The sequence below is a fragment of the Grus americana genome, chromosome 7 (genome assembly GCF_028858705.1).
Source record: "Grus americana isolate bGruAme1 chromosome 7, bGruAme1.mat, whole genome shotgun sequence".
Classification (NCBI taxonomy): Eukaryota; Metazoa; Chordata; class Aves; order Gruiformes; family Gruidae; genus Grus; species Grus americana.
Genome location: NC_072858.1, coordinates 16,511,089 through 16,644,621, shown reverse-complemented (window position 1 = coordinate 16,644,621; position 133,533 = coordinate 16,511,089). Strand labels below are relative to the sequence as shown.

The window sequence follows — 133,533 nt, the reverse complement described above, 5'->3', positions numbered from 1 at the left end:
CTGCAGCAGCGGGACCTCTGAGGCACTGAACCCGCCACCTGCCCTTGAGCTAGTCCCAGAAAGGGATGGGCTCAATTATTAACCCAAAGCTTAAGTCTTTGAATAGAGCCATTCATCGCCTGGGAAAATCAGCTGACTCCATCCTCAGGCTCGTAAAGGGTAATGAAATTGTTTCAGAGAACAGCTCGCAGAAATGGCTCCTTGAACACAAAAAATCTGGATGCCCGTGGTAAGAAATCATTTAACTCCTCTGTGCATTTAGCCCTCTGCATCTGTATTGGAGCCTATGTTGGGTAAGTTGGGGGGTTTAATGGACTTTCGTTAGAGTTTGTAACCTCAGAGGTTTGTCGTAACATCCGCAGCACTGATTAAACAGCATTGTAATCTGTAATGACTTTCAATAGCTGTAATGCCAAGAATAATAGAAGGCATAGTGAACTTCTGGTGTTCCAGGGATTCCTGGACATATGTCAAATTCTGATCAGCAGGCTGACTGTGAGATTTTAGGTGCTTGAACTGCTTGTCCATTAACACATGACCCTTATAAATAAGCCAATGTTAGTATTATCACTTAAGTATCATATTGATACATAGTATACTTGGCGATGTGGTGTATCATAAACCAAAATGTCCCCATTTTTAATTCGGTTACATTGACATTTAATTGACATTATTTTGGACATATTTATGTAAGTATAAGTGCTTGGAATACTGACCAAACACGTTCTGAATAAATGCGGTATTGCGTGAGGACCTGAAAATGAGACCAAATAATACAACTTTGTATCTAAGCTCAAAGCAAAGAAAAAAGTGAGAAAATACCCACTCATCTATAGATATGATGTAAAATTTCCCATTTTAATGAGGTAACAGGTAATACCAATGTTGAGGACTTTTGAAATCTGGTGATTGGAGAGTATCAATTTGAAAATACTATAAACAATTCTGTCTCATTATTCAGTATCCCAGCGAATGTAATGGAAAGGATGAAAATAACACCATAAAATGTGCTCCATTTGTAGAATTCTTTAGGGGAAAAAAAAAGGGTTTGGATTACTATAAGTTACGTGGGAAGTAGAGGATGAGTTGATCAGTGTTCTAATACCTGGTAAGGTCTACTCTCAAATAGGAATGCTTGTCCATGAAAGTCTACGTTCTTGTACCTACTACAAACTGCATGAATAGTTGCATTTTAAATTATTATAATAATTCTCAGTGACCTGAGGGCTACATTATTATGTGAGTGGAAAATAATGAAAATATAAAATGGCTCAAATTGAAGAGTTCCTATCTTCCCTCTTCGTATCTTGTTGCTCAGTCACGCAAGAAATTCTTTGACCATTACCTGTAGCAAGAGTCCCACTTACATAAAACACTATCATTTTTATGTAAGTATTTGTTGTCTTCATTTTGTTTTAGACCTATCTTGGGTTGAAATTTTTCTCTTCTCGATAAGCCTTTACTTGTCAAGTGAACATCTTATTTCACTGGCTGCTTTTTTCACTGAAGTTACTGAGGCTTAATGGCTTATTTTAATGTTCATCTGACCTCTTGTAGACTTACTCATATGCTGAAATCAAAGCAGGTTCTTACTGAAATTTGGGCCTCCTACCCCACCTCTGAGTCTGGAGCGCTATGGCTGTCTTCCCTGGAGAGATGTTTTAGGCAGCCAGGATGCATCTTGCACCTGAACATCTTGAGCTCAGATCACGATTTTCGGGCACTATGCTAACCTTTACTCTTCCCATGTAGTGACAAAGCACTCCAGGGTGAAACCTTCCCAGCAGCAAGGCACCATCATCTGAAACCACTGTTTCTTTAAAGGTTGTTTTGAGAAGCACATATTTTTGGTTGTATCACTTGTCAGTTGATTGATAACTGCAAGGCTGCGTTTGTCATAGCTTTGTTAGCTCTTGCTATGCTATTGAATATGTCCAGGTGCTGGCTTTAATGAAGTACTTAGGTTTCCATTATGCCTGGAATAAAGTCAATACTCAAGAATTAGATTAAATGAATGAGAAAGCTGAGGTGAAGGCGGTGGATTTGATTATCTTGGGTAATTGATTTTTCATTCTATGATGCTGTCAATGCCTGACAGGCCAGGTGGATTAACTGATTCTGTCAAGAACAGGCAGGCTTGTGCTAGTCTTGCGTTATGTATAATTTTTCAGTTTATCAGTAGGACAGTGGAAATGTGTAAGCGTATGGCTGGGATGTCTCCTGCTATTTTGAAAGACTTAGTTTCATAGGGTTTTTTTACTGGCCTGAAATTCTTGCTCTTCCTCATGAGCATAATGTACCTGTTCAGCTATCAATAACAAAAACCCTCCAACAAGTGTGCTACCAAGACATTAAGAAGCACATTTCACAACCCCATTACCCCGTGGACCTTAACAATATGCATTGTGGGCTCTCTGGCCTGGCTGTTACCTGGGGTAAGATAGAAACACTGGAGCGTAGTTAGCAAACCCCAGTTGTGAGTGGGACCAGGAAAAGCCATGAGGCACCAGGCTTGCTCTAACTGCCCCGCCAGACAAATTTGCTGACTTGCTGTTGTGCAGTCCTAGCGGTAAAGCCGAATTGCTGGCAGCAGGTTGACTTGTCTTCCCCAAAGAGAAGCTGGAGTGGTTACTGGACCTTTCCTACACTTTCTCATTAAAGTGGTGGTGGTTAGAAAAGTGCCACTTTCTACTCTCCATGCTCAGGCTACCTAAAGATGCCACCAATGTCCATGAATGTAATCATCATCTTTTCATCTTCAACTCTGCATGAATTAACTGTAAGAATTAATATATCAAAGTTTCATTTCTTAAGCCCTACCTGCTATGTGATCTGAGCGAGACTAAAAGAATTGATGAGATAATACTGAAACTCTACTTTGACAGAAAAGATTTTTTTTCCAGCCCATATGGGATTGCACTGTGCTGTGAACACGTACCACGTGGCTTCATCTGTTTATGGTTTAGTTTATTCCACTATACTCTATATCAATACATTACATGACATTAGGGAGACCTTGGTGAAAAAAATACATAAAATTCTTCTGCTTGTAAAAGGAAATTACTTATTTTGCTTCTTCCTTTGTTTTCAGCACTATATTTTTCACACTAGTGTTCCTACTATTAATGTACTCTCAACACTTTTAAAAGCATACTGAGGAAACTAAAACAAATTTTGTTTCTATAGTTGGCTGTGTACTACCCCATAATATGACTCCTACTTATATTAAGTGTAGACTTCAATGTACTATTTATTAAAGCTGAGTAGCTATGTATAAACACAAAAAGGATTCACCAATATTTCTTTTAAAAATTAGTTATGAACATGGAGAAAGTGTTTCTTGCAGGCACTTGTCAGGCTTTCACTTGCTGTAAAATTATGAAAGAATAATAGCAAGGCATAATAACCTCTTAAATGTCACTTGAATTATGATATCTTAAATTAATCAAATTAAAATGTAATGTTCACTTAAGTCTCTTATGAGTATACTGTGTACAAACCCCCATTATGTAGAAGTACTAACCCATAAGGAGTAGTCAGGCTGGTAGCTGGTGAAGTTAAACTTTCCACAAGCTCATTTTAAGTAGGTGATGGCAACATTATTTTTTGGTTGGGAATACCTCTTTGTAAGGCTGTCAGATTTAAAGCAAAATTTCCAGAAAAAAATAATTTTTGTTTTGAGTAACTATGCACTCAAACTGTCTGGCTTCTCCTAGGAGCTTTGCTAGGGTAAAATTGGAAGTGTCTAGGTGAAGGTGGTGATGGGTGTTTTTCAGCAGCTGCCTCAGTTGTCCTTTGGAGGACAAGCAATCCGTAGTTTGCAGTAAGCAGAGTGATATAGTCCAGGCAGAGTTAGAGGAACACAGTGGTGGAAAAATCTCGGACAAAAACATCATTTTTACCACTGGTAGGTATTTAAATCCCTGCATTTCTGGAGGTATTTAGATTGATAGTTTCAGATCCCCATAAAGAAATGGGCATCCTGATGTTCTGGCCTTCCTCAGGCTGGCAGGTCATGTGCCTCAATGCCTGCGACTTTGAAATTGCAGATTGTAGAGCTAGTTGGCAAGAGAATGGAATAAATACAGAATATTGGACTAGGTTTCCAGTCCTAAGACTGAATATCCATGTTCTAAAAACTTCACGAGAGGCTGACAGATTGCTAGCATAGCTTAACGTATCTGAACTTCAGGTCATGAAAGAGGATTTCCTCGTGTTCCTATTTAAGTCAGGAATAAAACTTTCATCTGGGTAACAATGGACCTTATTTTCACAGAAAAATTGTGTTATCTACATTATTCTCAGGGCTAAAGAGTTTTAAATTGCAAAAAGACCATGTGAGAAGTGTGCAAATATGTCATTTTCCTCAAGAGCACATCGGGCATTGTTTTAATTCAAAAGATACAATATCTGTCTGATCTATTACGCTAGAAGAAAATAATTCCGAGGACAGAAAATGCCACAGGCAGTTTAAAAGAGTTCTAGGTATACATGACATACAAAAATCTCCTAGTGAAAGTTAATGCAAGTCAACATCTACAGTGGTATTAAATGCCACAGTGATTCAAAATCACACAGTAACTGATGAAATGGGAATGAATTATCATCAATGTCTCTTTTAATGAACTCAAAGAATTCAGTGCAAGCCTATTGAACAGTCCTTGGGATGTGAAGTGCTGAGGCTCAGAGCCTCAAAATAACACCGCTTTTTAAAAGTTTGTGTGGCTTTAGTCTATTCCAAATGCTATTTTTTTAGCTTGGCTTTTGTTATTTTGTGTTTTGTTATTCTATACACTGTTTCTATGCTGCATTCTTCTTCTCTTCTGCTCTTTAAGTGTATTATACTGAAGGCTTAGAATTGAGATTAGAAATCATCCTTTAATACTTCAAGTTATGCAATTATTCTTAATCTCCTTGTCTGATTTACATTATGATAAAGCTGAGTAATAATGTTGTATACAGTCAATTTTACAATCTGATTCCCAGGCCATAGGAATACTATGGCTCTGCATTGAAGGGGGAGTTGGGCAAAGTGTTCTACCCTTGGGTCTGGGCTGACAGTAAACAGCTGAAAAATAGGAATTGTCTGTAATATTTAACTTATGAGGAGCAAGATTATGAAAACAGTTCCTGTATTTACAGCCATGAGCCAATCTCTGGTGTCTAAAAGGTGTCTGTGCAGATGCTTTTTCCTGTGACTGGGGTATCATCAGTTCTCCCTGGAGCCTGGGCTCTCGAAGGGCCAGGTAAGGTTAAGTTCAGGAGTCTGCCTTTCTTCTGGGGAGAAGGTGATGATCTGATCTACACTAAAAGATATCATCTTCTTTCCATGTTCATTCGCATGAAATTTTGGACAATTCAAATATATTTGAGACCTGACACAAATTAATAAATGCTTTTAACAGTTATAAGTTGGAATATTACAGGTTAATATGTCACCATATATATGTATATATACCATACACTTTATTTCCCTAAGCAACTAGATTGAAAAAACTTAAAGCTGCAGAATTAGTGATTTTTAACAGTGAAATAAAACAGTTCAGATTTTGTCTGCTCTAATGACAGTATGATTACACAATGCCTAGTCTCCTGACAATGCAGAATTAAGTGTGATAATTTTAGTAGCTAATGTGCTGATGTTTTTGAAGAAACATCAGGTTTATTGCTGACATAAAAGAAAGCTTTTCAGGAATTTTATTAAAAATTTAAAAAGTAGAAAATTATTTGTACAGCTAAAATTTAAGGGTAACTTTTTAACAGTTAATCAGTTCTGCAATAGATGTTCTTCTGTAGTTCATTTACTGAAATATATATTTACTAAAAATATTTTGGGTAGCTGTGAACCTAGGAATTTTGCCTCCTGGAGGTGAAACAGAATATGGAATACTGTCTGCTTTCTGTAAATAAAAATTAGAGTTCATCTACTGCCATCATGTAAAATAGCAAATTTTAAGGAAAACATAATTTACATATAATATAGTGTATATATAACATACACTACATAATTTCAGGTTTACAGTATAGTACAAACATGAAATTGGAGGGGTTTGGCCTAACCTGCAATTGTAGTTTACTCTGTTCTGCCCATTTTCTTATGGGCTATTATTTTTCTGATTAATTTGTAAGAGAAATATGAAAAGAAAATGAAAATGTGAATTTAGACAAATAATTGTAATATTGTACTCTTAATCATAAATTACACCTCTTTGACACTGCTATGTATCTGCCTATGTCTTACTAAAAAGTCTCTAAAGTTCATTAGAGAGCAAAGCAGACAAGCATGGAGAGGAAATCAAGTCTGTACAGGCACTATTTTGTGCCCTGATGTTTAATAATTGATTAGAGGAATATACAGACTGCAGGGAGGAAAACGATCTGGGTGTGAAATAAGTGAAAGCTGTTACTTAACGTTCCTGAAATTGCAGATTTGGTACTTTATAAATGCTGGCACCTACTTAAGCGAGAAATCACAGTTGATTCCAAGATGAATACTTTAAAACGTGCTCTGGTGTTCTGCTGAACTGATTCAAGAGTTATGTTAAAAGTAAAATTATATATAGTATTTAAAGCACAGAGGATAAGGATTTCTAAAGTGTACATTATGTCAGCAAATGTAGTGTAATATTTTAACATCAAATATATACAATACAACATTGGGTTTCCTGGATGTATGTGTTTCCATATGTTTATACCATGGAAAAAGAAGAATCAGTCAGTTCTGACTTATTTTCAGTCACTGTGTATCTATGAAAAAGACATATCAAAGCTGTTTGTTAGTAATTAAGACAGGCTACTTACCACTGTAGCTGTTCATCGCTTCATCAGATCTGCTGTTCCTGCTGAGGGTGGCAGTGTGGTACCATCCTCCGACCCAGGGAAACCCTCCTCTGCTTCAGCAGCCTTTCTGATCTGTAGGGCCAAGGCTGCTCATCCTGCAGTGCCCCAGCTGAGGAAGTGGGCTTGCACTGATTACGGACCAGTATAACAAGGCCTGATACAGGTGAGGTGCACACAGCACTCTCTGTAAATAACTATTTTTAAAAGTTATTAATGAGAAAGATTGGCCAAGGCAAGTTGTGTGGGGATTATCGTTACCAGGGATGGTAATTCCAACCCTAGGAAAAGGTCAAGTGTGTTAACTTCTAAGGAAAATGCCTTTCCTGAGGAGCTGGCGGATAAAAGGTTTTGTTGACTTGGTAGCCATGAAGAGTCTGAGGTCAGCACGCTGGCACATGTAACCAGCTCACATAATGTTTATGTTTTATATAAAACACTGCCATACCTTTGTTTAAAATGGTTAATATACCTGCAGGAGCAGGACAGATGGTGAGATACTGATGCAAAGCTGTTTAACTATGGGCTGTTGTTGAAAATATGTGGAGTAATGTAAAATTTGAATCTTTCTCTACAGTATAGAGTACTGATGAGTTCAGTTTATAGCCAATGTTACATACAGGTGCAATGGCTTTTTTCCGTCAGTATTTCTTTGTAGCTGTGTTTACATATCCCTTGTCCGATCAGCCCTCTGTATTACATGAATAATTCTGCGTGTTTGAATGTTGATGGGTGTTCAGGTAGTTCAGAGTGGGATTTCTGTCTTTAAACACCATAGGAAACTGGCTTAGTTATGCAGTACAAGCAATTAAAACTTTCTTTAACTTAGAATGAAAAAATTGAAATTAATGTTTCTGCCTGTATTAATGAAAAGACTCCCTAAGCTATGGGGAAAATTAATTCCATCAATTAGATTTTAGTAAATATCACTTGAAATGAAACTACTAATTACAGAAGCTCCACCACAAAACTCATTTTAGAGAGTAATTTATTTCCAGGATAGCATCTCTATGATGTAATAAAATTGGAGTTTTTTCTAATCTATTCTTGTGAGAGTTCATATTGAATGAAACAGTCCATTTGCACTTCTTTATTTTGAAGGGAATATGAGATAATGATTAATATTAGAAATTGGGAAATTAGTGTAATAAACTTGAGTAGGCAAAATACAAATATGAGTATTCAGGGCCTTGTATAAAGCATTTTTTTAAGTGATTTAATGTAAGTGAAAATTCAAAGTAACAGAGCTGCAGCCTGGAAATACACAAATAAATTTAACCTCTGCAAGGAAACATACTAATGAAAGCCAGGGGAGCTATTTATTTGCTTAAATACTGCCAATTAAATGTTAATTAAATTTTAAGCAACTACTGTTAAACTTTAAATAGACATTTTCAAGTTACATAGACTTTTAAGATATTTGTCAAACTGGTCTAGATTTGGTACTGTGATAAAGATTTTTCTAAATATGAATTGAATTCAAACCCACAAGCAGTACATTAATTACTACTGTATGCGAAGGTAAACAGCATACTGGCATTAAAAAACCCTGGGAGTTGTATAGTAAAATGTTCAAAGGTCAAAGAGAACAGACCAGGAATAATGTTAAGGTTAAAAAAAAGTAGTTGCATGTAATTAATATTTGTTTCTATCGTTAGCTTTGAACCAGGTCTTTAGCAATATTTCTACATTTGCATGCAAGCAAAGTGTTGCAAGTGCCAATGCTGTTTATCCTGGCTGAGTTGTGGTTAAGCAGTGGAATTATTAATATACCACATGCAGTTAAGACACTGAAGATCTCAAAGCCTTCCCATTATGGTAGTGGTGGAGTTGTGCCCAGTATCATCATACTGGGAGAGCTCTCTACTGGAGGTTGGAGGGTTGCTGGCACTTCACGAACAAGATTAAAATTACTTGTTAGAGCAAATGTTTTGATAAAACTTTGCATTATTTAAACTAACACATTAGTGAAACAATTTAATTTGTAAGCCAAAAAAAATGGTTGAAAAATTAATTTATGTGGAGCAGTTATGGTTATAACTGACATGCACAATGTCACCATGGCACTCTACATCAGTGCATCAGTATTGATAGTCTTATATGAACATCTCTGGAGACTCTTACTTTAAATGAGCTGTGTGTTATTGTATTCAATCTCTGATATTCATATTCAGAATGTGAAAAAAGGATAACTAGGAACAGTTCTGTTCCTGCAGTATGATGTAAATGCACATAGTTCAGTTTTACTACTCTTTTATGGAGAACTAGTATTTTGGCATAGTGCACATCAAAGAAGTTTTGAATACATGAACTAAACAAATCTTGCAGCACACTGAGTGGTAAGTTAGTATTCAACTACCAGCATGTTTTTTAAATGTCTCAAGATACTGTGTTTCACTCTATTTAGAAATGCTTTATTTAGAAAAGTCTCCGCTAGCCACCTCTCTCTAAGCCATAAGTCATCCCAGATATTTAAGTTTGGATAGGTCAGGAAGCAGTTTCACCTGCAACAGCTTTTTTGTTTACTTTTACCACCATCTCCTTAAAGAAAACAGGATTGTGTTTGCAGTAAAATTCTTGAGATATTTCTAATTTGTTTGCATCTGCAGCTGTATTTTCTTTATTTTCTGTTCATCTGCTGTGAGAAGGGGGGGGAGCATTTACCACTTAGTTTCCTTACAAATCAGACAGGCTTTTAAGCTTAAAAGGTAACTATATTTTCGAGGTACTTGAAGATACTAGGGTAAATAAGTAATTCCCAATGTGTGACATAAAAGCAATAAGCCTTTTAGGAACTGTCAAATGCAGATCTGAAATGTGATGATAATAGTGGGAAAATAAAAAGATTTTATAGGGTAAATTTCATATAATCCATGCAGGTTGTTTTCCACAAGTAAATCAGAGAAGCTCAAGCAAGTTTGTGTTTTGGTTCCCTTTTTATTATACTGCTTAATTTCTACATTCAGAAAACAGAAGCCAAATATCACCCCTCCATTGGCCCATTTTAATATACATCAACTTGAAGCAATGAACTTCAGTGCAGGTTATTGGAGTCAACTAGACTGAAGCAGACCCAGAGTGTTTCCATAGCTCCCACAGGGTCAAACCTGACTTAAAAAAAAAGGCATGTAAAGGGACAAGAGTGCCATGTCATCCCTGATGCTGCTGTGCTGGTGCTTACTGTGGTGACCAGCATGGATTATATACTCTTGCTGCTTTGCCATGCAACTTACAGCAAGAGTATACCAGATAGTTCGTGCCATTGCATGCTGCCAAAGGAACTGTCCTATATAAATATTTTCTATATCTTTTAATGTGTAAGCACTAAGACAAAATGTCTGGATATACCTCTCCCATGTGTTTCTGACCATTTGCACTGCTCACGTGGACAGCCATAGGCAGCCCTCAGCCCAGGAGGGTTTTGCAGCATGGAGCTGCCCAAGGACGTGGACAGAATTGCTCCTGGGATGCTTCATGCTATGCCAAGTCTGGGACTATACCCACATTGCACAAAAACAGTGAACCGCAGCTGTCTGTTAACCCACGGATGCTCATTGCCCAAAGGTGCAGTCTGGCTGGAGTCATCCGTAGAGAGGGATACGGTGCTTGCACTGGATGAGCTGTACAACACTTGCATGCCCTTACCACGATAGCCCATATGGGCATATTGCATAGTTGCACAACCGAGGGAGGCACAGGCAAGCCTAGAAAGCACTCTGCTTTGGAGATGCTTCTCAAATACCACCCCACCTCCTCAGTTTGTAAAAGGCCTGATAGAGGCATGTGGCCATGTCGTGAGAAATCAAATATTCCACTGCACCATCTGGGCAGTGTTCTTTGTTGTATTTATCTTTTTCTACAGAGGAAATAAGACAGGCCTATAGACACCCTGAATTAGGAGACTAAAGAAACAGGCAATCAAATAACGGGGTTAATCCTGTTGGGGTTTCGGTTTTTTGCTTTTGTTAAGAATCTTGAATATTACAGCAGGATTTTTTTTTTAAATAAGCTATCTATTAATGAGTTTCACAGCTTTTAAAAGTTTGTTTTAACAGTAATCTGGGTTCAGCCTCTTAGTGCCCGGTGGCCATGCGGCAGCACAGTTAATATGGTCAGTGTCCTATGTGGTGGCACTCAAGGAGGTGACTTGGCTGCCACTTGTTTTGAGTTTCCAACTCCAGCCTGAATGACCAGTATTATATTACTCTTGTGCTGGACTTTAGCCAAAGTCCTGAATTGCTCTTGAACTCGGATTTTTTTGAATTGCAGTTGAGGGAGTAAGATCAGCGCTCAGTGAGAAGTGCCTGGGGGACGGCGTTTGGCTGGTTGGCATTAGGATTTTGTGGTGCAGGATTTCTTTTGTTGCCTGTCTTATCCTTGCTTCTTTTTATAGTCATGTTACAGTTGCTCAGAGGGTGAGGTAGGTTTACAGATTTCCTTATTGAAAGGGTAATTGAGGGAAGGACTCACAGAAGATGCTTATTCAAGAGCTGCCTGGCTGGTGGATTCACGAGGATGCTAAAGGTACAGAAGACCACCTGGAAAGGGATACTGAAATGAGATCAAGAAGGTCAAAAAAGGGATTGTGAGCAGAACTGGGTGAGTCTGGAGAGGTGAGATCCATTACCAGCAAGGGGACCTGTCCTCCCCTCCTATAAATTAATGGTAGGTAGGGTCAAGTTGCCTTTATTAAATCACACTTAAGGGATGGATCATAAATATCCAACTTCCACTAGAAAGAGGTGATGAAAATTACCTGGAAGAATTCCAGTAGAATTCTCATTTACTGAGAGACTTGTACAGATGTGGGTTTAAATAAATAATTTTAATGTAAGAACTGCATCCCTGCATTTTGCCATTCCCGTGCCCCAGAGAGTCAGCTGGAAATAGGGTCAATCTGCAGAACTTTTGGATTCACACCTTGGGGCAAAAAAAGGATGAGGAAAAGATGAAAAAAAAATCAACAGTTGTAATGGTCTCTTTCAAATAAAGAATTAATTACTAGTGAGGATAAGAATATTTTGTAGTTTAAATGAGTGCAGTTACTAGAACACTAACAATACTCTAAAAACTAAAGATGGTAAATGCTAGCTTTCTGCAGGTGGCCAATAAAATAACTTCATCAAAGTAGCTTTTAAATTATTTAATTATAAATCTTGCTATATAAGAAATGCAGCCAAACAATACTTTCTGTAATTGAGTGCATTATGCAGTAGATCTTCAGCTTGCCATAGCTGTCCATTGCTGCTATGATTATTTTCAGAAGATAAGTATATTAAATGTGTGAAATGCGTGCAGTGATGATAGACTACTACATAATTATGCAATACTCTGATATATACTGTAAATGCTGTCATATTTAACTTAGTCTTATAGACTACATTGGAAACAATTTAAAGCAATGCTACTGTTGTTTTTTTCTAAAGTAAGACAAGTCTTCATGCTTTAAATGTAGTTTAAGAGCATTTCATTCAGAATTTCTTAGACATAAAAGCACACCAATTGTAACAAATGCAAGATGCCCTAAATCCTCTCCAGAGAAAAGAAACAGATTAAAAACTCCAATGAAAAAGCTTGTTGTAAAAATATGAAAATATAAAATATTTTATAAGAGAAAATGTCTAAGAGGAAGCGAGAGAAGGGAGTAGTTAAAAGTGAAAGAGCAACCAATAGATGGGGGAAGGGTGCAAAGAAAAGTGGAACATTAAAAAAATTGAAGAAAAACCAATGCTGAGGCAGGAGCTGGAGGATGGCAGTGGGAACTATGTAAGAAAAGACTAACAGCTTGAGGTTGGCAGTGTTTGTGTTTGTACATGCTAATGTAGCCCCCTGTCAGTTATTCCAGGAGCTCTGTCAGTTTGAGTGAGAGGTTGCTTTGGGAAAATGCATTTTCCTATTTCATACTGCTAGGCAGGCCTGTGTCACAGTGGTAGGTAATGCTTTTCCCTGAATTCCAGACAGTTCTTTGAAACAGAGTATAAAAAATAATAATAACGAAAAGCAGTCAGAAGCAGAATAGACTGGGACTAATCTGCCAGCACTCAGAGGAAAACACATTTTTCCCTGCCACAAAGAACCCTATTATTCCTATGTGAAGTATTTAACTTTGCTTTTAAACCAAGCTCTCTTAAAGTCTGTTTTCTTACGATAGTGAAGCGTGTGCCAGTTTCTGCGGTGGTGTACAGTGGCGCAGCTCCAGGGAGGAGCTGACCTCTGCCTTTTCCAGGGTTATTCAGTTTTTCTCAGCCTGCTTACGTTGATTTCAGCGGAGCAGAGTGCAACCTGCCCTTTGCAGTTGGGAAATATCACCTTGTGAATTGATGTTACTGTAAGAAATCTGAGCATTTTGGGAAGTGTTAGTTTTTAATGACTGATATCCACATATGTACTTCTGGTAAATCTTATTAATGGATTTTCAGTGTATTTGTTTTCATGCAGGCTTTGTCACTAAGTGTTCAAACTCAAAATTTCATTCGCTCTGAGTTAGGAAACTTTTGTGTGTGTTCAGAGATAACAGAAGTCAAGCAAGTATCACTATGCAGTGCGTTTCCCTGGTAGGGCATTGAGTCAGGGACATCTACACCAATGTTAGAAGAATTTCTCGTTTCCCTTAGCAGAAACGAAGTTGTTATTAATATATGCAAGCTGTAATTAACATATAACTACCTACACAGTACTTCCAATTATTTCCTTTTTCAGTCACACACTTGTTACACGTTACCCGGTGAGGAGATGGAGAGAGCTGGCATGCTATTCTATTTGCCCCAGCAGTTTGGCATCTTCATAATAGAAGAAACCGAGAGGAGCATGAGGGGATTGTCAGTATACAAATACGCTTTAAGAGGACCAAATAATGTGGATTTTTCATGCCATAGCACTCTTGCCGAGACTACTTCTGCCTGTGACTACAGCCTGAGGGCTTTAAGATATGAGGAGTGTACCAACAAACGTGGGACCCTGGAGAAATTACTGTCTGCTTCAATTCAAGTTCAGGCTGTCGCTTGGAACTTCTGCTCTGAATATTGCAAATTAAATTTAAAACGGTAGATGGCTTCCTTGAAAGCGAGTGGGGAAAACTCCATTTTTGTTGAGTCAAGCTCAGTTTGTAAAGATGGTATGCTTGAAGTTCCTGTACTTCTTTGCATGTCTGTGTAATTTCTTTGGTCATATGGAGTATAAATCTGCAGGAAAAAAATGTTCCAGAATAATGCAGTTTAATAGTACTGTAGTTTAGCCCATAAGAGGATGAAACATCTGAAATCTCCAAAGTGTACTGATTTGGTATATTTTTACACTGTGATATTGATGCTTGGAGAACTTCCTAGATGCTAAAAATAGAAAACAGTGTAGAAATTCTTATCTCCAAGGTTACTAAGTTTTTTTTAACCTAAGCATAATTAAGATTATACCTACAGGATATATTTTTAGCATGTTAGATTTTCTGCGAAGTAATGTTTTTCCAGTAGACACAGCTGAATTAAGAGGAAGTTTGCCAATGACACCAAGCTGTACAGTGCAGTTGACGTACTTGAGGGAAGGGATGTCATCCAGAGGGACCTTGACAGGCAAGAGATGTGGGCCCATGCAAACCTTATGAAGGTCAACAAGGCCAAGTTCAAGGTCCTGCACATGAGTTGGGGCGATCCAAGCACAACTACAGGCTGGGCAGAGAATGGATTGAGAGCAGCCCTGAGGACAAGGACTTGAGGGTGTTGGTGGACAAGAAGCTCAACATGACCTGGCAATGTGCGCTTGCAGCCCAGAAAGCCAAGCATGTCCTGGGCTGCATCACAAGAAGCAGGACCAGCAGGCTGAGGGAGGGGATCCTGCCCCTCTACTCCACTCTCGTGAGACCCCACCTGGAGTACTGTGTTCAGCTCTGGGGCCCCCAACATAAGAAGGACATGGAGCTGTTGGAGCGAGTCCAGAGGAGGGCCACAAAGCTGATCAGAGGGCTGGAGCACCTCTCCTATGAAGACAGGCCGAGAGACTTGGGGTTGCTCAGCCTGGAGAAGAGAAGGCTCTGGGGAGACCTTATAGCAGCCTTCCAGTACCTGAAGGGGCCTACAGGAAAGCTGGAGAGGGACTGTTTACAAGGGCATGGAGTGACAGGACAAGGGGTAATGGCCTTAAGCTGCAGGAGGGTAGATTTAGATTAGATATTAGAAAGAAATTCTTCCCTGTGAGGGTGGTGAGGCACTGGAAGAGGTTGCCCAGAGAGGCTGTGGATGCCCCCTCCCTGGAAGTGTTCAAGACCAGGCTGGATGAGGCTTTGGGCTACCTGGTCTAGTGGAGGGTGTCCCTGCCCATGGCAGAGGGGTTGGAACTAGATGATCTTTGAGGTCCCTTCCAACCCAAACCATTCTGTGATGATTCTATGAAGTCTGCTCCATATAAGAGTGAACAGTAGAAGCGAAATCAGAAACTTCTATAGCCAGTTGTTTCCTTTTGCAGCTTTTAGCAGTAGCCCAAAAATTTTGCATAATGACCCACAGGTCTTTAAAAACCAGTTATCAATTTAGAGAAAGAAGCTCCATGTAAACCTTAGACATTTGAAATCTGAGTTAAAGTTGGAGATTTGATGTTCCCTAGCAAGTTTGAAATTAAATTTTTCCTTGAATTAAGTTTTTAGTCTTTTTTCTTGCTTCAAAGGCTTTTAAGTAGTAGACTGAAAAGCATAAAAGGAATGGAATTGATGTGTTTCTCAGTTCAGACAGTTTCACAGAAGGCTAAAAACATGATTTTTTTCTGCATGTTTTATTTTAATGTTTAATAATTTAATTTCATAAGGGCTAGGTCACATGAAGGCCTGATGAAAGCCTCTGATCCAAGTAGCAGAACTGCTATCCTCTATCAAGTATGACAGTGAGACTGTGGCATGTCAGATAATTGTTCCGCAGAGATTTTAAATCAATATCTGCTCGCAGATGACTTTTGACTGCCAGCAGCTATCCATCCCTCGCAGGGCCTCGCTGGGTGCAGGGGCTTGGTCTGCAGCTGGCAAGGGCTGAGCTGGGAGGCGGCAGCTGATGTCCTGCCTCTCACTCCGCATCCCTCCCTGAGCGGGGCTGTTCTGGTCCTGCTCCAGCTGGGCCACCCTTCTTGCCTGAGCATCACCCAGGACTTGTCTGCAAATGAGAACTGATTTCAGAGCCTGCTAATTTGTAACTAAGCTTATTAAGGGACCTAATTTGTGAGTGCTGGAAAGTGGGTTGTGCAAGAGCATTTGAAATGTGATCATTTCCTTGGAAGAGAAACTCTTGTGCAGGAATTCCTGAAAAAGACAGTCAATTATATTTGCCTCATCCTTCATGAATCTTTTCAGACCTAAATCTTTCCTTCTCCAACCTATCTGCAGAATTTTCTACCCTTTAACTTCCTTCTTGCAAAGGATATTTGGGGGAAATACTGAAATAACTATCTCATATATACTGAAATAGCTGGGAAAACTGAAATAACTATTGTAGAAAAGTTTATTAAATAAACTCAAATCAATTATCTATTGGTGCTCTCATAGTCAAACAGGTTGAAGGTTTGAAGAGTTAATGATTTAATGACAGAATAAGAGATACTGAGATATTTAACTTCAGGGAAAAAAAAATACTTTTTCCATTTGAAAAGACTCAGCTATCTGATGATGTTGAGAGATGTAGAAAGGCTATTCCTAGAACCAAGACTGTTGGATAAGAACATATTTACACATTTAAGTAGGTGAAGACACTGTTGAGACTATACAGGGAAAACACTGACAATACAAATGACATTTTAAACTGGATGCCAAGTTGGAGACGTGTTCATGGAAAAAGTGGATGGAGGATGCTTTCTGAGTGCTGAATGATTAAACCATATTTGTTGGTATATAGAACAGCTCAAGGAGAAAAACATAAATGTGATTTGAAATTATATAGGCATATTTAGTAAGGGGGTAGATCTGTACCTTTATTACAGATACAGACTGGATAAGGAGCACAATGTTGAAGTTAATCACTTGGAGTTGGTGGTGGGAAAGGGGAAGCCCAGTGAGGGCCATATAAGGATTGGGAAACCATTTCTATGATGATGTTGATATACATGAATCTGTGGACCCCACACTGATTCTCCTTTGTCAATATATGCACAAATTCTGTATTTCATAAAATTACAAGTCAGTTTCCCAATTCAGGATTGAATGTGAAGCTTGATGCAGCTCAAAATAATCAAACTTAATCTTTTTCCCAAATTTATAAATCAATGCAAGTACAAAAAAAAATACTGTTTTGCTTTAAACATGAGTATTTACTTATTTCTGCTAATTCAATGAGAATTGAAATGGGGTGAAGAAGACTTATACAAAGCAAAAATACTAGAACCTGTGGAAGTAATAAATGTCAATCACCAGTAAACTAAGATATGCCACTTCCTAAAATTCAGGATGACTTTGAAGTCTATGTCCTTTTTTCTCCCCTCTTTTGTCAGTCTATTGAAGTGCAAAACTAGAAAAGAGAACATGAAACCTCCCAGAGATTAAATAAAGATGACCACACCAAAATGCTTGCATCCAAAGTCATGCAAGGCATACATAAATTCACATGGAGAAAAATCTCATGGTGAGAATCTGAAAGCAAGTCTGAAAATATCCGAGAACTCGCATCTCTATAGATAGTTCTCCGTGGTGCACATGGACATGCATACACTCAGCGCAGGCATGTACTGAAATGAGGTGGGGTGTAGAGAGGGCAGCAGGCTTTTACAGTTGCAAAGATTTAGTGGTTTTCCTTTTGGTAAAGGGTAGTAAATAGTCCAACACAAAAGTGGTGCTTAATTATTTCCCAAAGCAAAACCTACTTTCCGTAGCTCTGTTGGGAAGGGAGAGCATGTTATGCTTCTAGAACATAGCATAGCAAAGCAGGTGGGCTGAATTATCATGGGTATATTTATGGCTATGGTTAACAAACATATGCAAATTAGAGATGCTTGGGATTTTTAAGATATCTTCAGATAGTCCCTCTGGATGGATGCAGTCAGCTTCTCTTCTGCTAGTGACTGAGTGACATCTGATGGACAATGTGTCTATGTGCTGCCACCAGTTTTCCTCTGCGGATGCTCACTTATTAAAGAACAAATCACTTAACAGAGGGTGAGTGGGTAGTGGGTAGTCAGGCTGAATTCAGACATTGAAAAAAGTATTTATATTAAAGTTATTCTTTTTCATTTTGTGCATATTTTCCACATTCTGTCTACTTTTATCTTTTTGAAGAAATATTAAAATTGAGCTACTTAATCTGATCTAAATGCATACAGTTCTTTTTTTGAAAGTAGCTGCTTTGGGGTGATTTGTATATTTATTTTTGTCTTAGCTACTGATGTGTTGCATGATAAATTAAGATTTAACAGGACAAAAATTAATTTTGGTCATAAAAACCATACAGAGGAGCTAGTAATAAAACTGTTTCCTTTCCTCAGTCTTAAGATACCAATTATTCAAGGCCTATATTCACATTGCTAATTTATTTTTCCTATTTTCTTTCTGTAACTGAGTAAGTTTGGGAGGTATTCTGAAGTTGTTCTTGTTAGACAGGGCAACTGGTACTTGCTATCTTCCCTTATCAATTAATAGTATATACCTCTGATTTTTTTTCTCATACTCTTCTTCTCTATTTTTTCTTGTTATATCCTCTTAGAGTTTTGAGGTTATTTTTTCTGTGTCTGTCTTCATTATTTTTTTTTTTCTTTTAGTGGAATTCCTTTTCATAAGCCTCACCTATTTCACTTTACAGCGCTCCTTTCTCTTCTGGTATTGGTGACCCCATAACATGAAAAGTGAGATTTAAGAGATAAAGGTGGCTGTTAGCTGCTCCTGAGAGCTCTGTCCTGCGTAGCCAGGGAGGGCTCCCTGCTCTGTGGGAGCATCAGAAAGTTGGGAGTTTTTGCTTTGGTAAGCCATTCTTAGGGATTGTCTGCCACTACTGTAAAGTAAAACAATAGGAAGATACTAAAAGATGCAAACCATAAGAATAAAAGATCACAGGAATTGGAAATACCACCAACACTAGTGTATTTGCTAAAACCCAATAATAACAGTTTTGCCTAGCTCTATTCCCAGTTGCTTGGAAGGAAAAACAAGAGCTCTGTTCCCAGCAGGGGAGTACCAATGTGCTGTATAAATATGATGACTAATGATCTGAGAAGTAGACATAGGGTAGGGCATTGCCTACGTTTGGGTCTGTGATGGTTTTACTGAAATTACCAAGCAAATTGAAGAACCTCTGGAATTTGGTTTAAAATATTTGCAGGTGACATGGGTGAAATATCAGCTGTGTGAAATAACCTGAGCAGAAGGAGCAACTGGTGTTTTGTTAACTAGGTACTTCGATAATGAACAATATAACATATTAATTTTTTAGGATATACTTTTTTACACTAAATTGTAGAGCTTTTGAAGACTAATTGTTTTTTCTTAGGATATTAATGGATCTTTGTAAAGTTAAATAAAGGTAGTGATAGAATCTTCAATGACATTTTGAGATAATAGCATTGAAAGTATGTTGAACCTATAGAATATGGTATTGCAAGCCTGTTATGGAGTTACACCTAATAGATAATTTGCTAGTGAATACGTAAACTAGGTTAGCATTTTAAGGTGTTAGAATGAGCCTTTGGTACTGCTCCTTTCAAATGACATTTCGGTGCCTGTCATTCATGTTGCTTCTGTTATTCTGAGGCTGAGCGTGGGAATTTGTTTGCATGTTTTGCTGGAGTTTTGTGGATTTTTAACAATAAGGGTGTTAACTTGTTTCATTTATTTTGTAAAAATACAGTTTTTCTTCGATAGCCATGACTGTTTAGAGGAACAAACCTAATAAATTAACTAGAAAACTGGTTCACCTCTACAAACAAAAACAGCATTTTTTTTTGCCAGTTTCAATGACCATCATTACTTCTGTGTTACTTTTGTAGCAATCACACAAACCCAGTAAATAATCAACAGTTTGGTCTGCAGATGTGTCATCTGAACACTATGGTCCCTATATCACAAAAATAAGAGATGGGCAAAGGCTATGAAACTTTAACATGAATGGAGGAAAAAACCGCCCGCAGAAGCGATGATAGAGTAGTGGTTGAGTAACAGGCAAGCTAGCAGGTTATATCTGTTGCACTTCAAAACAAAACAGCATCAGAATCTCTGAGGAAATTACATTAAAGTGGAAGAGGAACCAGCAATACAGATATGGTCTGATGCAAAAAGCAACAAAGAAATGAAACGGACTTATACTGGGGCTGAACGATAGCGGAGATAGTAATGTTTACTGATGACTGGAAAAAAAAAAGGTGGAGAAGAAATGCAGTAAAAAAGGTGTTATCTTAGAGATGATACACAGGTTTTGGGTGACAAGATCTGTGAATATTGCTATAGAGACAGCACAGTGGTATCCTCTGAGAAGACAGTTGCAAATATTTAAACCAAGACAAGGAACTAAGATGAAGCAAAGAAACTTAAGTCATTTTACAGATAATGCATTTCATAAGTTTAAGGAGCAATACTTGTTTGTGGCAAAATGAAGGTGAAGGTCATCTCATCTCTTTACCTAAACACCAAAAGTAATTTTCTCTTTTTCAGAGAATTGCATCTTTAAAAACAATGCCCAGTGCACCCAGACAAATATTGTATAGTTTTTCTTGTTTGTTTCTTCAAGAGTCATCCAAGAGGTTTCCTTTTTACAAAGGAAGTCTTTTGGGTATCTAAATTAAGCCTTTAAACTTCAGCTGTTGCAGAGGAACCTGGAGATGTGGGGAGGACTTGGTCTACTGTGTTGTGAAAACTGTGAAACCTGAGGTGATTGCAGTGTGGGATGAGAGGGCCAAGGAGCCAAAAGCTGTAAAAAAAAAAAAAAGTCTGGCATGATTAGTGTTTTTGGTTATTGTCTTTTTCTAATGCCTGGCCCTTCTTCTCTGCTTTCCTTTCCAAAATGAAGCTGTCCTAATTGCTTGGATCAACCTCCTTTTGTAGAGAATTCTGCTCCCTCTGGTCCCAGCAATTTAGCATGTTCACTGTCTTTCTGGAGACCTTCACTGTCTATCATCTGTTGCAGAGATGCTGGGGGTGGAGGGCTGGGTACCTGCTGCTCCCCTTCCCAGGGCTGCTGGCTGGTAGGTGGTGACAGGAACCAGCACACTGGGACTAAATGTCTAGGAAAGCCTGAGGAATATTCAGCCTGTCTCTGCTAAGGCCAATGTTTACACACAAAGTTTCTTGAAGCTGCCACTCCACTCTGTTGCTTAAACACATGGAGAGTGATATGTTGTCACCTAAATATACACCCTCAGGCCATGCCCCTAAGCAAACACAGACACAGATGACTTTGATGTTGTTCTTGAGGTTGGTGATGGCATGGCCTGTTTCTGTTTAAAATATTTCAGATGTTTTCATACCAATTTTTTCTGCGGAAACAAGCTGCTTATGTTTCTAATGCCTGTAGGTTTGTTCCCAGGCTGACTCTCTTTTCCTTCCCTTATCCTAAAGCCAAGAGGTTCTGGTCCTAGGTTCCAGTGTTATCACCTTGGTTCCTTCTGTCTCCTGTTTGCTGGAAATGGAGCTAGCGTGTCCTAGTGCTCACTTGCTCTTGCTCCTTTTTGGAGTTCCAAAGGCAGCATACCTTGTCTGCAAAACAGCAAATTCTAGACATCTACAAAGTTTCATGGTTTTAGACACATGTAAACACACACACACAACTTGCATAAACTCAGAGGAGCAAGATGATTGAGACTAAGCTCTTACTATGGCTAGGAAGAAGATGGGTATTTAAGATATAATTTGTTCCTTCAAAGTTGTACCGAATGCTTGTTGCTTTTGTCCAAGGAGTAGTAAGAGTGGCACTACTCTGTTTTGCTATTCTTACCCCCTGCTTGATATGTGTGGAAACTACATCCTGAGCTCTCTGGTTTCCTCTTTCTTTATTTCTGTGTTTTCAAGCTTCCTCCTCGCGCTGTCTGGAGCCTTATCTGAGTACAAATGCCTGCTTCCAGGGCTGCTTTTTTCCTTGTTTTGTTTTCTTATGGAAACGACTGTGACACAGAATCTGCTGTTGCCTTTTGCTGGTTTGTGGATTGCAGTCAGAGGTTTGCCCAAAGGCAGGAGGATCAGCAGGCAGAACCAAACTGCTCTTCCAAATCTGTATCTAATCCTCTGTGGAAGAGGAAGTCTGCATCTCGTGTCACATGAGGCTGCAAAGTCCACCCTTTTCCTCCTTTGTCACAGCCAAAGGGGGAAAGTTTGTTTCATCTGCAAATAGCTGTAAAATAGTTTACTCTTAAACAGCAAATAGTTGCAAAAGTGTGCACCATCATCCTCTGCTCCTGTAGCTGCAGGAGTATCATATGTGTGTTTATCAGTCCATCACTTAAAGTAGATCATCCTCAACTTGGAAACCAGTTTGCTGCAGCTCTGTGAGGGACCTGGATGTTTTTAGGTGTAGAAAACTGTAACTGTCTGTCACAGTTCACAGCAACCCTTCCCCACAGGGCCCTTACACTCCAGGTAACAACTTCCCCTTGTGTGTAAAGGCTGCTGTCTGGTCACTGACTAATGATGGCCCATGCTTCCCCATAAAGGCTTCATCTGTTTCAGTTTGAAGCTGAATTTCCTGAGGCAGAAAAAAACCTGCCACTGGCAGACTTGTATAAAAGAGCTTATTGTAGTTTGTCAGGTACACACACAATTTTAAAGGATATTAAATAGGTCTGAGCATCCATAAGAGATGTTAGACATGGCTTGGAGTCATCTCTGTCTCTGAGCAGGGCCTGTAGATGTCTTCCACTTGTTAAATTTGGAGTCCTCAGCGCTTGGGTGAGCTCTTTGATAAGCTCAGCTGACTGAGCTGCTTGAGTTTCTGGCTGTCTAAAATCAGCCATCTGAAAATCAGTTCTGAATTCCAACTATATGTTTTTAAAAACATTTCATTTAAAAACCTTTCAGTGGGATTTAATTTAAGGTTTGGCATTTTTGTATAACTGTTTTATTTCCTGTGATGACACTCTACCAGCAAGTATTCTTTGCAGAAGTCAGTGTGTGATTGGTACATAAGTGCTAGTACTTCTATCAGTCTTATTTGGTTTTTATTAAAAAAGTCTAACAGTATTATTGATAAATCTGTGCAGTTGCTATTTATTACATTGAACACTCTCAAAATTGTATTTATCAACTGAGCATTGTTATCAACTGCACTCTTATTTTCAAAAGAATTGGTATCAAGGTGATCAACACAATTATTTCTGCCATGCTAAACCCTTTGAAAAATGTTGGTCTGTTATCACTGGAGGTTAGGTGAGCTCTCCCTTGCTTGGGCTGCCCAGGCCAATTGTCCTGAACAAGATGACAAACAGTTACAGTCCACCTTCAGCTTTCTCTGCTGAAACGCTGCTCCCTGAGCCTTTGAACCAAAGCTGACAATAATTCACAAACAATTTAACTCACTAAAACTTTAATTATGTAGATTGTTTTATTTTTGTAGATCCCTATTTTCCTGTTCCTAGAAAGATTATAAATAGGCATGTTGTCTTATCAGATTGCAGTAATACAGGATAGGTCAATATTTATTTGTGAAGGAGAAAGAGCTGGTCTTTGTGATGGGGCTGCAATGATGGAAAGGATTTGAAACCCTGTGACCAGATGTGGTTCTCCAGGCCCTAGCATCAGGACCCTGCTCTTCCTGCCTCTCCTCAGGGCAAGATCTCCGGATGTTGGTGGTGAGCACGGAGCTGGATAGTGTCCAGGGCAGCATGTCCACTTGTCTGGCTGCAAAGAGAAGTCCCGGGAACAAGAGGGTGAACTGGTGAAAGTGATGCCTCTGAGAGCAGAACAGGCTTTGGCACAGACAGGGCATGGCAGCAGGCTGCAGGTGTGCTGGTGGTGGCCTGTGCTCCAGTGACTTTACCCTCTGGGTGACCAGCGTGGAAGGCACGTGGTGAGGGGGAAGAGCCTCAGGGGCTGGGAAGCTGGTGGCCACCACTGAGAAAGAAGGAAATGAACCAAAGTTGTTGGCAGCTTCCTTTGGAGTGGGAGGCTGATGGATCTGTAGGTGGGAGGTGGAGGGGGTGGGGTGCATGGTGCCTGGAAAGGGCCTGAATGTTGGAGGCTATCCTGAAAAGTTGCTGAGACCCCTCCAACATTGTCCTGTATTTCTTATTTGCATGGAGTGAGCCTGGGAGGTGCACAGGGGCTCAGCAGGGATAAAAGGTGGAAGGGAGGGTTCCCTTCAGGCTTTCCTGGAAAATAGTCAAAAATTGCCTCTCCTGAAGCTCCCCAGTAGATGCAGCCAGAGGTGCAAGCTCATTCTATGGGGCAGGTAAATGTAGGAGATGACTTGTCAGCAGTTATTGCAAATTTATTTCCTTTCATGTTTTAGGGCTTTTTTTCTGTGGGTTGGACCTCATGTGGAAAAACAATCATCTCTTCTCAGGACAGTTCTTATCTTCGTGTACCTCACTGGTGCAAAGGGTATCTGCTCAGTCTTACACAACTTAAAAAAATAATAATAATAACAAAATACTTTCTCTCCGCAGCCAAGATGACATCTCCCCTCCGGAGCCAGCAATGCAATCCAGCTTCAGACCACGGCCCCAGCAGAGCCAGCGGCGGCTGCTCCCTCCGGTAGCCCCCCCGGGTGCTCACCGCTGCCCCCGGCTGTGCGGGACCCTCCGACCCGGCGGAGGAGCCCAAGGCGCTAGTAACGCGGCAACTGAGGTAATCTGTGCTTTAAAGAATGCAGAAGTCTGCAAGTTCGATGGATTGAGTCATGTAGAGTTAACTAACCCCTCCCACAGCCATGGACCACTAAAGCGCCCATTTTCATGAGCACCTCTCACTAAGGCAGCTCAGAGCCGGCAGAGGCTGAGAGAGGAAGAGGGTGGGAGAGAGGGAGGAAGGAGCGAGCACCGGCACTGATGGACGAGCCAAAGGGTAAGGACAGAAGCGAACCGCTGATCTCCAAAAGCAGCCCTGACCCCCCGGCGAGGGGGCACGGGGGAGGGGGAGGCAGGGCTCGGCGGGGCACCCCCGGGGTGGCGGCATCCCGCGGCCGGCGCTCGGGGGAGGCTGTACATATTCATGAGGAGCTCCTTCACATTTGCCAGTCAGGAGGGAGCTGCGGCTGCGGCATCCCCGGGCGGCGCGTCCCTCCCTCCGCGCCCGCGGAGCGCTGCCGGCGGTGGGCGAAGGCTCCGCGGCGGGGGCTCGCCTGGGTGGGTGCAGCCTTGCCGCAGTCCTCCCCCGGCTGACATCAGTTTCAAGCCTTTGGACTCCTGGCCGTTTCCGAAGGGACAATGTCAACTTGTGTCTGGGGTTCCCGGGAAGGGGGGACGCGGCTGCTCGGGGCGGGGGGAAGCTGGAGGCGGCCGCGGTCTGGCGGGTCCCCGGGCGGTGCAGCGGGGCGGGCGGGAGCGGAGGGTCCGCGCCGGCGTCTGGCAGAAGTTTGGCCGCGTCAGTGCGAGGGATTCCCTTCCTCGCCGCGCAGGGGGAAGAGCCGGCGGTGACTCCCCGGCTGCAGCCCGCAGGGCCGGTGCCGAGCTCCCACGGCGCCGGGAACAGCACTCACAAGGACAAATGCGGGAGGGGGGGGAAGAGCAAAAACTCGTTGGGAGTATTGGCTATTAGGAAACCGCGGTGGGAAACGATAGCTCTGAGTTTGGAAGAACCGCTGTGTGCCGGGTACGAGGGGCTCTCGGTGTGTGGGCTCGGGGCCAGAAACCGGCTCGGGAGAGCGCAAGGGAGTGGGGGATTCCCCGCTTGGCACCCTGGCAAGGTCCTCTCGCCTTAACTGCGGTCCTGGGGATCGGGGGAGGCACTCGGCGTTTGCTGGAGATGCTTGTTGCACAGTAATTTTTCTACGAGATATGTGCCTTGTACGAGGGTTAGCCTTTTGTAATCAGCTGGCATGGTGCACGTAGCAGCACTAGTCACGCTTAACGCTTGGCAGAAACATTTCCTAGTTTAGTATCGGCTTTTATCTGGGTGTCTTGCCCTCTGTTTACAGCAACTTCTGCAATACAGTCCATCTTTCTATACTGCTGACGGTTCTGCGCTCTGTGTGGGGCTTTTAAACACAAAGCAGGAACTCGGACAAATAAGCAAGAAGTGGTAAACTGGAAAAAGACCTGGGCAGAAACTTAGCCTTTAGATTGAGTAAGAAGCTTAGGGATAATAGTTTCCACTATTTTGATAGTTCTTGTTCAGTACCAGGTAGAAGTGTCTCATTTATCATTGTTATGACAAAAAGGAATCAAACTGTGATTTTTTTTTTCCTTGAAATTAAATTAAATGGTAAACTAGAGCTCTCCAAGTTTTTAACTTCATGAAATGTAACAAATGGCATTTGATTGGAAGAAGCATTTTCTCAGTCTGAGGTACATCAAAATTTAAAGCAAAGTCTGGCAGAAGGAGAAGCTTAGCTCATTAGTTTATGCAGTCATGTGTGAAGCTGGAAATTTAGAAATAATTTGCCTCTGCTGAGGAGGGAGATAAGAATAGCTTTCAAACCAGTCTTCAAAAAGTTACATACCAAAAATGAAATGTAATGCATGAACGGAGATGCCTTTTCTAGTGAGGTGAGGAATCACAGGGAAGAAACTTAGATGATGAGAACTGATTTAGCAAAGAGGACCAGAAGAGCCTTCTTTTAGAAAGTGGGGTTTTAAAGAGACAGAAGGAAACTGAAGAAAACTGATAGTGCTCAAGCTAATTGCAGAAGAGTTGGTGGTGTCAGAATAGGCCGACCTGCAGAAAATGCAAGTCGTCTTGCAAGGGCCTAATGCAAACTGGTGCAATGAATAGCAAGAAACCACATTTTGTGTGTGGGGGGAAGAAAACACAAGGCAGTGTTTTTGAAAACGTCTCTCGCAGTATCTCTTCCAGATGCATCAATCAATAGGTTCAACACAGCAGTCCAGAACAGGCAGCAGCTATCAGCTAGTAGGAAAGTTTCCACCTTAAAATGAGGCACGAATGCACACAGAGGGCACGTCCTTTCATCAGAAAGGAATTATTAGGGAGCGTTTCAGTGAGAGATCTGTTTCCTGGGAGTCTTGTCCACAGGGACTGTAACAAACAGGTTACTCTTCAGTTTTAGGAAGTCCGTATTTTAAATACTGATACTGTCATCTCTGCCTTGAAATTTGGATGAATATGCTCACATGGCCAAGGAAGAAATTCTGCTTGGGGTGCTACAGAGCAAGAGATTATATCAGTGATCAGTATGAATACCTTCTTGGGCAGAAGTGCGACATATTTTTCAGACTATATGTGGGGGGGCTTTGGTCTGGGGAAATCATGATACTGATCTCATGCAGACAGTAGTAAAAAGCAGCAAACCTTCTAAAATATATAGATGTTAACATAAAAGGTACTGAACTGACCAAGAGGCAGCAACTCTGGTTTGGAGCTCTCTATATATGATGAGTTAATCACCACTGTTGGGTGACTGCTCTCTATGGAACAGTGATTGCTCCAGCATGGAACAATCTGATGGAAAAAAGTAAGGGAATATGAATGAAGATTGTGAATTTAAATAATATATACTGACCAGCACTCCAAAAACAAGAATGAGGATGACTTTTGCTAGTTCATTCAGGCAGTGAAGGCAGCAAAGAAGTTAAGTAAATTGAAAGGAAGTGGAAAAAGAAGAAATGAAGAACAACTGATAGAAAATACAGGCTGTGAATTGTGGAAGATTGCTTATAGAAAGTAAAGATGTCAGGAGAAAATCTAGTTAGCAGGACGAAGCACAATTCAAAGGAGGCGTTCTGTGCATCTTGGGAACAAAATAACGTATATCTAGCAATTGCATAATCGTTATGGAGGTGGAGAGGGTAAGAGTTTAATGATGACACAGAAGAAAAAAACCCCACAGAAATGTTGGTTAAATACTTCTCTAAATTTGGCGGGGAAAATGAATTCTGATATGAAGAAATATTTCATGGAAGTATTATAACTAAGTAGCCTGTTTTGTAGATTAATGTATTTGGGGGTAATAACATTTTATAACAATTTGAAATTAAACATGTCAAATACTTACCAAGAAGATCTATGCTCAATGATGTTAATTTTCAACAAACTAGAGAGGAACACTAAGGATATCCCAGACAATGGGAAGGATGCTATTGTCAACCCAATATCCCAGCAGTATGATGGTGCGTAGCCTACAGAAGGATTGCCAATTTAGTTTGACATAAGTTCTGTCTAAATTACTGGATAGATCTCCCCAGGAATCAAGATTTAATAGAAGGTTTGATCACTTTTTTTTTTTTGGTAGAGGATAAGACTTATCAAAGTAGCTTTCAGAATAATGTTGTTGTAGAAATGGATAGTACTGTCAAAATGGATAACAGGAATGAATGCATTGAAAAGGAAATTACTCATCCCAGATGGAAGCAAACCTGTGAGTTCATGTGGTCCCCGCAAGCGAGCATATTAATCGGCATCCTAGAAGGGAGCTAGTCCACCTACAAGAGTCTGCGGCTAGAACTTTAAGGAATATTTTCCTTTTTTGTTTCGGAACTCAGCTAGAGAATGCATTTATAAGGGAGGGATGAGGGGGCGTGTGTTTCAAGTACTGATAGACCTTTTTGTTTGTCCTTGCTTTCTTGAAGGCTTTTTTTTGTTTACAAAGTAAGTCAGCTGACTTAACAAAATAAATGTCAAACAAGCCTGGCATGATTCTACTTTAGAAAAAAACTGGCTGCATTTTGTCTTATACATGTTATCACTATTAACATCCTCTTCTTGATTTATTTCTTCAAATGAGGCTGGAGGCTCATTGAAGTTCTAGGGGAAAAAAGTATTCTTAAAAATTGAGTGAATATTGATTAAATCTGGGCTGTAAGTTAAGGGACTTGTAAAGCCTGATTTTCCTGATGGTAAGGAACCACCTCACAAGAGGGGAACTGGAAGAACTAATCTCCCTGGTTGGTATTTGATAGCTACGCGGTGGATTATGAGTGTAGGACTGGGAAGGCAACTTGCTCTTTATCTGATCTGGTTTCCAACTAATTATTTGCACTTGTTTTATTTTTCAATGATGGCAAATGTGATTGAAAACAGTAAATATGAATATCTCCTATGTTTAAACTTCTCCACAGCAATAGATGAATTTCTGATGTTCTGGTTACAAAAGTCTCCCTATGACTCTCCAGCAAAGAATGAACTACGGATTAAGACCTGGATAACAACAGACCTCAAAAATAGTTATCAAAGGAAATCATCATTAAACAGCTGTGTTTTCAGAGGTATTCTGCAAGAGGCCTGATGGCATTAGACATTTTTCAATAATGATCTAAAAAGTATAAAATCATTGCTGATTTACAGATGGAGTTTGTCAGTGCTAGGAAGACCAGTACAAATACCAATTAAGTCAGAGGAAAAAGTCTAAGGAAGCCAAGAGTGGTTGGAAACATAAAGAGCAAATAATAGGCTTCAAGCCAAGCTTGTAAAAGCACAGCTAATGTAACTTTGGGAGGAAAATTGGACATTCAAATCCTGAATAGACTAGAAAGATTTCCAGACAATGTTATCCGGAAAAAATATGCAGAGGTGTGTGTATGTACGTGACAGCCATAACTCATAGTTTATTTGCTTTATAAAGCTTTTGTTGTTTTTTGGGAGAAAGTTGTCCTCTAGTCAACTTTGTGACCACCGCAACCTGTGTTTGCTTCAACTTGTGATTACTAGAAATATGTAGAAAACCCTCGAGGAATTTCTTGAGGAGAAAGAATAAATTTGAGGGTGGACACCTGAAAAGGGAAGGGTTACAAAAGCTGTAATAATTGATAATCCTTTTGGCCTTTCCTAACTTGTATAACTGGCTTAGTATGATGCAAAAATATCAAGCTTGTTCACATTCCTTCTTTTCTAAGACACCTTTGCACCTTTAGCACCTGTGGGGTTGGGAGCAACTAGCAAACCTGACTTTGGGGTTGACACCCCCTGGCTAGGTATTTTGTACCTTTTTACTAGCTTAGTGTTCAATGACAGCGTTCCACGGAGCTGGAGCTGGTTTGGAGTGGCTTGAGATAGGAGCTGAGTTCTGAGCTCCTAAATGATCTGTTCAAGGCGGCTAGGATGTGGTTAAGGGCAGAAGTGTTTAGGCTGAACTTTGGGGTGAAGCGAATGATGCTGAGATGACTTTGGGGAGTCAACCCATAAGGGATTAGTATTGCTTGAGATTGATCAAACTTAAATCGTAAAGTTCCAGATCAGCTTCACAAGAGAAGCACCCCTGTTGGTTTTCTGAAAGATGAGTTAGATGGGACCATTTCTTAAACTGTATTTTCTTATGGTTTTGTCAGCTAGATGTGAGAACTCTCAGCTTAGTGGAAACTTCCCTTCCTGGAGCAGAGCTGAAGTTTTATCGCAGGCGCTTCCATCAGCATTTCCTAGCTGCAGAGCTGTTGCCAGTATGCTTGCATGGGGAGCAGCAGAGCGTAAGGGTGCACTTCTACAGCCGGTGTAATTTGACATAAATCTGTGCTGCTGAAAGAGAGAGAAAAGGTGCCTGTCCTTGTCCCTAGTCTCGTTCTTTTTTTCTGCAATAACTTTCAGCTTGTCTGGCTTGAAAGCCAACACCAGCCCAAGTGAGAGAACAGAAGGAGGTAAGGGTAAAAGTCACTCAAATTAAAGTTTTTTTTTTTTGGGGGGGGCTTCACTGTAAGACAAGGAGAGACAAAAACAGCCCTGTGCTCTGAAACAGTGCTGCATTAGCAGTACAAATTAAGAAATGAGTTAAGTGAAAAAGTGTGAGAGACCAGATGGAAGGGAACAGAGTCGGCTAAGTGCACACTGAACAAATTCATCTGCTCACGTCCTCTCATGCATTCATGCCCCGAAAAGTGGCTGGAAAGATCAGTTTCCCAGCCTGCTCTTTGGGCTCCTTGTCCCTCTGTCCCTTGTGCTGCCCGTTCTCGTTCAAGGCCCATGCAGGCAGTGTAGCAGTCACTGCTGTCACTACTCTAGCAGTGCTCAGCCACTACCAGCAATGCTACAACTCTGCCTGGTACAGTTCTTGTCTGAACCCTTTTGGGCTCTTACTGGTCCCTTCCAGCTTGGGAAGAGCTTTCTGTGAGGATTTGCAGAGCTGCTTCACTGTCTGCCTTCACATTGCCTTTCAAATTCCCCTTGTAATGTCAACATACTTTGCAGGCAGTGATTAAGCCTCTGGTATGAGGAGACACGTGCCCATCAGTCTGCTCCGCACTGTCCCATGCTCCCTTGTGACCCTCATCCAGCTGTACGCTACAGCTTTTCTGACCAAAATGAAACTCCTACAGGGTGGCCGGATGGTTTACAGGCTGGGACTTGCACCTTTGAGCAAGCGTTTTTATTTTGCGTAAGTAGAAGTTAAAGGATCTCAGTTCAGTTTCTATTCTCCCCTTTGTTTCTGATCCTCCTGAGAATCGTCACCCTCATCATATGGGGTGGTGAATGCCAGATGGTTCCTGGGGAAAGAGAATGAAAACAAAATGGCCTTATTAACAAAGGAATGAGAATTTGCTAGTTTTTTCATTAACTACCTTCAATTTCTCAGCCAAAGCTCAAACTAGAACTGGCCTTTGAGCTCTGTGTGCTGCCTGGAAAAGGTGAATCAGCGGCTGAGGACGTAGAAACCACTTCAACCCCTCAGTTCACGGTGTTTTCATGCTCGGCTCAGAGGGTTCCTGAGGCAGCGGTGTGGCGGGAACTGCTGGGCCAGTTGCTGTGGTTTTTACTGTTAACTAATAGTGACGCTGCAGCTGGGGCAGGGGAGGCAGCAGCCTCTGCACCTTCCTCCCTGGGCTCTAGCAAGAAGGGGGAAGAGTCCTCCAGAAGTGAGGGCTGGAGAGAATTTGGAGGACCTGCAGCACAGCTGATGAGGTGGAAACATCCATGGTGCATGGCAAAGCCCAGGGAGCAGGCACGTAGCGGGAAGGAAGATGGAGCTCCTATATGGAGTGAGGGTTGGGTGGTGGGGAGGACGGGTAACAGAATGGGATTTGTTCCTCTGCTGAAAACTGTCCTTACCTCCTACCTGCTCTTTGCCAGAATGGCAGGGGGCAGATCTTGCCAGGGAGAACATCTGCTCTTGGCCAAGATCAGCGCTTAGCTGCTGGCTCCAGCTGCTTTGTGGGAAACACACTGGAAATCTGCAATTTTGCCTTGAATTGAATATGCCCAATAAGTTGATCTACAGCTTCTGTATATTTAGTCTTGCTTTCCTGAAATAGTGCAGGAAGCTTACTGTTTTTCAGCTTTGAGATTGCAGTAAACATGAAACCAGCTGAAGCTGAAAAGAACTTTATTCTGGTAAAGCTAGTGGTCAGGTTCTTGTTTACAAGACTTAGAAATACTGTTGTGGCAAAAAGCATGAAAGTCATAAAGAAAAGAAGAAAAGAATGTTCCAGCAGTAGTGTTTAGGGTTTATTCTGTCATTAACCAGAAAGAATTAACACCTTATTTTGAAATTAATTGGTTGCAAGTTTAAAGATGAGTTTAGCAAGTAGTTTTAACACATGAAGTGTGGTTAAGCTATACCTACCCTGCCTGATGAAAAGGACAGTCATACCACCGCTCTTTCCCACACTGCGCTCATGATTGTGTCAGCCTGACCAGAGAACTTAACCCATCTGAAGAGCAGGCTGGTAAAAAATTATATATATTTATAAATTAGAAAAAAGAATCTGCACTGGGAAACTAAGCCTTTGCACTTCATTTTAAAAATAGTGTTTTACAACTGAACCTGACCCCATGCTATGAAGTCCTTGTTAAAGACAGTAATTTTACAGTTGCTTTTTTGGTTACAAAGCATGTCTCAGCTCCAGAGGCTAGTAATTTCTCTACCAATTTAAGGGCCTTTCAGCGTTGTTGCCACTTGGTGTCTGAGTGAATGCTAACTGGATCCCATAAACCTTGCTGGGAATAGATGCCCTTCTGTAAATAGGGATCTTGGAGAGCCTCTTCTGCCCATTTACTTCTCAGGAGATTGCAACTTTAAACTTACATTGTAATCTACTGCAAACCACATCTCTGGATTTTTTTTTTGTTGTGGTGTAGTGGTTAGTCTTTAGATTTACTAGCATTACATAGAGATTATATATAACACAGCAGGACTGCAGTTAGGTAGTCCCTAATGCCTTTATAAAGTAGTAAGCTCCTCTTTTAATTCTACCGGTTTCTCCTACCTCCGCCACTGAAGTCAGACTGTGGGAAGGAAACACAGGGAATGCCTTCTTTCCTGCTACGGGGCTATGCTGCCTGTGCTTCTCCTTTTTCAACATGTTTCTCCTAACCTAAATGACAACTTTGATATTTTTTTTTTCCCCCCACATTTTTAAAGTCATAGCAGAACTACATAGATCTTGTAGTATGAGTCATGTGTGTACTTTACTAGATCAATAGTCTCCAAGTTGCTATTAGTCTGGCAGAACACGAGAGAATATATCAAAATGGCAGGAAGATAAATTTAAGAGTAGGTGTAGCTGAAATATGCTGCTCCTTCCCTGGGACCCTGGGAGCTCTGCCTCTCCGGCACATCCCACGTCCTGCCTGGTTCATGAGTTTCCCCCAGAAATGGATGAGATGGTCCAGGGGACAGAGCATCAGGCTGGGTTTTTGCTGCTCTCTTGTGCTTTTTCATCATCTGGGAAAATGGGGCTAATGGTGCTGACATCTGTAAACTGCTTGGCTGTATATGGGTGGAAAGCACTGTGACAAATTTAAGTGTTTAAATGTTACAATTTGTTATTAGGGAAAGACTGAGGTTCAACAAACTGAAAAGTATCGTGGTTGGTTCCAGCATGACCTGCTTGATATTAGCTCCCCGCATGTTCTGGGCAGACAGCACTGCTGAGAGCTGGAGTCAGCTGTGAAAGCCACAGAGTCAAGGGGAGCCTGGGAATAGTGGGAAAGATAGACACCAAGCAAGGCCAGGATGTCTCGGTGCTGAGAGAAGGCTGGACTCATAAGGCTGTGACAAAAGCATGAGAAAATGTGCGTGCACAAAAGCCTCCTTGTGAGTCTTGTGGCTCTGCTATGGGATAATTGCAGTTATCCTGTCTCACCAGGAGCTTTTTGGGGGAAACTGAGGTTATTGCCAGCTTCCTTGTGGGCTTGGGAATAGGAACACCATCAGGTCTGCGCTACACTGGTGATGGTGGTCTCGCCTCATACTGTCACAGGGAGCTGCTCTGCATGTGACAGGCTGCAAATAGCTCCAGCTTTAACATTGCCATGAGATCTTGGGTGTAAACTGTTTAAAATCCTTTGTGGTGAGTCTGGTAGTGACACCCAGGGACAGGCTGTGTTGTTGCTCTCTTGGATTTCAGCATCCTCTAATTTCCAGCAGACTGCCGCTGGTGCTGTGTTTGTGCATGCTGCACCACAAGCTCTGTGCAGGAGACCCGACCGCATCTGAGCGTGCAGGAGCAGACCCCAGATCAGTGCTAAAATCTGCTTTCTTTGCTGTTATTAGAGTTGCCCATAACCTAACCAAGCCAAGGAGACCTTTTCACAGCTACGATGATGGTCTGTGAAACAAAGGTCCCAGCACACCATGCCTAAGACGGGCATGCAGCTGCAGAAGTAGAAATACTGCAACTGGCCTGAAGAAAACACAAATGGAAGTGTGTGTGCGTGTGTGTGAGAGAGGACTAGAAGAAGCAACAGAGCAAGGGTTAAAAGAATGGCCTGTACTGATAACCAAGGATGTGACCGACTGCAGTAAAACTGGGTAAACGCTGACAAATGTGGTATTTGCGACAAGCCCAGCAGCCTGCCCCCTGATAAGCCTCAACACTGACGGCTCATCAGCAGAAGGCATGGGTGCTGTTAAAGCCTCTGCGCAGATGACTCCTTAGGGAAAAAACTGTGCTCCAGTAATAAAAGGATGACAGCAAAGTCATAGCGCATCCTGTGTGCAAGTCGTCCTCCTCTTCCCCCAGCAGGAAGGCAGACTGTGGGAGCTAAGGTACCCAAAATGGGGGGGAGGGGGGGAAAGCGACTAAGCAGCCACCTCTCCTAGGGCTCTCTGAGGATGAGGTAAGCAAGATTTTGAGGCAAAGGGATCACACAGTAGTAACTGCTAGCTCCTAAAGATGGCAAAAGACTTGCTCAAAAAGTTGTAGCTTGCCACTGAGGAGGAACCCAAGAGATGCAGTGAGGTCTTGGCACTGGCACCCTTGGTCCCATCTCACACAGGATCCTGCCAGAGCGAGCTCGGTGCGTGTGAGTATGGGTCAGTGAGCGTGGGTGAGAAAATGTGTGACTGAAACAATTTTTTGAAACACGTATTATCTTCCTGTTCCATAAGGTCTATCAGAGCTACATTAAAAACTACTCTTAAATGAGAAAGATGTGAAACCTTTGTTTATAACTGGTAAGCTCAGCAGAGTTTAAGAAGTTTTTATTTTGGCGTGATCAGTGGTACAAAAATGTAATCGGGTCCAAACTGAGATGTGAGAGGCTCTGAGAGCTGAAAATTACTGGGCAAAAATATCGGACAAAGCAGGAGGGCAAGGAAAGTTGTCAGATGCTGTCAGTGATGGAAAGAGTGAAACTATTCACCAGTCTTTTGCCTTCACTGTTCCCACCCAAAGTAAGTTGACTTTCTGTGTGTCTGTGTGAAGGGTGAGCAGGTCGTGGCCCAGGAGGAGACCCACTGAGTCATCTGAATGAGAGTGGTGTGGGAGCCCAGCCAGTTTATAAATGGATTTTAGAGCTAGGGCTCCCACATCTACTCTGAGGAGACAGCCCCACAGATTTCTCTTTGCAGAGTTACCGTACACCTCCTATTTCTCCTTCAGCCTGCTAGCCCTTGCTTCCATGCTTCATGTCTCTTTGTGAGGCCCCGTCTCTTTGGGATCAAGTCCTGCTTTCAATTAGAGTTATTGTCCTGATGAATATCTGAAGTTTGTGTTATTTTTCTTATGTTTGTTGTTTTCCAAGTTTTATTATTTCCTGTGTAGGATGGTGGTTTCCATAGATACTTTGGACATTATTTATTTGTCCTCCCTGGATGCGCAGTTCCTCCCAATGAATTACAGTGCAATTTGTCACTTCTGCTTGAGGCCTTTGCTCCTTCATCCGTATCAGTGCTATACTGACCATTTTAATGCTGCTGTTCTAACATGTCTCATCATCTTGATATGTTGCCTTGTGCTCTTACACAGCTTTCAATTCGCGTGATAGAACTCCTATCCCAGCCAGTTTTAAATTAAAAAATGGTACATTGCATGTCTATTTTAGGATTTTGTACTGATAATTGTTGGAAACTTTAGCTCAGCTTTTCTCTGCTATGGGTAACTGTTAAACAGAACAGTGTTTTGTTATTTTTGTTCTCCCTCCCCCCTTGAGAAATGTTATCAAAGGAAAAAGTCTGGCAAAGTATTCGGGATTTGTATGGTCCTGTCTGAGAGCTCAGCTGGCACTGACTGGTATTGTTTGAGACAGCTCTCGCATGAGTTTTCTCTCTTTATCCTGTTTCTACCTGGTCCCAGAGGAAAACATATGTCCTGGATTGCAGAGGTAGACGCTAATGTGAGTCACTGTTTGGTATTTAGAAAGCTGACCGCTATCAGTCTTCCCAAATTCTAGCAGAAACCAAGAAAAATCTGGATGCCCCATAAGTTAGCACTTTCTTCTTCAGGGCTCTTCTGCTCTTATCGGGCTATTTAGCGCACAAGCGGGGCTGTTCTGCTGATTCAGCATTGCAAGAAGTGATGTCAGGGCAGCTCCAGGCCACGCTTAAGGAATTGCATTAGTCACGACTTTTCTCTTCAGTTGACTTATAAATTGATTTGTTTTCTTTCTTGCTCCTTTGTCCCAGAGGTGTTAATAAATAACCTTTTCAATGTCCCTGCTCCTGCAGGAGACATGAGGAAGGCAGCCTGTGCTCCTGTGAACTTGCTGGCAGTGCTGCAGCTGGGCATATGAAGACATACAAATTGAAGGCCAAACTACTGTTGATTATAAATGGGTTTTCTTTCCTGTGCCTAATTCCCCCTGGGATTCACTGCATGTACCGGTAATAAATAACCTGAACTTTGGAGATTAACATCCTGTGCCAACCCATTCATCCAGCAAAACTCCTTTGCTGTTTTGTTCCACATTTGCACGAGGCTCCAGCCCTTCCAAGGTGCTCTTCTGACCATGAAAATTCAGATTCATATTTAACTTTTACTTTCCATTACCTTTGCAGCTTCTAAAAAGTATTTCTTCTTACACTCGGGCACTTTTCTGAGGCTTGTGCCCTGCAACAGGCTTTGGTCCCATGTTCTTCCCATTGGTTGTCCTGAAAAATACCACAGGGTAATTTGTTTCCTGCTATTTGAAATGGAAATTGAAGCAGTGTGAGGAACAGAGCATGATATTCATGCCAAATATCATGAGCTGAATTCTCCTCATGGTTTGTGGGAATCCTAGTTATTAAAGCTGACCTCTGAGAAGTCAGTATATTTTTCCGAAAAGCCTAGACAGTGGATGCACTCCTCAGCAGGAGACAGAAACTATCCCAGCTGTTCCCTATGCTGTGCTCTGCAATGAGGAAGGAAGATACCAGTGCTGACAGCCAGAGGTAAGGGGACAAATCTGGAAGTGTTTAACTGGAGAGCAATCTTTTTATGCATGCAGGCTTAACCTTGGCTTACTGAAAGGAGGCAGCGGGGCTGCTGCCCTGCCTGGACAGCAAGGGGCCTTTCGCTTCACCTGCTAGAATTAGTTGCAAAGGGAAGGTCCCTACAGTTTTCCCTGCTGCAAGTGAGTACTATGCATGTTAAGGGTGTAAAAACTCACTGGGTATCTTGCAGGTGTGAGATATGCCAATCTAAAAGAGCAAACACCTGTGCTAGAAATCACACTTGCAAGGGGTGGCAAAATCCAGGTGTAGGCAATATCCCATGTGCAGATGAGCGCAGCAGCAATGGGGCTGCTGGGGAACTTGCATCATCTGTCCCCCCGCATATGGGGCTTCATCGTACAGGGGCTTTGCCAGTGGCTCTGCTGATGCTGCACCAGCCTGGAGCAGTGTTTGTGCTTCTGCAGTTGGTCTCCAATGGTTTTCGGTCCTGAGTGGGAAGTGAAACTTCAGGAGAAAATCTGCGTGCTTTGCTGTGCAGAAATACTTGGGAAGCTCGGGTTCCCGACGGCTGCAGCAGCGCTGGCAGCCGCTCTATTTGCTCATATGTGGCACTTGGGGCAGTCGAGTTGTTTTTTTGAAAGCTGGGGAAGTGAGCCCCTGAAAGCGGTAGTGTTGCTCAATGCAATCACAGGAATCTGTGATTCGAAGAAAAATATCCTTGAGATGTGGTGAGGGGCTTGGTGGCCTCAGCCCCTTCGAGGAAGGAGCGGTTGTCAGTGGAGAAGAGAGGGCATACGGGGAAACTGGTGGCTTACTGGGAGGGCATATTTTGGCACCACTGTAAGCACCCGGGCACAGAGCTGCGGTGTGGCGAGGGGTTTGGATGTGTTTTCTCTGTGGTCGTTTTCCCTGCCAGAACCTCCTGTTGGGAGTAGCAGTATTTACAGCGCTCAGGACTTTGTATTTTCCAGGAAGTTTCTGATCTTGCTGACCCTATGTGGGCTTTGAAGCGGGGGAACGGTTGCTCTGGAGGCTGTTTCCTTTCTCACACATCACCAATCTTCCTATTAAAGCAGTGGCCCTGCTGTCTTTAACAGCAACAATAATAATTAAATAGCTGTACACAATAGCTGCCTGGGGCTGAACTGGGAACAAGCGATCAGAGCAGGTAAAGGTTAGTGCCCGTTATCAGCCAGGATGCCGGAGGCAGAAAAAGGCATTGACTGTCTATATAGAAATGAGGAAAGCTGATATGATGGTGGATTTTAGTGAATGACATGGTAATTCCTCAAAACCGAGGGTGACCATCTCCTAATTTGCAACACAGGAGAAATATATATTGGGCCCACTCTTGATAAAGAAACATTGCTATGAGAGTTGCGGATTATTATACGAGTAATGTAAAGTCAACAAATAATGCCTAGTAGCTCTTAAAATAAGTTATTTCCTGTATTTAAAAATACTTGAGCTGAATCAGCAGAGTATTTAAAATAGATGAATAGGAACGTGAACCGGAAGCAGTCTGTTCACTTCTTATTCTATTCCCCAAAAGCCTTAATCCAACAGTTGAAAGTTATGATAATTGGAAAAATAACAGCTCTGAAAGATGCATGTTTAGGGGGGAAAAAAAGGAAGCTACAATTAATACAAATGTATAGTTGGAAAGTGTAGAAGATGGTCAAAAGCATAAGGAAACGATTATGGCCAGAGATTTAAGAGGAGCAAAGAAGAATGTAAGGATATTGAGCACAAAAGGAAGCTTAGCAGCACTGTTAGCCCATTGCAGGTCAGCATATTAGAACTATCAGTAATAACAGAACTGAAAGATGTCAGTGGTTGATGCTTCTTTTTTTCCTGAAAGAAAAACAAATGTCTTCACTGATGTGATAGCCAAGTATATTCAAGCAATAGCTTAGGTGATAAGCTGCGGGGGGAGGAAACCATCTTGAACTCGCTGGATATTTTCTGATGAAACTTCAAGCTTTGTGGGTAATGGCAGTAAATCTTTTTCCAGTTAAAATTTGGCTTTGATGGGCTGATAGCAAATGAATACCAGAAGTTGCCTGGTAGGAGACTGATGTAACTGATAACAGTTGTTTCTTCTGATTTGAAAACCTCTTTGATGTGTGAGTCCTAAAGAAATGAGCACAAATAGGGTACAGGCTTAGAAGCCCAGTAAACATCAAATAAATGTGAAAATTAACTGTCTAAAGGTCACTGTGCCAGCAGCATCCTGCCACTTGTTGGTTGTATTTGAGAATATTGAGTTTCTTGGTCTGACTGCTGGGATGTAATCCAAAAGAATATCTTCCCGTAGAGAGACTATTTAATGAACAGGCATCGGGAAAGCTTTGGTGGGGACGGCGTGTAGTAACAGGGAGAGGGGCTATGATGCGGGGATGGGCGCAGCGCGAGTGCCTTGCGAAGCAGCCAGGGAGGCTGAGCAGAGCACCCAGCGCTGCCAGGTGCTGTGGGAAGGTCTCCAGAGGGGGAATCTGCTTTGTGAATGGGGGATTTATTGGTGGGGCAGCCCGAGTCGTAGAGGATCCTGCCCAGAACACCCTGGACATCACCCCTCCAGCAGTAAACCCGTGCCGCAGGGCCAATGTAAGCAGGGCCGTGGGACTGCCCCAAGCACAAAGCCCCTCTGTGCCACTTCCGACTGTGCGGGCTGCTGTGGAGAGGGAGAGAAGGGGCCTGTGTGCTCTCCGCTCCTTTGTGTCCGTCTGTCTCTTGCTGCTGCTGCTCAGCTTTTACAGGCTCTAGTACCCGCCAGCTCTCCAGGATTGCTGTGTGGTTTGTTTTGTTTTTTTTTTTTCCAGGAAAACAGGGCTCCTCTAACGTGTCCTGTGCACTTTCCCAGGGTCATATAGAGTTACAGCTCTAAAGGGAACAAAAGGATGAGGTGCTCCCATCCCAAGCAAGGTTTTACGTATGGATAGCATATAGCACGGTGGTTGCCGTGGCTGAATTAGGTCTAGATGCAGCCTGAAGCTTTGCTGAGGGAAGGAGAGAACAGATTTATTCAAATGCAGCTGTATCCCATGAGGAGAGCATATGCATTGCATCGGCCTTTGCTAACAGCATGGCTTATGCTCTTCTTATGCACCCTCTTTTTGCTAACTCCCTGGCTTCTGAACTGAGGAAACAGAGCTGGGAGAAAGTCCAGAAGCCAACCCTGCTCTGAGGCAGGATCAGTTACAACAGCGCTGGCAAATAGAGACTTCATTTGTCTGAAGACAGTTAACGTGTCTCCCTTGCTCTTCTCCTTTTAAACTAAACAATACAATTCCTTCAATCTTTCCTCATAGGTCAAGTTTTTAGACTTCTGATCCTTCTTCTTGTTTTCTTCTGGAGTTTCTCCAAGTGGTCTGCATCTTTCTTGAAAGGCAGTGTCCAAAATTGGGCATAGAACTTCATAGGAGGCTTTACCAGTGTTAGATGGAGGGAAGGGTTACTGCAAGCTGCTATAGCTGCAAGAATGTTTTCTCTGGAAGTGCTACTTAACCAATTGCTCACCACGCTGTCTTTGGGTGGTGGCTATTTTCTAAATATCTTATTTGTTCTTGTCCTTACTAAAGTGAGTTGGATGTTTTCCCTAAGCTCTCCCCTATTTATCAAATTCATTTTGAATTCCAGTCCTATGTGTCAGTGTGCTTTTGCTCCTGACTTGTTATTATTGCAGATATAATAGGCACACTCTTTACTCCATCTTCCAGCTCACTAACACACACGTGTGTGCACATGGCACAAACTGGTTCAAGCACTCTGCCTGGCTGCGTAGCCTAGATCCATATGAGTCTCTTAGGGTTTGAGACTTGTAGGGCTGTGTGATTTCAAAGTATCAAATGTCTCTGAAAGACAGCATCCAAACCCAACATATTACATTGTTTGGATTAGACATTTCAGTGTTTGTACTTCAGCACTTATAAGTATTTTATCTGGAAAAATATAATCCAGTAAATGTGTATTTATAACTGTATATAACACCACAAGGAGGGTCAGAGATCAATCAGTATTTAGTCCGTGATCTTTGCCATATGAATAATTAAAACTTGGAGCAGAGCCTCCCACACTGTTCCACATAACAGCTGTAAAAAGTGATGTAAAATCCGGATCTGGAGCTTGAATTCTGATTTCAGCATGTTCAGTATCTTGCCCTGATATTTCGAAATAAAACCTCTTAAAACAATTCACTTACTGTATATGCATTTTTATGTATATTCTAAGACAAATCTGAGCCTATCGCCAGCCTAAGAAAAGACTTTTCCAATACGTTGGCCTTAAACAGGTGGTTTACATTACTTTGCAGCAATATCTTCTAGATAACTTTGACAAGAGCATGTTTGAATGAAACAGGCAGATGAAGAATGAGTAAGAAGTCAGATGGGGACAGAAAAAATTTCAGAAAAGGGCTGATAAATGAAGCAGTGTGGCTCTTCTGAGTGTTTATGAACTCAGATGCTTGGTTGTGGTGAGTCTGAAGACAGGAGTGCCTTTTAGTTAAGTGTGCCGCAAAACCTGATGTAAGTTTAGCAACCTCACCAAGTGTGCAGTTCAGCCTGATAACATCATGACTACCGAAATGTCATTTTCCCTGAGCAGGTGGATAATGTGCGTGTCCCCTTATCCACCCTGAAGAGCAGCAGCACCGACTGCTGCCATCCCCTTTCCCTGCCATCGCTGCTGGCAGAACTTCATAGACATGAATTCCCACAGTTAGTAAATGTGCACAGGCACCATTGCCAGAGACCCTGTCTACTGACCTCTCTGCTGACCTGGATGATGTTTATCTGCAAGCACCTGCCCTGAGGGATGCTGATTCTGCCCAAGCTGCCCACCCTATGCTGCTGAGCTCGTCACAGGTGCTGAATGCATTCGGGCTGCTGAGGGATTCAGGCACCCTTCAGCCATGGGCTCCTGTGCTATGTCAGCAGGCAGGCAAGCTGTTGCTCCTCGCTTTAAAAATGCAGTGACATCTGACTCATTTCAATCCATATTTTTCCCATTTCTCAGTCTTCAGGTATACCTGTGTCCCTTTGGGTTATAATTCAGTGGCTTCTCAGCACTGCGCTGTGTCTCTGATATGTTTAGGTTCAGGATCTCCGTAGACTGTATTTCCATTTGCTGGGCTACGTGATTGCACGAGCACCCAGCAGCTCTCCCCCAAAGCCTGGACATGTGTTTAGGAAACCAGTTATTGGAGAGACTCCCCACAGACCGCAGCAGCAGCGTGGGTGATCAGCAGCAGAGGTAGCTGCCAGCTGATGGGCAGGATTCGTAAGACGCCGTCTTATTCTCTGTCGTCACTCTGAGCCTCGTGGGCAGCAGGCAGTCTATCTTGGAACTCCCTTTGCTTACAGCGTGAGGCACAGCTAACTTAATGAAATGTGATCAAATGCAGAGTTGCTGGGGTTGCATAGGAGAGGTGCTGGGTTGACTTAGCGCTGGCCGTGATGGTACAGGATCATGTGTCTGAGGTAGTACAGGTCCCCACCTCACTTCATTTAGGCTGGGACTGTATCATCTCCTGGTGAAACGGGTACACTGCTGTGCAAGGCTAGTTTCTTTGTGGCTCTGGTTAGGAATGCTTAAGAAAAATAAAAGCAGATTACTCTCTACGCAAGGAGGGGCTGCTGGATTGCTCAGGTAGATGGAGAAGGCTGGAAAGATAAAAATTCAGAAAGGATCATGGTTTATAAATTGGCTAAGAAAATAAATTTCGGGAGGATTGAGAGTTGCAGAGTTTTGATACAGAGGTGGAACAAAGAGGGAATAAACTGTCAATAAATAAATTAAGGCTGAAAATGAGAATATTTCTGACCATACAGAGGTGTCCTGAGAGCATAAAGGTGACAGTGGGGAGCTGTCTCTTGTCAGTGTGGCACCTGTGCAGTAGAAAAGTGGTGGCCTTGCAGCACAGCCTCTTGTGATCCCTTCTGTAACAGGCTGAGCATGAGCATCCAAAGGAAAGAGCAAACAACTTCAGCTGTTGTGCTAAGCCAGAGCTTAGAACTGTATTTGTATGTATTAGAGGTGAGTCACAATGAGGTTATCTGAACTGAGCATGGCTTTAGACCGTGCACAGCATCTCTCCTTTTCTGCTTGACAATCCTTATTTCGGTCCTGAAACCAGCCTTAGCCTCTCCTTATTGTATCTCTAAAAGCAGCCGGCTGCCTGATTTCTTTTAACATTTGTTGCTAAGTCTTGTTTGGTGAGAAGGGAGCTGGGAGGTGGGCAGCCTGGGCTGTGAGTGACATCTCCTGGCGTGCAGAGCTGCCAGTAACTTAGCATGATTTCAGCTGGAGGAGCAGCTTCCTATTTGCCTTGAGGCTCTGGAAGACACTGGGGACGATCCTGCTTCCTTGCATTCACACAGAGCTGCCTCCCACGCTGGTGCGGTCCTCCCTCGGTTATTCACTGAGCACAACAGGGTTTCTGCAGCAAAACTGCTGTTAGCTGGAGCGGCTGCCAACGTTACTCTCAGTTGATAGCTAGCTCAGTGGCAGAAAAGATATTAGATCTGTTTATGTTCTGGGACCTGCACCAATCGCTGGATGGAGTCAGTGGTAGCCCCTACAAAAAAACCCAAAGAGACCAAAATTAGAAACAGACAGTGATGCCTGAGCAGCTGGGCTGTGCTCCAACATCTGGAGAGTGCTTAATGCCTCTGCAGGCAGGCAGGGCTCCAGTACCAGGCAGCTCTGAGCTATGCCTACTTATGGCCTTACATGATGTTTTTATCACCACTCACAGTGGGCAGAAATCTGTGTCTGGGTTCTGGCTAGGCACAGAGATCATGCCTGCTTCATCTTTAGCTGAGGAAAACTGCTAGTAGAAGAAAAGTCCTGGTGCCTGGCAATCAGAGGTGCTAGAGGGTCAAGTACTGCCCCACTTGGGGGAGACTGAGTGTTTGCCTGGTATTCAGCAACATCAATCTGGAGTGCAAAGGAGCAGGAGTCATCTAGGGAATAAGTTAATTCTTTAGCTGCTGCAGGACCTGCAATTATGTCTAGAGCTGATGGAGGTAACCAAGTGTACAGAAAAGGGATCTTTATCTGGATTTGTAATGTTGTGAGTTTTTTTTAAATAATCAAGTATTCAAGCCTATACTCTTTGAGTACTGTTTGGAAGGTTATTGCTTTGGTAGGCTACCTTCTGGATTATGCTTATCGTTTTGTACTTTTCCTTGTATGAAATGTTTCCACAAAACGCTGCTTGGTAGCATTAGAGTTCACACAGATGGATGCTCTGGTGTGGGATACAGCAATGAAATCACATATTTAGAACCCCCAGAGTCCTGAAAAGTGCTCATGATACTGAGCTGAAATTTAGCAGGCAAAAGTCATGTTCAGGGTTAAGGAAATAAAATGCCTTGGGAAAAAATGACTAATCTCAGGTTGCAGGTGGGATGCAGACAATTATCATTATGCCTCTGCCTACAGACAAGGGATTTCTACAGCTGTTTATTGGAGTGGTCCATTACAGTGAGAAAACTCTTGCTTTGCTGCTAATGATGCTACTTTCAGTGTGGCTGCTGACAAGATACAGCAGACGGACAGTACCCATCACAACAGGAAGTTTGAAACTCTTAGAAATGATGCAAAGTCACCCACCCTTTGTTCCTATGACAGTAAATACCCAACAAAGCTGTTAGTGGTTGCCTCTAGGCGAGATCTCAGAGTAAGGGTGGCAATAATTACATGGATGTGCTGTGCAACTGTCAGCAGCAGTTTCAGTTTTCAAGCGTGCTAGCTTCATATCTATACTGTGCAGCTAATTTTACATTACAGCATCTGTTTGTATTCATTTTTCTAGTGTTAAAATAATTTTTGTTCAACAGACGTGCTCAGTGTTATCCTAACCTGAGCCAACTACTCTCTCCAATAAGAAGAAAAGTCTCCCAGCTGTCATGCTCTGTTGGTTCTAATCGCTTCAAGCCATGAGTTCTGGGTCCTTTTTGAATAAAGCTGTATGAAATGCATTCTTACCTCCTGCTGTCTGGTATGTGCACTAGGCTATTTTTTTAAGCTGCATTCTTGGCAATATTGGCAGTCAAGCATGGTGTGCATCTAACAGACACTCCCAAAATGCAAGCGTAACAAGCTTCCAAATTTCACAGTTAGCCTCAGCAGATTTACACATGAGCGGGAAGAGAGGGAGCACAGAGTTCCAGGTCAGCATTAGGTTTCCAATGGACCTGCCTGCAGGGAGATCTTCAAAACAAATTCTCTTGGCACTTTTAGGTTCCCTTTTCTCTAGATAGGTGGGAAGACATCATTTGTCTACAGTTAGAGATTTCCGGAGATGCGTTGATTCTTTTCACTTGGGCCAACTTCTGAAAACACTTCTGGGATTTTGGGTCATTTGTAAGGTTAGGTAACACTTTGTATAGTTCTGGCATCTGGGACTACCTTTCATGTGAAACGAGTGGTTGGAAGATGAACCTGTTCAGAACTTGAATGCTTTTCATATTTGCATGCGTGATGTGGGGTGCCAGGATGGATTTGGAGCATTGACCCAGTATCACCTGAGGGCTGGAGAATGGCCTCTGGAACTCAAGTTCTGGCATGCAGATGCAGAGCAGGTTCAGTCACCTTACTTTCTTGGAGCATGAAGATAGTTGATCTAGTTGCCTGCACAGAGGTATTGTCACCTTGGATGACCAATAAAGTACTTCTAAACATCTCCTAAAGTATTTGTGTATAAGGAGAAGAGAAATTAGTACCCGTGTGAGCAGTCCAACAATCAGTGGGTTTGAGTATGGAGCATCAGCGCAGGTAGGAATGGATTTCACGTCGCAGTGGGAGCAGGTATGAGCCCTAGAGTGCCAAAGCTAGTTGTTAGTTGTAACTGTTGACTTTACAGCTAGGTTATAAATCTGGAAAATACTTTTGCTGATTCCCTTTCAAGAGCTTTGTGTTGGAAGATGGTATTTTATTAAACAATACCAAAATTGGCTGAGCCTAAGTTGTGAAGTGAGATTTCTACTATATGAAGGAGAATCCAAAGCACAAAAATATCGACACCATCATGCTAGCCAGTAACACACACTGGTATGCGTATATCAGTTCTGAAAGCTCAAATACCATACTGGTTGTGAATTACTTCCATCAACCATAAATGGCTTTTTTTACAGAATCCCACTGCTAACCATGTATTTCAAGCCACAAAAATGTTTATTTGTTAGGTAGGTCAGACCAAATATGTCAGTAACAGTTAAGAAATCAAACTGGCACAAGTTTTGCAAAGCGTGTCGTTTTTAACCATGTTATGCCAATTCTGCAAATACAGACTATTCATAATTTTTTGGTCTTGTGAGAAGTGGCATCAAAAATCTCCATAGAGTTCTTAAATACCCTGTGGCGTGCAGATCATATTTTCTGTATAGCATTGCCAAGGTGCAGGACAGCATTGTGTGAACTGGCTGTCACGTACTGAACTGTTAGTGTTAGACTTCCTACGTGCATTACCAGTGATGAGGATGATGTAAACTGTTATAAACGTTGTAAAAACCTGAAGCACAAAGTATACTAGGACAAAATGTCGCAGGGGTTAAAGCTTTGAGTTCCACAGGTTTATGCTGTTTATATAGCAGCAGTCTGCTCTTTCAGTGTCTCAGTGATTATTAAGCCAAACGCAGAGCTATAGTAGAAGACAGTGTTTGCCTCATACAGGTGTTGTTGCACAGTTGCTCAGTTACCTGCAGGTGTCTCAAGGACAGACGAACCATAAGCTGCATCTTGAAGTGCTCCTTCATCACCACTTGGCACAGGGCAGCCCATGGAGATGTGGCACAGTCCACGAGAGCAAATCTGCAGGACACCAGGGCTGAGCTCTGCCTCTAAGAAATCCCCCATGAGGACGTGGAGCAGGAGATGGGAGCAGGGATGGGCAAAGGCAGATGCTACAGAGAGGAAAGGGACTGCAGGAATGTGCCTGAAGACCTTTGGGTGAGGTAAGATGGGCTACTAGGATAACAACATCCTTTTTCTGCTCTAGTCACAGGTACCAAACCAAAGATGTCCCGGACAAGGAAGATTCTACTCATCCTGGGATTCTTCTCTGCTTTGGCTGTAATTGCTTTAATTGCTGTAGCAGTGACCCAAAACAAGCCACTTCCGAAGAATATTAAGGTATTATAGGCTGGGGTTCTTGTAGGAAAGCAAGCCAAGCTAGGGGGGTGGGTTAGACATGGTGCTCCAGGACACATTGCTGCCCTTGTCTTTAGCCAGACAAGGGCCTTCACGCACCTCGAGTACCACCTTTTAAATCTTCATGGTGATTGGCTTCACAGGGGATCATCTCCTAAGTAGTCCCAGTTTTGCTGCTTTTCTCTCCTCTTGCATCCCTTTGATGGAAACTTTGCATCAAATCGCTACTGAGGAGGGCAATGATACAGCATGTTCCCACAACTGCCAGTTAGCCCGTTCGTTTCTGGTCCCCCCGCGTGTGGAGACCAGCGCACGCTGTGTCTGGTTCGGCGCCTCAGGTGCAATGACAGTTCTGTTTTGCCCACAGTATGGGATTGTGCTGGATGCGGGGTCGTCCCACACTAACCTGTATGTGTATGAGTGGCCAGCAGAGAAGGAGAACGACACCGGGGTGGTGCAGCAGGTGGAGGTGTGTAAAGTCGAAGGTAAGAGGAGAAAAGGGAGCTGTGGAAGGGGCACGGGATGAAGGACAGAGAATGCAACCAAAGGGTGGGGGAGGAGAAACCCAGAGGAAGAGGCCAATAGTGAAAACAGTGTTACATCTGTGAGCTAATGTATATCCCACCACTTCCCACTGGGAGCTGTATGTGCCTGACCTTCCTGGGAAGAAAGCTGGATCCGCTTTCCCCTTTGTTTTTAGGATGCTTGGAAGTGAGTGTTTTTTGGAAAGAACTACACCGAAGAATGTACTTAGATAAATAAAAATGTCTTCATGCAGCTTTGCTGAAGGGCCGATGAACGTCAGGCAGCGAGAGGGGAGGGCATGGTTTGCTCTTTTTCAAGGCCCCTGTGCCAGCTAGGCACTGGGCTTGCAGGCCAAGGTTGCTCAAGTTATGCATGTCCTGGTTTATTTTTTATTCTGTTTAATTGCTGTGTAGCTATTGTATGATTTAGGAAGGCAGAAATAAATTCCAAGGATGCACGTGACAAGGAACAGAGTAGACCATCGTGGATCACTGTGCTTTGGGGAGGAGGAGGAGGTGTTGTCAGAGCCTGCCTGGGGTCTTGTCAGGCCCATCTGCAGCGCAGGGGAGAGCCACGCTGTTACCGAGCTGCTGCAATAGCTGCTTGGTGCTGCAGCATGCCATGCCACGAGCAGCATGCTGAACATATGGCAACCTGGAGCAAACACAGAGTGGGCTTCACTGCTGCCCGTGCAGGCACTGGTCCTGGGGCAGTCCATTCACTGGGAGACACATGGCAGGGAGGGACAATGAATTTTTCTTTGGGTTAGCATGGAAGGGGATGGCTGCAAAACAGTGCTGTAGTGTGCACGTACAATATACAAACAAGTGATATCATCTTTCCCCAGAGAACCCAGCGTAGAGAAGGGTCAGGGATTTTCAGGTGCAGATCCAGGGTACACCCAGGCAGAGCCAGAGATGAGTCTGCAGATGTCCAGGACCTACTAAGCAAATAACGTGCCTTACTGCAGCCCTCATTGTGAGTTCACAGTCCGCTTCCCGGAGAGCGGGTAGCGGGTGTTGGGTGCTGTGGCCACCCCTGCATGCATCAGGCTTAGTTAGTGCTGTAGGATTTCTAAAAGTGAGAAATGGGGTGGTTGAATCTGGTGTCGCTTCCTGTGATAGTGATACGGTTTAACACAACTGCTCACAACAGCACTCTGGGGTTATGCTTGGAGTTTGAGCAGTGAAATGTCCTCATTTCTTGCAGGCCCTGGGATCTCAGGTTACTCCCATGACACTGAGAAGGCAGGTCCCTCTCTGACACAGTGCCTACGACAAGCAGAAGAGGTGATTCCCTCAAAGCAGCACCAAGAGACACCCGTCTACCTCGGAGCAACTGCCGGCATGCGGCTTCTCAGGTACTGCAGGGCTTGTCCCCTTCTCCTGCAGCACTGTGCCTGGGACCACCATGGATGCTCAGTGGGGGCCTCTTGAGAAAAGTCCTTGGAAATGCTGTCAGCTCACACTTTGCCCAGATACCCTCTTCTGCCACCGGCCTCTAAGCCCCAAGTCTCCCTGGGCTCTTCCCCTGCTTGCCCAGCAGGTCTATTTCCACTCACTCCTACCTTCCATCATCTCCAGCACCCACACGTAGCGCAGAGACACCAGGAGGGTAGCAGTGCCCAAGCTGATGCTCAGGGGATGCTCAGACATCTCCCACAGTCTGGTATTAGGCTTGACCAGGATATTTTGAGCCAAATCATGTTGTGACTCTCCACATACCTTGACTCAGCCTGAGATCATCAAAGCTGAAATAACTTTATAATTGTATCCTCCTTTAGTTCCAATTTGTGATTTTCATGGGGATGCTCCAGACCTCTTGCCTGGCTGGGCCAGGGAGCTGATCCTATGTATGTATTGCCTGGGAAACCTCCCTGGGGATACCAGAGGGCATGGATTTCTTCTATAATGGTGATGGCGAAGAGTGAGAGGGATCTCCATGGTGCAGTCTCTACCAGAGCACGTGGTCCAGGAGAGCAAGAGAGCTCTGGTCTCTGCTCCAGGTACCACTCTCAGCTGCAGGGTCTGTGAGTGTCAGAGCTGGAGGCAGCTGCGCTGTCAAGGTGTGACAGAGAGGGACGTGGCCAGTTAGAGCTGAATGTACCCATATCAATGACTGTTCTGTTATAATTAACACTTGGTGGGGAGTTGCAGCCTGGCTACTCAGACTAAAGCCCGTGGGCTGCAGAGAACTGTCAGCCAGAGTCACTCCATCCTTTCTTCCATTCATCCAGCTTGGAGAATAAAAGTGCAGCTGACAAAGTCTTGTCCTCAGTAGAGAAGACACTACGCTCAGCTCCCTTCAACTTCCAGGGTGCCAGAATCATCAGTGGTCAGGAAGAAGGAGCCTATGGATGGATCACCATTAACTACCTGCTGGGCAATTTCAAGCAGGTACTGTATCAACAAGTCCATATTTGAATCACCGGCTTGCAGTACTCTGTAAATCATGCCTTGCAGGAGGGTGTCACAGGCAGTATCTTCCCTTGTAAGCCATTTACCAGAGATCAGGAAGCTGCACATCTTGCCTCAGCAACTACTGTTGAGTATGTCCTAATACCAATAAGTATCAGGATGTACCACTGTAGTCAGGCTTCAAGCATTGAAATAAAACGCTGGCATCTTTGATTAACTTTGCTTGAATACAGCATCCTCCTCACTTCCTGATCTAAAATATTTCTGTGCCTGCAAAGCTTGACAATGATTCTTTACTATTGAGCTTATAAATCATTTGGGAGTTGAAACAGTAAGTGGACTGGTTTTTTTGCATAACAGTTTTATTGGATTTCATATTCTTAGTCCTCCTGCGAATACTCAGACATAATCCATCTTCTCCTTTTCCAAGCCTGCATCTTGTGTCTTGTTCCAGCTTTCATCTCATGCCCCTCTTCAGGTCTTCCTGCCTTTCCTGTGTTCTGTGCCTCTGCTTCTGTCCTCATAGGTCTTTTTCTTCTTTTTTGCTCCCAAATAGATCTTCTCCATACCTTATGTATCTGGTTTACTTTGGGGTTTTTTTGTTTGTTTGTTAAAGTCTGGCTGGACAAAACTTCTACATTCCCTGAAATCCATAAGTGAGACATCAGGAGCACTAGACCTCGGAGGAGCATCAACACAGATTACTTTTGTACCAAATGAAATCTCTTCTGGGTCCCCAGACAACCTGCTCTACTTCCGTCTCTATGGCAAGGCTTACCAAGTATACACGCACAGCTTTCTCTGCTATGGGAAGGACCAGGCTCTGCAACAGAAACTGGCCAGGGACCTACAGGCAAGTACATCTATCTGTAATTTCAGGTGGAGATCCTGGACCCTCCCAGTTTTGACATACTGGTGCTGTAAAAGTTGCAGTGTCCCAGCTAAATGTCTCATCCCTTAGTCTGGGTTTGGCAAATGGCATTATCCTCCATAAAGACTGGGCAGATGTCCAAAGAGATGAGAGTCAATGTTTTCAAAAGTACTACCAATTTGAGGTGCCTTGATTCTTGGGCATGGGATAGCAGGAGTACTGTGCTTGACTGAAGTACTTGGGGAAGGTGATGTTTCACCATCTCTGAGAATCCCAAATCAACAGCAGCTTCACAAAATGTGGATGAAAGTAACTTGCCCCGGGTCCTCCAGGGAGGCTGTGGCAGTACCCACATATCCCAAATCACAGCCAATGCCTTAAACCATCCTCTTCACTTTGACCCGATGTGTGTATCTTGGTGTGATGTACTGTGACAAGTGCCTTGTGGCCACCCTTCCTTGTGACCCTTTCCCAGAGTGCTACTCTAGAGTGAAGTGTAACACCTTGGGTTGATCTTACTTTCAGACCGTGGACAACAGCAGCCTCCTTGATCCATGCTTTCACAAGGGGTATCAGAGGACTATAAATATAAGTGACCTCTTCAAAACTCCTTGTACATCAGCCAAGAAAAAGGAATTCCCTTTCAGCCAGCTGTACTTACAGGGAGGGGGTGATTATCAAACGTGCCGAAGAAACATCCAGAAACTCTTTAACAAAACCAGTTGTCCTTACTCCAGTTGCTCCTTCAATGGCATATACCTACCTCCATTACAAGGGGATTTTGGGGTAAGTCTTCACATTCTTCAACTCTCTATAACCCACAATATCAGAAGGGCAGAAACTCAGAGTAATGCTAGAGTGTATTCTCCATGGCTGGGGCAGGATTCATTTACAAGATGGCTTTTTGGACACATAACTACAAAAATGGTGCTGCGCTTGCTGTGTAAGAGCTACCCCAGTAAATACTAGTCTACTGTGCTGTTCCCATTCTAACCCATCTCCTTGAGGTGCTCCATTTACTGATTCATTTTTCAAGCAGTCCTTCCTGATGGCGAGCACCAGAGGCAGGAGCACCTGCTGCAGGCCATGCACGATACACTGCTCCAGCAAACCTTGTTTCCTGAAGTCAATAGTGGTACAAGATCTGAAATTCATCCAGAAGTGTGTGAGCACTACTGTCAGCTCACCTGACAGCTTCCCAGATGTGATAAGGAGACAGTGCACACTCTGAACGCACATCATGTGTGACACCACACTGAATATCAGTCCTAAAGCTGGAAGACTTCAGTGGCTGTGAGGCTTTCTGGGGAAACTGTTAATACTCCCTTGCCCTGTTCATAAACTGCCCCCTACCTATCAGCTATTGGCTGTGGTCAGAGATGGGTTTTCTGCACTTTGGATTATACGCTGGGGCTGTGTACACTCCTTTCAGACCATCACCTCTGCTGTTTGTGGCAATATTGGCTGCACACTCATCTCATTCTATTGCCAAAATGGGATCACGGTTGTGATGGCAAGCAGTGTTCACCATGTGCCACTCTGGCACCAGGGCATAGAGGCGAGGGATTTACTGAAGTTCTTCAGGATACTGTGGCCAGTGAAGTTCCTGCCTTCACCTTCCTTTTGGGGTCCTTAGCTCTCATCAGCTCTTGGTGGCAGAGTGACATCAGTCTCGAAAATATACCTACTTTTGTGCGTGTGATGTTGCTTCTTATATTTCTCTATCTGTAAATAAAGCCATTTTCTTTTGTAGGATTTCCACTGTCCTGCTCATGCTGAGGGCCAGTCAGGTTAAAATATTCTTTCTCTTTCAGGCTTTTTCTGCTTTCTACTTTGTGATGAACTTTCTGAACCTGACCAGTGAACAAAGCCCCGTTGCCCTGGACAAAGTGGCCAGCGCCATTCAGAGCTTCTGTGCCCGGCCTTGGCATGAGGTGAGCAGTGCTTGTGGCAGTGGGCTGAGGCCGCCGGGTGGCAAGAGCTGCTGATATTTTTCTGTAGGATAAATTGTTGAGGGTAACTTCCAAGGCAAGAGGGGGAAGATCCCCCCAGCACCTGCAGTGAATGCTCAGGCGCAAGCTGGAGCAGTGGAAAGCTGTGTTTAAGACTGGTAACTTCTTCCCTCCCTAGGTGAAGACAGCGTATCACCAAATAAAAGAAAAGTACCTGAGTGAATATTGCTTTTCTGGAGCCTATATCATCTCTCTCCTGGAAAATGGCTACGAATTCACTGAAGAGAACTGGCAAACGATCCACTTCCTTGGAAAGGTGTGTTTCGTGGTGGGGAGGGCTCTACCCCAGCAGGTAGCTGTAACCTCTGCTGCACAGCCTGGCCCTTTTTCCCTGGGGTGCCACTGCCCCAGCAATGCTGCAAGCAGCCCCTGCACCTCCCAGCACTGATTCTGCTCCTCTCCCATTTCAGATCGGCAGCAGCGATGCGGGCTGGACCCTGGGCTACATGCTGAACCTGACCAACATGATCCCCGCAGAGGGGCCCGCTCTGCCCCCTCTTTCCCACGGCAGCTACGTGGGGCTGATGGTGCTGTGCTCCCTCGTGCTGGCATCCGTGATCCTGTTTGCCTGGCTTCTCTTCCACAAGCCCAAGTGCCTGCAGAAGGGGATTGTTTAGGAAAAACCTTGGGGGGAGAGGGGCCATGTCACCCTGTCCATTCAGGGCTAGGAGACCCCGGCACAGCAGAGCCCCTCTCACCTCTCACTGAAGCTACTGACTCTGTAGAACAAGGGCATTTATTTCTTCTGACTCACACTTGCACTGACAGACGTTGGGACATCAGGCTTGCCACCTCTCTCTGCCAAGGACAGACAAGCAGGTGTCCCCTCCTTGAATGGGTCGTACTTTCATTCAATGAAACTTTGCTGCTTGTTGGTCTTTGCCTTGTGGACAGCATTATAAAGAGAAAAGCGGCAGCAATCTTTGGGAGCCGGTGCTCCTGCAAGGGTAATCTCAGGGTCACACATCCCACTGAGCTCTTGGGAGCGATCACACACAGGGTGATCCTGCTATTCCTCTGCTGAAGCTGTTCCCGAGAGCCCTTCCTGCAGGGAAACTGTACCAGCACACCTTTGCTCGCCTCCCCACACCCTGAGCCCTCGCAGCCATACAGCTGGGTATGGCCACCTGCACCTGGCTGGTCCCCAAAGGCTGGCCAGGCTCCCAAATGCCACTCTGGAACAAGAAGGGATAAGGATGAAGAAACTGAGCGTGCTGGTGGTCATCAGCCCTTAGCTGGGCAATGGTGGCTGTCTGCTCCTTTCGCAAGTGGCAAGAAGCCTCTTTCCCACGTCTTCCTGATGTTGTTGCTGGACCAAAGCTGGCTCGCTGTTATGCTGAGCCTTTTCCATGTCCCTAGGGTACATCAAGACACGAGTTCCCAGCCAAGCATTGCTGATTTTTGTAGGAACAGCTCATATTGGCCAAGGATCCTTGACCAATAGCGAGTGCTTATGCCTACAGAGACTCTGGTGTGATTAGCGTGCCTACAGGTATACACCCACTAAAGCAATCCAGCATCACTGTGCTGATCATACAGCAGCCTCTAATCTAGGGAAAATGTTGATTAGGTCATGTTTCTTTATAAATAGACAGCTGGCAGCAGTTAACAAGCATGAGAATGCACAGATTTAACCACTCTTTCCACCAGCAAAATCAGTGAAAATTTGCCTTTCCTTCCCTCATGGCTTAGGCTTATCCCATGAGCATAAGACACAGGGCTTGTGAGTACACATACTGAAGCCCATCTTCTAGCACACAACTAGGGTGATGCCACTGATCAGGTTTACGAATTGCTTGCTTCCATTTTCCATTCCCTGGTCCAAAAAAGAAGAGAGGTAAGTCAGAAACCAATTTTTATAAAACACTTAGAAACCACTGATGCCTGTCTACCTCCCATGAAATCTCAGAAATCTCTTCTCCTAATGACCTGTAAGTGCTGGAGGCCAAAAGAAAGCAGATGTTGTGGAGAGAAAGGCATGGCATACACACACCTTCACCTGTTTTCCCAAGTAAAGCTGTAGAAGGCATGGAGGGGATCAGGATGTGCAACCCCAAAAGCGCCTTCTCCTTTAGGCAAGCACAGACATGGAGCTCGGGGTTTTCATGCTCTCCCAGCCTGTCCCTCTGCACAGTGCAGGCTGGACAATGTGCCCCAGTTATTTCTACTTCATGTCTGGAAGTAGGAGCATTGAAGGACCTAAAGGTAAGGGAAAAATCTACCCTGTCTTGTGGTAAGATCTTTGGGCAGTTCATTGTTCTTCCAAAAATCTGTGTCTTATTTTTGCTCTGCATTAGCTGGCTTCAGTTTCTGTTGGATCTTGTTCTGCCCATTTCAGAAAAACTGAGTAACTCTATCAAAATCCCTTTTTCCTTGTTGGTGCTTGCAAGTCATCATTGTATCATATTAAATAGTTTGATCTTCAATCTGCAAAGCACTCTGTGCTGACCTCACTCGTAGCTCTTGACTCCACTTGACTAACTTTGAAAATTTTTACGTCTTTCTGAAACTTGGACACCAAAATTTTCAGCAGTGAGTGGTAGTAGATTCCCTAATAACGTATATAAAAATAACACCCTTTGGTTTTGATCTATACTTTATGTTCCCCATTTGTATATCTCAGGGTCAGGTCAGCTCACTTAAGAGAAATTTTGGGGGGTTTTTTGTCCAGTTGGAATACTGCAACTTGGCCTTTTTTTCCAGTCATTGTATTCCAGAATGGCCACTGTCTCACACTGTTCATCACTGTCTCTTAACATGAGCCACTTTGCCTTCCATGTGGCTCCACTTAAACACATACCATTCAAAGAATATTCCCCCAAGCCAGTGATCCAGGTCAACCTGCAAATGACTGTTTGTCCATTGACCAGTTTTTGTTTTATCTGCAAATACAATGAGATGTTGAAATTCATCTAGAGATGGAGTCTTCCTTCTGTTATTTTCAGCAAAGATAGGTAGATGAGAGATTAACAGTAGTTCTTGGTCACAGCTGGAAGGTATGCAGGAGGAGCATGTGATCAGAGCTGCATTGGGTCCCCAGTCAGCCCCACTTGCAGCACACCCTGTCCCGTGCCACCTTCCTTGCATATGGAGTCTTCATAGCAAAGCAGGTGCCCCGGAGAAGCTCCCCAAGTGAGCTGGTGCACCCTTCCTCCCCATGAACAGTGTGGAAACCTGCAGGATGATAATTCCCCTCCTGAGACCTCGGGAATCTGACAGCTGCCTAGTTGTGTCCACGATGCAGGAACTGGCAGATCCATTGGGACATTTCAGAAATTGATGCAGAAACCATGTGTGGAAGTTGGTGTGGAGAGAAAGCCTGTGCCAGTCTGCTCTTCTGGTCCCTGCTAAGGGGTTATGCCAAAGGAAAAGGTCAAATACGGAACCTGGGAGAAGAGCTTTAGCAATGTTTTGTATCTTTATTGCAAGTCCCATAGCGTTAATATTGTTAGCTCTTGATTCTAGAGTCAGTGATCAGCTGGTATCTTTGCTTACTCCCTCCTGCCTGCCTTCTCTTGTTTGGTTTGGGTTATGGGGTTTTCTTAAAAACATATAAATGTGACTTGAGTGCAACCTAAAGGCCCCAAACTAAGATAAATACAAAATGTTACATTATTTTTAAACCTTATGACTTTTAGACCGCATATATGAGCCAATCTCTCCAGAACTAGAATTTCTAAGGTGACACCAGACATGCCATTTAAAAATCACTTGAGCAGGCTGAGGGTCCAAGAATTGGTTGGCTGAAGGCATTCTATCAGGGTGAAGCCCTTGCATATCACTGGCTGTATTTGAACCTTCCCAGAAAAGCATATGATTTTTTTCCCCCATTTTTCCTGCTATTGCAAGACTTTATCTATGGAGGCTACTAAAAATCTTTCATCAAAGAGTTCAAGTTTAATGAACATTCATTTCTTTGCTTCTGTGCTGTATCTGACCCAGCTGTATTCAGCTCAATTTTGTGTTCCAGAGTCGCCCAATGCGTACATGAAGACCATTAATGATAGTGGGTGGAATTTCCAAATATGTCAGTATAATATGGTGTCACTTTTCTTGTTAATGCAGTTGATCTGCCTCACTGATAATTATCTGTGCCTTATTTCTGATTTGATAGCTTCTGGCTTTAATTTCCAGCCACTGGCTTCTGTACAGTTTTGCTCTTATGGGTTAAAGCATCTTTTAACACCACATGTACTTGTCTTGCAAATATTTATTCACTGATCAGCTCTGCTGGGCTGCCAAGACTCCAGACCTTGGTGTCTCCCATTTTGCCACAGGAAGCCCTGAGATGTGGTGCAGCAAGATGGGATGAGTGTCTCCGGTTTGGGTTCAAATGTTTAGTGGTCCGTTTTTGGGAAGGTTCCTTGCAGGGGGATTTGATAGCTTTGTAGGGTGCGGGAGCAGCCTGGTCTCTCTGAGACTGATGACTTCCACGAGCTCTCTCATGTTCACCCCGGTGTCAGGTCTGAGAATAAAACTATCAGTGAGGCTGAGATTTTCGGGGGTCAGAAAAGAAAGCCTGGGTGCCTGCAGCACACTCGCCTCTTGCAGAAAACCACCAGTCTCCACCACAGGCTCTAAGTGCCCTTCACTCTCCTCCCTGATACAGCCAGCTCTCCTCTGTGCACGGGCTACAGCTGATTTCTCTGGCCCTGCAGCAAACCACAGTGGAACCTCCACTTGGAAGAAAGCTCTCGGAAGTGGGGCCATCACCTCTGCGGTGAGAGACTGATTTGCAGTGTTGGTGCTGGCTGGGGCTCCTCAGCTTCTCCAAGAGCAGCTCTCAGCTGGATGTGTGCCCCCTTCTCATCTGTCCCAATTCTTCCCGTGCTCTGTGCCAGGGGGTACGTGCAGGCTCTGCAGGGCTGATGGCTGTGTCATGGGGCTCAACAGCCTGTTCAGGAGGGGCTGGGGGACACACACGGAAGACAACAGTCCCTGCCACCCGGGCCACATGCTTTCTTTTTGCAGCTCAACCCTGAAGAAATGGATCTTTGTTTTGATGCACGCACAAATCTCTGTAACCTTATCTCAATAAAGGCTTCTGAACTGATGCCAGAAAAGTTTTTGCACTGTTTTCCAGAAGGTGGGAACTCGCCAATAGTGGAATGGAGCTTCTGGCACTAAACATGGAAAAGTCCTGAGATGGGATTTCCTCTCTTGCCAGTTCCCTGCTGTTCTCCTGGATCGCATCTGCAGTTCCCAGTGGATGGGCAGCATCCCCTCCTGGCAAGAAAAGGCACTGTGGTCCTTCCCAGGCTCTGGGCACCTCACACGGGTGGCCTCACTCCTGGGAAAGCTGCTAGTACCCAAACCCCATCTTCCCTTGCTTTAGCTTCCCCCTGACCTCCCCCAAGCAGCTTGTTCTGCCCTATTGTGCACCGGATGGCTGCAGTCCTCCGTCCTCGTTTTCCCTCTCCCTCCCCCAGTCAGCACCACTGGCATCGTGCTGGCACTTCAGCTCCCCCAAAACAGGTGAAGGACAGGGGCCTGTGCCCCTCATTCATGGGGCCATGCGGCTGCGTGCCTCTGCGTGCAGCCACAGCTGTAGCTCCGCCAAGGCAAACATACTTGTCACGGCTCATCATTTTTCTTTCAGCGCACACTCTCTCTAGTTTGCTTGTTCTTATGGCTCTTAGCTTGAACTTTCCTCAATTTTTCCAGTCTTCCTCTGGTAACAATGCGGCCAGAATTAAAACAAATGCACCAGGTGGAGTCTTTCCACAGCTGGCTCTGGAGGGATTGGCTCCTTGGTGCCTGTGACCCTCAGCCATGGAATGATGTGAGGGACGGGGCTCGCATTCACATTCCTCTCTCTCTCGCCACTGTGGCACAGCACGTTCCTGCTCGCCCTCTTTCTCCTACTGCCTCAAGGTCTCTCCATCTTTGAACATCTGGGGGGGGGGGCGGTACGTGTGTGGATGATCCATCCCAGATGCATGAGCTGCATTTTCCAAATTAAGTCTTTGTTTATTTCCTGTACTGTTTCTAAGAGCTAATGTCCTATATTGTTTGTTTCTGCTTTCATGAGTGCTTTTTAACATGTCTGAACTTATTATTGGCTTAAAGCTTCATTAGCATGTTGTTTTCCTAGAATGTAGTAAGGGCCACGCCAGGTCGGATCAGACAGGCAGTGCGTTGGTTCTCATCTCCAGCTGCATGATGAGCAAGAATTTAGATGGACAGTTAGGGAAAGGGCATGATCCTTCTCTTCTAGCCATTAGGGGTGTAGGAAATTTGTGATCAAGTGATTGCTTCTGGATCTGAACAATTAATAGCTGTGGATGCCCCAGTTCTATATGAATTTATCCTATCCTCTTTGCACTCATTTAACTTTCAGCTCTGACAAGGTAATTTCATTGCGCCTTGGGTGCAAAACTATTTCCTTTTGTTTGATTTAAACCTGCAGCCTGATAAGAGGCTGCTTCCATCCCTATGCTACAGATAACACTGACTAATTCTCCAGACCTAGCAGTGCGTGAGAAGTGTTCTCCACCCACCCCAGATTTTGCTCATGGCTCCTTTTTAGGAACTAACAATCTGGCATTTCAGTTTTTTCCTGTTGTTTCTCACATCAGTGTTGCTTGTCTCCATAGGAAAGCGAGTGCTTTTCTCATGCGTCCCTTGGCAGTACTGCAGCTCCAACTCTCCCGCTGCTGTCGCAGGCCACTGGAAACAGCCTGGGAAGGGAAAGGGGAGGGGGGGAGACAGACCAAACATGGGGTTTGTGCTATTTTACTATAGCCCTGCCTAGCATGCTCTGGCTGCCAAGTAACACCGGCTAACGCTGGAAACCTGCCCACCTCCCTCACATCGCCTTGGTTGCTGAAAGCTGGGGAGAGAGCAGCTCCATGGAAATCCAGCAGCCCTGGGAGCAGGGATGTGAAGGAGGCGAGGGCATTTCCCACCGCTGCTTGAGCCACCAGCTCTGCAAAATACCACCAGATGTGGCTGCTGTAGAGATACAAGCTGCCCTGCTATACCCATGCTCGCCATGCCCTGCCACTGCCTCAGCTACTTTTCCTCGGTTTCCTGCAAGTGCTGGGAGAAGCTGGTACCTCCAGCACAATTTCTTGTTACCTGATTAAAGATGGGTCAATGCCATTCCTGCTCCTGGATGTGTGTTGCTCTCAGACTGACAAGCAGGGATGTGGTGGGATGAAGCTTAACAGGGATAAGGTATTAATGTGGTTACTGCTATCTTTATATAGGTATAACATTCTTTTTTTTCTTGTTATGTCTTCAAAAGATATTTGTTCAAAACCAGGACTTCTACAACCATTTTTTTTAAAGGGTCATAACTGAGATGAGGATGCTGTGCAGATGGGGCAGGAGACCAAGAAGGCACAGGGACGAGGAGAGAAAGGACCGGTATGGCGGGGCTGGAGCAGAAGAAAGTTGGAAGTGGAAAAGCCTGAGTAAGCCAAGCCAGGAACAGTCAGGTAGTGTGCTTTGCCCATCAGCCTGCACTGTTTGCATTGGAGGCTACCAACAGGGCCTCCTTGGTTTTACCACTGCTCTTCCTGGGAAACTGAGGCAGAAAGGCAGCTGGCAACCCAGGTGGATGTGGAGGACAGGTAGGAAAGCAGTGGTGCTGGGCAGCACTGGTAGAGGATGCTTTGCTGGGGGAAGAGGCAGCTAGAGCACCCCTTGTCACAGGGGTTAGAGTAATGCAGTGTGGATGCATCTCAAGGCTGAAGGGAAGGCAGATGTTTAGCATGGCTCTGAGAAGCCCGAGAAGCCCGTTGCTGATGGCAGGAGGAGCTCCTTTCCAGGGTGGCCAGGACAGAGCAGTATGGCACACTCGCATTAGCAAAGGGAGCCTTTCTCCTGGCATGTCCAGACGCAATGGTAAATCTTTCTGCTGTTTGTACTCACGTTTGGGCTCTGTGTCAGAGATGTGCTAATAAAGATCTCTGTCAGAGCCACTAAGCTGCTGGAATTTTAGCCCCATGGGGTAAGGCTGCAAAAGAAGGCTGCCTCCTGCAACTGCACCCATCCGTGGGCAGAGCACAGGCACCTTGAGGTGACTGCTGCCCACTGGGGCAAGGGTGCATGTGGCAGAGGGGTGGAGAGAACCAGCTCCAGAAATGGCCTGTAGGTCTATTAACAGACAGCAGGGCACCTTCATCTGCCTTTAGGCTGCTGAGCTCTCCTCTGCTGCCCAGTTGCCTGGTGCCCATTGGAGATCATTATCATGCCCATATCAGCACAGAGGGACGATATGAGACCTCCAAGCAGAGCTCTCCCTTGCTGCTACCTGCTAAGCAGACAAGTCCTCTATCAGACCCCACGCTGCCCTGTCCTCTACCTGCGACCTCCTAGCTGGGCTGCTTGGGTAGGGAGCTGTGGGGAGGGCGATGCGATCCCTGTCTCAGTTTATCCCGGGAGCAGCGGGACTGCCGGGTGAGCAGGGGCCGGGCAGAGGGGCCGGCAGGCCCGCAGAGCTTGCGGCGACGTCTCCCTCTGCTTCCCCAGGAGATGGGGCAGGAGAGCAGGCGCGACTCCGAGCTGGCGGCCGGGCCCCGGGGGAGAGCGGCGGGACCTGCCCGTGCCGGGCGGGCAGGGACCGGGCAGGGCTGCGGCAGCCGTGCGGGCACCGGGGTCGCCCTGGCGCCATCCCCACCCAGCTCGGCTCTTGCCCCCACGGAAGAGCTCGGCGACGGGTATCCCCCCCGCCCGCCGCCCCCCTCTCCTCTCCCCCGCCCCGCCGCTTGCCGTGCGCTTGGCAGCCCCGACGCCCTCCGCAGCCAGTTTTCCAGCCCTGCGCTTCTTCTGCAGTGACAGCCAGTGGCTGCGGGGGCCTGTTTACTATCCGGTTAATAAGTGAGCCGGAGCGGGGGGAAACTTCTTCGACGGCGGAGAGTGGGCTCGCCGGCGGCCGCGGCGGGCGGGCGGGCGGTGGGGGGGGGGGGGCATTCATTCCTTTGCTGCGGGGCCCCGGCGCGCCCCGCTCCCGCCGCCCCCCGCCCGCAGGTGCAGGGGGCTGGCACTCGGAAACTGGAAAGAGCTGGTTGGAGTTTGCACTTTAAGCTCCCGGCAGGGAGAGAGCCGGGGGCTCGGAGCTGGTCTGGGCGCCCAGCGCCGCGGGAGGATGGCTCGGTGGCTGTGGTCCCTCGTGGGAGCCCTGCTCCTGCTCGAGGTGGCGGCCGCCCTCAGCTTTCTCCACCATCGCTACGAGGAGATGGTGCAGGCCCTGTTCCGCGTGCAGAGCCAGTGCCCCTACGTCACCCGCATCTACAGCATCGGCCGCAGCGTCGAGGGCCGACACCTCTACGTGCTGGAGTTCAGCGACTACCCGGGCATCCACGAGCCCCGTAAGTATGGAGGGGGACGGGGACGGCGGTTCAGAGAGACAGGGCTTCATCGCTGCACTCCCTGCCATGTGGCATGGTCGGGGCATGGGCTGGGGAGTATCTCCCTTTCCAGGTAGAATTCCCAGCGATGTCCGGGTGTCAGGTGGTGCTGGCTCCGGCAGGAACCCCACAGCCAGCCCAGGGACACACACGCAAAACCCACGTACATGCACTGTGCTTGCGTGGACTGCAGCATGGCCCGGGCACGTACTTTGGCCGGAGCTCTTGATTTTTCAGCACCGGCTAACACGAGAACTGAGGCAAGTCCATCCCAGCACCCCACCTGCCCTGCCACTCTCTCCCTCCCAAAATACAGCAGGGAGACGCTGAGCCCACCCTCCACCCTTTGCTCCTGGATAGTGGCAGAAGGGAAGAGTTCAGCCCTTCCTCCTCCAGACCCCAAAGCAAAGGCAGCAGCGAGCAGGGAACCCCGGCAGAGTGGGCGCCGGGCTCCCGCAGCCCCACCGGCCCCGCAGGCTGTGCAGCCCGTGAGACAGGCAGGTCTCGGGGATCTCTACCTGCTGCCACGTGGCCTGCGGAGCCTTGGCAGCAGCAGCCCCTGAGCTGCTGCCTGTGCAGCGTGGAGACGCTGTGAGCCAGACCTTGCTGGCAGCCAGATGCCCCTGGGGGGCTGAGGGGACCAGCTGGCTCTCGGGCTGGGGGCACGCACACAGGGCTCCCTTGCTTCCCCACCTTGTGCCCCTGGGCCGCAGATGCAGACAGGGCTCTGCCTACTTTTTGCAGGATCTTTTGCCTTCTCAAGCCCTGGCTCACTTACTGGTGTGGTTAAACACAGGGGCTGACAACTCCAGGCAACCTAGTCATGTGAAAAACTGCCGGCAGCACTGCAGGGGTGAGCGGGACCTGAACCTGCACCCCCCCCAGCAGAGCAACCCCCCCAAACCCCACTGTACCTGCTGCTCCCCTCCTGTGGCCCAGACCATTGCCTTCAGGGGTGCCGGGAGGCGGGATGGGAGGCTTCCTACCCTAACCTTCTCCATGACAGCCCCATTTGGTACAGGGAAACCCGCATGGTGCTGAGGACACCTCAGCACCTCCAAAGCACAGTGGGGGCTGATTCAAAGCAAGAAGTGAGCAAAGGGCGCTGGCAATGCGCCAGTGGATTTTATACCTGCAGAACTACAGGAGAGCAGCTGGAAGGGCCACAGGAGGTGACCGAGATCTTCCCTGCCCCAGGTGGGCAGCATGGACCGGTGGCCATGCTTGTAGCAGCCCTCAGGCTGGCACTTTCAACGTGTAGCATGACAACTTTGGGAATCTGTTGACTGACTCCCTGGAAGGCCATGGAAAGTAACTCCAAAAAGCAAGCCTAGAGTTAGTGGGCTTACATGCAGTACTTAGGGCTTTTGTGGCCACGTGGATAATGTTTAGGGGTCGGCATATTGAAAAAGACTGACAAGTCCTGCCACAGACTCGAAAAAAGCAGAGAAGGAGAATCCCTGCTGAGACCTTACTTTTTTAAATAAAGGCTGCACATATCCCCAGGATGTCTTTATAGTTTTTATAACTGGGTTACCTAATTAAATCAGTTCTCATGTCTTCTGAAATCTAACCAGGTCAAAAAACATTCCCCACCTGTGGTGTCCTGTGCTGAGGCATAGCAATCAAAAGATACGGAAAAGCAAAATCTTCTGCCAAAATTTGATTTTTTTTTTTAGAATCCATCTTCAGCATGTCCAGAAGTGGTGTCTCCTCCCTGTGTGGCAAACACACAGGGGATTTTGGAAGCAGCAGATGTCCAACGCGTGGGGCTGCGGTGGTTTTGCCCCAGGAATCCTCATGACACCATGCATGGCAGCAGGGCTGCACGCTCCCGCTGTGAGTCTGACCGCTGCTGGTGGCTGGAAAACTCACAGTGCAATGGGAATCTCAAGCTCTGGCAAGCCAAAAGTTGTAATGACACCCTGTTTTTCCCTGACCCTTTCATGTGAAAGTCAGCATCCCTTTTTAACCAAATTCCCCTGGTATCTTTCGTACTACCAGTCCCTGCAATGGGACATTTTATTTTCCCACAAGTAACTGCTTTAAAAGCCCCTCTGGGAAAATGTGACCCATCCCTCACATGTGCTGCCTCTCCTTCAGCAAAGCAGCGAGTCCTGCTCCAGGCACTATCTGCCTGCAGTCTCTGAGTCTGTATTTTGAGATGTCATTTTAGAAAAGTCAGTGGCAAGAGACCTTTTTGCTCATAACGAAGCTGCTCGAGGGATGGTTTGATCCATATACAACTCGGTCACTGAGGGTTTCTCCAGGCTCTTGTCCTCATCCCTTGGGGGTGAGGAAGCCCCTAAACCTTTTCCTTGGAGACAGGTGAAGAGGAGGGAGAGGAGAAACTGCTGATGCCTCCCACCAGCACAGGAGTCAGGGGCTGACAGGCAGCAGCCAGAGGCGACCGTGCCCTTCTACTGAAAGAGCACAACTCGCCCCAAGCCAGGGATTGATTTTTATCCTGCAGAATAATGAAAAGCTCCTTAAAGCATGCAGAGCCAGGAATGTGCCATACTGGTGAGAGGCAATGAGAGCAAACTGTGAAGGGCAGAGGCAGGAGAAATGGCCTGTCCCCTCCACTACCACCCACCGCAGAGCCAGGAGGTCCCAGCAATCCTGCTGGCACTTCCCAGTCCCTCTGTGCTGCCTCTCCCCAGCCCAAGACCAAACCACCTGCAAATATGTCCTCTTCTGCGCTCCAAAGGAGAGCAGCAGCCCAGTGGAGAGCCTGAGCTGCTCCCAGGGATGCTGTGGCAAAACAGAGGGGAGCCCATATGAGAACCATGCCACTCTCCCTCACTGAGGTTGGCATTTTAGAAGGGAAGGGGCCACTTCACACCATTTATTGGGGGTCCCTTGGGCTTGCCAAGGCTCCCTGCAATAGGAAGTGTCTCCTTCTCCCTGTACCAGCCCTCGCTGATGGTATCGCTCTCTTGTTCTCTCCAGTGGAGCCGGAGTTCAAGTACGTTGGGAACATGCACGGGAATGAGGTGCTGGGCCGTGAGCTGCTGCTGCAGCTCTCTGAGTTCCTGTGCGAGGAGTACCGCCGTGGCAACGAGCGGATCACACACCTCATCCATGACACGCGCATCCACATCATGCCCTCCATGAACCCCGACGGGTACGAAGTGGCTGCCAAGCAGGTACCAGGCAGTGATCGCCTCCTCCAGCCGGGTAGGGGCAGAAAGCCCTTCAAATCCCTGCAGGATCCTCTTCACCACAGCTATGGGGAGGGGGCATCCTTCCTTTCCATGCCCTGCCAAATTTGTCACCCTCAAAAGATGTCACTGCTCCTCACCTCCCATGCCAAGGGCTTGTGCTGTGTTTTGCCCCAAGTGGCCCTGGCAGGTGATGGAGGAGGCTTCCTACACCTGCTGTATCCTCCCCAGAAGTTATTTGGCACAGGAGGGTAATAACATGCATGTTGTGATGGCCGGTCCCTGCTGCCCTAACACCCAGCCTGCCTGCGCCCACTCTGTACTCACCCCCATGATGCACCTTTGCCCCGCAGGGCCCGGACAGCAATGGGTACTTGACAGGGAGGAACAACGCCAACGGAGTGGACTTGAACCGCAACTTCCCTGACCTCAATACATTCATGTACTACAGTGGGGAAATCAGCGGGCCAAATCACCACATCCCACTGCCTGACAACTGGAAAAGCCAGGTACTGGTCTGGGATGCTGTGAAGGCTACAGCATCCTCTTAGAGTGGCTCAGCCACTCAGGCAAGCAAATATACTGTTCTTTGGTTTGCACGGTGCTTGTCTTCTTCTCTGTGCCTTCTGCATGTAGAGAAACGATGTAATCCTGTCCCATATCACAGCTTGCACCTCTGCCAGGAGGAGAGGCTGGCATCACAGCCAGCTTGGGAAGAAGGTTGCAATGCACAGGGCAGAGGAGGTGGCACATGCTGTCTGTCGCCTGTGCCTCGGGTTTTGGGGCTGTGCTGGGAGAGCTGTAGCAGGGTATGCACCAGAGGAGCCAGCTCTGTGCACCAGGGCGGGTGGTGGAGAATGGAGAAAGCTGCCAGGGCTGAAGCAGGCACACTGTGGGGCAAGGTCTGATGTGACTGATCACGCCACAGCCTGGCATGGAGCAGCAGCTGGCCCAGAGATGGCTGAGCTCTTCTCCCTGTCCCCGGCCCTCTTCTCCTCACAGGTGGAGCCAGAGACATTGGCTGTGATCCAGTGGATCAGCAGCTACAACTTTGTGCTCTCAGCCAATCTGCACGGTGGAGCAGTGGTGGCAAATTACCCCTATGACAAGTCTCAGGACCAGCGGTTCAGGAGCCACCGGCGCACAGTCAACACGCCTACCCCTGATGACAAGCTGTTTCAGAAGGTGAGCACGGCCCAGGCAGGTGAGGGCATTCCTGCAGCCCTGGCAGGGTGCAACGTGCGAGAGCTGGCTGGGAGTCTCTGGGTCACTGCCTCATGCAGGAGCCAAGCCAAGAAACACGTTGGAAATAACCATTAGCAGACTACAGCATTTCTGCCAGCCACCGGCTCGTGAGCCAGGTCAGGGCAGTCCCACCGTGAGCTGGTCCTACCACGCGGACAGGCCAGTCTTAACCCTTGGGAGCCCCTTCCTCATCCGTGCCATGCTTGGGTTCCCCATAACCCCAGTATCACCACTGTCTTCAATACAACCCTGCTCTTCCAGAGCTGGAGCCTGCCCTCAGCTTTGCTTTGCCATCATAGCATGTATATGGGTTTTTTTCCTAGAGAAGTGGCAGGGTCTGGCTGGGGATCTGCTGAGAGCAGGATAAGGTAGGCAGGTGCCCAGCAGGGGCTTGCGGATGATGAAAAATAAGGAATACGACGAGCACCAGGAGCATAGGCAGACATTAGGGAATGCGTCAGTATGTGCTGCTGATCCCGCTAGCTGAAGCCTGTGGTTTTTCTCCATTGTTAAAATGTCCCAGAAAACAGTGACTTCAGTCACTGCTTCCATTAGGAAATACACAGCACAAGAAAAAGCAAGTCTGCATTAGAACAGTTAATGAGAAAAATAAGTCTGAGCTGGAGTTCAGCCTTCTCTGGAAGCAGAGGCTGTGCAGGGGCTTGCCAGGACCAGGGCTGTGCAGGGGCTTGCTGGGATCAGGGCTGTGCTCGGACCCAGATGTAGAGAGGCTGCAGTCTGGGGCGTAGGCTAATGATACCCACATAGCCTCAGAAGTCAGAAATGTAGTGAAGTAACTGTTTTCCTGCTGACAGAACAAGATTACACCAGTATCTGAACCATAATACAAGGGTATAGAGTTTGCATTAGAAAATGCAAACACTCGTCTCAAACTGTGTCTTACACAAAGGACAGACTTTGGATGCAGTGGCCCAGTTTTAGGCCTGCCTTCACATCTAAAAATAAGCAGTAATCTTAATAAGGGCAATCAACAAGCGGTTGCTAGAACCAGAAGTTGCCCAAACTCTTTCCTAATCCAAATTCCCCTGATAGACATGGTATTTGCATCAGGACTGATACTGGTTAGTTTTCCTCGCCTATCTTCCCCCTCTGTTAGTGCCATTTGCTGTGTGTGGGCCAGCACCGATGGGGCTGGGTGCCCCTGTGTGGGCCCAGTGCCCTCCGCTCCCCCTTGTCTCAGCAGGAGCAGGACAGGAGCCGCCTGTGCCATCAGCAAGCCTCCAGCTTGCCAGATTTCTGCTCTTCCTCCTCCGCCTTCATCTGCCTACATTTTGTAGAGGTCCAGGCTACCTCGTGTTGTATTTCACAGCAGTAAAATACAGGAACTGTCTCCTGTCTGACTTCCCTCCCACGGTCCCCAGCGAAGCCTGTGTAAGAGGGGGGACGTTTTGCCCAGAGCCAGGCAGGGTCCCTAGCTGCACGGTGCTGGAGCAGTAACTGGTGGCTGTTCTCTCTCTAGCTGGCCAAAACCTACTCGTACGCCCACGGATGGATGCACCGTGGCTGGAACTGTGGGGATTACTTTGCCGATGGCATCACGAATGGGGCATCCTGGTACTCGCTCAGCAAAGGTAAGGGCTGGGCAGGTGAACATCACCCGCAGCAAGGTGTTGAGCTGAAGAGAGGTGAAGTGATAGACGAGAAACCTCAGGACAGGATGGGTTGGGGAAGGGCTGTGGCGATAGCATTGTGCCCCTTACTAGACACCATTCTGGTGTCTGCATCTCAGACTGGGAAATGGCTGGGGAAGACTGGAAGTGGCTTGGGAAAGAGCCACAGAAATAGTCGAGGTCTGCAGAGACCTGCCGTGTGCTGCTGGACGAAGGAAGCATTAATCTGTTACTGTATTTGAAAATGCTACAGCGTAACTCTATCAAGACCCAAAGCTGTGATCAAAGGGAAGACATTTGTTGTACCTGCTGACTCCTGAAAAACCTGATTAGAAAAGGCACATTAAAGAAACTGAAAATCAGAAAATTAGGCTAGAAAAAAATATTGGAGAGCAACTGGAAAGGGACATACAGCCCCTGCGGTACCAAACCTCCCTGAGCTGCTGAAGGCAGAGTGGTGAATGATCCGGCTGAAGGACAGAGTTGGCAGCCGCAAGGGGAGGGGGCTGCACGGAGGGAGAAAGCTCCAGCCATGCTGTATGGAGGGAGGAAGCTGCACCTGCAGAGCAAAGAGGGAGAGTGGGACAGTTCTGGTAGAAGATAGACAGGGGCCAGGATGCCTGGGACACAGGAGTGGGAAGGGAAGGGGGCCTTGCATTCCCCGGGCCATGGGCTCTCCTTCTCTTCCAGGCATGCAGGACTTCAATTACCTCTACACCAACTGCTTTGAAATCACCCTGGAGCTGAGCTGCAATAAGTTCCCTCCCGAGGAGGACCTGGAGCGGCAGTGGATGGCCAACCGGGAGGCCCTTGTTGCTTTCATTGAAGAGGTAAGGGGGCAGTCCTGGGGCTTAGCTTATGGCCTAAGGTTTCAGCAAATTTAGCGGCTTATGCTAAGCTAGTTATGCCAACACTTATGCTAACCTTGAAAACTAATATTTCCCAAGACCTGGGACCTACACCCTTCTCCTGCAGGCCCCAACGAGCCCCAGCCCTGATGATAGGGAGTCAGTAGGACCTGGGAACACAGGGGTGGAAGGGAGGTGGTCATGGAACTCAGCAGGTCCTCTAGTTGGTGGGCTTTGGAGAGGCTGTTGTGTCCTAGACTGTCTCTGCTGGGGAGAATCAGGAGAGCCAAGGATATGGGGCAAGATGGGGGTGTCCCCAGACCTATGCCCTCCTCCAGTGCCCAGCAATACCCTCTTGAGCAAAGGAGGGTCCTTGACCCAGCAGTCTGTCTCCCTCCCTGCAGGTTCACCAGGGCATCAAAGGGATGGTCTCAGATGAGAACAACAACGGCATTGCAGGAGCAGTGATTTCTGTCCAGGGAATCAGCCATGACATCACCTCTGGTGGGTTGTCGGTCCCCTTGCATGCTGTCCCTTTTGGATACAGCCTCTCAGAGGCTATCTGGCTATGTGGGAGAGGGTTAGCAGGTCAGGCTATAATATCTGTGTCCAGCATGGTTTGCTTCCAGAAAACACTAGCTGTGAGAAATGTGCCTGTGCATGCTGGACCAGGGAGGGCTTAGGAAAGAAAGAGGTGAGAACTGAACACAAACCTTATTGTAACAGACTTCAGAAAGTCAGCTCCTATTTTATCTGAGAGAGAGGAGAAAATACATATGTAAGTAACCAAAGAGAAGATCGAGGGCATAACCTCCTCAAGCATCTAAATATCTACACGGAGCTGAAATAGCCAATAGCAAAGGACATGATGGCAGAACAAGATGAAAGACTGAAAGTTCAAACCAGACAAATTTAGACTGAGAACGAAGTGCCACTTTAGTTTATCCAAGTTGTGGTGGTTTCTCCTTTGCTGGCTGATTTTAACCTCTATTCGTAAACACCCTTCTCTAACCAGAGCAGACATTACAGCCTGGCTGCAGAAAATAGCCAATATTCCAGCTTTTCGGAGGTCAGACTATGAAATCATCAAAACTCCTGGCTGTAGGTCTGTGACTCAGTAACACTCTACTATTTGGCACTTACTATGCCAACCTGCATAGGAAAGGGGAGTGTGCAAGAGATCACAGAATTTGCAATACCCATCCAGTTCCATAGATGGGAATATATTCAAATTGTTGAAGTAAACCATAATGTGCTGCTGCCTCCGTGTTGGCTGTCCCACACAACACCAGTACACAGTCCGTCAAAGTGCTCCTGGGGCTTCCTTATGCAGGGAGAATCAGGCAGGGGAGCAGCTGAGCTAATGAGCGATTCAAATCCTGCTAATAACCCAAACGTGGTGAAATTGTATATGGCAGGAATTAGAGATCGCCTTACACATAAGGAGTCAGACTGGAGCTGTGATTGCCCTTCGGTCTGCTGTCATCTGACTGGCAAGCGCCCAGATTTGCAGCCTCCCTGCACAGGCACAGCCAACGCTGCTGTTCCATCCCCTTTTGTTTGGCATTTACTTGCAGACTGACCTCTACTCTGTGACACTAATGAGACATCGTTTGCAGTCTACCAGTGTGAATCCAGGCTCACAGTAGCCAGCAGATTTGGAAGGAAGGCAAAAAATTGCCTGGGTTTTGTACATCCTTGAGGAGTACACTCAGCAAGACCTGCTGGAATGTCTTTTGCTCTGTTCCCTGTGCATCCTGAATTCTTTCTCTTCCCACCTTGTGTTTCAGGTGATATGGGGGATTATTTCCGGCTGCTGCTGCCTGGCACTTACACTGTCACAGCCTCTGCAGAGGGGTACCAGCCCCAGACGGTGACAACAACAGTGGGCCCAGCTGCACCTTCACTGGTGAGTCAGGCTGTATAGTCACAAGGGTGTCTCCAAATGTCTTCACTCCAGGGAGAAAGAAACGCAGCAGGGGATGTCTAGTGAGCAGTAGAGAAAGGAGATGGGTGTAGAGCATTGCCAGGGGCTGTAGGCTGTCTGCTTTGACAGACAAAGGGCTCCCCGCAGCTCACGGAGAGGGACAGGGTGAAGGCAATGCCATGTGCCACTCGATTCCTTACGGAGGGGCTTGCAGCTGCACTGGGCTGCCGTGCCAGCTCCTGTGTGCCTCTCCCTCCTGGCCATGGGGAGAGCCCCTGACTGGCTGGGGCTGCTGCTTTTTAGCTCTCCCCCCGTCCTCCCCATTCTCCAGGATGTCATGATGTGGAGACAGCATCTGTTCCCTGAGGCTCTGTTATCCCCCAGCTCTGTGGGTTTCAGTGCTCTGCTATCATCTGCATCCTGCCTGGGACCAAACACGTTATCAGACTCATAGCAAGAGGCTGAGGTCCGCCTTTCTGCCAAGAGCACCCAAGACAGATGGAAACTGGGTGCCAACAAAGAACACCCAAGCACCTTTGGGCAATGAAGTGAAACAGGGGCTCTTGACGCCAGTGTGGCCCCTACAGTGCCCTTCCGAGGGCAGGCTGGACAACTGGAAATCGGTTATAAAAACAGTGGGTGGTGATTCCTGCCCCTGCTGTAGTTTTGTGAACATGGTGGGACTACCTCCTCTAAGGACCGGCAAGAACCCCCCAGCTGCAGCATTCTGGCACATCATTTGCTTCATTGCATGTACTGGTCAGGCTCTGCTGTAAATACACTGCAGTGGTTGTCCTGCTCTCCATCTCTTCATCCCACCCTACCCAGCCTCTGAAGTTCTTCCAGAGCTGCCCTTTTCTCAGGATTAGAAACCTTCTAATTTTCATCCTAAATTTATTTATGGTCAGTTTATCCCTATTTGTTCTTATGCCAACGTTGTGCTTTAAATAGCTCCCTTCTTCCTTGGTATTTATTCCCTGATGTATTTATAGAGAGCTGGCAAGCCCAGTCCTCGCCTTTGTTTTGCTAGGTTAAGCACCCAGCTCTTTGGCTTTCCTTTGTAAAACAGATTTTGCCATTACCATGTTACTGTAGGAGACTGATCTGTTCCCTGATGGTCTGATTTTTGCAGATCTCCCCTCACAGCAGCCCTCCTGTCCCCATTCCCTCTGCCCCTGCAGCACCTCCCATAGCCACCGTTCACCCCATCCCTCCCCCAGGATGCCCACACAGCTCCATTCCAGTTTCACCTTTCCGTGTGGCCTCCCCATTCCCTGTTTATCTGATGCTGTGTGCTGCATGCTCCATGTCCCCTTCTTCTTGCATGGCTGTGGTAGGTGGAAGTTTCTTTCCTGGATTTTTTTTTTCCTGGATCTACTGGAAGCACTGATTGCCGAAAGACTTGATTAAGCAGGATTCAGCTAACAAGATGCAATTGAAAAAAGACTGTCTGTCCTAAAGTATGCTGTGTATTAAATATTCACAGAGATGCAAAGCAATGCTATTTCTCTACTCTCTGGTAAGAAAAGATGAAGAAAGAGCAGAGCTCAGTCCCCTGCCTTTCACAGCTCATCTTCCAAACCATCCTAGGACATCACATTGCCGCAGGAGCAGCTCTCTGCATAAGAAACACCGCTGATTGTTGGTACAACATTTTCCACAGAAAAAAAAATGTTTCCAGCTGATTTAAGCACTGAGTTCCCACTGTATCATAACACTGGCTGAGGCCCCTTTTTGCTTGTCTTGGCCCAAGAGTCAGCTTCGAAGGCTAGCGGCAGAGGCAGGTCCTGCAGACCCCTGCACCAGCAGAGCACACACATGATGTTACACAGTTATTTTTGCTCTTTCTCCAGGTGCATTTCCAGCTCAAACAAGATGTGGTGAGGAAGCCCCCAGAGCGTAAAGCCTCAGGCACACGCACGAACAATAAAGCCCTTCAGAAGAAGGTAGTGCCAAGAGCCACCCGCCGGGGGACCCAAAGATAAGGACAGCTCACTTGGCTGAGAGCTGGGGGAAGCAGTTTATATGAGGCCTGGCTGATGACTCCAGCCAGTGAACTTTCCAACAGTCCAGCATGAAACTAGCTCAAATTATTAGGTTATTAAACAAGGAAGTATTTAATCCCTGAGCAAATCGTGAAGTCATTCACAACAAAATGCATCTAGGCTGCAGTTCCCCCAGCAGCGTGTCTGTAGCTGCTGAGCTCTTCTGCCCTCGCTCCATCTAGGAGAGCTCTCCTTTATTGCTGGCCTCAGTTGCTACAGCCCACGTGAGATGCCCAGATGCTGGTGCATACCAGGGAGAATGAATCCTGGCCCTGGTCTTTGCTGCGCTCACAAGCTGGGCACGTGAATCCTGGCACTTGTCCTCTGGGTGTGAGTGCCATGCTTCTCCCTCAGGTAAGGATGGTTGCTGCCTGTAGACCCTGAAGTTAGGGAAAGATCACTTTTAAAGCAGTCAGTGATGTGACCAGTTTGTCCCATACAAAGCGCAGCTATCGCTGGTTGGCAACACCACAAGTAGGAATGCAGCACTGGGAGGGTGGTGGTCATCTGGCTAGTGATGTCACATTTATCTTGATGTGCAGATGGGACTTTCTGGTAGCTGGTTTGGATTATTTGTAGTCAGACAGGCTGAAGCGATACTGGTAAAAGCAAAGGATTATCCTGTCTCCTTATGTCTCCAGATCCAAACCAGATGGCTCACTGAGGGGTCTGCTCTAGGCAACACAAATTATTAGTCTGAGCACAGGAGCAACTAGATGAGGTCTGACAACTGGTGATAGGTAGGAATGGAAGACAGGATTTGATATTCCTTTAGAGACAAATTCCCCGAACCTTGGTCCTGTCAATGTGCAACAGGGAAGTGTGGATGCATGATGCCAGTAGTGTGCTGTGCAGGTACAGCACAAGCCATGTGAGTTGTAATTGGGTTAGGGAAGACATGATCCATAGTTCAGTGAGGTGGGGTACTACAGTCTGGGCTTTAAAATGCTGCTTAGGCTCTCTGGACAGGTTTGGAGTGGAAGCAAAAGTAGAAACAAAGCTGGTTATTTCCATGGTAAAAATATCTTAAGCGGCCAAAAACTTTCTAGCATTCTTCATAGAAAATAACTCCAGAGGGATAAACAGTCCCACCCATGTGCCCCAGTGCATGGTCAGGCTGGTTATCCCAATTTCCCCCATCAAGCCCTCCGCTGCACCAGCTCTCTCTGTGTCTCAAGCCTGTCCAAAAAGTGTCCCCCAGACATCCCCATGCTCCTCCTCTTTTGCAAACATCTCTTCATCTCTTGTGAGCAACCCCTGCCACCCTACTGCATAGGCAATATTCTGCGCTTCATCTCTCACCGTCACCTCCTCCTCTGTCTCTGCTACAAGATGCTAGTGGCATTTTCAGCCCTAGCAGCATGCACAGTCTTGTAGTTCTCCCTACTAACAGAAGCTGTTTCTCTGTCATGCCTGTTCTTGGAAGAGCAGAGCAAACTGTCCCTCGGAGGGTATCTGTTCAGGCTGTTGCAAAAATGTGCAGAAATGGTAGTGCACTTTATGGCTGTGAGTGATTTCGATCTACAGAGGCCAATGTGGGCTGGAGACACTGGCCAGTTCTGCATTCATGACCAAAGCTGAATTCAGATTGTCTAATTTTTTTTATCTTTTGGTGGCAGAAGGAAGTCAAAAAGGACTGTGAGGTTGAGATGTTCAAACTCCTGTGTGATTTAACACCTCTTCCCCTAGCCAAGCCCAGCAGCTGGCTGAGCTACCCGCTCACCTCTGAGGATGTGTATGAAGCTAAGAGCAAGGGAAGGGCTCCCAAGGAGCAGCCCTCAGTTGGCTGATTCAGCTGGGTGGTCCCTGGACAAGGTGATGCTCAGCCTGCACAGAGCTGCCCACGCCACCCGCATCCCAGCAGTGTCACGGGTCGCCTTGCTGAGCCTGCTGGCTGGTGGGTGCTCTCATGTTGCCCTCTTGTGGTCCTAGAAAATGTAAGACCATCTCAATTCCCCTTACTTTCCACGGCAGAGTCAGAAGAGGGGGATTTCCTCTCTGAAACAGGACAAACAGTCCAGGAGGCCACATCACTCGCCCTCACAGGCTGCTGTGGGGTTGGCAGAGCAGCAGCAAAATTAGTCTTGGTGGCAAGCTTTTTCCCCTACAAGAAGGTTCCTACGAGACACAACCTTCTGGAGAACTCTCTCTGGGCTGGGATATGGCCAGCTCATTCTCCTCCCAGCTCTGAATATTTTTGTGTTGAACAGTTTGGTAAAGCTCCACTTGGCCATGGCCGAGCTCTCCACGTGAAAACATGATTACAAAATGTTTCCGAGGCAGCGCTCTCTTGAGCACGCCTCTCAAAGTCTTGCCATGAACTTAGCCCCCAGTGTTGCAAGAGGCGTGGGCTAAAACCAGCGCTAAACCTTTGGACATAGATCTGCAGCACAATGGTTTCACGTTCTTTTGAGGCTCCAGTCAAGGCAAAAGCAGTTGACGGGTTTCTGTCAGAAGAAACAGTGAACAGTTGATCCTCCCCGTGCTCTCTGAGCCACTCATGATTTTGTAGACCTCTTCCCTCACCCTGTGTCCTTCTTCCAAACTGGAGAGTCCCAGTTCATACAGAGTCTGTTCCCATACCTCTGAGCATCCTTACTGCCTGCCTCCAAACCTTCTTCCGTTCCCATTTACCCTTTCTGAGATGAGGGGACCAGAACTGTATGCAGACACTGGAGAAATATGTAAACAAAGTGAAGCCAGACCCAGAAGAATGAACCAAAACTCTTACAAGCAAGACTACAAGATCTTGGGATGAGCAGGAACCCCAGTGGGGAGGGCGGATGGGACTCTGCATGCGATGCATGCTGGTTTCTGTGGCTGGCATAAAGGAGGCAGAAAAAGGGAAAATAGAAATAGCTGAACTTAAAGAGTGAGACAGCTTAGCTGGGGATGTCAGCAGAGATGGGTTGGTCATGGCAGTGACCTAAAAGGCTGCAGGAGGGATTGGGACGATGAAAACAGCTCAAAAACTGTCTCAACAGGCAAGAACAGCAGAACTTTTGGGTTCAGAGGACAACATTTAAAACCCTGTGGCAGGAGCTGGCATCCATTCTTTAACTCCAGCAAACTGTATACAAGTAACTGTACCAGCGGGGAAGAGAGCGCCCAGCTCCCCGCGCAGCTTCGAGCCCTCTGCCAACATCATCGCGCCGTGCCAGCACTGTGGGTCCCCACCTCAGGAGAGCAGACGGGGAGTCAGCGCCCAGCCTGTGAGCGTACTAGCACGACTCTGACAGCGGTGCGTGCGACACACTCTGCGCACCCCGCTCCTGGCTGGTGGCAAGCCAAGCTGGGATCTGGGTGGTTGCTATGGAGAAGTGTAGCTAAATGCACAAACAAGCGCCAAATGGCGATAACTGCTCTGGGGGCTGAGAGACTTGAGGCTTTACAGCGTGTTGCTGAGGGATGGTGTCCCTCGGGGCATGGAGGCTTTTTTTGGCCTGCCAGGAAAACCAGTGCGGGACCAAGTGTACTCGGTGTACCTGACCCCTATGCAATGCACAAACTGGCCCTCCCTGTCACGTTTTTGGGATTTTTTTATTATTTTTCTCCATATTGGTGCTCTGGAGTGATCTTACAGTGTACGTAAGCAGCCAAAGCCAGCTCCTAGCAGCAAAACTGAGACTGCACCAGATGGACAGTGTAGACCCACTCGTCAGCTGCTGCCAAAGTTGAAGCCCACAAGGCAGCGAGAGACTCACAGAAGGCAACAGCGGGGAAGGGGAGCCCCGGTGCTGCCCGTGCCTGTGAGGCAGCAGTGCTTTGTAGGGACGAAGTCAAAGAGAGTTTGCACAGGCAGCTGCCTGTCCTGCTCCGCGCCGGGGTCCTGGGTGCCCTGCCAGCACCCTAGCACGGGTGCCGGGCATGCAGGTGCTGTGCCCCAGCCTGGCGGCTCCGGGGGCAGCTCCGGCTCGTCGCGCCGGCTCCGGCCGCTGCCTCTCAGCGGCACCACCGTGCAGAGGCAGCCGGGCGGCGGGGCGGGCCGCGGGGCCGGGCGGGGCCCTGCGAGGCCGGGCGGGCGCTGGGGGCCGGGCCGGCCGGGGCCCGGGCGGGGCTGGGCGGCCGCGGGGGGGGCGGAGGCGGGAGCGGGACCCGCAGGGCAGGAGCGGCCGCGGCGCCCGGAGCGGGCCGGGAGAAGGTAGGGATCCGCCGGAGCGGCCGCGGGGAGCCGGGCGCTCCCTGCCCGCCGCCGCCCGGCCTAGCCGCTGCCCCGCCGCCCGCCCGCCCGCCTTCCCCCGCGCTGCGCGCCCCCGCGGCCGCCCGGCCTGCGCCTCCGCCGGGCCCCCGGCGCGGCCCGGCCCCCCGCCTCTGCCGCGGCCCCCCCCTCAGCCCGCCGCCTCCCGCCGCGCCCGGCGCCTCCTGCCCTTGCACCCCGTACCGGCACCCTCTTCCCCTCGCCGCCCCGCTGAGGCCGAGGCCCTGCGTGCCCCGGGGGCTGCCCTGGGCCGCGCTGGCCGGCGCGGGGGTGGCGGGTTCCCCTGGCTGGGGTGCTGCTGTCTCGGGTGGGTGCTGCTAGCTCGGGTGGGTGCTTTCCCCTTGCGCCAACAGCCGGGCTGCGGCAGCGTGTGGCCCTCCTGCCCTGCATGCCCAGCTGGGTGCTCGCTGTCCCCTGCCACCTCCCTCCCACGGTGCCCACGCTGCCCTGGGAGCACTTCAGGCACCATGGCAATGTGGGGCAGCTGTGGGCTACAGCGGGAGCCGCCCGTCTACGCCCCACATTGCATCCGTTGGGATTTTGGTCTCGTAAGCCATGTCTGTGCAGCCAGTGGTAACCCGGGGTGGTCACCCACTGGTCAGGCATGCGGCTGGTGGCAGCTGGTGGTGCCTGGACAGTTTGTTGCAGGGGAGCACCTGGCACCGTAGAAACAGTGTGAGCATCCAGGGCCTGGAGTGGTCTGGCACAGAGAGTCTGGAGTGTTGGTGAAGGGTGGCACAGGTGGTTGCACACAGAGCAGAAGCTCCAAGCTGCAGCTCTCCTCTGAGAACACCCGCTCTGCTTGCACCAGCCTGGGAAGAGAAACTCCTGAGAGTTCCATCCTGTTCTCTGGCAAACGCAAATCCCTCTGGGTCGCTGCCAGCCTGATACTGTTGCCTTGTACATTAGCAGAGATGAACTTGAGGTGACTCCGCCAGTGGCCTTGCTGAGGGATGGAGGCTTGGCTCTCCCTCAGCACCTCCTGAGAGGCTGCTGCTGCTCCTTTACTGACCCTGAGCAGTGCCTCAGCTGATCCAATCCTTGACACGATTTGGCCTCTGAGTTCAAACATGCTGCCGTTCCTGATGTTTGAAGTACTGCCCCCACCTCTGTCCTTTCACATCTTGTTCTTGCCGTAGTACCTAGGAAGCTTCTAGCTGTGTCATAAGCATTAACATCTGCTTTGAGGTTTGTCATGCTTACATGACTTTCACTTTCTTCTGAAAAGGTTCTCTTTCCCCTTGCCTCTGCTATTCTCTCCTCCGCTTCCATTACGATTCTGTCTTTTCCTCAGCAAAAGGCCTGAAAGAGTTTGTAGATACAGAATTCACAGTTTTGCAGATGCTTTGCCAAATACAGCCTCTACCGTGCTACAAGACGTCACCATCATCCCCCTCATCTTGACTCACTTCTCTGGCTGCAAGTCGTGCTGGGCATTGCGTCTAAATGTGTCCTGTTGTTTGCGAGGCCCTCCGTAGTGCCGATAATGCCCACATCTCTGAGCTGGCTTCTTCTGCTCTTCTGTTCTTGAAATCCTCTGCTCTGCCAAGGCCAAAGGTTTCAGTTCACTCTCCAGCTGCTCCGCTTAGGATTAGCAGTGACATTAAACCTAGTACGAACATACAACGATTTTAGAGAAGTGTTAACTTAGCAATGGGACAGGAGGAATGAGCGGTAGGGGAGAGGGAAGGTGTGACCCTCGGAGCCTTGCAGAGCACCGGCTCTGATAGCTGTTGTGGGAAGTGTGTCTGTGTGATGTCTCAGGGTTTGGCATGCAGTTGAGGTGTCCCTGCAGTGGGTGACTGTTCAGATGGACTTTGTGACGATGGTGATGTTGAGCTTGGGTGGAACAGCCTGAGTTGTGCTTACCTTAGCACTTCACTACCTTAACTGATAATTTCTCCTCAATCTCCAGCAAAATTATTTTTCTAATCACATTCTAAGAATTGCTCAGTCTCACTTCTGAGCAACACAGCCTTTACTTTCTCCTATTTTTAGAACCTTTCTGCTAGGAAATAAAATCTATTGCTTCCTTCTCATGAGCACCTAGGGGCTCTGAGAGGAAGAAGTCCATGTGATGCCAGGTATCAGCAGAGTCCCTGCCGGGGATTTAGGTGCTTTGGAGATAATGAGCAGCACAGAACAGGAGCGAAGGCGGGCAAAGGGCAGAGCTTCCAAGTCAAACTTGAGTAATTTCCAGATTTCTGGACTCCCTGCTCAGCAACCCAAGCATCATAATGGGCTTCTGTCCAAAAGCTATCTTAAAAAATATTGTTCAGGGTGCAAAGTCAAGCGCTCCAGTGTTGAGGAATGTCCTTGTAGCCCCAGTTCAACCTGTTTTGGATACGTACTTGAGGTGTAATGACTAATTTTGTGATTGTATACTACTTAGCCCTGGGAGCCCAGCCATGGGTACTGCACAGCAGAAGGGGTGCTGCTCTTGGGATTTTCTCTGTTCCTTATTCTAAGTTGTATTGTTTTAGCCTGTCTGCAAAATGGCAGGAGAGACAACTGCATGCTGTGGGGTGGGAGAAGACAGGACTCAGTAATGGGGTCTGTAAGGTGCATGCAGCCACTCCATAGAGAATTTGGGAAACTTTTGTCTCCTAAGCTGGCGTTCTGGCCTTTGCGTGCTTGCATCCCCAGTGCCAGAGGTTCAATATCCATCACAGTCTCCTTGCTCACATGTTGTGGCAAGGTATTCTGCTTTGCATTAAAAATTGATGCTGCACTCTAGTTTCCAGATGACTTTCCTTTGCTTGCTGCCTGGCCCAACACGAGCTCCTCTTCCTTCCTCCCCAAGCTACGCTTACCCCACACAAATGCCACAAGCCTGTCCTCAGCCACGTCCTGCAGTGGAGCAGGTGAGAATGCTGTGACAGCCAGGGCCCAGCTGGAGGGAAGAAGAAGCCATTTGAATGACCCGTGTGGTACGTGGCAGAGCTCCTGGGGCAAATACTCAAACTGTCACACGTGCGGTGGGAGGCGAGCTGCTCAGGCTGCCCTTGTCCTTGTCCTTGGCAGTCCTGCTTCTGGAGGGCTTGGTGATCCAACCTAAATGTACTCATTTTAATGCTTTTTTTGTATGTCAGGTCACAGACGAAGGAAAAGAAGCTATTTCTTTTAAAGTGAAGAGATTCCTCTTCCGCCTGGGAGCCATATGGGGTTAGGAGATGGAGTGCATAAGAGGAGATCTCCTGTTTCCCACTATGTGAACCTCGGGGGGAGGCTCTTTGCGATCTGCTGAGACAAGCAGCATATCCTAACAGGAGGCTGCAGCGGTCAGCATTTCCCTGGTGGGAGAAGGCTTCTCTCCTTCGCACCATTCAGCAGGTTTTTGCCCTGCTTGCTGCCTCGTCTGTTCTCTGGGGTTTGTAGGGTCAGCTCTGCAGTTTGCCAGAGCCGCAGTCCCTGTATTGGCACTATCTCCAGCCAGGCGGCCTGGCTTAACAGGGTATTGTTTATCCCACCCAGGAATGTGCAGGCGAGCAAGGACCTCCAGGAGCTTACAGAGCAACATGTTCTGCTCCTAGCAGGGGGACTGACTGTGGGTGATGGGGTGGCTCTGAAGGCTGGCACAAGCGGTCAGGGTGTGCTGGTGTGCAGGCAATGTCCTGCCCTTGAAACGTGGATGAGGACTGTGCAGACTGTGCAGATGCAGTGGGATAAGGAGGGCTGTCCAGATTTGGAGACCACGGGGAGGAACAAAGGAAAAGAGAGGGGAAGATGCCTCAACATGTAGTTAGTAAGCTTGACGCAATCACGCGAGAAGCCAAGCAGCACCCTTGGTTTCCTCCCACTGCACGTTAGGTACCGATCCTGCAGCCTAGAGTGCAGCGAGAGCTGCAGCAAATCTCTTATCAAAGCCGGACCGAGCAGCTGGAGAATGCACTGAATGAGGCCGAGGGGCATCTCCATCTCTAGGGGTGGATTGTGTTTTCAGTGAACAGGCATTAAGCTATAATGAGTGGAAAAAGATGTGAAAAAGCATAGGTGAAATGCACAGCATTTTTCAATTTTAAGAAAAGATAACTGGCAGTATTTCTTTAATATTGTTATATGTATTTATTTATTTGCTCTGCAACAAATTTGGCTTTTGTACATTTCTGGGAATCTGACTCCTTCCTGGTCTACTGCTCAGGCAGGCTCTAAGATTTTAAAGAGACTGAGACATCTGCTGCACAAGAATCCACTTGTCCCTCATGTGCAAACCAAGTGTGCCTGTGGAAGCCCGCACCACATTCTTTGGTCTGTTTGGTGATATGTTAGTTTCTCGGTTACAGTGCTGTAGTGCTGACCATAGCCAGTTCTAACAGCACTGCCTCTTGAGTGAGAAGCCAAAAAGTATTATTTAGAGGGAAACAAGCGGCGATAATGCCCGTGAAGTTTGGTTTTCTTTCTGCTAAATTTGTGACATCCATCCATCACTGCTTTTTATCCGATGATCTGATGAGTGCTTTAGGTATACCACCGGATTAGCTGTCTGCAAACCCTTTGGGTCTCTCCTTTTACTGGGGCTATTAATGCTTTTTGTAATCAGCTAAAATGGTCTCTTCATGTTGCTGCCTTAGTTCTTAAGTGCTTGAAATCCTTGCTTCAGTGTCTTTCAGCAAAAAGAGGGAAGACAGACCTCCTGTTTCTTTACGGTACAGAAATTCATCCATGACTCGTTTGCTTATGCTCACCATCAAAGACACAAAAAAAAGGGCATTTATATCACCATCTTCAGTAGGTCTGCTTTTATCTAAGTGATGGCAAATGCCTGACAATAATTTGGTGAGTCCATTGTTTGTGACTTCTTACCCTGCCCGATTTCAGCTGCAAGAAGAGAGGAGGGATACAAGAAGTTGTCTGAGTCAGTGTGTAAATGCCTTCTCTTGGCTGCTGTGGCTTGATCCAGTCTGTGCTGAAGGTCTCAAAACAATATTGTAACAGAGTTAATAGCCGTCATTTCATTCTGGTCCCTCCTTTCATCAGCCCACACTGGACCAGACACGCTCCAGAGCTAATGGCAAAATGGGATAGGCAGTCTTCCATGGAGGTAATGTTAATGTGTGCTGAGCATGCATGCAGGCAGGCTGGGGGGAGTGATTAACGCTCTGGGAATCCACTCTCTGCCTTGCTGCACAATGCTGTTGTGTCAGCCCAGAGCTTGGCACAGGGCAGGCTGCAGTCGGGCGCCAGGAACACGTTACCTAGTTTGTGCAGGATCAGGCAGCGAGACAGAGACAGTGTGTTCTTAGTGGGTCAAGCTCGCTGCCGTGCTGCAGCTTCATACTTGCACAGTGAGGCTCTCTTTGGATGTGGGTCTGCTGCTAGGCGGGGGCAGGAGTCCTGCAATTTGCAGCCCTGACCTCCGCCAGCGTGAAGTCCCAGTGTTTGCTCAGTTGTGGAGGAGCCCTCCCTCCCCCCGGCAGGCAGGGATCACCCATCATTGAGGTGAGAGGGGATGGTGCTTGGCCTGCCTTCAGGAGCCGTGACTCACTGGGGATCACAGGTGGAGCCTGGCTCTCCCTGCAATCTGCTCTTCCTGCTGGAGCCTCTGCGTGAGCTGCTGCTGGATGTTTGTTCTCACCAGATCTAGGGTGGATCTGGGAGAAGTTCGGGTCCACCATTAGGCCTGAAGTGTTGGACTCAGTAAGTTTCCAGTCTGGAAGATGCTGGAAGGCTTCCTTCTCTAGGTGGGGGTTTGGAGAAAATGTTGGCAGGCAGCACTCCATGTAATAAAACAAGGCCAAGATCCTGGAAAACATAATATTTTGTGTTCAATTCATGTTATGGAGCAAGCAAACCTCACAAGGTTGATTCACTGCTTTTGAATACAGGGGCATACTGTCTAGGCTCTGATGGAGTCATGGAGTGATCCTGCTCTTCTTGGTACTGCTGAGGGAACGTGAGCTTGTTGGGATTCTTTTTTTGGCAGTTTCAGAAGTTACTTCACGCTTTCTTACCTCATGGGCTGTCTCTCAGGGGATGCTTTTCACATGAATAGGCTAGTGCCTGTGTTTTATTATAACTGCAGTTAATATATACATGATGGAACAATTGCAATCCTGCCTGCTTCTCTCGATCTTCTGTCTCATTGGAAAATTTTGTACATTTTAATGAATGAGTCCCCAGAGTTGCAACTGAGTTAAGGTAGTGACACTGCTGTTTTCATGGGCAGGATCTGAGCCCAGGGCAGCGGGAGGGCCATATCCTCAGCCCCAGTGACTGCAGCAAAGCCAGGGTTTGGGTCTGCAGCACATGTGCTGTAATCCTTGCACAACCCTCAGCCCACTCTTACATTACACCTTTGACAGAAGAAACGCAAGAAACTTCGCTGTACCGTCATGTGCTCCTGGAGAAACTACCCTGAGGCAGCAATTACACCTGTGATACATTTTTTCCCCTTTGTCCAGCACAGCTGTGAAGTTTGCATATTCAGAGCATGGCAAGGATTTCTAGGACCCTGAGCTCAGTGGCACCCTGTGCCGCAGGAGTTGGCAGCTTGTCTGCAGGGTGGAGGGCAGCCCCGGGTGCCTGCAAGGGCTTGCTGCGGCTGTTGTTGCTGCTCTCCTGTTCCTGTCAGAGCATGCAGCGGCATGTCCTGGCCACCCCACCTTGAACAGCACGAGGCTCCTTCCTTGTCTTTAGTATTTCCAAGCTAATTGATGTCTCTTCCATCTTTTTCCCTGCTCCACATGGTCATGTTTTTAATACTGTTACTCCTTCTGCCTCAGTAGGTTCCTGCTACCCTGAACTGCAGCTCTTTGTGCTCCTGATTCACTCCAGTCCATTCATCTCTCTTTGGTGGCAAAGTGCTGTCGGCTGCTGGATATTGGGCTCTTTGTTTATACAGCCAGCACAACGCTGGTGACAAAGGGACAGCCTGTGCCCCAAGGAGCCCACGTGCTACAGGAAAGGCAGTGGAGAGCAACAGGAGTGACGGACGGGACGGCAGAGGTGAGGGTGGCCAGGGGCTGGGGCGCAGCGTGCTGGCTGCTGTGGGGGCACGGCTGGGGGTGGGGAGTGACGTGCTGAGGAAGCTGTTCCTGCCGAGTACAAACCCGCTTTGTTCCCAGGAGGTGAGTCGGACTGGATAAACAGAGCAGTCCCGTCAGCAGAAAGCCTTTCCCTGGCTGGATCCCCCGCTGGCACTCTCACTGGAAGTTGGCTGCACCTCATCAGCGAGGATGTTTTTCTCGTCCTCGTGTTAGCGTCCTGTCTTCCTGACTTTCCGGGACTCAGGTGGGCAGTGAGGGCCCCAGGGACCCCGTGTGTTCGCTGTGGGTGGTTGTGTGTGTCGTCACCATGCTCTTTCTGCTGTTAGCTAGGCGGGACTGTTTGACAAGCCATGCTGAGTACAGGGCAGGTATTGCCAGCTGGGTGGCACTTGGAGGGTGACTGTCACTGTGCACGCTTTGGGAGGGGAGGAGGTTGGGTCCCATTGCAGGGAAGTTGTGTCCGGCTGGACGGAGCAGGGGCTGTCTTTGTGATGTGGGAGGAAAGCAGCTTGTGTCGGGGGGGCTGGCTGGGAGGATGCTGAGATCCCAGTGTCATGGAGGGCAGTGCTCTGAAAGCACCAGAGAGGTGTTGGCAGTGCTGTGCTCTGCCCATAATTGCAGTGGGACAGGAAGATGAAGGGAAGCACTTGTCGGTCTGAGGTGCAGATGTGGAGGAATAATCTCAGGTTTTTGGTCACCTTGGACAGATGCACCTTTAAGTTCCCCTTCTGAGTGATCTGGGAAGAGGGGAAGGAGCAGCTGAAGCTGCAGGACTGCTGCTGCCTCAGTGCGGCAAAGTGCTTTGGTGGTGAGGTTGCTTGTTACAACACAAAGATGATACAGAAAAGTATCCCAGCTCAGCAGCCACTTCCAGAGGAAGGGGGAATCTTGCTGGGTGTAGGATGTAGCCCTTGATGAGGATGTCTTTGCCTCCCTTTGGGTCCCCTGCCTCGGGGGATTTGAGCCTTGTCTCCCAGAGCCTTGGACAGGGTCTGCACCCTCATCTCAGCCTGGCTTCTGCCAAGAGCTGTGATGAGGCCTCTCAGGATGGCTGAGCCTGGTACCTAGAAGGCAGAAAGGGCATTTCCAGCCAGGTCTGAGGATGCCCAGGCTGGGTCAGCCCAGGCAGAGGTGGGAAGAATTCACGGTGGGATGGGGTGAGCTTGCCTGAGAGGACTTTGTGCCTCTTAGGCAAAAGTGTGATGCTTCTCCAGCACATGGTTCCCGTGGCCCTGACCAGTGGCATGGGAAGGGGGATGCCTGTGCCTGGTCCTGTGGGAGCGTGTGTGGTGGGACTGTGTGAGTTGTGCTGTCTGCCTGCCCCGGCCCTCGCGGGCTCAGGGCCCTGCCCTGCATGTCAGGGAAGTGCTGAGCTTCCTCCCCTCCTCTTGCTTCCTTCCTGACGGGAATTCACTTCCAATTTTCTTGTTGCCTCTCCCCCTGTTGCAGCACAAACACGTGTCCTCACAGAGATAGCCAGAGAGGCTAGGCAAGGCAGGTTGGACCACAGGGGCTGCGTTTCTGGAGACCCCTGGCTCCTGTGGTGTGCTCCACATGTTGAGGGGTTTTGGGGAGCTCAGGACAGGACTCCCTTGCACTGTTCCTGCCTCTCATGCTTAGGGAGGGTTTTACTTTCTGAGCGTATATGTGATAATTTCAGGTGTTTCTGGCTGCTAATGAACTTCCCACTGTGTCTCAGCCTTAGGTACTGATCTGCCTTCAGGCCCCACACAATGGAGGCTGGCTCCGTGGTACGAGCAGTCTTTGATTTCTGTCCCAGTGTCTCTGAAGAGCTGCCCCTCTTTGTGGGAGATGTCATTGAGGTGCTGGCCGTGGTGGATGAGTTCTGGCTCCTCGGCAAAAAGGAAGGTGTCACAGGTAAGAGCTGGAAATGCCTACACCTGGATCTATAGACATGCCAGCTAAATGTCCACCCCATGAGCACACCTTCCCTTGGCCAGCCCTGTGCAGGACCAGATTTGTTTTACTAAATCTTTCACTGGACTTTGCTTGGGACTGAGGGTGCAGGTTCCCTGCCACCAGTCTCCTGTCAGCTTTGCGTCGACTATTCAGATAGCTTGTCCGTTGTTTTTTGAGGGAGATAGTGGAGTGTCAGTTCTTGAGGAGATGAGAGCTTCACAATACTAGGTGCTTCATCCTCTGTAGTGGGACAGCCCATTTCCTGGCTAGTTTTATGTGCTGACCCGCTGTGGTAGTGTAAGGGGAGAGAGGAAACAGATGCACTGAGAGTGGAAATGCATCCACATCCAAGTGACCTCATCAGGTCAAGTCAGTGGGAGACACAGTGACAGAGTCCATGTGTCCCTCCGAGCCCTCTGACTCAGCCCCACTTCCTCCTGTCCACTTTAAAGCATTTTCCTGCACAAGCTGCCATCAATATCTGGGTGCCTGAAGTAGTGTGCAAGTCTCTTAAACTGTTGGAGGGTTGTGAGAAACTTCTGAAGCAGGAAAATGCTCTTAGTGAAACACTTAGAGTCTCGTAGTCCCTTTTTAAGCAACTCTTTCTCATCTTAATACTGATGTTGAGAGGATGTGTGGGCTCTCAGGGAGATGAAAACCAGACCACTTCAAAGCATAAGTGTGACTGACTCTGTCTTCAGCATGAGGGTGGGACTGGAGTTTCATCCCGGGCCATGGAGATGGGGCTGCTATTGCAGCAGCAGTCTGGGCTCTGCTAACAGCCGCAAGCTGTCTCCTGGCTAAAACAAAGATGGACAGGAGCAAAGGTGGAGAGGAGGACTTCTCTCCTGTGCTCTGTCTAGCTGATAAATGGCATTGAATGAGAGCGTGCCTGATCCTGCAGCTGCTGAAGTCAGCGGGCACAAATTACTTTGCAGAAATCACCAATAGCTGCTTCACCACAGTTTTGTCTCCCAGCATAACTGATGTGCTTGTTGTCAAGAAGATGAAGCTATTAACGAGTAATAAACAGACGTGTGTCTTAGCTCAAAGGTAAAGAAACATGCCGAAGTCACACGGAATGGTTTTTAATGGCCTTTAACTCAAAACCCACTTGCATTCCTGCTTTCCCTTGGAACAGCTGTTGTAGTTTTCTGCCCAGTTTTCTAAGCTAAAGTGGTAGAGGATTGAAAAAGTGCTTTTGAATAGAAGTTGTGGAGGTGCTACAGCCTACCAATAATAATATTCAGTGCTCTGTGGGGAATAATTAGTGTAGCTCCATGACTTCCTTTCTAACAGTATTAGGTTGTTTCCATGTACAGAGCAGGAAGCTAAGACACGGAAAAAGAGGTAGAGTTGGTTAAAACTGTGAGGGAAGCCACTGAGGCTAGCAGCCTGTGGGCTGCTGCTTGCGCCTTAGGTTAATGACAGCAGATGCCAAACTGCCTAAACCCAGTGCAAAGTTCTGGGTGTCTAGGATATTGTGTCTCCAGGTTTTATTGGAGAACGTGGATGCCATATTGGGTCATCAAGAGTGAATGCTGGAAGTGCTACTTCCAAGTGCCCGTGCTCCATCATATCTCCTTGCCACAAATTATAAAAGATAGGAATAACATTTTTAGTGGCCTCTGTAGTGGGGTCTGCCACGTCCTGTGCTTCCAGGACTGAAATTAGTAGCCGAGTGGTATCTTGTGACGGTCAACAAGCGTGCACTGCCCCATCTGGCTGTGGCCTGTTCAGAATAGCTGGGCATGCAGCAATGGCTCCTATGATGCAATGGGTACACAGAGGTGATAAAGTGGGGAGGGTCCCTGGAGCCTCAGCAGCGCTGAAGCTGTGACGGGGCCTGTGACACAGATGTGGCTATCCTGAGTGTGGCGGCCTGACTTCTGTGCTGAGGCTGTGTTGGAGCCAAGCCTTATAGTGAGGAGCAGCAGGTGGATGTGCCCAGTCACAAGACACTGGTCTCGTGGTCCAGCACTGCTGGACCTCTCAGTCCTCATCATGGCTCTGAATTGGGAAGCAAGCAATGAAAGCAGAGAAAACCTAGTATGTCTAGTATGTCTGTTCCCAGAAACTCCATGCTGATGGCACAGTCCCAGTAATGAACACAGCCTGTTGGTTGCCTGGAGTGAGCCTAGGGCACAAAGATTTTTGTTCCATATTAGCTCTTAAGTATTTAAAACCTCAGGAGTTCCTGTCTCCCAAACTTATTCCTCTTCACCGTGCTATTGAAGCACCCTGGGTAACTGGTTATTTTCCTTTAGCAAGAGACGAATAGATTCCAAAATCTGGAAGGAGGGTGGAGAGAGTAGTGGTGGGCTACAGGAAAGACTCATTGCTGACAACTGCTTCTCATTTTAGGGCAGTTTCCTAGCAGCTTTGTGGAACCTGTGGATATTCCCCCTTTGAAGCAGGGAGAAAAACTGTTTGTTTGTACCAGTGACTTCACATCTCAAGAGCCAGGGAGCTTGTCATTGCAGAGAGGTAAACTCCATTCCCTTGCTTTGCATCTCATAGCCCTCACCTGTCCTTCCAGAAGTATGAACCTAGTCACAGCATCCTGCCTGGAGGGGCAGGAGAGACAAGGAATTTCCTAATACCTCATGACATGGGTCATGTCAAATCCACCATTGACCTTTGTGCTCCTGCCACCTTAATATCAGTTTCTCATCGTATATCATTACTCTTGAAACTCCAAATATTGGACTTGTGTGATCACAGGTAACTTACAGCTGCCTTTTAACTGCACTCCAGTCCCCAAATCTTCAACTTGCATTTGGGGGAGAAATGAAAGCTTTGGTGCACCTTCACAGCTTAGCAGCCAGAAAGTCACGGAGCCAAAACTGTATCTTAGATATGTGCATGCAAGAGACTGCTGGTGCTTTGTGCCTTACCTCCATTCTGTGCTCTTGTGCATCCCCAACACGCACTGCACTCTGTGTGGAGTGCCAGACCTCACCCACAGCCAGGAAGGGCATGGGGAAGCAGGAATAAGAGGTGAAAAGCAATGAGGGCAGTTCTTAACTGGTGTGTCTCATTCCTTGCAGGAGACCTGGTGATCCTGGGGGGGTCCCTGGCCTCCAGCTGGCTCCAGGGACGAAGTAGCTGGGGTTCCAAGGGCTTTTTCCCCTCATCATGTGTGCGGGAGCTGTGCCTTTCAGTTCGGAGCCGTCAGCTGTCGCAGAGCGCTCTCCTGGAGGTGCCTGCCTACTCATTGGGCCAAGCCCGGGCCCTGATGGACCTGTCTGCTCAGCTGGAGGAGGAACTGGACTTCAGGGAAGGGGATTTGATCAACATTGTTGGCATCCCAGAGCCTGGCTGGTTCGAGGGGGAGCTCAGAGGCCGCAGGGGCATTTTCCCAGAGGGTTTTGTGGAACTGCTTACTCCTCTGCGAACGTTGGGAATCTCAGAGGATCCAGAGCCCCCAGGGACTTGTGACACCAACGGGACAGTGGAGATGCCCCCCAAGGAGGAGGAGGAACCGGGGAGCACTTACGGTGTTGCCCTCTATCAGTTCCAAGCCCTGGAGTCCAAGGAACTGGATTTTGATGTGGGCGACAGGATTCGGATCGTAGGCATTCTGGAGGATGGCTGGCTGGAGGGGGAGCTGAGAGGGAAACGCGGCATCTTTCCACACAGATTTGTAAGGCTGGAAGCCTCTGAGCCTTGCAGGGAAATGGCAGGTGCTGGGGATCCTCAGGGTGGAGGCATCCATCAAGATGTGGAAAGCACCTGCTCTGAAGCTCTTCCATTGCCAGGGAAAGATGGCAAGGAAAAGGAGGATGGCTCAGCTGCACACCCTGAGCCTGACACCCTTTTGTCTCACACCACAGAGAGGTCAGAGGGTCTTCTTGGCGCTGACTTGAGACAGCATCAGTCCTTTCCCAGCACAGGACACCAAGGGCCATGTCCCAAAGGCACAGCAGACTCCCTCCCCTTTGACCGCACAAAGACAGTCAATGGCCTTCTCCCCTCTGCTCAGCTGCCTCCCCAGCGGGGCCACAGGCCTGGCCAAGCAGGTGAGTTGGAGCCTGGGGGGACTGTTTCAGCCTCCCCAGGAAACTCAGAAGCTCACTCCCTGCCTGAGCACGATGGAGGCAGTCCCGCTGTGCCCCCGCAAGCTCCCTGCTCCCCCCTAGATCCTTGCGGAAGCCAGGCAATTTCTTCTCCTAACAGCTGGGCAGCATCTGAGCCCCAGGAGAGCCAGAGCAGCACCCAGGACCTGGATAGTTGGGTGGATGGTCAACAGGAGAAGTCCAAACCTTGTTCCTCCAGCTTGGGAGGTGCCCAGGTGGGCCTGGACACATGGGCTGGGAGCTGGGGGGAATGCTGCCCGCTCGCAGCGCAGTGGGACGGCTGCACAGACCTCGACTCCAAACTGACAGAGCAGCTGGCGCAGTTTGAGAAGAGTCTGTCGAGTACCGGCCCTGAGCAGGACAAGGTCTCCCGACACTTCTCTATCTTGGACTACAGCTCTGAGAAGGACATTGTCCGTGGGTCTCCTGAGTGTGCCCCCCATGCCAGGCAGCCAGAGAGGAGGAAGGCCCTGAGGCCACCCCCTCCTCGGCCCAGCAGCCTTGCAACAACCCCTGTGCACACGCTGGGTGGCCAGGTGCCCAAAGGCAGGTCTCTGTCCTTCTCGGTGAAGCCCTCCCGGCCTGCACCCCGGCCTCCATCAAACAACCAACGGAAAAACGTGGCCCCTCCACAGCTTCAGCCCAGCATCCAGGAGCACCAGGTGGATGAGGGACGTGAGGACTTGACACGGACAGGATCGGCTTCCCCCCGCTCCATTCTGCTGACGAGGATCGGAGAGGTGGAGCGAGACCTGGAGGCTTACGGCAAGACCCGTGCTGAGCTAAGCGTGATGCTGGAGGAGCAGCAGGATGAGCTGGTACGAGCAGAGGCCCTGGAAAACCTTGATTTCTGTGACTCCAACATCGAGAGCCTCAGCGTGGAGCTGCAGGAGCTGAGAGGTGAGTCTGCAACAGCATGGGATGGGGGTGCTTCAGGGAGACAACTGGCCCCTGCTGGCACTGTTGGAGCCACTCTTTTATTTCATTCTTTAATTCCTGATTTTGGTCATTTTGTAAGCATCATTGCAGTACAAATCGTCATGATTTTGCCTCAGAACCACAGTGTCATTCTCTGGACATCCCTCAGCCCTGGTCTTCCCCACCCCCTTTTCCTTCCAACTCTCCCATCTCCTCTCCCAGCACCACCATATATTGAGAGCCCTTATCTGATCCATTCCCAGTATGTCCTTGTTCTCAAGCAAAAACATAGCTGCTGCAGGTTCAACGTCCCTGCTTCACCCCCCTTAGTTGAAGGGGAGTGAGCAGCAGCTTCAGAGTGGCTTTGCTGGTGGTCCTGCAGTTGAGATTTGATTTGATGTCTGTGGCTGCCCTCAGCCTGTCAGGGTGCTGGATTTCCTGTGGCTTCTGTTCTGGTGGTGATAACAGACCTTTGGGGACTTGTCACTCAAATCAGATGCACAGAAAGTGCTGAACCTGGCCTGGGAGTGGGGAGGGTTAGTGGGCAAAAAGTAAAGGCTGCCCTTGTGCTCCTGCCATCCACGGAGTCCAGAATTTCAGGACAGGAAAATGATGTTACACTGGTTACACATTGGTAACAGCAATAAAGAGCTTTAAACTGCAGCGTATCTGTAGCCAAAAAGATGACTTTTGTCCTTGCAGCCCAGAAAAACTACTTGGAGAGGAGAAATTTGCCCTGTTTATATGAGCGCATTTGGGCTCCGAAACCCAAAGATGCCATATAAAGATCAGTACTGTTAATTACGTTATACTTGATATTACAGTAGACAAAGTGGAAAGACAGGACCACGTACATCTCCCACAGTCCCTTCCCCAGCTGCTCCCAGGAGCTCTGACAGTGCAGTTCTGTTACCGAAACCCACGATGTGCAGGAAATGTGGGCACTGCACGCAGGAGGTGGAGTGAAATGCCAGCTCCTGCCTGGAGATTACTCACTCTGACTTCATTGCCTCCATACTCCCACTGCTTAATCAGCGCTGGGGAGCCCAGGCACTTTGCTGCAGGATCGCATCTGATGCAGACCACATGGGAATGAAGGATGATATGGGTGCACCAGGGAAATGGGTGACAAACAGCCTCCACATCAGTGGCATGCGAGAGGGATGCTTGGAAGGAGGCTTAAAGGATTTTAGGCTAGATGAAGTAAGAGGAAAATCTAGGGTGGATCTCAAGGGAAATCTTCTGATGGGATGGATCTTGCTGGGAAAGGTGTCCTTCTGTCCCAGTGCCTCCTGACAGAGGGCAGTACCTGTGCCCTGGTGGTTACTGGAACTGGAAGTTTCAGGCATGAACTACTAACACATCCTGAGACATCCTACCTGTCAATTTATCCTCTTAGTAGTCCTGGGGGATTTTTCACCATTTCAAGAGACCTGAGGATTTATAAGTAGCCTCTCTGGTCCTGTCATAAAGATGTGCCCTACCCAAGCTCTCTCCCATCCCTCCTGCCACATCTGCATGTCTCAGGCTTCCTAGCCCAGCTTTAGTGCATTGGGCTAGATCAGTAATGCAGTCAGCAAAACGTGTTTGTACCATGCCTCAGGCATGGTCTCTGCCTTGCCGCCATTAGGGGAACCCAGAGGCACACTGGAGGGAGAAAAGCTTTGCCTAAGTATTGACCTAAGCAAACAAAGTAAGGCTGGCGTGGTCTTGGAGGAACCCAGCCCCTTGTTGTGTCCTTTGGGGAGCCAAAGGAAGAGCAGAAAGTATGTGATTTTCTAAAATACACATTTAAAATCTGCAGGTTGCTTCTTTGCTACGTCTTGTGTGCACTCTGGGGGTTTCACTGGTCACCAGGCTTGGGCAGGATTAGTGCTTGCCCTCCTGCAGTTGGAGTAGGAGGGTCCCTTGGTTTTATTTTTGTCTTGTACCAGCTGGGAGCATGGGTTGTGCATGCCTAATGAGTGTTGCAGGAACCTGAGACATGGATGATGTCCATGGACTCTCCTGGTTTCTGTCTAGGGCATGTTGTGGTCGTCTCTTGGTTTCTTATAGGAGCTCCTGCTTTTGGCATGGAAAACTGTGAATACGTTGCACCCTGCAGCAAGAGGAGTTACTGGAGTGTGTTTCTATAGCCTCCTGGAAACTTGTGTGTTGGCTCCGTAACCCAGATAGTCCCTTCAGGCCTGTTCCTGTCAGCAGGGAGACCAGCCATCTTCCCTGGAGCAGGAAACCAGGCAGCTGTGGCTGCATGGCACTGCGTAGGCACCACTCGGCGATGCTCTGTCACGCAGGGAGCTGTTCCTCTCCTGCTCTTCCCAGGACTTGTGGGTGAGGGCTGGGAAAAGGGTGGGCTCAGCATCAGATTTGAGCCAGGGGCAGCCTGAAGGCCTTGGTTTTCCCCCATGAGGTGTGGAGCAGAGCCCAGCCTCTGCTTGACCACGTCATCTAGCCTCTGTGCCGGCGGGAGCGTGAAGGCAGTGGAAGGAGATCTGATGTCCCATCTCTGGTTTGTGGCTTCTTGCAGTCTCACACACCGTCTGTTTCCCTTCCCTCAGGACGTTGGTCTTGGGGCTGGGCCTCCACAGGCTCCAGTGCCTTTCTTTTCCCTGCCTCTGAGCTGCCTGCGTGGAGGCTCGGGCAAAGCCACGGAGCCGGTTTGGGCGGTGAGGGCCTGCCCAGCCCTGACCTCCCTCCTGGGGCTAGTTACTGATTACTTTGGGCAGCAGGTGGAGGAGGCCGGGGCTGGCAGTGATTGGGCCTGCGCCTCTTTGTACTGTTGCTGGCTGGTTTCAGGAAGCAGTGCCTGCATTTCACTTCGGGCGGGAGCACTGGAGCAGAGCGGAGAAGCAGCGTCAGCCTGGGCTTGGGCTCAGAGAGCAGGTAGCAAAGGGAGTGAGCACCTGTGCTGCACCCCAGCAGGATTATGTGCACTTATCCCAGGACAAAACACGGTGTGGAGGATCCAAGGCATGAGCCGCGGCTCCTCGGCTGGGAATACGAGGACTGTTGTGCCATGCAGAGAGAGGACGTGGCCGTGCTGTGCAGTGAGGCTCACTGCAATGACAGACCCAGGACGAGGAGGCAGTACCTGGGCTGCCGGGGAGCAGACAGTGGCTGGGACGGTTACAGGAGAGAGGAAGGCATCTCCGTGGACCGATGGAGCATGAATGGAGACTGTGAAAGTTTTTGGAAGGGAGGTATCCAGTACACAGGCTGTAGGACAGCAGACAGAGCTTGGGAAGGCAAAAGCCAGGATACGGAGGGTAGAAACTATAGGGTGTATGAGAGGGAGGGCATTCAATATAGAGACTGCAGTTCTGAGATAAGAGAAGGGCGGTCCAGAGAGGACAGAGTACCTAGGCAGTATAGGGAGGGGGGAAGGCAGTATGGAGAGGATAGAGGAAGCCCTGGAGACTATAGGGAGGGAGAAAGGTGGTATCAGGAGGACAGAGAACCTAGGGACTACAGTGAGGATGAAAGACATGGGGAAAAGAAAAGATGGTATAGGCAGGAGAGGGACTTTGGGGAGTACAGGGAAGGGAGAAGGCAGTATAGAGAGGATGGAGGCAGGCAAGTGTATAGGGAAGGGGAAAAGTGGTATAGGGAGGATGGAGGCTCTGGGACATATAGAGAACAGGAAAGGCAGTATATAGGTGTCAGGGACCAAGTAGACCAAGAAGACATTGAGCGGCACAGGCAGCCCAAAGGCCACGTCATGGACCGCAGCTGTCTGGACAGAGGTTGTGAAGCTCCTGTGTTTGCAGTCTGGTCCTCAGGAGATGGTAGCATGAGCCCGGGGTCAGGCATCTGCTACACACAGTCCAAGATGCAGAACATGGACTACAATGGCCGTGGGGAGCTGGAAGGAGCAGCCTCAGGACCTGGGAGCAGCAGTGGAGCAGAGCGCTCAAGGGTACGCACAGGCCGGCCAGACTGGAGCCAGGTCTGGGAGCAGGAGGCCGAGGAAGCTAACAGGGCAGGCTCTGTGCTGCAGCGAAACAGCTTCTACAGACGGACGGCTCCCAGTGCCCTGCGGCACTCGGAGTTTGTGCAGACCAGGAAGGAGAAGCGAGGTATGTGGGGAAACGCTGGGCAGTTGCCTTAGATGTGCCTTCACCCTGCCCTGGCACTGGGGCAGCACCAGGATTGGCACAGACGGGTGGCCAGCACAGCTGGGCTCTCATGGGAAACCCTGGAGCTTGCTGAAATGGGCATCATCATCACTACCCCTCTGTACAGTCACCTACAAGTCCTGCAAGGGCTCTTGCCCCATTTTGCAGAGGCCCAGGTGGGAGGGAAGCCCAGGCACCACTGCTGTCCTTTCAGTCACTTCTCTGTCTGTGCCCCAAGTGTTTTGGGTACACCCTAAAACCTGTGGCCCTGATTTGTCTGCTCTCTCAGGGCCATGAGAGGGCCCCTCATGGGGGAAAGGATGAGGTGCTGGGGATATTCCCACTGCCTGTTTTACTTGTATAACCCATCATGAACAGATTCTGTGTGTAAGAACCAATTCCTGACCCTGCAGAGGGTGAGCATGGCAGCTGTTCGCAGGCAGCACGAAGCAGGAAATAGGGGATGTTGTTGTAGCACTTGGACAGACACAGAGGGCGATTCCTTATAGTTACGTGATTACACATGGGCAGGACACCGGGGCAGCTACACGTTGTGGGGCTATTGCAGATGAGAATGGTACTTCCTGCATCACCAGCCCCTCGGTACCGCAGGGGTCCCTTGCCCATGCTACAGCAGCTGTGTGCTGTGTCCTGGGTGCCTGAGCTGTCCCACAGTCTCCAGCCCCATCACCGGCACCCTGGAGCTGGAGAGATACCAAAGCTGGAGGGCTCAGGCTGTCTTGGCATGGGCAGAATCGTTCTGTTGACCGTGGCTGGGACAGAGTCGGCTGCAGACAGCTTTGTGGGGCTTGGCTTGTTGCAAGGATTTGAGTGTGTGTTGGGGAAGAGGCAGCAAGGTGGTAGGGTCTGGGCAGAGGGAGTGAAAGAACACTTCCTGGTGGACTGACCTCCCCATTGGGCCTGAAAACCTGTTTGCTTCTGCGCCCTTTCTGCCAGCATCTATCTCAGGCATGTGTGTGAACTCTCCATGAAGGGCGATTGAAACACAGAGGAAAACAGCACTGCAGTGCAGCGGCAAAAGAGATGGCAGAGCTGGAGGCTGTGGCTGCCTGTTAGCTTAAACAGCATAAAATCTGTCCTCTGGAGGTATTTGATTAAGCAGGCTCTGCCAGCTGCATTTCTGTGCTCTCAGCCACCCTGGTAGGGTGGGACTTTGCTCGGCTGTGTCCCCAGGGCGAGGGAAGGGAGAGGCTTTGCAGTGCCAGCACGTCCAAAGGGCAGCAGTGAAGCTAGGAGGAGCCAGGAGCAGAGTGGGCAGGGAAACAACCCACAAAGCCTTAGGAGTCTGGAGCAGTGCTGGCCTGGCCGGCTTTTGCAAGAGCTGAGGGGGCAGACCGTGATGCTGACCGAGAGCCTTTGCTCCTCTTGATGTTAAATGAGACGCTGCATATACCCACACTTGTGCTGGGGGATTTTTTTCCCTGCTGTGGTAGGCTCAGGGGCAGGGGAGCAGCTGCGGGAGGTGCGGGGCAGGATGCCCTTGCCACCAGGGCCAGTGTCCCACAGCAGGAAGGGGAGGAGGAGGGCTTCAGGCATTTTCTAACACTACTGTTTCTGGCTGCAGTTCCCTGTTAAGTTCCTCCTCCTGCCCTGCTGGGGCACAGTGCTGCACCAGCAGCAGCCCTCCTTGGCAAATGCGCTTTGCTGCTATAGCTGCCTCAGTGTAAGATCTCCCAGCACCTGGGAGCCTCCCCCAAAGCCCTCCCATCGCACTTGGTGGCAGACACCCTCCTGTCCAGCTGATAGAAAAAAAAAAGTGTGCTCTGTTTTTCCCTCTGTGTGTGCTCCAGGTGCGTATTCTAACACTGCCTGCTTCTCTCCCAGGTTCTTCCTCTTCTCCACAGAGTAAAAGAATTTAGGACTTGAAAGTCCCATTAGAGATGACATGGCCTGATCTTTTCCGTAGGCCGGTTTATTACACTTCTTACAGATTTCTCTGCGGTGCAGACCAGTGACAGCTACTTGGCTAGAGCATCTCTTCTGGGATGAGACTCAGATGTGTCTGCCTGCCACATCAACAGGGGAGCCCTCCTGTCACAGCTTTGCTACTTGGTCACCATCACTCTTACATGTTTTGCGTGCTAATTGCATTTCAGTTCTGAACCCCAACCTGTTTCTACTAAAATAGAGCTTTTTACTTGAAGTTATTTTCTTCTCAGGCAGGTACTGTAATTAAGTAATTTTTCAGTATTCAGTTCTTTTTAGTGAATATAGTCTTAAAATACTCCTGGCAAAGACTCACAGGAAGACCTTTCAGTGTTTATTTTTCCTGATCCTCACTCATTTTTCAATTCATACTCTTAAAATAGTGGACTTTAGAGCTGCATGAGGTGTTCTGGGTGGGTGTCAGCACTTGCCGCACAGAGGTATGCCTTGCTGCACTCCCGTGCCCTTGTCCAAGGACCCCAATCTGCCTCTGCAGCGCTTGGGGAACTCCTGCCAAGTTTTGGCCGACCCAAGCATTACTCCCCAGAATACAGTCCTGCGTGTGGCTGTATTTCTTGTCTCTATTAATACATTATTGCATTTGTCTGCATTAAATCTTCTTGATTTGAATAATTCTATCTTCTTCAGAATACCTTGGGTCACTCAGTGTTGAATCGATGTTCAGTTCTCTACATGACAGCAGTGATTTTCCATTTACTTTAAAAATATTATGCAGGATCAACTCTAAATACAGTCTGTGGAGAATCTGATTGGAATGCCCTCTTTTCTGGATATTCTCGACTGGCAATGGGTTTTTGAGGTTAGCAAGGTCTTATTTCTGATTTTTATATGAAAAGAAACAGAGTGTTTATTGTATAATTCTGCCTTTTCGCCAAACTTAGCAAGAATTTTACTGTCTCTGCTTACTTGTGGGATTGTGTCATTGAAAGGGTTTCTTTTGTCCTGGATGGAAATAAAAGTCTGTTATAAAGTAGCATTTTATTTCCTAATTTAAAAATGAAAACTGAATTCTTAATTCTACCATCTGTGGATTTTTCTTGATACCTTCCTTTTTTCATTGTTCTGTACTTTAGAGTTCCTGGTGTGTCTGTAGTCAATTGTCTGCTTTACTGTATTCATTTATTTATTTATATTTACTCCCTTTATTGAAGCACAGACCAGGGATAGATTTTTCATTAATATCTTTTTCTTTCTTGCTCACATAACCACGTTTTTTGGATTATCTGTTTAAAACATCCTTTTAAAGAACTTCCAGTTTTCATTCTTTTTTCCATCAGTGTTTTTGCTCACAATCACTTCTGTTGATGCTCTGCCTCAGCTTTGGAAAGTTAGCTCTTTGCAGACCATCATATTACTCCACTTTTTTTCTCCATCACAGGTTGGGACCATCCCCTGTTCACGCCAAATGCGGTGGGGCTGTGTTGGGATGATGGTTGTAATCTTTCCTGGCATAGAGATGTTCCCACCAAGCAGGCTCTGCATGAGCCATCTTTGAGACAGCAGTGGCCCTGGACAAGTGTCCTCAGTCTGTTCCCGTTCAGCTCATTTTTATGATTTGTCTGGATTTATTTCCTTGGTCTCAGGACTCTGCCAAGGCTTAATTCACTTCTGTGAGCTGAAGTCCTCTTTTGCCATGGCCACCTCTCTTCTGCACCCCCTGCTTCCTCCTAAGGAGCAGTAAGCCACTGAATATATCCAGTCTGTTGCTTTTGGAGCAGCAGACACCCTGGCCAGATCCTGCTCCTGGCAGTGAATTTAGCCTTTCGCTCAGATTAATTATTCCCTGCCCTAGTTTCATCCCCTCTCTTCTCATGGTAGACAGTGGCTCCTCCCCTCCTGGCGTCCACATACTTCAAATATTTGCAGCTGGTTTGTTTTGTCCTGAGTCACTGCTTGACTCTGCTGAGCTGTGAGCCTGGGGCTGGGTTCGCCTGGCCTGTGGGTGCAGCTCCCATCCAAGATTTGTGCTTATGAGCCTGTGCAAGGGGTTGTCCTCAAGCGCTGATGGGCAGCAAGTCCCTCTCCAGATTACGTTAGTGGCCTGGGTGCCCTGCAAGGCTGCGCTGTGCTGCGCGGGATGCTGGCAGGTGAGCCTCGGCGAGAAGAAGTTGGGGGTAACGCAGCCCTTTGGGTGAGCCCGCCAGCCCGCGTGTGATGGGCATGCATCCTGTTGGATCTGGTCTTCATGGGTCAACTCTGATTCCAGAGTGGGGCAGGGAGAAAACCTCTAATTGCGCGTGTGCCCTCTCTAGGAGGTTGGGGAGTAAGAATTAGAAGTTTTTGTTAATTGGAAGAAAGTCAGTGACAGTGGCATTTCTGAGACAAGCAGGATGAGCTGTGTGATTGTGATAGTAAATCACTACCTCCACGGGAAGGGCAGAGGTGGGAGCGTGCTCCATCTTGACACCTCGCTGCCAGGGGCTGGGATACGGGTCAGTGTTGAATCTCCCATGCGTCAGCAGGCGAACTAGCAAAGCTGAAAAGCAGGCACTCCTTTGGGGGCTGTCGGAGATTATCAAACCAATCCAGACAGCCAAGGACTTGTCGCAAATTTGCCAAAGGGGACAGAGAAAACTGTGTTGTTAGAGGTTTTAATTTAGAGAGGCAGATTGCAGAGCTCCTGCAACTTACAAGAAAACAAAATTTGAGTCTCTGAAAACTGTGATTGAGAACATTGGTTTTGGAAATGTATTTCTGAATGCCCATTTGGCATCCATGTCATGGGTAAACACGAATTTGTCACTGGATTGGAATTTGGTGGCATCATTAGAAATACCAGTTACATTCCTGCAGGCTAACGGAGCCCGTTCCAGCTGTGGTGCACATCTTAGTGCCTCCAGAGTTGATGGGCATGATGACTCAGATTGAAAGGTAACATTTAAATAGAAAATATGTGAAGTAAAATGGAGATCTGTTTAAAAAGCATTTATTAGATGACCAAAAAACTGCAGCAGTGAAAGAGGGTGGGGTTAGTTAAATGCTTAATAAGCCTTGTTTAGGGAAAGCTGCAATTAGACATAGAAGAATGTGTGACAAACAGCAAAAGAGGAATTGAAGGCAATCGACAGAGATGGTATGAAATATAAAAAATGAGTTTTTAAATGCATCAGAAACAAATCCTAAGTATTATTTATACACATTGGTCAGGTAGAAGAGCCAAATATTAAAAACAAATTCTGTATTTGAATTTTCTTAACTGTGAATGTATGCAAAGAAGCAGGATGACTTTTGAGTTCATTGCTGAAGGAGGATGCCAGACTAGTGATAAACAGCAAGAGTCCTAAGAGACTTGGCTGCAGCGTAGCCTTGTTTTTAAACAAATCTTGAAATATTCAGAAAGAGCAAGAAGGCCAGAGGAGAATTAATTTGCGTATGTTTTCAAAATAATGCAAACACTGATACAGTGCAGTGGGTAGAACTGGTGGCAAGCATCATGCCAGTCAGGCGAGCTGAGCTGATGACTACTGTGGGCTAAAAACCTGTGCAGGGAAGGTTTTAACTTCCCTTCCACAGGTGGGAATTTGAGACTTTCAGAGGAAGGGTGCCGTGTAGGAGTGTCAGAGCCTCGCCGCAGGGCACTCTCAGAAAAAGCGTGACCTAGATTTACTTGCCTGGGGTTTGCTCTGTGGAGTGTGGGGAGCTGCTACATTCGCTGGCGGCACTGGGCATCCACAGCTCCATTTCGGTGAGCTGGAGCCAGACACATCGTGTGGCTGCAATTTAGCTGTGGCTAAAGCTGGGAGCACAGTGGGTTTGTTTGGTGGGACAGTAAACTCCCGAGATGTCCTGTACAAAGCTTCATCTGGTGGCATTTTGCCTGGGGATAAATGCGAGATCCTATTCTGTGACCAAGGCAAATGTCATCTTTTCCATTTGTCTTCCCAAATGCTGCTGCATGGGTCATTTCTGGCTGTTGTTCTGGCTGGTCTTCATTTTCAAGATTCTTACCAGGCCACCCATGCCACGGCATCCCACCTCCTCTGAGTTTCACACACCTGTTTGCATTGCAAATTAACACCTTCCTGCTTCTTCCAGGTTGCCTTCCCACTTGAGCTTGCTATCCTGCAAAACAAGTGCCATGCCTTAAAAAAAAATATATCCTTCTTTAAAATAACTCATTTGTTGTTACTTTCTTATCCCTTTGAGCTGCAGAGACCTGCTGACTGTATTATCTTGGTGTTTCTTTGTCCCTCCTGTACATTTTTCTGTCTTGTGTCCTGTTCAGGCTCCAAGCACTGTGTCTTGAGCAGGACACAGCCCTGTTAGGTGTTCGTAGACGACCTCACGGGGCAGGGCCTGGTCTGCTACTGAGGCTTTGCAGATGCTGTGGAAATGCAAACACCAAATGTTAAACCCAGCAGCTGCTCCCAGGCCCTCCTTGCAGACTCCTGCTGCCTTTGCGTTAATAAAGCTCACCATTGAGGACTTACCTGGTGAGGAACCAAGACAGCCACTAACTCAGCTGAAACCAGCCTTTTCCCTTATGCAGGTTGGCTCTGCAGGGGGTAGTTTTAAAGATACTTGGCAACAGGAATCGGTGAAGCCTGCTCTTCCCAATAATTGCTTACTAAATGTTGTGCTGCTAAATACTCCCCCGTGGAGCTGGCCCTTTTGGCTGTCCCCAGGCTCAATTTCAAGACAGGGCAGCAGAGACACATGCCTGCTTTGAGAGATGGGTATCTTCCCTCCCACGTCGAGGACACCTTCTGAGCAGGGTTTCAGCAGGGTTTCCCATTTGCTGCAGTTAGGGGGGGTGTCTGGGTCTGATTTTGAAGTTGCTCTTTCTGGAAGAGGCACAGCAGTTCGTCCTCAGCCCAGGTAGCTGTGAAGAGCTGCTGTTTGATACCAATGCTGCTGGTTTCTGTTTGCCGCCACTGCTGCTCTGCAACAGGAAGGGCTAGCATGGTTTCAGCTAGTTATGGGCTGAGTCAGTGTCTCATCTCAGCTGCATTTCTTTTCTTTCCTGGGTTGCTTCAGTGCAAACACCCCAGCCTGGCTGAGAAGTAGGTGGGATGCTTAGGCTGAGGTAACAATTTCCCATCCCAGTTTCATGCTGCCGCTGGTTACTGCCATCACCCGGCAGGGCAAGGCTGGGGCTGCCCGCAGGCAGGAGCATCTGGGAGCACGGGGGTCTCTGGTCGCTGGGCGCTGTGGGTGCTGGGGTACCAGGGTAAGTCCCAAGCCCTGCTGGGGGTCCCCCAGGCTGAGCTGCTGTTGCCCGAGGCTGTAACCGGAGAAGTCAGGGAGGTGGAGATCTGGGAAGTGCCTGTCCTGCAAAAATATTTTTACAAAAGTCTGAGCTGGGGCATGTCCACAGCTCTAATAAAATCCCATTGAGAGAGAGCAGCTGGGGATCCGTGGGAGACGGATGGAGTGGACGGGCATTTGTCACATCAGCAACTGGCCTTAAATCAGGTACCTGAGGCAGGCTGGGGTGCTGCATGGGGCTTGAGGGCCCTGTGGGCCTCAGTTCTGCAAAGCAGCTGTAAAATGGGGGAGACCTGGGCGTCTCTGGGCCGGACCCTGCATCAGAGGGGTTCCGGGGAGGTGCTGGAGAGGGGCGCTCAGGAATTTAGGGTGGAGGGTATGTACTGTTGCTGGTTTTCTGACCAGAGGGCACATGCTTTTAAAAGCGGGCAGGTGGGGTAGAAACTGGCTGGGGCCCAGGAATCTGATCGGGGATAAAATGTCTCAATGAAAACTGGAGGGGGCTGGGCTGGCCTGGGAGCTGCAGGTGGGACAGAAAACCAGGAGGAAGCCCGGCTGCCGGGGGCATGGGACAGGGAAGAGGAGGGCGGCCAGCTGCCTGCGCGACCCCAGACCCTGTAGGCAAGGCAGCTGCGCTGCCTGGGCGAGCGTCCCGGCACCCTGCCCGGGGTAGGGCAAGGCCGGGAGGCTGCTGCTGGGGGGGACGGCGGCGGCCTGGGCACGAAGCAGGTCCCTGGCCTGTGCTGGCGCCTCTCCACCCCGGGGCCACCCGCCATGGCAACGTGGCCGCCCATGGGGTGCATCCAGCCACCCCGGGCCTCCGCCTTGCCGGGCCACCGGGTGCCTACCCCGGCCTCCTAACGAAGGCCGCCGCCGTCCCGGCCTTCCCGGCCCTGCGCGGCGCTGCTCGCGGTGGTCCAGCTCCGGGCTTTGCCGCCGGCAGCGCCATTGTGGGTGCCCGAAGCCTTTTCGCCATTCAGATGGAAATGCCCCGGGCTGGAGAATGGAGACCCTGTTCCCAGCCTGAGGGGAGGGGGCAGCCGCCATTACTTGGCCGGGAAGAGGAGGGGAGCGGGGCTCTTCTCATGTCTGCTAAGTACCACGGAGTTTCCTGGGGCGGCAGAGTTGGGGAGAGGGGTCTGGACCTGGCTGGCATCAGGGGGGACGATCTGGAGCAGGTTTGTGTTGCTTGGTGCCTGCTGCCCCGATGAGGGGGCATTGCAGTGGGCAGGCTGTGGGAGCAGACTGGGGCTCCCTGCTGCCCTGGGGCAGGGAGTGCCAGGGACGGCTTCTCTGGAGACGTCCTTGGATGGACAGTCTTGCTCTCTGATGGTCATGTTTAGTGGTTTTGTAGGTGGTGTGTAACAGAGCTCAGGCACTACTTGTCTCCTGTCCCTTGCATCCTTGCTGGAGGATGCTGATCTTGGTTGTCTGTCTTGCAGAGATGACTCTCCTGTCCGCCCAGACACCATCCCTGGAGACATCCTCAGCTGCCACTGAGAGCCCAGAGCAAAGGATGCTGGAGAAGAGGTCCAAGGTTATTGAGGAGCTGCTCCAGACAGAACGGGACTATATCCGAGACCTGGAGATGTGCGTGGAGAGGATCATGGTGCCCCTGCAGCAGGCACAGGTAGGAACATGGGGGCAACCTATGGTGCTGCACTAGTGGGATGGGGTGAGGATACTGAGTCTACTTTGGTTTTGGAGACTTCCAAGCAGCAGCACAGGAACCCACAGAGGAAATTCAGCTATGCTGAGGGGAGCAGGATGGGTCTCACTGCTCCTTGCACTCATAGAAATAGCCCATCTGTTTTGGGATCCTGCTGAGTTCTCACCATTGCTGAGAGAAAGAGACCTGGCAGCAAGTATTACAGATTCATTTCCTGGGGGAGGAAATGTTCCTTTTCTTTTCGTTCATAAGTTAAATTCATTGTCAGGAGAAAGAAAATATGGGGTCTTGGCATGAGGATTGACTAATTCTGTGGTGAGAGGAGAGGGAAAATATCAGGTGAACAGAAGCAGGGATTAAATTGCTGGGAAAGAGGAGGGCACTGTGTTTGGTAGGACACGTAAGGAATGAGAGTTTCAGTGCACGGGTGACAAGGGGGAGAGTACAGGAATACTGTGATGGAGGGAAGTCACACCAGGTGGCTGCTGTGGAGCTGAGGGCTGGTGGGTTGCAGGAGGGGAAGGGGGGGGCTGTTGGGTCTGGCTGGGACATGTTTCCCCCTCCAGGACATCTCTCTTCCCATTCCCCAGATGCAGAACATAGACTTTGAGGGTCTTTTTGGAAACATCCACATGGTAATTAGCTTCTCCAAGCAGCTGCTGTCCACCTTGGAGGCTTCAGATGCTATTGGTATGAATTCTGCTGTTACCTTTTCTCAGCAGGCTGGGATGGGCTTTGCTAGTGGCAGGGCAGAACAGAGTAGTTTAAATGGCAGGAGAGTGTCACTGGGGTTGGGTGTCTTCCCCGCTGGTCCCTGTTGCTGCTCATCAGTCCAGCAGCAAAGCCAAGGCGATCTGTGTTGCCCCGTGGATCGCTATGCTGAGAAACATGGTGCTTGTGGCCCTCCTTGGCCCCTTGCCCCAAAGGGAGCCCCACTCCTGCACTGCCAGCTTTTGCCGCTCAGGCCTTGGGCAGCCTGTGCCTTTGCTGTCCATGTGGCTCCCCACCCACACTACCACTGACCAGCGTCCCCTGCTCCTCACCTCTGGAGAGCTGGATCAAATGAGGTCTCTGGGCTAGTGGCTCCTGAGGGCTCTTCAGCTAGGTAAACAGTCCTCTCACAGCATGAGTGAATATGTCCTGGTCTCCTTGCCTTGGCAGACCCTTGATGCACAGTTTCCCATTTCTGTCCCTCTGGCCTGCAGCGATGGGGAAGCAGGAAGGATGTGTGGGCATGCTGAGGGTGATGAGGAAGCATCCTGGTTGCTCTAGTAGCGCTGTCCTCCCGAGCTGTGTCGGGGGAAGGGGGACACTGGGCATCTCACCATGAGACATGCCAGGGTTGTTAAAGGCAGCTGAGGACCAGGAGACACTGAAGCCCTGGTTTGCTGCTGTTTGCAGGACCAGTGTTCCTGGCACAGCGTGCAGAGCTGGAGAGCATCTACAGGGTGTATTGCCAGAACCATGACGAGGCCATCGCACTTCTGGAAACCTATGAGAAGGATGAGAAGATGCAGAAACTACTCCTGGACCTGCTGGATAGCCTCAGGTTAGAGCCTCTGGCTGTGGCGGCCACCAGGCTGGGGTAGGAGGGTCAGTCTCCCATATCCTTGCCCCTCTGCCAGCAGTGCTTGGACAGTTCAGGTGATGACTGGAGAGGGGCCAGCTGCGTCACTGCATAGTTGACCAGCCTCCGTGTTTAAATGACCCCCCTGCCCCAATGCACAGGTGGTGGGACACCTGTACGCCCCCTTAAACTGAGCAGAAGCCACCAAGGTACAGAGAAAGTGACATGTCCTGGATTGAGGGCTTCCATTCCCCAAGCCCTGCCCCACCATGGCTGGTGAAGAAGGAGCCACTTTGCCTGACTCAGCGACTGCAAGGGCTCCAGCTTGTGGAGGTTAATGCCTCAGGAGCTGGCAGCACCAGCTGCTACTCTGGGGGGACAGGGCTGCCCACTGCCCTGGCAGCATCACTGTGGGAGGGGGCGAAGGCACTGGCTGTGGGATTGCACGCCTGATGCCCCATTAACCCGTTGCTTTTCTTTGCTTTTTGGCACTCTGTGGGCCGGCAGGAGCCTGTACAGTGAGTGGTAAGTGCATTCTTCCCGTAAGTCCCTGCTTGTCTGGCCTGGCCTGGCTGCTCCCTTGTAACTAACCTCCTGCCACTGGCTGGGTGCATGTCAGGGGGCCCTAACGGTACCTCGTGTAGGCACATCTGGGAGGAGCAGGGTGTCTGTGGCACGATGGCAGCAGAGGCAATGGATGGGCTACACAGGCAGGCAGCACAGGCAGGTTATGAGGTGAGGGGAGCTCTTGGGCAGCAAACAGGTTTTGGGAGCTGTCAGACCCAAGGAGCCAGGAGAGTCCTGTGCCAACTGCAGTCCTGAGAACAGTCAGTTTGTCCTGCACTGAGGCTCAGATCTGGGCAGTCAAGTGGTAAGACAGAGTCTGAGGCAAGTGGCACTCTGGTAAGTTTAAGGGTGTGCCTGTGTGGGATTTTGCGGTGGGTCTGGTGATGGAGAGGATCCTGGCTGGGAAGGGTCACCTGGTGTGAGTGAGATCTGGAAACCTGGGGTTGATTTGAAATCACCGGGGGTTCAGGAGTGCAGTGAGTTTGGACATGAGGGTGACTTAGGGAGTGCAGAGGATTTAGAGGTGTTGGTACTCTGGGTCTGATTGGGGTTGGTTTGAGGGGACAGGATTTGCGTGGCAGAACTGGACTGAAACCTGGTGCATCTCCTTTGTTCCAACTTCCAGGGGCTGCACAAACTACATTAACTTGGGCTCCTTCCTCATCAAGCCAGTACAAAGGGTGATGCGGTACCCACTACTACTGATGGAGCTGCTCAGCGCCACCCCCGAGGCCCACCCTGACAAGGCACCGCTCACAGCTGCTGTCCTTGCAGTCAAAGAAATCAACGTCAACATCAACGAATACAAGCGCCGGAAGGACCTGGGTGAGTAATGGCTGGGTAGTACTGGGGAGAGAGAGACAGGAGTGGGTGTGTTGAGGTTGGCGTCTGTCAGCTCCTGAGCCTTAGCTGGCAACCACAGTTGTGAAGGGAATCTCCTCCCAAAGTCTGTGCCCTTATAGAAGGGCAGTAGAAGAGCTGCATTTAAAAAATCTGAGCATGAGATACAATATTTAAAGTAATGCAGCATACATCTGACTGCAGTATGCAAATGCTGACCACATGGTTATTAAATGAAAAGAAAAATAATGATAAGACAAAAGATTATCTATTTAAAGTTAAAAAATGCAAATTTAAGCAACACAAGTAGGGAATTAATCTGCTAGGGCAGTCTCTGTCTTGCTGAGATTTGGAGACTAAGTTTGAAGATATAACTATAGACAGGACAGAATCGCAGAGGTGCTGGCTGCAAGAGCCCTCTGAGGTTGCCTGTTCAGCCTCCTGCTTGGACCAGGATTGTCCCCAGCATTGGCTCTGATCAGCCGCTGCTCCCTGCAGCCAATTCTCACTGACCTCCAAAGTCAGATTTCACAGCCTTTCTGCTTACCTGTGCCAGGGCTGCACCACGTTTGAGGTGAAGCTGTGCTCCCTGATGGCCCTGAAGCTCCCCTTGTATTGCCTCGCACTGCTCAGCGGAGTTTGGCTCCATCACTTTTGTAGCTGCCCTTCAAGCAGCTGCCGGCTGTGACCAAATCCCTCTCCACCTTCTCCCAGCCAGGCTGAGCCTGCCCAGCTCTCCTTGTGGGGCCTGAGCTCTCCCTGTGGGTCAGTACCTCTGGTTCTCTGATGTCCCTCTGGACCTGGGGGCACCAAAACTGGACATGGTATCCAAGTGCAGCCTCCTCGGGACTGAACAGAGGGAGAAAATTATTCCCTTTGAACTGCCAGCCACCCTCCCTCTTTTCCCCTGGAAGCCCCTGACTCATGCAAGTCTTAGACTTTACTCTTTTCACATAGCCCTGCTGAAGCTGGGATGACATAGGCTGCCTGTAAGGATTGCTTGTATTTGCTAAAGAAGCAATATGAATACCTTTTGTATCTCCAGTGGCTATTGTCCACCATCTCCTATGTCATCTTATGTTAACACTATGCATAATCCTATGGAAGAGTTTGAGTGCTGGGTCTACAAACCGTAGGGCATATCGAGAGCCAAATAGGGGATTACAGGTGGCACAGTGCTGGATTTCAAGATGATGTGTGGTATGGTACGATATGATACATGATATGTGGGGTACTTGGGACTGCAGAAGCTTAGGGATGGGGAGAGCTAGCAAGGCAGTTGTTGATGAGGCACTGTAAGACATGGACATGGTGCTGACAAGAGTTCTGATTTCTACATCAATCTCTTTAGTGCTAAAATACCGGAAAGGGGACGAGGATAGCCTCATGGAGAAGATCTCCAAGCTCAACTTCCACTCTATCATCAAGAAATCCAATCGTGTGAGCAGCCACCTCAAGCATCTGACAGGCTTTGCGCCCCAGGTAATGTGCATCAGCTGCCAGGTTCACTTACACCCTGCGATGTTTTTGTGGTGGTATCTGCTGTGCCCCTGTATCCCTTCCCTGATGAGTAGCTCTGATCCAGGCAAGCAAGGCAGAGTGAGCTTAGAGTCTGAACCATTCATCTCTGCTGTCCGGCTTGTGGGCCAGAGGCCCTGCATCTGGCACTCTGGGGGGTGCTGGAGTCTTCCATTGCCTCCCTTGAGACATTTTCTCTCACAGCTGAAGGATGAAGCCTTTGAAGAGACAGAGAAAAATTTCCGGATGCAGGAGCGGCTGATCAAGTCCTTCATCCGGGACCTTTCCCTCTACCTGCAGCACGTTCGGGTGAGTCAGTCTGGACGTGATGCTTAACCCGATGGGCACTGCCCCTCCTGCCTGCACGGTGTGTACCTGCAGTGCCTCTGGCCAGTGCTCCTGCCCTCAGCCCTGCTGGGGTGGGGGATGATCTCTGAGGGTCTGGGCTGCCCTGGGAGGCCTCTTCTCCTGGGCAGCAAGCGTGGCTGTGCTGACTGTGTGTCCCTGGTGTAGGAGTCAGCTTGCATGAAGGCACTGGCAGCAGTGAGCATGTGGGACCTGTGCACAGAGAAGGGCAGTGCGGACTTGGACCAGTTCCAGAAAGTGAATCGGCTCATCAGCGACCAGCTCTTCTCCAACTTCGTGAGTGGGGCTGTGCTCTCGTGGGCTGGGGGCACCCCCCTGGGCCCTCCCTGGGGGCCTGCTGCAGATAGGCAGCCCCTGGGAGGCTGCGGGGAGGGTAACACAGCCTGGGAGAGGGGTGAGCACTCCTGTGTTGCTGTTCCCTCCCGAGAGCTTTGATACCTGTGGGTTTATGATGTGTATTGAGCGTGCCTGTTAGATACATAGGTTTTTTTCAGCCTTGCCTGAAATGCTCTCTATGTGAGCGGTTCAGATATTTCCCATAGCGTTGCCCATGCTGGCACATTTATGTAAGATTATGGAATAATTCCTGGTGGAAGGGACCTCTGGAACTCTGGTGGGTGCCATCGGGAAAATAGACCCTATGCTGTGTTGGGGAGGTTGTGTGCTGGAGGGTGAGCTGCTGGTGTTCACCACACAGTGGAAGAGAGCCGCTTGTCTCACCTGCTCTCTGCATCTCTGCCCACCAGAAAGAGCGGACAGAGCGGCTGGTGAGCTCGCCCCTGAACCAGCTGCTGAGCATGTTTGCAGGGCCCCATAAGCTGGTGCAGAAACGCTTTGATAAGCTCCTCGACTTCCACAACTGCACGGAGCGAGCTGAGAAGCTGAAGGACAAGCGAACACTGGAGGAGCTGCAGTCAGCCCGTAACAACTACGAGGCCCTCAATGCTCAGCTGCTGGACGAGCTGCCCAAGTTCCTGCGCTTCGCCAAGGAGCTGTTTGCCAGCTGTGTGCGGGGCTATGCCGAGGCACACTGCGACTTCGTGCGCCTGGCCCTGGAGGAGCTGAGACCTTTGTTGTCGGTGGGTTCCCAGAGCACAGCGCTAATCTCTGCGCAGGACTTGTCCCCAAGCCTCTCTAGGACCCGTCCCGTTGCAGGGAAAGCTGCTGCTGCAGTTTCAGGCCCCAGGTGCCTTCAGGAGGGGTCCTGTGGGATGCTGTCAGGGCAGGGATTGCAGGGTCACAATGCAATTGTGCTTAGAGATGGTGAAGACTCTGGCTGCTCCTGGAGCAAGGGCAGGAGAGCATTTGCCTGGGAGAATCTCAGGTCACGAGTTTGGTGACCACTCAGGGCTGGGTCCAGGCAGGACTGCAAATCTGGGCCTGCTGCAAGGCACAGGCAGAACTCAGAGCCCCGCTTGGCCTGGGAGCTGGTGTGGTCTCTGCTGTAGCTCTTGACCACTTTTCCCAGCAGCTGTCATCTAACCCTGACCCCCAACCCTGCTCTGGTTCCAGTTGCTGAAGGTGTCCAGCAGGGAGGGGAACCTCATCGCCATCTTCCAGGATGAGCACAGTCGAGTCCTCCAGCAGCTCCAGGCCTTCACCTTCTTCCCAGAGTCCCAGGCAGCTCCCAAGAAGCCTTTTGAAAGGAAGAGCGTGGAGCGGCAATCTGCCCGGCGCCAGCCCGTTGTCGGCTTGGTGAGTTCCCTCTGCCCGTGTTAGGGCTTGCAGAGCCTGGGACAACCACTCACACCTTCCTTGTTCCTCTGCAGCCCAGCTACCTCCTGCAGTCGGATGACGTCAGAGCTGCCCTCCTAGCCCGCTACCCCCCAGAGAGTCTCTTCCAGGCAGACCGCAATTTCAATGCTGCCCAAGACCTGGATGTCTCACTGCTGGAAGGAGACATCGTGGGTGTCATCAAGAAGAAGGACCCCATGGGCAGCCAGAATCGTTGGCTCATAGACAACGGGGGTAGGTAGCTGCTCCCTGCCCTTGGTGCCTGCTGTGAGTCCCCTCCTGTGGTCCCCCTGTGCCCAAATCTGAGCTCCCTTCCTCTCCCTCTCTGCAGTGACCAAGGGCTTTGTGTACAGCTCCTTTCTGAAGCCCTACAACCCACGCCGCAGCCAGTCGGACGTCTCTGTGGGCAGCCACTCTTCCAACGAGTCAGAGCACAGCAGCTCCTCTCCCCAAAGCAACACCACGCTGACCTTCAGCCCCAGCGGGGCGGCTGTCACCTTCACTCAGAAACCCCCACAGGACTCGGCCTCCCCAGCAGACCTGTACCAGTCCCCGCAGCCCCCCTTGGAGACGGACTCCCACTCTCTGCCCCAGCTTAGCTCTGGTGACAGGACAGCCCCGCTGGAGGCTGCTGCAGTGACATCTCAGCGTCGCTACAGCCGCCCCGAGCTGGGCTGCAGCCCTGGCTTTCGCAACGGGCACCCCACCAAAGCACATCTCAGGCCCACACCCTCAGTGGAGGACAGAGACTCTGGGTTGGAGAGCAGCGAGTCGGAGGGCAACCAGGTGAGCCCTCAGCCTGGCCGGCGGGGCTGGGGATGCCAAGGGCTGACCCCCTCACTTGAGCGGGGGCTGAATCATCCTCTTCCCTAGCAGTGACCAGGGAGAGGTGGAGGATGAGAGCTTTACTCCCAACAGCAGATATGCAGAGAACTAGGCCGCAAATGGGGGTGGGCAGGTACGGGCAGCTCTGGTAGGGGCCAGGATGGCGCTGGGCCTGTCACTGTTTGGGGAGAGGAGCAAAAGCCCACACATCCTATGCAATGCAACAGCAAGGCTGTGTGGCACAACCATCCAACTGACGCTCTCCCTCTGTCTGGCAGGTCTATTACGCTCTCTACACCTTCAAAGGCCGAAACACCAACGAGCTGAGTGTGTCAGCTAACCAGAGACTCAGGATCCTGCAGTTTGAGGACATCACGGGCAATCGGGAGTGGTGGCTGGCCGAGGCACACGGGAAGCAGGGCTACGTGCCTTCCAGTTACATCAGGAAGACAGAGTACACGTGAGGCAGTGGGCAGGAACCTGCACCCTGTGCCTTGTTCCTGCCGGGGACCTCGCGGGGGCTGGCCAGCCCTGCAGCCCCCACTGCTCGCCCTGAGGCTGTGTCCCTCGCAGCCATGCAGTGCTCCACCATGGTGGCTGCCACCTCCCCTTCTGGGGAGTAAGAAGGGTGGGCTGGCAGGGCAGGCAGGAGCAGGCAGCTTGTGTGAGGGCAGGGGCGAGTTTACCTTTGCTGTTTGAAGCTCCTCTGTCCAGCTGGGAGCAGGGGAGCAAAGCTTGGGGCCACAGCCTAGAAGGGTAAGACTCGACTGAGGAGCTGCTGTGGTTTTATATGGTAGAAGGCTAACGCTGAGTTTCTGGACTCCATCTTTAGCCAAGTAGTGTTAAAAGCAACCTGGGCCCTGTGAACATGCTCCCTGTGCATTCTCAGCAGCAGCAGGAGCCTGGTCTCACCTGGCTGTGCAGGACCTCAAGGTGGGACATCTACACACTGCCTGGGGGAGCAGCCCTGAGGTTCGCTGGGAGTAGAGCTCCAGGGCTGGGATGGGCCCAGCCTCTGAAAGCCCCTACAGCAGAGCCCCTAGCAGGTTTCTCATCCCCATGCTTGGTCTCCCAGGGGCTTGGGCCTCTCCAAGCTCTGCTGCTAGCAACAGCCATCATGTTCTCATCTTCCAGGTGAGCCAGAGGTCCAGAACACCATCTTCCCTTGTTAGCGCAGTATCTCCTGTGCCCAAGACCCATCTTTGCACTGACATGCCCACCTGGCTGCCCTGGGCTGGGGCAGGGCAGAAGGTAAATCACAGGCTGTCTTCCAGCCTGATTTTTTGGGGGTTCTGCCCAGACTTGCCTCACCTGTGCTTTCCTGCAGGGCACTGGAGATGGTGCTGACATTCTGTGGCGGGCAAGGCCCTCTCTGGGAGGCATGTGGTGCCCTTTGCCAAGGTGCCTTACCCACTGCTGCCATGCCCTGAAGGAGGGAAGCTCCCTTTCTCTTGGGGCGATATTTGTATCCCCTGTACTGCTGCTCTGTAAATAAAGATTTGCCCTTGTGTATAGGAGGTGCCTGTACAAGTGTCAGGAGAGCTGGGAGGAGTGCCTGGCGGGGCTGGGCTGGGGGGGGCAAAGCCCACAGACTTCACGTAAGCCCCGCAGGGCCAGGGAGAACGTTTACCTGTTGGTGGGGTCCAGCATGCTTCTGCCTTGGTGTTTGTGCCAGCTGCAGCTCAGCACTGGGAAACCCTCCCAGGAAAGCTCTTCATTCAGAGGAAGTGATTGCATTGCCCTCTCCCCCCCCCGCTGTGTGTTACGTGACAGGGCTGGCTTGTGTCCCTCCTGCCACCAGCCGGGGTGAATGGCTTTGACCCGCTGTGAGTGGGTAGGTGGTGTGCACATGGGCACAGGCTCCCTGCGTGCCAGCACCCCAGGTCAGTGCTACAGCTCCTGGCTTTCATGCACAACTTCAAAGAAGGGGCAAGAGTTTGTCAACAGTAACCACTATATTTTATGTGTGTGCATGTCAGTGCAGCATGCACGCGTGCTTGCACCTCTCCAGCTTGTCTCCACCACAGTCAGGTTTGTAGTTGAGCCACAGCCCAAAATCTGCCCCACTAGCGGTTATAGCCCCAGGGACTGCCTCATTTCTTTGCGCTACAAAGTGAGCTGTAGCCACAGGGAAGGCAAGCAGGACCTGGCTTCACCACCACCACTGCCAGAGAGTAGTGTTCATGCCGGAATATAGCTGTGCCACTCAATTTGCACTTTCCACCCACGTGTGTCTGTATAACCTGTGTTACCAGCTTCCCCCAAACACTAGCCAGGTTTAAAGCTAAACCGAGGCTTATTTAGCATGCCTTAAAGTCAGACTTTTAGTTGGAAGACTACAAACAGCTATAAAAAGTAAATAAATTATAACATTCACTCTTAGATTAAATGTAAATTTCATTGCATAGTGCTAAAGCATCTCTCAGCTAGGTTCCCCTGGCAATGGTGAAGTACAAAAACTAAGCCCCCCATGTCTCCCTGCCTGGCAGATAACTTTTCCCCTCTATACTGGAATAAATTATGCAGCTCCAGCTGCTTGTGCATACAGCAGGCAGGATGAGGGAACAAGGTTAACAGCTTGCTCAAGTCCAGATCCTCTGTCCCTGACAGCCAGAGAAGCCACCCTCTCCGCTTCTCAGCTGCAGAGAGAAATTCCTGGGCAGCCCAGCTGCAGGGAGACGCCAGTGGCTGCTTGGTGAGTGGCAACGGGAGGGAGCTGCCCGCACACGCACCCGCACGCTGCTCCACTGCACCTACAGCACGGTGGTTTCTATATTCGTGATGCCAGCGTCCTTTGCCATGGCAGAGAAGACGCCCTCCTTCTTGAGCAGCTCCTCGGGGCTGTCGTACTCCACAATCCTCCCGGCCTGCAGCACCATCACCCTGGCAGCAGGGAACAAGAAGGTCTCAGCTCCCGGGATCCGGGATCCGAGCCAGTGACACTGCTGGCACCAGCACTGCAGCCCCACCGACCCTCACTCCTATTGCCACATTTTCCGGTTCACCTCTCAGCACTGAGGCGAGGGCACAGCTCTCCTCCCTGTGCTGGTGGGGTGACACACACAAGGTGTTAACAACTCCTCTATGGCCTGTTGCTGTAAAGAAGGATCCCAAACAATGTTTCTCCCTACAAAGGCATAACTACCGCATGGCCACCTTTCCCATTCTTCTATCCTACTCCCCTAGAAGCTCTGTATATTGCTGTCCCAGGCACTGCATCTCCCCTGACCCTCTGGCTCCATCCTTGCCTTTGCTGCTGGCCACCTCTTGCCCCAACCTTGGAGTCCAGAGCCCCATTGCCCTTGCCCCACGGTACCTGTTGCTGTCCATGATGGTGTGGAGGCGGTGGGCGATAGTAAGGACAGTGCAGTCAACAAACTCGCTCCGGATCGTTGTCTGGATTAAATGGTCAGTTTCCAGATCTACAGCTGCTGTCGCTTCGTCCAGGATGAGGATCTTGGCTTTGCGGAGAAGGGCCCGGGCCAGGCACACCAGCTGCCTCTGCCCAACACTAGGATGAGGTGGGGAACATGAGTTACCTGGCAGATACCAGCAGGGCTTCTGCAAGCCTGCTGCCACATGCTGCCCTGACCCCAGCACTGTGCCTGCCCAAGCTGATCATCTCCCACCCTGAGCATCATGTCCCTCAGCATCTTGCTCTCTGGGCCACCGTGGAAGGGTTGGCTCACCCTGGCTCCTTGACAGCCCTGACTCTTGGACCATTTTCTCCTACCTTCAGTCCCAGAAACTTATGTGCCCTCATCCCTGGACAGCCACTCTGCTGGAGGCTGCTGTTCAGGCTGGTCCCTGGGACCAGGGGAAGGGAGGGAAGCTGGGCATGCCACCACTCCTCCGCTCACCTCAGGTTCTCCCCTCCCTCGCTCACAAGATGCAGCAGCCCCTCAGGAAGGTCTTGCACGTATGTCTTCAGGTGGGCCAGCTCGAGGGCCTTCCAGACCTCCTCATCTGTGTACTGGTCAAAGGGGTCCAGGTTCATCCGCAGGGTGCCAGTAAAGAGCACAGGGTCCTGCCAGCGACAGCACCGTGTTCAGCCATGCTGCGGCCATTAGCAGGGCTGAATGTAGCTGCTGTAGCTGCTCCAGGCTCCTGAGTTTGGCCACAGCTTGCCCGCCATGCTGCCTGCAGCTGGGCTGGGGAGGTGGTGACGGCATGCGCATAGGTCCTTGGACTCTCCACAGCACCCAGGGATGCTCTAAGGGTGATGCTTCGCCCCAGGAACAGAGCCTGGGGAGGATGTGCAGCAATGGAACATGGGCAGGTGGGGTCAGCTCACCTGGGGGATGATGGTGAGGTTCTGGCGCAGGTCATGGAGGCCAATTGTCGCTATATCTACCTCGTCGATGATGATCGTCCCTCCAGCAGCCTCCAGCACCCGGAAGAGGCAGTTGGTGAGGGAGGATTTTCCAGCTCCGGTCCGGCCCACAACCCCAACCTGTGGAAGCAGCTATTTAGACCAGCTGACAGGGTTGAAGAAAACAGGACAGCTGCTCTCCATCTTGGTCTGGTAGGTCTTCTTGCGCTGCATCTGCAATCACCATCTCCCAGACTGTGTCCTTTGGTCCCTGCCCTGCAGCTCATCCCAAGGAGCCATGTCCCATCACCATCCCTCCCCAGCCCACCGACTGAAGCTAAGAGGACAGAAACAACTCTAACACCGTGTCAGTATGAAAATGGTGTAGTGAGGGCAGATGCAGAGGCCCTCACCTTCTCAGTGCTCCCAATATTGCAGGTGATCCCCTGAAGAACCAGCTCCAGTTCAGGTCGGTAACGAACTTTGTAGTCGACAAACTGGATCTCACCTTTGCTGGGCCAGCCGCGGGGTGGACGCTTTTTTGTCACCCATGGAGCCTGGGGGCACAGGAGCGTTAGGAGGGTTGCACCCTGCAATGCTGACTAGCACCAAGCTGTGCAGCAGGTGTTTGCCTGGACCCTGGTCTCCTCACCTCGTTCTTCACCTTCGTGTACTCGTGTACCCGCTCCACAGCCACAATGTTCGTCTCCAGCTCCGAAGACGTCCGCACCAGCCAGTTCAATGTCTGGGTCACCTACGTGGCAGAGCCAGAGGATGCTCAGTGGGACCCAGGAACAGCCACCTCCCACCTCAGCTCAGGAACTCAGCCTGGGCATGAGCATCCCTGGCCTGGCCCCTAACTCTCCACTCTCCAGCCACAGCCCCTTCTCCCCAGCACTTCAAGAGCTTTGCTGCAGCATCTGTGATCCACAGCAGGAACGTGCGCCTCTCTATGGTAGCAAGCATCCCCCTCACACTGGGGTATGTGCTATCCTGGCTCCATTCCAGCTCCCCACGTGATGGGGCACCCCACGTGATCCCCCCTCCATGGACCAGAGCTGGAGGCAAGGCAGCATCCTGCAGCCAGCCCAGAGCCATCAGGGTGTTGCTCCTAGAAACAGCCCTGCCCTGGAATAACAAAAAGCTTTTATTGACTCACGTTGAGGGCAGAGGAGACAGAAAGACCCACGATGCCACCGTCCAAAGTGCCCTTTGAAATCACAGCTAGAAGTGCAGAGAAGAAGACCACCAGGCTTCCAACGAACTCCAGTCGGATGGCCAGCCACCTGCACCGGGAGAGCGTGGCTGAGGAGCAGTGGGAGAGGCATCTGCCTGTGCCCAACACAGGGCCGACCAGCGAGACCAGCTCCCCACCAGCATCCCTGCACACCCAGCCCTGCACCCCATGCTGTACACGTGGTACCCACACCTACACAGCATGTGATCTATAGCCAATTCTGCAAGCAGGTTAATTTTATCTATCAGCCCCTGTGTCTCACACATAATCTCCTGTGCTGGTGATGCCATGTATCTGAGGAGCCACAACTGTACAACCCTCACACACAGCGTATCTACCCAATAACACGTCACCACCAGATACCGCCCCCATCGCGCTCCCACCTGTCCTGGAGCATCCGCCTCTTCCCAGAACCCACCAAGAGCATCTTGGCCCTTGACAGTGCAGCTCACCCTGCCCAGGCTCTGGACACTTCCAGGGGGCCACACCCTGGCTTTCAAAATCACCATTCCCACAGATGTTGTCCCTATCCCAAGCTCCTCCAGTTCCTACACAGACCCACACTCATGAGATCAAGAGGGAGGACTGCAGCATCTCAGGGACCTCCCTCTGGACCCAGAAGCCCCTGGGCAGAGGTGCTGCAGGCTGTGCTGTGGCATAAGGAGTAAAATTCACCTATTTGAAATTATCCATGAGTAAACACTTTTCTGATTGATGTCCATGGTGCTCTCATTTTGCTGCAGGAACCGTTCTTGGTGTCCATAGGCTCGGATCACGGAAAGGCCAGACACTGTCTCCCCAAAGTGGGAGTAGATGGGTGATCTAGTTACAGAGTCCAGACGCCGTAGCTGGCGTGATGTGGAGATATAGAAGCGCTGAAATGAGGGACACAGCTTGGTTACCAACGCAAAGCCCAGCAGCAACAAAGACACTGCTCTAAGCAGTGCTCTCAAGCCCTGGTTACTCACCAGCACAAAATAGTAGAAGGCGCTCAAGGGAATGATAACAAGAGCAAAGAATGGGGTGGCCAGGGTGATCATGAGCAATGTGCTAATGATGGCCATGAAACAGGAGAGCCAGCTGCGGAAGGACATGGGAATGGTCTCATCTATCGTGAAGATGTCCTGGAGCATACAAAGAAGTAGGGGGAAACAGTCAGTGACCCAAGGGAGAGGGAGAAGCCCAAAGGCTCCACACATACAGGGCTCCTACACACTCACGTGGTAACACGGTGCCAGACACTTGCAAAAATATTGGATGACACTGCATTGGTGTTAGGGTCACAACCCCATTTAGGGCTAAGCTCTTAGCTTGGGAACGGCTGACTTAACAGAGTTTTCTATAATATTCTCCTGTAGCATGGACCAGCTTTGGGAACTGCATCTTCATCTGGACCCAGGATGCAGGGGCAGGAATTGAAGCAGAAGGAGGGACAGGGCTGACCACAGGTCCATGGGGTCATCATCCCTCTCCTAGCTGGGCACCACATACTCCCTCATCTCAGAGTAAACTCAGCACGTCCATAGGCTTGATCTTAAGAGATATTTTTATTCCCAAAAATCAAGAGATGTCACCAAAGGACAAGTGGAGTTGTTGCACACTTGAAACTATCTGTCTGTATTTTCTCTCCTTTCTCATTTTCTCTTTGTTTTATGAGTCTCATTTACAGAGCAAAGACTGTATATTTTGCTGAAAGTCCCTAACCGGAAGGACATGAGCTCTAGGCTCCTGCCTCTTTTGGTAATCTGCTTTGGACCCTCTTCAGTTTCTCCACATCCTTCTTGACCAGGTGGCCCCAAAACAATACCCAGGTGTGGCCTCCCCAGCACTGAGCAGAGGAGGTAATAACTTCCTGTGATCTACTGGCCGCTCTCCTCCTAGTATAGCCCAGGGTGTGGTTGACCTCACAGTCAGCCTTGCATCCACCATGCCCTTCTGGTCCCTTCCAGGCCCTGATCAGGGCTCATCTGTGCAGTGCTGAACAGCAACAGGGTTATGCCACCACCCAGCGCTCTCCAGACCTGCTGGAACAAACACCTCCTCCATGTTGGGGCTGTTCTCTTACCTTGGCAAACCGATTCACAATGCGACCAGTTGGAGTCGTGTCAAAAAAGCTCATGGGCGCACGCAGGATGTTGCTGAGCAGTTGCTGATGCATAAGCCGGGAGGCCCGCATGGCGCCCTGAGCAGACAGGATGGTTGCAAAGAGCAGGAAGAGAGCTGCAAGGAGAGCACAGAGCGGTCATCACCAGCTCATGGTGACACTGGCCGCAGGCACCCTTTGGCTCAAAGGACACACCAAGCAGCTCCAAGCCAGCAGCTCCTCAGCAAGCTACTGAGAGAGTCCTGCATCCCCACGTTCTTGGGAGGCCCCAGTAACTGTGTCCCACCACAGCAGAAGAACATTAACCCTTTTGGAAAACCTTGGGCCATGGCACTATCTCCAGACTGGTTAAGGACAGTGATCTTCAACCTAAGGGGGCAACATAGACTTCTTGGGACAATTTACGTGGGCTTCATATCTGTCTGATATCTGTCCGCAGTTAAGCCAGGAGCAGGGGGGAAGGCAGCAGCAGGCAGATGGACAGAGTGCTGCTCCTTGCTACACTGCTGGCTGCAGGCCTTGCAAGCCATATCCCTTCTGGGCCACGCAGCTGAGGTGAGCAGGATCCCCTGTGCTCCCATGCTCACCTTGTGACACCCCCAGCGCCCCAAAGACACCGATCCGCAGGTCTCGCTGCTCCACAGGATAGGTCTGGTTCAGGTAGTGCTGTGCATCGTTAGTCCAGGCACTGAGCCACAGGTTGGTCCCCACGAAGGCGACGTACTGTCCAACATAGCCCATGGCAACCCAGAAAGAATACCACAAGCCAACAGCACGCAGGTACCGCAGGTACATGGAGAACTTCACCTGTGGACCAGTTCAGCCCATCACCACTGTCCCGCAAACCGTGTCCAAGGACACCCAGCACAGCCTTGGGACTCCCGCCTCGCTGCCCACAGTGCTCCCCTCCACCACCTTGCCCACCAGCCCCAGGCAGCTCTGTCCCCTTCGGTGCCTCTTGGCTGCAATGGGGCCGCAGACACCCAGCACCAGCTTCTCTGAGCCACAGCCAGGGTCTTCTAGCACTGAGCCAAGGCAGCACAGTGCCCACTCCATCCCTCCTCCTCACCTTGCCGGTTTCCACAGCTTCTTTCTCAATCAGTTGCTGGCCCTTCAGCTTCTTGGGGGGCTCCTCCTGGGCCTTCTTCCAGGAACTGGTGCTGCTTTTACTAAGGCTGCAGGGAGGTGATGGGCATGGTTAGTCACAGGGTGCTGGATGGGTCCTTGTCCTGGTTTCAGCTGGGATAGAGTTAATTTTCTTACTAGCAGCTGGCATAGTGCTGTGTTTTGGATTTGGGATGAGAATAATGTTGATAACACACTAATATTTTAGTTGTTGCCAAGCAGTCAAGGACTTTTCAGCTTCTCATGCCCTGCCAACGAGGAGGCTGGGGGTGCCCAAGAAGCTGGGAGGGGACACAGCCAGGACAGCTGACCCAAACTCGCCACAGGGATATTCCATACCATATGACGTCATGCTCAGTATATAACTGGGAGGTGGGCTGGGAGGCAGATCAGCTTGAGAACTAGCTGAGCATCAGCTTTGGGTGGTGAGCAATTGTGCTGTGCATCACTTGTTTTGTATATTCTTTTATCATTATTATTACTATTATTATTTTCTTCCTTTCCTGCCCTATTAAAATGTCTTTATCTCAATCCCCAAGTTTTACCTTTTTTCTTTTCAATTCTCTCCCCCATCCCACTGAGGGAGAGTGAGCGAATGGCTGTGTGGTTGTTTCAGCTGCCTGCCAGGTTAAACCACAACAGTTCTACTCTCCTGGGGTCCATCCCCATGCTGCACTGGCACTCCAGTGCCAGAGCCCTCTGGGAAATAATGTCCTAACTGGGGCAGCTTTGAATGAGCCCTCTGGAAGCCCTACGCATTTGCATTCATGAAATCATAGCCCTCATCCCCAAAAGCAGAACCAGCCACCAGCACGAGTTTCAGGGAAGACCATAGAGTAAGGCTGAGACACACTAATGTGAGTAAAGGCAAGATCAGATGCTCCTGACCCAGCCCAGCTGGTGGTAGGAGCAGATAGGGAGGCTCTCAGGCATAACACCCCTGGGAAGCCCCCAGACCCCTGTCTCCAAGGGAGCAGTGCAGGGGGCAGGGGAGAGAGCTGATGAGAGCTCAGATCAAGTCCCACCTGCGACTGAACTCTCTCTGATGGATGCTGGCCTCTCGCTTCAGGGTCATGGTCACCACATCATCAGGGCCCTCCTCCACACAAGGTTCAATGTCTTCATCACCCTGCTCTTCATCCCCAGCTAAGGCAACAGCTACAAGCACAGGGATGAGGAAAGGTAGGGTCAGGCACTGAGGACAGAGCAGATCCCATGCACCACACCTCTGCTGCATCCAGCTCCACCCCGCTCCCCAGGCCCAGGCTGTGTCCTACCACCACACATTGCACCTTCTCCAACCCTGCTGCAAGCCCAATACAGCTGGAGGAGGAAGAAATCCATTGTGCTGAAGGGAGAACAGACAGGGGACATAGGGCTAAAGGTCTGCGTGGAGGCAGTCCCTGCTGCTGACTTATCCCAGTACCACCGGTGGGACCTCAAGGGGAGATGTGTTACTTTAGTAGGTGCAAGATCTGGAAGGTCATGGCACTCCAGGTCAGGAGCATCTCTTTAAGCAGATGGAGATGAGCCCTGTGGGGATGGACTGGGAATAGCCAGGCTGGACAACTGGGCTGAGCCCAGGCAGGGTGAGCATCCACCTGCCCTGACACCACTTCTCCCCATAGCACTGGAGGACCTGATAAAGATGAAATGTTATCCAGCAGCATCTTTCAAATAAACCAAAGGACCTTTTTCACCCCAGCATCACTAAGGTATGGAGCCTGTTGCCACAGAAGATTATGGGACCCATAAACAAAAATGAACTAAAAATGGAGTGAAAAAATTAAACAGGTCCTTTGCTGGCTGTTCAACACAATGTCTGGATGCAAATCTTAGGCAGAAAGTCCTTGTGCTGCTGATTGCCAGAAGCTGGGAAGGATTCACAGCAGCCACCACTGGTGCCTGGGCTGGATAGAGCCAGGTCAGACCGAGGGAGCAGATCATGGGGTTTTCACATCCCCAGGACACACACACAGCCCCTCTAACTGCCGCAGCCCCGTTGCACTCCCAGTACCTGTGGTATTTTTCTCTGAAGCATCCTCCTCCTGGCTGCCATACAAGTTCAGGAACTGGGCAAAGGCCCCCCTGTTTGCAAGCAGGGTGCTATAGGAGCCGTGCTCAGACACCGCTCCTGCCACCAGCACCACGATGTTATCAACCTGGGGCAGGAAACTGACACTGTGTGTCACCAAGATCCGTGTCTGCAACAAAGTGGTTGCAGGGTAGTGAGCATCAGAGCACCCCTCGCCCCCCACCCATGGGCCTGTAGGCTTTCCGTCCCCTGCTTGGGGACCTCTCTTCTTATCACTGCCCGGCTATGGAGACACAGGGCACCCCTCTGGGGAACCGTGAGGCCTCTCCTGCCTGCTGCAGCCACAATGAAAGCCACAGGACCCCTCTCTATCCCAAGCAAGCAACCTCAGACTTCCATGGATGGTCAACATCGTGCCAGTGCCATTCCTGCCTGGCCAGGCGGTGGGGAGGAGGGCACAGGCACTCACCTTCTTTTGCAGCAGCCCTTTTGGTCCCAGCACGTGCTCGAAAAGGTACTTGCCGACGTGAGCATCTACGGCAGACAACGGGTCATCCAGGATGTAGATGTCTGCGTTGCTGTACACTGCCCGGGCCAGGCTGACTCGCTGCTTCTGGCCCCCACTCAGGTTAATGCCCTGGAAGGGAAGGGACATCTCTGAGCACTGGGCTGGCACCAGGCAACAGCCCTGTCCTCTGCTGCAGGTGCTATGGGAAACCCATAGTGCCCTGGACTGATACCTTCTCTCCAATCTCTGTCTGGTCACCTGCAGGCAGCAGTTCCAGGTCTTGAAGGAGGGCACAGGCTTTGATGACCTGCTGATACCTGGCTTCATCCAGTTCTGACCCAAAAAGGATGTTGTCTTTCAGCGTGGCATTCTGGATCCAGGCCTGCTGAGGGACGTAAGCCAGCGAGCCCTGGAAAGAGAGACACAAGAACACTGCCATCTTCTGCAGTTTGTCCTTGTCCTGAGCCACCGCACCAGTCCTGCCCTGCTGCCACCCTGCTGAGCTCCCATGCAGCCCCACAGCCCCCCATGCCAGCTCCTCTCACCTGGATGTTGATGTGTCCCTTGATATTCTCCATCTCCCCAAGCATGGCTGACACCAGTGAAGATTTGCCTGAGCCCACAGTCCCCACCACAGCCACCAGGCTCCCAGGCGCGATGTCCAGGGTGACACTGCAAAGACATGAGGGCTGAGGAAGCAGCACTGCCAGGTCACTTACCAACTCCTGCATGGGACCAGCCCGGAGCAGTGTCTCTGGGGCACTCTCCTCTAGCAGCACTGAGAGGTGACTGCCATCCCCAACTAACAACAGAGAGAGACTCCGTCTCCCCACCCAAATGCCCCCAACATGGCGCAGAGCACTCACTCTCTTATCACAGCGTTGCCATCCTGCTCCCAGGCAAAGGTGGCCTCTGAGAAACGCACAGCGCTGCCTGCCAGCAGAGAGATGTACCTCAGGGCTCAGAGACCCACAGTTGGGCCACCCCGTGCCCCACAGGGACTAAACCTGGAGGTTCACCTACCTGCAATGGGGTTGTGGTGGATAGCTGAGGTATCCAGGTCTTCTCCGCCCAAGTAGCGCTCCAGCCTCTTAGTTGACACACTGGTCTGCCATGGCAGAAAAAGGATGGCATGTGGGCATGGGGCGCAGCTGGGTGGGCTGGCAGGAGCCCCGTAAGCAGAGCACCCCGTACACACAGCCCCCAAGCACCAGCCTCTGAGCTCCAAGTCTGTGTAACGTCTGTGAGTCCTGTCCCACCCCACTGCCAGCCAGCATCAGTAGAGTCCTGTGCACTGACCCCTGGCTGTCCAAAGCCGAGGTCCATCACACACCCGAGCCCCCTGTGCTGGTTTGGGCAGAGGTATCATAAGATCCCCCTGCATGCCCTACCCTATGTGAGGGCTGACCTGCACCAGGGAAGAGAGGACCAAGGGCAGCATGGCCATGGGGAAGCGCAGCACGTTGAAAAGGGAGATGGAAGTAAAGGCCTTCTGTGCATCCAGGATGTTGTTCTCATCCACCAGTACATAGACAGCAAAGCTGGCCAAGGAGACCTAGGACAGATAGCAGGGAAAGCTGGTTGTGTGCAGCCCAGACCCTCATGCTCCTGTAAGACCTCAACAGTGCCTTCCTGCTGGGGGCCTGTTCCCCTCCTACTTCCCTTCTCTTTTGGGCCCCATCTCACCACTCTGATGGGACCCCCTTCCACCACAGCTCTCCTGCCAGCAGTCAGGACCATTCTCCACATCCCAAGCATCTGTCAGCCATCCCCTTCCTCACTGCAGAAGCACTCCAGCTGAGGTTCCCAACCCCACAGAGCCCAACCCTAGCTCTGAAGAAGGGGCAGCTTCCCAGACCCACTGGCACTCACCAGGAAGGGGGCACACGTGAACACGAAGATAGAGATTGACTGCAGGTAACTGAAGTTCAACAAGTCCTTGAGCTCAAGTGCCCGGATCTCATTGACTCGCTTCTCAAATGAGGGCTCCCAGGCAAAAAGCTTCAGGATCTGTGGGATGAGCAGGGTGAGTGGGTGCTGGCCTCACAGGAATGCCCACCTCCACGCTCAGGTGTCTGGTGGCCAGCACCTCCATCACCAGCTCCTGGCTTACTCAGAAGCCTGCTTGGCCACTGCATATCCCCTCTCCTGTCCTGCCCCACGGCTTATAGCACTTCACCACAGCATTCCCACTCCCTCATCCTCAGCTTACAGGTCACTGTCAGCCCCTCTGCCACCATGGCAGCCTGTTCACCACCACTCACCCATCCAGGAAAGCCCCAGAAAACCCTCTCTTGGCTCCCAAGTCTTAGTCCAGGTACCCATAGCTCCTCTCCAGCCAACCTTTCAAAAGGTGAGGAAGCCAAGGGAATTGCAGAGACGGGGGCTTGGCTACTCCAGACACAGGGGCCCGAAGCTAGACTATAACGCTGGTGCTGTAGGGTTATACAGGTGTGCTGCCTCCAGGTACAGTGCACCAAGAAAAGGGATGCCGCAGCTGCCCGGGAGGTCTCCACTCCACTGCTCACCTTGATTCCATTGAGGATTTCACTCATTATTTTCATGCGTTCATCCTTGTTCTTCATGTTTCTCACCTACAAACAGAAGAGGCAGAGGTCACCTAAACCAAACAGCAGCTCACCCTTAGAAATACATCTGAGCTGCCACAGGGAAGGGAAGGGTGGGCTCCAGAGCCCAGAGAAGCCATTCCACAAAGCTGGACCTTGTCTCCCTGGGGCTCTGGACAACCTGGGAAAAAAACAGCACCCTGTAGTCAGATAGAAGCTAGAGCTTTATTTTATGGTTGGTAATATCTCACTTTCAGCCCTCAAGGCTGTACCCAGCCCTGTTCAAGTTCAGCTGTGATGGCAGAACAGGTCTCACCTGCCTCCTGCTCATCTCAGCTGATTGCCCCCCAGCTCAGGCTAGAGACACCCCCAGCCCAAGTCAGATGAACTTCCCAGGCTGTAAAAGATCCACAGCACAACAGGGAAGGGTAGAGGAGTGTGGAAAATGAGTGAGGGGAGCAACAGTGGACCTCAGGAGTGGGAGACCATCTTGCACCCAGCACTGACCTGGATGGTTTTGGCCTTGGCGACCAGGAACGCATTTATGGGGATGAGCAGCACCATGACTGCGATGCCAGCCAGGACAGAGGGGCCCAGCTCTCCCCAGAGAAAGACGATGGACAGGATAATTTGCAGGGGGGATGACCACAGCTGGTGAATGAAGTTGGCCATGTCCATGAACCTCTGAGCATCAGCCGACATCAGATTCACAGTCTCTCCCACCGTGGATTCCTTGCGGGTGGCACTGGACATGGTGAGTGCCTGGAGAGAGAAAGCACAGTCACTGCAGGCCAGTCTGGGAGCAGCCTGGCGCAGAGCAGGGAATTAGCATGGGGCAAACACATCCCTGTGCAGGAATCCCAGCAGCAGCTGCCCTGGGTGTTGCATTGGTCTGAAGAGAAACCTCCCTCAGCCCCTGGTAGTTGTCAAACACACAGCTGCAGCACCCAGGTCCCAGGCAGAACTAGCACCCACAGTGTCCCCAGCACTGAGTGGATGTCCCAAAAGCCAAACTCTCCCTGTGTCTTCCTGGGAAGGTAGGGGCATACACCCTGGTCACCCCGGGCTGATGGGGCAGGGAATGGATGCTGGTATCCCCAGCCCAGCTTGGAGGAAGCCAACAGGGGCGATGACAGGACCATACCAACCTTCTTGTAAATGGCAGCGATGAGACTGGCACGCACGTTTATGCCAAGCTGGAAGCACAAGGTGAAGTACTGCTGCAGGCAGAGGGACTGGATCAGCGCCGTCAGGAAAAGCAGGATGGCATACAGATAGCCTTGCCAGGCAAAGGACTCCTCATCCGACACAAAGGCGATCAGCAGCCTGGAGGGCAGAGTGACCCATGAGACCCCACCCTGCTGAGACAGACCCAGGCAGGATGCTCCAAACCAACGCAGGGACAGCATCCTCACAAGAGGACTGACAGAGATCCTGCCCAGACAGCTGGCTCGACACTCAGCAAGCTGGGGACCCCAGGCACCCCAGGGACACTGTATTTCACATACAGCAGCAGGTCACCTGCGTCAGATCATCCGCAGAGACTGCAGCTCTGCAAAACAAACGGCAGGTCCTGCTGGGCTGAGCTGGACTGACTCATGAAGGGCCCCAAAGAAGAGCCAGGACTGACTCCAAGGAGGGAGCAGGACTGCGTAACAAAGGACGTAGGGAGCAGGGAGTAAGGTATCACCTGTAACAGCTGGCAGCCAGCTCAGATCAATTCTTAAATTAAACTGTAACCCAACACATTCTCAGACCTTTGGTGAGGGCACAAAATGTCCCCAGGGAGTGGGGCTAGGAGAGGTACACATATGGAGATGGTGGGGCTGGATGCAGTACATATAGGGAGGTGGTGGGGCTGGATGCAGTACACATAGGGAGGTGGTGGGGCTGGGTGCAAAGCCAGGACAGGGCAGGGACAGCGAGAAAGGACTCACTTCAGCAGCTGGGGGCTGACAAACACAAGTCCATCGTGCACCAACTTGAAAACCACCGACAGCAGGAGGTTCTGCCAGAAGGTCTTGCACAGGGTTTTCACCAACCAGCCCCTAGGGAAATCCTTGCGAGGGCCAGAGTCCCCTTTGTCCTCCTTCTTCTTCCTCTTCGGCTGCTTCTCCTCCTAGAGGGAAGCCCATACAGAAGTAAAGGAGCTGGTTGTGCAGGCTCCTTGCACCTGGAAGGGTGCTTCCAGGGCAGTGCCACAGCCCTGGTATCCTGAATGAAGCCTTAGCTTTACCCCGTCACGTTCCCTCTCACTGATCTCTGCTCATGTCATACACCCCCAATACTAACACCTTTCTTGTGTAGATGTGCCAAAGACAGCTGTTGCAAACCCCAGACCAGCCTGAGCCGCTCAGGCCAGAAAACAGGCACCTCAGGAAGAATCACAGAGTGATGCTCACTCTGACCTCATTGCTGGGAGGTATCAGGGTTAGGGAAAGACAGAGATAAGGGAGCTCCTTGTACTGCAGACTTGAGAGTGGTTCCTGTCCTTCTGTAGGACAGAAGGATGGAGACTTTCGTGGTCTCTCAAAACACAGGGATCTGCTGAGGACAGGGAAGACCTTGTCATGGGTTCCCCCATCCTTGCTCATGGTCCCGCAGAATCAAAATGGGGAAAACCCAGCAAAGGGGGTGCAGGGAGGTGAGGTGACCCTACTCCCCAAGGCTGGACCTGGATGTCTCAGTCCCATGCAAGGCCAGGAGTGGGAAGGGATTTACCAGCACCAGGATGTCTTGGCTCTGGGCCTTACTCATGTTGTTCCCATGGTCTGGGCCACCTTCCTGACGTCTTTTCTTGCGTTTCCGTTTTTCCAGTTCTGCTTTGGCCTTCCTCACCGCAGTCTTCATGTTCTTCTCCAAAACAGTGTAAATAGCCTGCGTCTTGTCTTTACCTTTCAGTTCCCAGATATCCTCTATCTCCAAGGGCTTGCGATAGCCCTTGAAAACCATGCTGTGGGTCACAGAAATCTCCCCTCAGCAGGTCTCCCACACTAGACCTGAGGGAGAGTCCTTGCTGCAGATGCAGAACCTTCACACCCAGCCTGGCCCTGAGCCCAGGCTGCACAGACTGCACCGAATGTAGTGCCTCTCACGACTAACTCCAAGCAGCCCGTGCCAAGCTGCAGGCTCCCTGAAACAGCACTGGCCCAGCCCTAAACCACCCCAACATTTCACCAGCCCAACCTCCCACAGAGCCCAGCTCACCTGGTGTACCATTCAAAGGTGATGGAGCTCAGGAAGGAGGCTGTCATCTCTGGGTTCTAGGGTACAAAGCAAAGTTGGTACCAAGAGATCGTTGATGCTGAGGGATGGTGTTGACAAGAGCTGACTCAGCACCCCCAGCCATTAAGGAATCCCAAAAGTTTCAAACTGTGCTGGCTCCAGCCCCAGGAACCCCATCTCACAGCCAGAAGCAGCCCTTCTTGGGCACACATGCAGATGCCCCTGTCTGCAGGCTCCAGCTCTTGCTGTGCCCCTTGCTGAAGCCCCCAGACTGCCCTCCCACAGGGACCAGGAGGAGTCTCTGCATGGAGCCCACCCTGCCCCACGCAAAGCCAGCCGGGACATGGTACCCCAAGCCCTCCTGCATGGACCTCACACCTTCTTCATGATTTCCTTTGTTTCTGGGGCAATGTCTGAGAAGCCCGAGACAAGGAAGAGCAGCAGCTGGAGTCCATAGGAGGTGAAGAAAAGGACAAACCGTGGCACATCAGAGATTGGTGCCTGCAGGAATGGAAAGACCAGAGTGACTTTTGGGGTTTATGTCAAGGCCACTTGGCCCTCAGAGACAAGATCCATCCCCAGGACAGCGAACATGGCTGACCCCAACAGGGCAGTGCAAAACTTGCTCTGGGTCCTGGCTCAGCTTCCCTTCGCCACCCCTCCCTGCTTCTCCCTGACCTCCTCCCATAAGTCCATAAAGGGAGAAATTGGCACTGGAGAGCTTATGCCTCCCCAAGGACACAGGACAAATTCAAAGAGCCATTCCTTCTCAGGTCTCTTCTGGTTCTCCAGGGTCCCTAGGGCAGCTGGGACCTCAGTGATACCACTGAGAGCTTGTCAAGAGATGAAGTCTGAAGGGACTTTCTTTGCAGACAGAACAAGACCATGGGGAAGTGCAGAGCTTCCTGCCAAACCCAACCTGCAGGGCTCTCCGGAGGAGCGACTGGAGTGGCAATATCCCACAGAGCAGGGACAGTGTCCAGAAGCAGAAAAGTATCCCCGAGTCTCTGCACAAGCAGAAGCGTCGTGCCTCATGGATCAGCAGGACCAGGAGCTGGTAGAAGGAAAATCAGTCAGTGGTTCAGGTAGGGCTGCAGGACTCTGTTCAGGCTCTAAAGATGCCTTTGGAGCATGATGCCAGCACACATGATCTGCCAGGATTCTCTGCCTTGAAGACACTGAGCTCCCAGTGCCTGAGGTCACTGCCAACCCTGCATAAGCTTCGGAGTTAATTGCACAGGACAAAGGTTTATTTCAGGAATACGTAAAATCAGGCTCCTCATAGGAAAAGTAAGGTCTGAAGACACCCTGACATTACAGCAGGGCACTATTTCTCTTTTTAGCTGTTCTCACCCCAGATTCTCAGATACGCCCAGCTGTGAGGAGTCACACCCTGTCTCCTGCATATTGCTTCCAGACCTGGAATTAAAACCAGATCAGAGACCCAGCAGCGCAACCTCTCTGGGCAGTCCCCTTGGCTTATAATCTCACATGAACTCTGCACGTGAAACTAAATGACATGACAAAATATGAAGAATAGCAAATAGGGGTGTTACTTTTGCTTTTAAGTGTAGCTCCTGAGCGTTATGGCTTTGATAAGACTGTTAGAATATCCCATGTCTCACACAAGATAGCTACAACTTCCATCAAGCTAATAGCCCCTATGTCCTCAGCTTTCTTCTCTGCCTGGGTATCCTGTAACACTTCTCAGCTCTTCACATGAAACTGAGCAGCAACCCATGGGAAGCTGTGAGACATCAGAGCAGCAAGCCACGGTCTGATGTTCACGCTGTGAAACCCATACTGCTGCTACTAAGCCTTCAGCCAGAGAGCTCAGCTACGCTCACAGGCATAGTATCTATCCCAGCTTTAAGGATAAAAGGACAAAGCACCATACTATCAGACACCTGCCCTCAACCTATGGCCCTTGTGCACCACCCACACACGTTCAGGGCTAGTCCCCGCCAATCCTTCAGGCTATGCTTCCCTCGTGGACACGGCTTCCAGCTGATGTCTGTGCTATGGGAAGTTTTCTGCTGCTTGGCCCCACGGTCTCACACTCTGTCTCTTTGGTGACATGCAGCACGTTTACCAGCTGATCCCTTACCCAGGTGGCGATGTACAGGCTGGGGTTTGTGTACCAGACAGCTGGCAGGGGGTCCTGCTCCGTGTCCTCTACAAATGCCAGGGCCAACTCCGCCACTGCTGTCAGCATCAGCAAGGTAGCCAGCACCTGCGGGGAGAGGGGAGTAGGCATGAGAGGAGACCCAGCCCATTGCAAGCACTGGGAAACACTGGGAGACAATGCAGTCAGGTGTAAAAGCACTGTGCCCCATACACCGTTACACCCTTTCCAACCCAAACTTGGCCCAGGAGAGCTTTCTAGGGTGCTGTGAAGCTGCAGCATTTCCATAGGAGCACTGCCATCATTTTAAGCTTGGAGGATAACAGCCCAGCACACACCTCAGCTCTCCCTCCCAGTGCATCCCAGCCCTGTTATCCCCTCTGTCCCAGATATGCTTCATCCTGGGCTCCCCTTTACATTTCTGTCCCAGATGGTGCCCTAGCCCATTGCTCCTTCTCTCCTACACTTCTCATCTCTCCATCCCACACCTGACTCCAGCCCAGCGGCTTTCCACTCACCACCTCTCCATCTGAAGCTGCTCCAGCCTGCCCTCTGTGCCCCCTCAGCCCCACTCTACCTGTTTCATGATGTAGAGTTTGGTCACAGACGATTTCTTGGCTCTGGATTTGCACATGGGCAGGAGCTGCCATGGAGCCAAAATCCAGAAGAAACCAAGAGGGACCCAGACCAGCACAGTCTGCTGGAAGCACACGGGCAGGTCAGCATCTGGACGAGCGAGGAAGGAGACGTTCTGAGGGCAGCAAGGACAGACAGCCAAGTCAGTTGGGATGGCTCGACTCTCATCTGGCTCACAGCACAAGAGCCAGCACTCCTATAGCTCCTGCCCACCCTGCTCCACCCCGTTGCACCCCGAGAGTTCCGTGCAGGGTGTCCCGCGTTCCCAGCTGTGCTGCGGGGCTAAAACAGGACAGGGCTCACTCAGGGAACGATCATTTACACCGTTGTCTTGTGGATACCACCCAGGCAGTGCACAGCGCTCAGTGCCATGGCTGCCCTGGATAAATACCAGAACCTTGGCCGACCGCTGGCAGTTGGGTCCCACTGGCTGAACACACTGTGAGCCTTGGGATCTACTGCCTTCCCCTTCCACCGAGCATCCTGCCCCAAGAACAGGTGATGGGGCGATGCAGCCACTCACCCAAAAGACGGAGCCACAGAACTCCTCCAGGGCTGCCGACATGGCTCAGATGAGAAGAGACGGTGGCTCCTTCCACTCGCTCTGCCTGGCTGTGAGAGTCCGGGGTGGATGCTTGGGACAAAAGTCCCCACACACCCTCAAGTGGTGTTGGGACAAAATCCCTGATGACACACAGTTAATTGTTAACTTGGTGCTATTGTGTAACACCACAGACCAAAGCAGTGACCAAAAGGGCTTTAGGAACTGCACGGGCTCTGGGGAAGTGAGGAGAGGAAGGCCCAAGAAAGAGATGAAAGGGAAGATGAGGAAGCTGCTGTCACAGTCACTGCAGGACACCACAGCTATCGCTCAGAAACCACAGCCTTCACCAGCGCACACCAACCCAGACAGGCTCACATGGACCCGCTAAAGACAACCTGCTTTGGTGCAACAGACCTTTCCTGCCAGAACAAGCCTGCTGAACGCTGACAAAAAGTCCAGCAAAGGCTGGTCCCTCAGGAGCCAAAGACGACAGTACCCTTTTTCTCATGTACCACCCAGCCAGGAGGCCCAGGACACCAGCAGTGCTCCAGGCCTGGGAACTTGCAGCGCCTGGCAGCTGAGCTGACCGCATGCTGCAGCGGTCTTTCTGAGTCCCCAGGATCCAGGTTCCTTTGGCCTGCACAGCCTGGAGACTTTCCCAGCTCTTCTTTTTGCTTCTCTTTCCCACATCGCTGTGTTGTCTGCATGTTACGGCAGCTGGCTGACCACAAAACCCAAAGGAGACTTTGAATCTTCATTCTAAGGCAACCCCCAACCCTCTGAGACAGCCAGAGGACCATTCCCAAGGAGGCTGACTGCCACTAAATCTTCACCCTGCTGCCTAGAAAGGTGGAGGTGTGAGGGCAGATAAGGATGGTGCCACTCTAAGGCTGGAACTGAATTTGCTTTATCATGCATGCTTTTGGGGAGCAGCAGGTAAAAGGGGAAGGTAGGGTGCCTGCGAGGGTTTTGCTGTCTCATTGTTCATGGCATTAGTAGATAGCTCAGAAGTCAAGGGTGATACAATGAGTAATT

The 133,533-nt window shown here is 49.3% G+C and overlaps 4 protein-coding genes across 5 annotated transcripts; 3 read left to right on the top strand and 1 right to left on the bottom strand.

Moving 5' to 3' along the window:
- The first annotated feature begins 24,640 nt into the window (after positions 1-24,640).
- ENTPD1 (ectonucleoside triphosphate diphosphohydrolase 1) lies at positions 24,641-58,439 on the top strand. The gene is made up of 10 exons (XM_054832257.1): positions 24,641-24,772; positions 47,410-47,543; positions 47,929-48,046; positions 49,296-49,446; positions 50,323-50,482; positions 51,120-51,356; positions 51,900-52,160; positions 53,189-53,308; positions 53,505-53,642; positions 53,797-58,439. The coding sequence occupies exons 1-10, from the start codon at positions 24,757-24,759 to the stop codon at positions 54,001-54,003; spliced, it is 1,542 nt and encodes a 513-aa protein (XP_054688232.1). The 5' UTR covers positions 24,641-24,756; the 3' UTR covers positions 54,004-58,439.
- A 3,500-nt stretch (positions 58,440-61,939) lies between these two features.
- On the top strand, positions 61,940-73,678 carry CPN1 (carboxypeptidase N subunit 1). 2 transcript variants are annotated; one of them, XM_054831880.1, is made up of 9 exons: positions 61,950-62,703; positions 65,695-65,891; positions 66,260-66,415; positions 66,909-67,091; positions 68,632-68,743; positions 69,473-69,612; positions 70,035-70,134; positions 71,421-71,539; positions 73,411-73,678. In XM_054831880.1, exons 1-9 carry the CDS (start codon positions 62,481-62,483, stop codon positions 73,540-73,542), a joined length of 1,362 nt encoding a protein of 453 aa, XP_054687855.1. In that variant the 5' UTR covers positions 61,950-62,480; the 3' UTR covers positions 73,543-73,678. The 2 variants fall into 2 exon arrangements, with proteins under 2 accessions (XP_054687856.1, XP_054687855.1); XM_054831881.1 differs by lacking the exon at positions 70,035-70,134 and having other exon boundaries at positions 61,940-62,703; positions 73,411-73,549.
- Positions 73,679-77,808: 4,130 nt separating this feature from the next.
- On the top strand, positions 77,809-113,610 carry DNMBP (dynamin binding protein). Its single transcript, XM_054831578.1, has 19 exons — positions 77,809-80,730; positions 84,523-84,745; positions 84,865-85,030; positions 86,486-86,664; positions 89,071-89,193; positions 89,757-91,685; positions 104,437-104,624; positions 105,254-105,353; positions 106,065-106,212; positions 106,738-106,755; positions 107,423-107,622; positions 108,989-109,119; positions 109,360-109,464; positions 109,669-109,797; positions 110,268-110,600; positions 111,034-111,216; positions 111,291-111,489; positions 111,587-112,041; positions 112,359-113,610. Exons 4-19 carry the CDS (start codon positions 86,520-86,522, stop codon positions 112,542-112,544), a joined length of 4,572 nt encoding a protein of 1,523 aa, XP_054687553.1. The 5' UTR covers positions 77,809-80,730; positions 84,523-84,745; positions 84,865-85,030; positions 86,486-86,519; the 3' UTR covers positions 112,545-113,610.
- Positions 113,611-113,955: 345 nt separating this feature from the next.
- Positions 113,956-132,687, bottom strand: ABCC2 (ATP binding cassette subfamily C member 2). The gene is made up of 32 exons (XM_054831577.1): positions 132,478-132,687; positions 131,896-132,069; positions 131,301-131,426; positions 130,113-130,247; positions 129,572-129,694; positions 129,176-129,231; positions 128,690-128,921; positions 127,906-128,087; positions 127,117-127,294; positions 126,476-126,730; positions 125,930-125,995; positions 125,274-125,411; positions 124,810-124,956; positions 124,425-124,509; positions 124,268-124,334; positions 123,947-124,073; positions 123,634-123,810; positions 123,363-123,530; positions 122,876-123,062; positions 121,884-122,016; positions 120,803-120,908; positions 120,321-120,540; positions 119,695-119,849; positions 118,598-118,753; positions 118,305-118,504; positions 117,552-117,678; positions 117,045-117,146; positions 116,806-116,949; positions 116,375-116,533; positions 115,941-116,107; positions 115,397-115,591; positions 113,956-114,963 (listed from the first exon to the last, which is right to left on the bottom strand). Exons 1-32 carry the CDS (start codon positions 132,517-132,519, stop codon positions 114,834-114,836), a joined length of 4,659 nt encoding a protein of 1,552 aa, XP_054687552.1. The 5' UTR covers positions 132,520-132,687; the 3' UTR covers positions 113,956-114,833.
- Between the last annotated feature and the right edge of the window lie 846 nt (positions 132,688-133,533).

Coding starts and splice junctions, on each gene's coding strand:
- CPN1 (XM_054831880.1), top strand. CDS start 62,481: ATGGCTCGGTGGCTGTGGTCCCTCGTGGGAGCCCTGCTCCTGCTCGAG. Junction 69,613..70,034: donor TTGTTGCTTTCATTGAAGAG/GTAAGGGGGCAG, acceptor CCCTCCCTGCAG/GTTCACCAGGGCATCAAAGG. Junction 70,135..71,420: donor CAGCCATGACATCACCTCTG/GTGGGTTGTCGG, acceptor CTTGTGTTTCAG/GTGATATGGGGGATTATTTC.
- DNMBP (XM_054831578.1), top strand. CDS start 86,520: ATGGAGGCTGGCTCCGTGGTACGAGCAGTCTTTGATTTCTGTCCCAGT. Junction 86,665..89,070: donor CAAAAAGGAAGGTGTCACAG/GTAAGAGCTGGA, acceptor TTCTCATTTTAG/GGCAGTTTCCTAGCAGCTTT. Junction 112,042..112,358: donor GCGAGTCGGAGGGCAACCAG/GTGAGCCCTCAG, acceptor TCTGTCTGGCAG/GTCTATTACGCTCTCTACAC.
- ABCC2 (XM_054831577.1), bottom strand. CDS start 132,519: ATGTCGGCAGCCCTGGAGGAGTTCTGTGGCTCCGTCTTTTGG. Junction 129,695..130,112: donor TCCTCCGGAGAGCCCTGCAG/GTTGGGTTTGGC, acceptor CCATTCCTGCAG/GCACCAATCTCTGATGTGCC. Junction 125,996..126,475: donor CCAAGGCCAAAACCATCCAG/GTCAGTGCTGGG, acceptor TTCTGTTTGTAG/GTGAGAAACATGAAGAACAA.
- ENTPD1 (XM_054832257.1), top strand. Junction 49,447..50,322: donor GCCGGCATGCGGCTTCTCAG/GTACTGCAGGGC, acceptor CCATTCATCCAG/CTTGGAGAATAAAAGTGCAG. Junction 50,483..51,119: donor TGCTGGGCAATTTCAAGCAG/GTACTGTATCAA, acceptor TGTTTGTTAAAG/TCTGGCTGGACAAAACTTCT.